Raw genomic sequence first — 119,273 nt, forward strand, 5'->3', positions numbered from 1 at the left:
TTTATTCAACACTATTACAAAACATAAATCCTGCTTTTCCCTACTTCCCTGGTGCTGCAATGAATGTGTGGCCAAGTGTATCGATAGCTCTGCGTTTTTGTTGTTATTAGCAGCTCGTCGTGTCTAACATACAGAGGAATTTTTCTCTGGTCATATGATCAACATGATTGTGTGCATTAGGCTGATGTGGTACGACTCGAGTTTCACCTTCAGATGGAAGACGATGTCCCCTCTCTCTAGTCAGTCTCACCGGAGGAAAGGAAGGAGAGAGTAGTCAGGGACAGTGAGAGGTAGACCCTCTGTTGTTCTCTCTTCGCTGAGACTAATGCTGTGTTCAAACAACTGGGAACTCGGAAATCTCCGACTTCAGTGCGTTCAAGACTACTAGAGCGATAAGTGATCGTGACGCTGTGTCTCCGAGTAGGCTTAATGTGGGGAAAAAAACATCTGGTCTTCACAAAGGGAAATTGTTTTGTAAAATGATACATGTTTTTGAAGGAGAAGGGAGTTTTATTCTACCAATATGATAATGCGTTGTTGAACATTACGTTGGTAACCAGGGAAGTTATTGTGACATCATCAAATTGTGTCTCCTTGTGGTCACTGCTGGTGTTGCATGTATATGTGGGGAGTGAGAACCCTGTGACAAATGTTACAGACGTCAATTCAAAAGCATCAGCGCATTACACATACAAGTATTACAATAATTACTGACAAAGTATAATTATGAATATAAGATCATATTTTATTCATGGTGTCTTTACAGTGTTGAAAACAAAATGGGAATGCAACATGACTTAAAATCTCTCACAGAGAAACAACTTACAGAACGTGGGGTTTATGACACCTCACATTGATACGAAAATAATACAGTTTAAAAAAAATACATTCATGTGAACTCATTGGACTAGCACATACATACACAGCACATATAAACACATTGGGAAATCATGATAACCTCTTGAGTTGCACAATTCTGGTCATTTGTCCAAAATTCCCTGGTTTACCGGAAATCCTGTTTGGATGATTCCCGGATTTCCTGCTGATTCTCTCTTGGTTGCAGGAAACTTCCAACCGGGTTTCTGGAACCCTTACAACAGACTGAAAAGGAACTGTGACCAACCACAGTCTCCATACCTATGAGCTGCCATTCTGTACATACAAACTGAAAATGCTTGATTTTTTTTCTTCTCCAAACCCACGCGCACGAACGACTACAACAAAGCGATGGATATCCTTTCCGCACAAAAAATACTTAATTGGTCACCAATTACACAACACGAGCACACAATCAGGCCTAATGCATGCTTCCAATGTTGCACTCAGGCTTTTGAGGGCTCACATTACCGAGCGATAATGTGTTAACAAATTGTTACAGTAATGTTGGTTTTGTACCTGCGTGTAGAAGCACAGGATGTGTTGTTTTTCTGGGTAACCAACAGTCACGTTGCGTTACAGTATCAACCCTTTTCACCTCCAACCTGTTATTTCTGTCGGTCTAAAATGACAACAGTAGAATATGTTAAACCTTTAAATGTTCTATGACTGACCAGTAGAATATGTTAAACCTTTAAATGTTCTATGACTGACCAGTAGAATATGTTAAACCTTTAAATGTTCTATGACTGACCAGTAGAATATGTTAAACCTTTGTTCTAAATGTTCTATGACTGACCAGTAGAATATGTTAAACCTTTAAATGTTCTGACCAGTAGAATATGTTAAACCTTTAAATGTTCTATGACTGACCAGTAGAATATGTTAAACCTTTAAATGTTCTATGACTGACCAGTAGAATATGTTAAACCTTTAAATGTTCTATGACTGACCAGTAGAATATGTTAAACCTTTAAATGTTCTATGACTGACCAGTAGAATATGTTAAACCTTTAAATGTTCTATGACTGACCAGTAGAATATGTTAAACCTTTAAATGTTCTATGACTGACCAGTAGAATATGTTAAACCTTTAAATGTTCTATGACTGACCAGTAGAATATGTTAAACCTTTAAATGTTCTATGACTGAATATGAATATGTTAAACCTTTAAATGTTCTATATGTAAAAACAATTCATGTGGAATAATGCATTCTGGTCTGCACACAGTCCCAAACAACACACTTGTATTATAACAGGCCTGCATGTTCTGGGCTATATACAGTCAGATTAGATACCATATTGATGTGTTGGGCTATATACAGTCAGATTAGATACCATATTGATGTGTTGGGCTATATACAGTCAGATTAGATACCATATTTATGTGTTGGGCTATATACAGTGAGATTAGATACAAGATTATGTCCTGTTGGGCTATATACAGTGAGATTAGATACAGGATTATGTCCTGTTGGGCTATAGACAGTCAGATTAGATACCACATTTATGTGTTGGGCTATATACAGTCAGATTAGATACCACATTTATGTGTTAGGCTATATACAGTCAGATAAAATACAAAATTTATGTGTTGGGCTATATACAGTCAGATTAGATACCACATTTATGTGTTGGGCTATAGAGAGTCAGATTAGATACCACATTTATGTGTTGGGCTATATACAGTCAGATTAGATACCACATTTATGTGTTGGGCTTAGATACCACATTTATGTCAGATTAGATCAGATTACATACCACATTTATGTGTTGGGCTATATACAGTCAGATTAGATGCCACATTTATGTGTTGGGCTATATACAGTCAGATTAGATGCCACATTTATGTGTTGGGCTATATACAGTCAGATTAGATACCACATTTATGTGTTGGGCTATATACAGTCAGATTAGATGCCACATTTATGTGTTGGGCTATATACAGTCAGATTAGATACCACATTTATGTGTTGGGCTATATACAGTCAGATTAGATACAACATTTATGTGTTGGGCTATAGACAGTCAGATTAGATACAACATTTATGTGTTGGGCTATAGACAGTCAGATTAGATGCCACATTTATGTGTTGGGCTATATACAGTCAGATTAGATACCACATTTATGTGTTGGGCTATATACAGTCAGATTAGATACAACATTTATGTGTTGGGCTATATACAGTCAGATTAGATACCACATTTATGTGTTGGGCTATATACAGTCAGATTAGATACCACATTTATGTGTTGGGCTATATACAGTCAGATACAACATTTATGTCAGATTAGATACCACATTTATGTGTTGGGCTATATACAGTCAGATTAGATACAACATTTATGTGTTGGGCTATATACAGTCAGATTAGATACCACATTTATGTGTTGGGCTATATACAGTCAGATTAGATGCCACATTTATGTGTTGGGCTATAGACAGTCAGATTAGATACAACATTTATGTGTTGGGCTATAGAGAGTCAGATTAGATACAACATTTATGTGTTGGGCTATAGACAGTCAGATTAGATACAACATTTATGTGTTGGGCTATAGACAGTCAGATTAGATACAACATTTATGTGTTGGGCTATAGACAGTCAGATTAGATACCACATTTATGTGTTGGGCTATAGACAGTCAGATTAGATACAACATTTATGTGTTGGGCTATATACAGTCAGATTAGATACCACATTTATGTGTTGGGCTATATACAGTCAGATTAGATACAACATTTATGTGTTGGGCTATATACAGTCAGATTAGATACCACATTTATGTGTTGGGCTATAGACAGTCAGATTAGATACAACATTTATGTGTTCGGACTCAAATTACTGTTTACAACCAAATACCACCAACCGTTACAATCCCGAGAAATGTTTTTTTGAGATAAAATTCAGAAAACTTCCACACTATAGACTATATTTACACAATTGGCAATATCAACAATTAAAAAGTTATATTGAAAAGACAACCTGTTTTACAACAAACACGTGTAATATTTGTGAATATTTATTATCTACTTATTCATAAAATGTATTATTAAAATGTATTATGTATTCTTTTGTCACATATGCCCTCCGTCCCAAACGTAGTGCACTACTTTGGTCCAGGGTCCATAGGTATAGGGGGCTATTTGAGATGTACTCCCATATCACTGAATGTTGAGGTCACAAATAGGATCTGTATTACTCTATGTGACATGTTTATGGTTATTATGGGTTGTTATTATTGTATTAAATGGAGCTATTATCTGCATGAAATGTCGGCATATTCATTCTTATATGAATAGTTTTTTTATGTAAATCCACTCTCTTTATATGGTCAGTGTTGCGTGACCTTGTTGTTACATAGTTGTCTAGGTATGTTCATACTTATTGGAATCGGTTTCACCCAAAGCCAGTCTCTCTCCCCCTCGGATGGAGAGGGGTCCAGATGAGTGAGTTGGATATTGCTGCAGCATTTAGTACAGAATATCTTTGTGTTGCGTGGCCTTGTTGCCATAGTTTCAGATAAACATCCTGTAATACTGTTGAACCCTGTGGAACAAAAGGTGAGTGACTCTTTCATTTACTCTACTGAATGTCAAGCCCACTTAAGATGCCGATCAGTCACATTTTATGGAGATATTCTAAGAATTGACTGTATAGAATAGTAGAATGTAGAATGTTCAAGAATCAACTCTTTCGTTGAAACGTTGCAGTCTCTCCCTGAAAGAGACATCTGATACTGTATCTTTAACTCTAGAATAGAACACTTTTAAAACATTCTAGAACATGACCTCCTCACAGCTTCCATAGTCGCTCTCCACCATGTCAGATCCGTTGTAGCAGCGAGAGTTCCGTCCTGCATGCCTAGCCTGTTGTGTTGCAGGGGGAGGAGGAGGAGAGTTACACTCAGCGTAGGACGGCATGGCAACGCTGAGGCGCATGCTGAGGCGCCGGTAGCCTGACGACACATTGTCCATGCTTTGTGCATGTTGTGTGGGATAGTAACTGATGGCAGTGTACTCGTTGGGGCACTGGGAACTGGGTAAGGGAAGACCGTCAGGCCCCAGGAAGTCATCCAGGTTCTGGTTACTATAACAGGGGGGTAAGGGAGCGCGGCGGTCAGAACGCTCCAGGGGAAACGGGAATCCGCCGAAGCGAGAGTTTCTACGTGAGTCTATTGATGCGGTCACAGAGCCGTAGGTGTCCTCCACAATGTCGAACTGGGGAAACTCCTGGACCTGGGGGTACTCTTGGACCGCAGGGTTGGGTCGACCGTAGTAGTCAGGATCAGCAGGGTAGACTGAACGGCAGGGAGAAGAGAGAGAACACTCATTATCATTCACTATAGTCCTTCGGTATTATCGCCTTTCAGAGGATCTTCATACCAATTTTCAAAGTGTCCTCGGTTATAAAACTCCTTAAACTCATTATAGGTAAGGTATTATAACTTCTGAATGATGAAAAGCCTCAACACCTAGACACTTATCCTCTGCAGGAAATGCCTGCCTGACCAGACTATTGCTCACAGCCACAAGCTCTGTATGTATCAAAACTGATAGTGGATGACATTCATGTATGGATGAGTAACGTCCATTGTTTTGGTCTAAAGGACAAAGTGAGAAGGAGTATAATATGAATAATGCTTTGTTATATCCTCCACATCTCCAGATCATTCACCTTCAGACACTTGTCCTTTTGGGTGTCTCATTGGTCATCTCAATGAAATGCTGTTACTTATTGTTGGATAAAGTGTAGACTGGCCCGGCAGGTTGCGTAAGCTACTACCACAGTTATTACCACAGTTATTACCACAGTTATTACCACAGTTATCAATAAAGACTCAATTAAAAACTCAGACAGTTAGCTTAAAGTATCCACTTCCATTTCCCCTCTGGGAGATTATTAAAGTTTATTCAATGAACTCACCTTCATAGTCCTGATCCCAGTGGTGTTTCCTGATGGACTCATTGTCAGAGATGGATGAAGGTGTAGGAGGGAGGTTGGGGGCCACACTACACACCACGGGCCCCTGTGGCTTCTGCTTCCCGGCCCTTAGGCTTACCTGGGACCCCAGCCCCAGGTCCATCTGGCTGTGAAGCCTCAGAGATCTGAAGGGACTGTGTATGTTATCCAGGTCGTTACCAGAGCCCATCAGCATGTTCATCTCTATTGGGCTGACTTTTGGAGTGTCGGCCATCATGGATTTGGCCAGACTAGGTTGGAAGTAACCGTTGGAGTCCTGAACACAGACAGGTTTCTTCTTCTGTTGGACATAACGTTTGCGGACACAGACGAAGACACCGACCAGGAAGAAAACCCCCATCAAGCTGGCACATATCTCCACTATCTCGATGTAGCCCAGTCCGGCGTACACCTGTATTGAGGATGAGACAGGACACCTTTTGGTTAGCTTCAAGCAGGGCCGTCTAAGGCTGATATTTGGTTGGGACCCCCCGCCCCAACTCTTAACAAGAAGTTTGAGACTCTGACTGAGTTCCCAAAAACGAAAATAAAACTATGGGTTATGGGCCCCCTAGCGGAGCCAGTCCTAGCTTAACTAAAATTCTCCAGGGGTGAAGTTTCCTGTTGGCACAGGTCTAGGATCAGCCTCCCCTCCCCCAATCATAACCGTTACCAGTAGTGGGAAAAAAGGCTAAACTGACCCAATATCAGCATCTAGGGAAATTTCACCCTATTCTTACTAAAACCAGATATGTTACACAGGGCATTATGAGTACCTTAGTTTAGAATGTTACAATACCTGGGGCAGAGGGTCGCAGTGGATGGAGCCCCCGGAGAAGGTACAGTTGTACCCTTCTAGACACGGGTTGGGGGAGCATCCGTCGATTAGGCTCTGACACCTAAAGAAAGGGGGAGCAGAATAATAATACTGTTTCCATTAACTTGCACGGAATGGAAATGAAGGGTTTTGCTTTCAGTACAATCCACTCAAGGAAGGAAGGAGGACATACAACAGAATTAGACTTAATCAGTTTGGGGTGTACAAAATGTACAAAATGCCGAATGCTGTTCTCCAGCACCTGAGCCAATCAAACTAGGAGCACGGCACGTGTAACATTTTCTGTGACTAACCAAAAAGAATCAGAACAACTGTACTATATGGGAGGTGAGGAGGTCTTAAAGAATCAGAACAACTGTACTATATGGGAGGTGAGGAGGTCTTAACAACTGTACAATATGGGAGGTGAGGAGGTCTTAACAACTGTACTATATGGGAGGTGAGGAGGTCTTAAAGAATCAGAACTACTGTACTATATGGGAGGTGAGGAGGTCTTAACAACTGTACTATATGGGAGGTGAGGAGGTCTTAACAACTGTACTATATGGGAGGTGAGGAGGTCTTAACAACTGTACTATATGGGAGGTGAGGAGGTCTTAAAGAATCAGAACAACTGTACTATATGGGAGGTGAGGAGGTCTTAAAGAATCAGAACAACTGTACTATATGGGAGGTGAGGAGGTCTTAACAAACTGTACTATATGGGAGGTGAGGAGGTCTTAAAGACTATATGGGAGGTGAGGAGGTCAGAAAAGAATCAACTGTACTATATGGGAGGTGAGGAGGTCTTAGGTGAGGAGGTCTTAACAACTGTACTATATGGGAGGTGAGGTGAGGAGGTCTTAACAACTGTACTATATGGGAGGTCTTAACAACTGTACTATATGAGGTGAGGTCTTAAAGAATCAGAACAACTGTACTATATGGGAGGTGAGGAGGTCTTAAAGAATCAGAACAACTGTACTATATGGGAGGTGAGGAGGTCTTAACAACTGTACTATATGGGAGGTGAGGAGGTCTTAACAACTGTACTATATGGGAGGTGAGGAGGTCTTAACAACTGTACTATATGGGAGGTGAGGAGGTCTTAAGGTCTTAACAACTGTACTATATGGGAGGTGAGGAGGTCTTAACTGTACAATATGGGAGGTGAGGAGGTCTTAACAACTGTACTATATGGGAGGTGAGGAGGTCTTAACAACTGTACTATATGGGAGTGAGGAGGTGAGGATGTCTTAACAACTGTACTATATGGGAGGTGAGGAGGTCATAAAGAATCAGAACAACTGTACTATATGGCAGGTGAGGGAGGTGAGGTCTTAACAACTGTACTATATGGCAGGTGAGGAGGTCTTAAAGAATCAGAACAACTGTACTATATGGGAGGTGAGGAGGTCTTAACAACTGTACTATATGGGGGTGAGGTGAGGAGGTCTTAACAACTGTACTATATGGGAGGTGAGGAGGTCTTAAAGTAATCAGGGAACAACTGTACTATATGGGAGGTGAGGAGGTCTTAAAGAATCAGAACAACTGTACTATATGGGAGGTGAGGAGGTCTTAAAGAATCAGAACAACTGTACCATCTGGATCATTTAACTTCTATATGGGAGGTCTTAACAACTGACTATATGGGAGGTGAGGGAGGTCGCGATGCATACAAAGCCCTCCCTTGCCCTCCTTTCAGCAAATCTGACCACAACTCCATTTTGTCTAGCCTATAGACAGAAACTAAAATAGGAAACGCCCGTGCTCAGGTCTGGTCCGACCAATCTGATTCAACGCTTCAAGATTGCTTTGATCACGTGGACTGGGATATGTTCCCGGATAGCCTCAGACAACAACATTGATAGATACGCTGATTAGGTGAGTGAGTTTATTAGCAAGTGCATCGGTGATGTTGTACCCACGGTGACTAATATAAACCTTCCCCAACCAGAAACTGTGGATTGATGACAGCATTCACGCAAAACTGAAAGGGCGAACCACTGCTTTTAATCACGGTAAGGCGACCGGAAAGATGACTGAATACAAGGCAATCAAACATGCTGAGCGTCAGTATAGAGACAAAGTAGAGTCGCAATTAAACGGCTCAGACACGAGACTTATGTGGCAGTCATTCACGGAATATAAAAATGAAACAGCATTCACGCCAAAACTGACGGAATATAAAAATGAAACCAGCCCTGTCGCGGACACGGACGTCTTGCTCCCAGGCACACTAAACAACTTCTTTGCTCGCTTTGAAGACAGTACAGTGCCACTGACACGGCTCCCTACCAACACCTGCGGGCTCTCCTTCACCGCACCCAACGTGAGTAAAACATTTAAATGTGTTAACCCCCGAAGGCTGCCGGCTCCTCAGAGGATGCGCAGACCAGCTGGCTGGTGTGTTTACAGACATACTCAATCAATCCCTATCCAAGTCTGCTGTTCCCACATGCTTCAAGAGGGCCACCATTGTTCCTGTTCCCAAGAAAGCTAAGATAACTGAGATAAACGATTATGCCCCATAGCACACACTTCCGTCATCATGAAGTGCTTTGAGAGACTAGTCAAGGACCATATCACCTCCACCCTATCTGACACCCAAGACCCACTCCAATTTGCTTACCACCCAAATAGGTCCACAGACGATGCAATCTCAACCACACTGCACACTGCCCTAACCCATCTGGACAAGAGGAATACCTATGTGAGAATGCTGTTCATCGACTACAGCTTGGCATTTAACACCATAGTACCCTCCAAGCTCGTCATCAAGCTCGAGACCCTGGGTCTCGACCCCGCCCTGTGCAACTGGGTCCTGGACTTTCTGACGGGCCACCCCTAGGTTGTGAGGGTAGGGAACAACATCTCCACCCCGCTGATCCTCAACACTGGGGCCCCACAAGGGTGCGTTCTCAGCACTCTCCTGTACTCCCTGTTCACCCATGACTGTGTGGCCATGCACGCCTCCAACTCCATCATCAAGTTTGGTAGGCTTGATTGCAAAAAATGATGAGACTGTTTTGCTATCACAGACTGGAACATGTTCCGGGATTCTTCCGATGGCATTGAGGAGTACACCACATCAGTCACTGGCAATATCAGTAAGTGCATCGAGGACGTCGTCCCCACAGTGACTGTACGTATATACTCCAACCAGAAGCCATGGATTACAGGCAACATTCGCACTGAGCTAAAGGGTAGAGCTGCCGCTTTCAAGGAAATCCTGCTATGACCTGCAACGAACCATCAAAAAGGCAAAGCGTCAATACAGGACTAAGATTGCATCATACTACATCGGCTCCGACGCTCGTCTTATGTGGCAAGGCTTGCAAACTATTACTGTCATGTTTTGTCATTTATTATCTTGTCTTGTCCCTGTGCTTCCCATTCTATTCGTTTCCCTCTGCTGGTCTTATTAGGTTCTTTCCCTCTTTCTATCCCTCTCTCTCCCCCTCCCTCTCTCACTCTCTCGCTCTCTCTTCTCTCTATCGTTCCGTTCCTGCTCCCAGCTGTTCCTATTCCCCTAATCATCATTTAGTCTTCCCACACCTGTTCCCGATCCTTTTCCCTGATTAGAGTCCCTATTTCTCTCCTTGTTATTCGTTTCTGCCCTGTCGGTTCCTTGTCTAGAATTCACCGTGCTGTGTTAGTGTATTGCCCTGTCGTGTCGTGTTTTCCTCAGATGCTGCGTGGTGAGCAGGTGTCTGAGTCTGTCTGGTTCAAGTGCCTTCCCGAGGCAACCTGCTGTTCACCTGCTGTTCAAGATCGAGTCTCCAGTTTGTCCTCGTCATTTCGAGTGAAAGTTGTGTTTTTGATTGTATTTACTTTACTGGATTAAAGACTCTGTTTTCGCCAAGTCGCTTTTGGGTCCTCTTTCACCTGCATGACAGAAGGAACCGACCAAGGAATGGACCCAGCGACTTCAGACGCTCGTTACACTGCCGTCGAGATCCAAGGAGCCATGCTCGGCAGACACGAGCAGGAATTGTCTGCTGCTCGCCATGCTGTGGAGAACCTGGCCGCTCTGGTTTCCGACCTCTCTGGACAGTTCCAGAGTCTACGTCTCGTGCCACCTGTTACTTCCTGGCCTGCCGAGCCTCCAGAACCTAGGGTTAATAACCCACCTTGCTACTCCGGGCAGCCCACTGAGTGCCGCTCCTTTCTCACGCAGTGTGAGATTGTGTTCTCTCTCCAACCCAACACATACTCTAGAGAGAGAGCTCGGGTTGCTTACGTCATTTCACTCCTTACTGGCCGGGCTCGAGAATGGGGCACAGCTATCTGGGAGGCAAGGGCTGATTGCTCTAACAAGTTCCAGAACTTTAAAGAGGAGATGATTCGGGTTTTTGACCGTTCAGTTTTTGGTAGGGAGGCTTCTAGGGCCCTGGCTTCCTTATGCCAAGGTGAACGGTCCATAACGGATTATTCTATTGAGTTTCGCACTCTTGCTGCCTCTAGTGAGTGGAACGAGCCGGCGCTGCTCGCTCGTTTTCTGGAGGGACTCACGCAGTGGTTAAGGATGAGATTCTCTCCCGGAGGTTCCTTCAGATGTGGACTCTTTGATTGCTCTCGCCATCCGCATAGAACGACGGGTAGATCTTCGTCACCGGGCTCGTGGAAGAGAGCTCGCATCAACGGTGTTTCCCTGCTCCGCATCGCAACCATCTCCCTCTCTGGCTCAGAGTCTGAGCCCATGCAGCTGGGAGGGATTCGCATCTCGACTAAGGAGAGGGAACGGAGGATCACCAACCGCCTGTGCCTCTATTGCGGAGTTGCTGGACATTTTGTTAATTCATGTCCAGTAAAAGCCAGAGCTCATCTGTAAGCGGAGGCTACAGGTGAGCGCAACTACTCAAGTCTCTCCATCAAAATCCTGTACTACTTTGTCGGTCCATCTACGCTGGACCGGTTCGGTGCTACATGTAGTGCCTTGATAGACTCTGGGGCTGAGGGTTGTTTCATGGACGAAGCATGGGTTCGGAAACATGACATTCCTTTCAGAGAGTTAGAGAAGCCTACGCCCATGTTCGCCTTAGATGGTAGTCATCTTCCCAGTATCAGATTTGAGACACTACCTTTAACCCTCACAGTATCTGGTAACCACAGTGAGACTATTTCTTTTTTGATTTTCCGTTCACCGTTTACACCTGTTGTTTTGGGTCATCCCTGGCTAGTATGTCATAATCCTTCTATTAATTGGTCTAGTAATTCTATCCTATCCTGGAACGTTTCTTGTCATGTGAAGTGTTTAATGTCTGCCATCCCTCCCGTTTCTTCTGTCCCTACTTCTCAGGAGGAACCTGGCGATTTGACAGGAGTGCCGGAGGAATATCATGATCTGCGCACGGTCTTCAGTCGGTCCCGAGCCAACTCCCTTCCTCCTCACCGGTCGTATGATTGTAGTATTGATCTCCTTCCGGGGACCACTCCTCCTCGGGGTAGACTATACTCTCTGTCGGCTCCCGAACGTAAGGCTCTCGAGGATTATTTGTCTGTGTCTCTTGACGCCGGTACCATAGTGCCTTCTTCCTCTCCGGCCGGGGCGGGGTTCTTTTTGTTAAGAAGAAGGACGGTACTCTGCGCCCCTGCGTGGATTATCGAGGGCTGAATGACATAACGGTTAAGAATCGTTATCCGCTTCCCCTTATGTCATCAGCCTTCGAGATTCTGCAGGGAGCCAGGTGCTTTACTAAGTTGGACCTTCGTAACGCTTACCATCTCGTGCGCATCAGAGAGGGGGACGAGTGGAAAACGGCGTTTAACACTCCGTTAGGGCATTTTGAGTACCGGGTTCTGCCGTTCGGTCTCGCCAATGCGCCAGCTGTTTTTCAGGCATTAGTTAATGATGTTCTGAGAGACATGCTGAACATCTTTGTTTTTGTCTATCTTGACGATATCCTGATTTTTCTCCGTCACTCGAGATTCATGTTCAGCACGTTCGACGTGTTCTACAGCGCCTTTTAGAGAATTGTCTCTACGTAAAGGCTGAGAAGTGCTCTTTTCATGTCTCCTCCGTTACTTTTCTCGGTTCCGTTATTTCCGCTGAAGGCATTCAGATGGATTCCGCTAAGGTCCAAGCTGTCAGTGATTGGCCCGTTCCAAGGTCACGTGTCGAGTTGCAGCGCTTTTTAGGTTTCGCTAATTTCTATCGGCGTTTCATTCGTAATTTCGGTCAAGTTGCTGCCCCTCTCACAGCTCTTACTTCTGTCAAGACGTGTTTTAAGTGGTCCGGTTCCGCCCAGGGAGCTTTTGATCTTCTAAAAGAACGTTTTACGTCCGCTCCTATCCTCGTTACTCCTGACGTCACTAGACAATTCATTGTCGAGGTTGACGCTTCAGAGGTAGGCGTGGGAGCCATTCTATCCCAGCGCTTCCAGTCTGACGATAAGGTTCATCCTTGCGCTTATTTTTCTCATCGCCTGTCGCCATCTGAGCGCAACTATGATGTGGGTAACCGTGAACTGCTCGCCATCCGCTTAGCCCTAGGCGAATGGCGACAGTGGTTGGAGGGGCGACCGTTCCTTTTGTCGTTTGGACAGACCATAAGAACCTTGAGTACATCCGTTCTGCCAAACGACTTAATGCCCGTCAAGCTCGTTGGGCGTTGTTTTTCGCTCGTTTCGAGTTTGTGATTTCTTACCGTCCGGGTAGCAAGAACACCAAGCCTGATGCCTTATCCCGTCTGTTTAGTTCTTCTGTGGCTTCTACTGATCCCGAGGGATTCTTCCTTATGGGCGTGTTGTCGGGTTAACAGTCTGGGGAATTGAAAGACAGGTTAAGCAAGCACTCACGCACACTGCGTCGCGCGCGCTTGTCCTAGTAACCTCCTTTTCGTTCCTGTTTCCACTCGTCTGGCTGTTCTTCAGTGGGCTCACTCTGCCAAGTTAGCTGGTCATCCCGGTGTTCGAGGCACTCTTGCGTCTATTCGCCAGCGCTTTTGGTGGCCGACTCAGGAGCGTGACACGCGCCGTTTCGTGGCTGCTTGTTCGGACTGCGCGCAGACTAAGTCGGGTAACTCTCCTCCTGCCGGTCGTCTCAGACCGCTCCCCATTCCTTCTCGACCATGGTCTCACATCGCCCTAGACTTCATTACCGGTCTGCCTTTGTCTGCGGGGAAGACTGTGATTCTTACGGTTGTCGATAGGTTCTCTAAGGCGGCACATTTCATTCCCCTCGCTAAACTTCCTTCCGCTAAGGAGACGGCACAAATCATTATCGAGAATGTATTCAGAATTCATGGCCTCCCGTTAGACGCCGTTTCAGACAGAGGCCCGCAATTCACGTCACAGTTTTGGAGGGAGTTCTGTCGTTTGATTGGTGCGTCCGTCAGTCTCTCTTCCGGGTTTCATCCCCAGTCTAACGGTCAAGCAGAGAGGGCCAATCAGACGATTGGTCGCATACTACGCAGCCTTTCTTTCAGAAACCCTGCGTCTTGGGCAGAACAGCTCCCCTGGGCAGAATACGCTCACAATTCGCTTCCTTCGTCTGCTACCGGGTTATCTCCGTTTCAGAGTAGTCTGGGTTACCAGCCTCCTCTGTTCTCATCCCAGCTTGCCGAGTCCAGCGTTCCCTCCGCTCAAGCGTTTGTCCAACGTTGTGAGCGCACCTGGAGGAGGGTGAGGTCCGCACTTTGCCGTTACAGGGCACAGACTGTGAGAGCCGCCAATAAACGCAGGATTAAGAGTCCAAGGTATTGTTGCGGCCAGAGAGTGTGGCTTTCCACTCGCAACCTTCCTCTTACGACAGCTTCTCGTAAGTTGACTCCGCGGTTCATTGGTCCGTTCCGTGTCTCCCAGGTCGTCAATCCTGTCGCTGTGCGACTGCTTCTTCCGCGACATCTTCGTCGCGTCCATCCTGTCTTCCATGTCTCCTGTGTCAAGCCCTTTCTTCGCACCCCCGTTCGTCTTCCCTCCCCCCTCCCGTCCTTGTCGAGAGCGCACCTATTTACAAGGTACATAAGATCATGGACATGCGTTCTCGGTGCGGGGTCACCAATACTTAGTGGATTGGGAGGGTTACGGTCCTGAGGAGAGGAGTTGGGTTCCGTCTCGGGACGTGCTGGACCGTTCACTCATTGATGATTTCCTCCGTTGCCGCCAGGATTCCTCCTCGAGTGCGCCAGGAGGCGCTCGGTGAGTGGGGGGTACTGTCATGTTTTGTCATTTATTATCTTGTCTTGTCCCTGTGTGCTTCCCATTCTATTCGTTTCCCTCTGCTGGTCTTATTAGGTTCTTTCCCTCTTTCTATCCCTCTCTCTCCCCCTCCCTCTCTCACTCTCTCGCTCTCTCTTCTCTCTATCGTTCCGTTCCTGCTCCCAGCTGTTCCTATTCCCCTAATCATCATTTAGTCTTCCCACACCTGTTCCCGATCCTTTTCCCTGATTAGAGTCCCTATTTCTCTCCTTGTTATTCGTTTCTGCCCTGTCGGTTCCTTGTCTAGAATTCACCGTGCTGTGTTAGTGTATCGCCCTGTCGTGTCGTGTTTTCCTCAGATGCTGCGTGGTGAGCAGGTGTCTGAGTCTGTCTGGTTCAAGTGCCTTCCCGAGGCAACCTGCTGTTCACCTGCTGTTCAAGATCGAGTCTCCAGTTTGTCCTCGTCATTTCGAGTGAAAGTTGTGTTTTTGATTGTATTTACTTTACTGGATTAAAGACTCTGTTTTCGCCAAGTCGCTTTTGGGTCCTCTTTCACCTGCATGACAATTACAGACTACAAAGGGAAGCACAGCCATGAGCTGCCCAGTGACACGAGTCTACCAGACGAGCTAAAACACTTCTATGCTCGCGTCGAGGCAAGCAACACTGAAGCATGCATGAGAGCTTCAGCTGTTCCAGACGACTGTGTGATCACGCTCTCCACAGCCGATGTGAGTAAGACCTTTAAATAGGTCAACATTCACAAGGCTGCGGGGCCAGATGGATTACCAGGACGTGTGCTCCGGGCATGTGCTGACCACCTGGCAGGTGTCTTCACTGACATTTTCAACATGTCCCTGATTGAGTCTGTAATACCAACATGTTTCAAGCAGGCCACAATAGTCCCTGTGCCCAATAACACAAAGGCAACCTGCCTAAATGACTACAGACCCGTGCACTCACGTCCATAGCCATGAAGTGCTTTGAAAGGCTGGTAATGGCTCACATCAACACCATTATCCCAGAAACCCTAGACCCACTCCAATTTGCATACCTCCCAAACAGATCCAGAGATGATGCAATCTCTATTGCACTCCACACTGCCCTTTCCCACCTGGACAAAAGGAACAACTATGTGAGAATGTTATTCATTGACTACAGCTCAGCGTTCAACACCATAGTACCCTCAAAGCTCATGAATAAGCTAAGGACCCTGGGAATAACCACCTCCCTCTGCAACTGCATCCTGGACTTCCTGATGGGCCACCCCCAGGTAGCAACACATCTGCCACACTGATCCTCAACACTGGAGCCCCCCCAGGGGTGTGTGCTTAGTCTCCTCCTGTACTCCCTGTTCACCCACGACTGCATGGCCAGGCACGACTTCAACGCCATCATTAAGTTTGCAGACGACACAACAGTAGGCCTGATCACCAACAATGTCCAGACAGCCTATAGGGAGGAGGTCAGAGACCTGGCCTGGTGGTGCCAGAATTACAACCTATCCCTCAACGTAACCAAGACTAAGGAGATGATTGTTGACTACAGGAAAAGGAGGACCAAGCATGCCCCCATTTCCCCCTCAGGAAACTAGAAAGATTTGGCATGGGTCCTGAGATCCTCAAAAGGTTCTACAGCTGCAACATCGAGAGCATCCTGACTGGTTGCATCACTGCCTGATACGGCATTTGTTCGGCCTCAGACTGCAAGGCACGTGCGTACGGCCCAGTACATCACTGGGGCTAAGCTGCCTGCCATCCAGGACCTCTACACCAGGCGGTGTCAGAGGAAGGCCCTAAAAATTGTCAAAGACCCCAGTCACCACAGTCATAGACTGTTCTCTCTACTACCGCATGGCAAACGGTACCGGAGTGCCAAGTCTAGGACAAAAAGGCTTCTCAAAAGTTTTTACCCCCAAGCCATAAGACTCCTGAACAGGTAATCAAATGGCTTCCAGGACTATTTGCACTGTGTGCCCCCTCCCATCCCTCTTTTTCGCTGCAGCTACTCTCTGTTAATCATATGTGTATAGTCACTTTAACTATACATTCATGTACATACTACCTCAATGGGTCCGACCAACCAGTGTTCCCGCACATTGGCTAACCGAGCTATCTGCATTGTGTCCCGCCACCCACCAACCCCTCTTTTACGCTTCTGCTACTCTCTGTTCATCATATATGCATAGTCACTTTAACCATATCTACATGTACATACTACCCCAATCAGCCTGACTAACCGATGTCTGTATGTAGCCTTGTTACTGTTATAGCCTCCCTACTGTATATAGCCTCACTACTGTATATAGCCTCGCTACTGTTATAGCCTCTCTACTGTATATAGCCAAGCTACTGTATATAGGCTCGCTACTGTATATAGCCTCTCTACTGTATATAGCCTCTCTACTGTATATAGCCCCTCTACTGTATATAGCATCTCTACTGTATATAGCCTCTACTGTATATAGCCTCTCTACTGTTATAGCCTCTCTACTGTTATAGCCTCTCTACTGTATATAGCCTCGCTACTGTTATAGCCTCTCTACTGTATATAGCCTCTCTACTGTATATAGCCTCTCTACTGTATATAGCACCTCTACTGTATATAGCCTCTCTACTGTATATAGCCTCTCTACTGTATATAGCCTCTCTACTGTATATAGCCTCTCTACTGTTATAGCCTCTCTACTGTATATAGCCTCGCTACTGTTATAGCCTCTCTACTGTATATAGCCTCTCTACTGTATATAGCCTCTCTACTGTATATAGCACCTCTACTGTATATAGCCTCTCTACTGTATATAGCCTCTCTACTGTATATAGCCTCTCTACTGTATATAGCCTCGCTACTGTATATAGCCTCTCTACTGTATATAGCCTCTCTACTGTTATAGCCTCTCTACTGTATATAGCCTCTCTACTGTTATAGCCTCTCTACTGTTATAGCCTCTCTACTGTATATAGCCTCTCTACTGTATATAGCCTCTCTACTGTATATAGCCTCGCTACTGTTATAGCCTCTCTACTGTATATAGCCTCGCTACTGTATATAGCCTCTCTACTGTATATAGCACCTCTACTGTAGATAGCCTCTCTACTGTATATAGCCCCTCTACTGTATATAGCCTCTCTACTGTATATAGCCTCTACTGTATATAGCCAAGCTACTGTATATAGCCTCGCTACTGTATATAGCCTCGCTACTGTATATAGCCAAGCTACTGTATATAGCCAAGCTACTGTATATAGCCTCTTTACTGTATATATAGCATCTCTACTGTATATAGCCTCTCTACTGTATATAGCCTCTCTACTGTATATAGCCTCTCTACTGTATATAGCCCCTCTACTGTATATAGCATCTCTACTGTATATAGCCTCTACTGTATATAGCCTCTCTACTGTTATAGCCTCTCTACTGTATATAGCCTCGCTACTGTTATAGCCTCTCTACTGTATATAGCCTCGCTACTGTATATAGCCTCTCTACTGTATATAGCACCTCTACTGTATATAGCCTCTCTACTGTACATAGCCCCTCTACTGTATATAGCCTCTCTACTGTATATAGCCTCTCTACTGTATATAGCCTCTACTGTATATAGCCTCTACTGTTATAGCCTCTCTACTGTATATAGCCAAGCTACTGTATATAGCCTCGCTACTGTATATAGCCTCGCTACTGTATATAGCCAAGCTACTGTATATAGCCTCTCTACTGTATATAGCCTCTTTACTGTATATATAGCATCTCTACTGTATATAGCCTCTCTACTGTATATAGCCTCTCTACTGTATATAGCCTCTCTACTGTATATAGCCCCTCTACTGTATATAGCATCTCTACTGTATATTGCCTCTACTGTATATAGCCTCTCTACTGTATATAGCCCCTCTACTGTATATAGCCTCGCTACTGTATATAGCACCTCTACTGTATATAGCCTCTCTACTGTATATAGCCTCGCTACTGTATATAGCCTCGCTACTGTATATAGCCTCTCTACTGTATATAGCCTCTTTACTGTATATAGCATCTCTACTGTATATAGCCTCTCTACTGTATATAGCCTCTCTACTGTATAAAGCATCTCTACTGTTATAGCCTCTCTACTGTATATAGCCTCTCTACTGTATATAGCCTCTCTACTGTTATAGCCTCTCTACTGTTATAGCCTTGCTACTGTATATAGCCTCGCTACTGTATATAGCCTCTCTACTGTATATAGTCTCTCTACTGTATATAGCCTCACTATTGTATATAGCCTCTACTGTATATAGCCTCACTACTGTATATAACCTCTCTACTGTATATAGCCTCTCTACTGTATATAGCCTCTCTACAGTATATAGCCTCTCTACTGTATATAGCCTCTCAACTGTATATAGCATCTCTACTGTATATAGCCTCTCTACTGTATATAGCCTCTCTACTGTATATAGCCTCTACTGTATATAGCCTCTCTACTGTATATAGCCTCTCTACTGTATATAGCCTCTCTACTGTTATAGCCTCTCTACTGTATATAGCCTGTCTACTGTTATAGCCTCTCTACTGTTATAGCCTCTCTACTGTATATACCCTCTACTGTATATAGCCTCTCTACTGTATATAGCCTCACTACTGTATATAGCCTCTACTGTATATAGCCTCTCTACTGTATATAGCCTCTCTACTGTATATAGCCTCTACTGTATATAGCCTCTCTACTGTATATAGCCTCTCTACTGTATATAGCATCTCTACTGTATATAGCCTCTCTACTGTATATAGCCTCACTACTGTATATAGCCTCTCTACTGTATATAGCCTCGCTACTGTTATAGCCTCTCTACTGTATATAGCCTCTCTACTGTATATAGCCTCTCTACTGTATATAGCACCTCTACTGTATATAGCCTCTCTACTGTATATAGCCTCTCTACTGTATATAGCCTCTCTACTGTATATAGCCTCGCTACTGTATATAGCCTCTCTACTGTATATAGCCTCTCTACTGTTATAGCCTCTCTACTGTTATAGCCTCTCTACTGTTATAGCCTCTCTACTGTATATAGCCTCTCTACTGTATATAGCCTCTCTACTGTATATAGCCTCGCTACTGTTATAGCCTCTCTACTGTATATAGCCTCGCTACTGTATATAGCCTCTCTACTGTATATAGCACCTCTACTGTAGATAGCCTCTCTACTGTATATAGCCCCTCTACTGTATATAGCCTCTCTACTGTATATAGCCTCTCTACTGTATATAGCCTCTACTGTATATAGCCTCTACTGTATATAGCCTCTCTACTGTATATAGCCAAGCTACTGTATATAGCCTCGCTACTGTATATAGCCTCGCTACTGTATATAGCCAAGCTACTGTATATAGCCTCTCTACTGTATATAGCCTCTTTACTGTATATATAGCATCTCTACTGTATATAGCCTCTCTACTGTATATAGCCTCTCTACTGTATATAGCCTCTCTACTGTATATAGCCCCTCTACTGTATATAGCATCTCTACTGTATATAGCCTCTACTGTATATAGCCTCTCTACTGTTATAGCCTCTCTACTGTATATAGCCTCGCTACTGTTATAGCCTCTCTACTGTATATAGCCTCGCTACTGTATATAGCCTCTCTACTGTATATAGCACCTCTACTGTATATAGCCTCTCTACTGTATATAGCCCCTCTACTGTATATAGCCTCTCTACTGTATATAGCCTCTCTACTGTATATAGCCTCTACTGTATATAGCCTCTACTGTTATAGCCTCTCTACTGTATATAGCCAAGCTACTGTATATAGCCTCGCTACTGTATATAGCCTCGCTACTGTATATAGCCAAGCTACTGTATATAGCCTCTCTACTGTATATAGCCTCTTTACTGTATATATAGCATCTCTACTGTATATAGCCTCTCTACTGTATATAGCCTCTCTACTGTATATAGCCTCTCTACTGTATATAGCCCCTCTACTGTATATAGCATCTCTACTGTATATAGCCTCTCTACTGTATATAGCCTCGCTACTGTATATAGCACCTCTACTGTATATAGCACCTCTACTGTATATAGCCTCTCTACTGTATATAGCCTCGCTACTGTATATAGCCTCGCTACTGTATATAGCCTCTCTACTGTATATAGCCTCTTTACTGTATATAGCATCTCTACTGTATATAGCCTCTCTACTGTATATAGCCTCTCTACTGTATAAAGCATCTCTACTGTTATAGCCTCTCTACTGTATATAGCCTCTCTACTGTATATAGCCTCTCTACTGTTATAGCCTCTCTACTGTTATAGCCTTGCTACTGTATATAGCCTCGCTACTGTATATAGCCTCTCTACTGTATATAGTCTCTCTACTGTATATAGCCTCACTATTGTATATAGCCTCTACTGTATATAGCCTCACTACTGTATATAACCTCTCTACTGTATATAGCCTCTCTACTGTATATAGCCTCTCTACAGTATATAGCCTCTCTACTGTATATAGCACCTCTACTGTATATAGCCTCTCTACTGTATATAGCCCCTCTACTGTATATAGCCTCTCTACTGTATATAGCCTCTCTACTGTATATAGCCTCTACTGTATATAGCCTCTACTGTTATAGCCTCTCTACTGTATATAGCCAAGCTACTGTATATAGCCTCGCTACTGTATATAGCCTCGCTACTGTATATAGCCAAGCTACTGTATATAGCCTCTCTACTGTATATAGCCTCTTTACTGTATATATAGCATCTCTACTGTATATAGCCTCTCTACTGTATATAGCCTCTCTACTGTATATAGCCTCTCTACTGTATATAGCCCCTCTACTGTATATAGCATCTCTACTGTATATAGCCTCTCTACTGTATATAGCCTCGCTACTGTATATAGCACCTCTACTGTATATAGCACCTCTACTGTATATAGCCTCTCTACTGTATATAGCCTCGCTACTGTATATAGCCTCGCTACTGTATATAGCCTCTCTACTGTATATAGCCTCTTTACTGTATATAGCATCTCTACTGTATATAGCCTCTCTACTGTATATAGCCTCTCTACTGTATAAAGCATCTCTACTGTTATAGCCTCTCTACTGTATATAGCCTCTCTACTGTATATAGCCTCTCTACTGTTATAGCCTCTCTACTGTTATAGCCTTGCTACTGTATATAGCCTCGCTACTGTATATAGCCTCTCTACTGTATATAGTCTCTCTACTGTATATAGCCTCACTATTGTATATAGCCTCTACTGTATATAGCCTCACTACTGTATATAACCTCTACTGTATATAGCCTCTCTACTGTATATAGCCTCTCTACAGTATATAGCCTCTCTACTGTATATAGCCTCTCTACTGTATATAGCATCTCTACTGTATATAGCCTCTACTGTATATAGCCTCTCTGTATATAGCCTCTACTGTTATAGCCTCTCTACTGTATATAGCCTCTCTACTGTATATAGCCTCTCTACTGTTATAGCCTGTCTACTGTATATAGCCTGTCTACTGTTATAGCCTCTCTACTGTTATAGCCTCTCTACTGTATATACCCTCTACTGTATATAGCCTCTCTACTGTATATAGCCTCACTACTGTATATAGCCTCTACTGTATATAGCCTCTCTACTGTATATAGCCTCTCTACTGTATATAGCCTCTACTGTATATAGCCTCTCTACTGTATATAGCCTCTCTACTGTATATAGCATCTCTACTGTATATAGCCTCTCTACTGTATATAGCCTCACTACTGTATATAGCCTCTCTACTGTATATAGCATCTCTACTGTATATAGCCTCTCTACTGTATATAGCCTCACTACTGTTATTTTTCACTGTCTTTTTGCTGATGTTTTCATTTCTGTACTTTTTTTGCACTATTGGTTAGAGCCTGTAAGTAAGCATTTCACTGTAAGGTATACCTGCTGTATTCAGCGCACATGATTTGATTTGATCGTGGACTTCAGGAAACAGCAGAGGGAACACCCCCCCTCCACATCGATGGGACAGTAGTGGAGAAGATGGAACGTTTTAAGTTCCTCGGCGTACACATCACGGACAAACTGAAATGGTCCACCCACACAGACCGCATGGTGAAGAAGGCACAGCAGCATCTCTTCAACCTCAGGAGGCTGAAGAAGTTTTCCTTGTCAATGAAAACAATCACAAACTTTCACCGCCTGGTACAGCAACTGCTCCGCCCACAACCGTAACGCTCTTCAGAGGGTGGTAAGATCTGCACAACGCATCACCGGGGGCATACTACCTGCCCTCCAAGACACCTACACCACCCGATGTCACAGGAAGGCCAAAAAAGATAATCAAGGACAACATCCACCCGAGCCACTGCCTGTTCACCCCGCTATCATCCAGAAGGCGAGGTCAGTACAGGTGCATCAAAGCTGGGACTGAGAGACTGAAAAACAGCTTCTATCTCAAGGCTATCAGACTGTTAAACAGCCATCACTAACTTTGAGTGGCTGCTGCCAACATACTGACTCAAATCTCTAGCCACTTTAATTATTAATGCTACTTTATATAATGTTTACATAACCTACATTACTCATCTCATATGTATTAACTGTACTCTATACCACCTACTGTATCTTGCCTATGCCGTTCGGCCATCGCTCATCCATATATTTATATGTACATATTCTTATTCATGCCTTTACACTTGTGTGTATAAGGTCGTTGTGAAATTGTTAGATTACTTGTTAGATATTACTGCATGGTCGGAACAAGAAACACACGCATTTCGCTACACTCGCATTAACATCTGCTAACCATGTGTATGTGACAAATAACATGTAATTTGATTTGATATAGCAGGTGAGGAGGTCTTAAAAATGAGAGAAATGTGAACACTATCATTAATAAAAGGTGATATTAGGAGGGGGAGGGGGGGGACTAACAGTGTGTTAATACAGAGGCTGCAGGGATGAGAAGGATAGCTATGTGAGAGATAGAATACCTGATTCCAGCCATATTCAGTTGGCAGTTACAGATGTAACCTTGACTCTTTGGCACGCACACCCCACCGTGGGCACAGGGCTGGGAGGCACAGGGGTTGTTGTCCAGCTCACAGCGGGGGCCATAGAAGGGAACTGGACAGCTGCAGCGGAACCCTGGAGGGTAAACAGGAAGCGAGATCAGCATTCCCGAAGATGGTCAAAGTTCTAGAACACCTTTAAAGTTCTCTCACTCTCTTAGTAACATCAGAGGGATTCTAAAGGAAGGATAGGAAACAAACTATTTTAAAAAGTGGAATACAGGGTAGAGAGTTTTGTAAAGACAGTTCGGTTCCATCCCGTTGTCGTGAGGTCTGGTTATTCAGTTTGTACCTCACTGCTCTAGTTTCAACTTCCCTGTAGAACAATTATAATAATACTTTATAGACAATAGGACACCTCCAATCTGTTCAAACATTGTAGTTTGTTCAACATTGTATTCTCATATTTTGGTGACTGAAATTTCCACCCTCGCAGAGGTAAAAATCTGTTGTTGTTGAAGGGATGATAGATAATGTACCTTAAGTATATTGTAGGTACATCTCAGAACAAATATCAATTAACTACATCTCAAAACCTGTAGGCTTTGTTCCTACGTGTTGTTCCCATTACACAGTATTTTAATGTGTTACATGTTGTTCCCATTACACAGTATTTTAATGTGTTACGTGTTGTTCCCATTACACAGTATTTTAATGTGTTACATGTTGTTCCCATTACACAGTATTTTAATGTGTTACGTGTTGTTCCCATTACACAGTATTTTAATGTGTTACGTGTTGTTCCCAATACACAGTATTTTAATGTGTTACGTGTTGTTCCCATTACACAGTATTTTAATGTGTTACGTGTTGTTCCCATTACACAGTATTTTAATGTGTTACGTGTTGTTCCCAATACACAGTATTTTAATGTGTTACATGTTGTTCCCATTACACAGTATTTTAATGTGTTACGTGTTGTTCCCAATACACAGCATATTATTCACAGCCCGTTGTTTGCCTTCATAGCCACCTCACCAAGCGGAGAGAATAGATTATGGTTTCACAGAGCCACAACATATCACAATGACAAATATCACAATGACAAATATCACAATGACAAAATATCACAATGACAAAATATCACAATGACAAAATATCACAATGACAAAATATCACAATGACAAAATATCACAATGACAAATATCACAATGACAAATATCACAATGACAAATATCACAATGACAAATATCACAATGACAAAATATCACAATGACAAAATATCACAATGACAAAATATCACAATGACATTGCAAAACATTTGAGAAAATGTTCTCTACAAATGTCCTCTCTCTCACCCTCACCCTATACTATATGATTACATGCCTATACCACGTGATGCCTGTGACTTCATTACCGCACAAATCATGAGTTGCTAACACGGTTAACTTAACCCTGACCTTGAATGAGGTGGATAGAGGCTGACAGTGTGCTATTTGTGTTGTTTTTAGAGGTTGACACTATTGGGGAGTGATATAGGTTACGAAACTGACCTCCGTTTGATTCCTCCTCACAGGTCCCTGCATTCAGACAGGGGTTACTGTCACAGCTGTTGATCCTGACCTGGTTGACACAGCACTGGTAGACCCCAAACACCCTCCTCCTCCCAGGCCCATTCCACTCCTTATTCTCTTCTGTCCTGATGGGCTCCCCATTCAGCTCCATACCCTCCAGGCAACCCACCAAGCCATGTGCTTGGGTCTGGGCCCTGGCCTGGGTCTCTGTAGAGGTGGTGGTGGTGGTGGGAGACCAGGGGGGACCAGCGAAGATCAGAGCCCCATGGGGCTGCATCAGATGGCAGGGTTCAGAGAGGACGACCTGGGATGAGTGAATGTGGTCCAGGGTGAGTCTGAGGATGGTGCCGTTGACCTCCAGAAGGACGTGGTGCCACCGCCCGTCTGACACCACTGGGGCTGTGTGGATACGCAGGGAACCCGGGAGTGTGTTGCCACAGAGGTACATGAACCTCAAATCTCCACCCATCAGCTGTAGAAGATAATAGAACACTGTTCATATACAGGCTGGTACAACTATCCATCATCATCTGCAGATAATATAACAGTGCTCACTGTTCGTAAACGTTTATTCCTCAGAGTCCCCACCAGTCTGAAGTAGAGACAGTGGACTAGAACACCACATCAATGTTGTTGTTTTCTTCTTCAATTTAAAGTTTTATTAAGTTTTATTGTTTTTCAACCAACCAACAAAACACATTCCACATTCACAGATGTGACAGGTTTAAAAAATAAAAAATAAAAATATATAATGATAATTCTAATAATAAAAATACAATTAAAAAAATAAATCATGTTTTTTTTGTATATATATACATACATACATACATACATACATACATACATACATACATACATACATACATACATACATACATACATACATACATACATACATACATACATACATACATACATACATACATACATATATATATATACACACACATACATATACGTACACATATACTGCATCTGCTCATTTCCCTAATCACCCTATTCCCTCTGTCCAGTATGAAATACAGTTGAATTGTCATGTTTTGTCATTTATTATCTTGTCTTGTCCCTGTGCTTCCCATTCTATTCGTTTCCCTCTGCTGGTCTTATTAGGTTCTTTCCCTCTTTCTATCCCTCTCTCTCCCCCTCCCTCTTTCACTCTCTCGCTCTCTCTTCTCTCTATCGTTCCGTTCCTGCTCCCAGCTGTTCCTATTCCCCTAATCAATCATTTAGTCTTCCCACACCTGTTCCCGATCCTTTTTCCCTGATTAGAGTCCCTATTTCTTCCTTTGTGTTCCGTTCCTGTCCTGTCGGTTCCTTGTTTAGTATTCACCGTGCTGTGTTTGTGTATCGCCCTGTCGTGTCGTGTTTTCCTCAGATGCTGCGTGGTGAGCAGGTGTCTGAGTCTGTCTGGTTCAAGTGCCTTCCCGAGGCAACCTGCTGTTCACCTGCTGTTCAAGTTCGAGTCTCCAGTTTGTCCTCGTCATATCGAGTGAAAGTTGTGTTTTTTTGTTTGTATTTACTTTACTGGATTAAAGACTCTGTTTTCGCCAAGTCGCTTTTGGGTCCTCTTTCACCTCCATGACATGAATAGTGGAGACCAGAGTCTATCAAACTTGGGCTGTCTCTTGTGGAGGTCATAAGTGAGCTTTTCAAGAGGGAGTAAGTCAACAATCTGGTCAATCCACATTTTAAATGTAGGAGAGGTATTAGAGTCCCACAATAGAATAATACATTTCTTAGCAAAGTATGTAATAGTCATGAGCAAATTTTCTCTGACAGGATCAAGAACAAAGTCCTGCTGGGCATTAAGAAGATAGATACACGGGGTCATCTCATACTGTATATCTAGTATTTTCTGTGCAGCAGTATAGAATCTGGCAATCTCTCTACAGCTCCAAAATACATGCATATAGGTTCCACTTTCAGAGGTACATATTTTACAGTTAGGAGACATGTCTGTTTTCATTCTATGGAGTCTCAAAGGAGTGTAATAAAATGTGTACAAAAAATAGTAATTAGATTATTTCATTTTTACATGAGTAGAGGTGCAGTATACCCTGTTGCAAACCTCCACCAATAGCTCATCACTGGTTAGAGCGTTGGACTAGTAAGAGGAAGGTTGCAAGTTCAAATCCCCGAGCTGACAAGGTACAAATCTGTCGTTCTGCCCCTGAACAGGCAATTAACCCACTGTTCCTAGGCCATCATTGAAAATAAGAATTTGTTCTTAACTGACTTGCCTAGTTAAATAAAGGTCAAATAAAATTTGAATAAATAAAGTCAGACCAAGGTCCTTTTCCCAGATTATTTTCAAAGGAGTAAAGGAGGAGCCTGCTTTCTCAGAAAGGAATCTATAGATATAAGATATTTAGCCTTTAATGGATTGTGCTGTGACAAGAAGGGTTTCAACTTCATTCAACTGAGTTCTAAACCTCCATCTTGGAAGTAAATGAAGATATTTGAAGATATAAAAGAAAAGAAATGGGATCTTGGTATATTGAATTTACTGCAGAGCTCTTGAAAGGATTTCAGTATAGTGGTTTTCTGATGAAATAGGTCTGAAAAGGTCCTGATTCCTAGAGTATGCCAAAGATTAAAGTTGGCATCCCTCAGAGCTTTTGGCAGGTCTGGTTTGCCTACTATAGGCGAGTGAGAACATATTTGGGAGGAAATGCCCAGGTATTTCTTACAGTCCCTCCACGCTAGTAGGGTTCTGTAAATCACAAAGGTTTTGGCTATGTTGCCCACTTCACTAAAGTTATCAATGAATATAATTGATCTTAAGGGCAATGAACCCCAGGATTGGGCTTCTATCTGAATCCACGTTGAATCTTGTCTGTTTGTGATCCATGTTAGCATGTAGCGGATTTGGGCAGACCAGTAGTACAATTGAAGGGAGGGTAGGGCAAGACCACCCTTAGATTCAGGTTTCGATAGAGTGGAGAACTTGATCCTAGGTTTTTTATTGTCCCATATAAATTTGGTGATTCTTTGGTTAGTTTTTTTGAAAAAGGAAACTGGGAGATAGCATGGGAGCATCTGAAATAAAATAGTTCAGTCTTGGGAGTACGTTCATACAGATGACATTAATTCTTCCTACTAAGCTAATTGGGAGGTAGATCCAGGTTTGGAGATCGTTCTTGATTCAATCCAGGAGTGGAAGATAATTTTCCTTGAAAAGGAATTCAGATCTGGTGTTATGAATATCCCGAGGTATTGAAACCCCTGTGTTTTCCATTGGAAAGGACATAGTGTCTTCATAGAGCTGGTGAGTGTAATATTGAGAGGGCAGACAGTGGATTTGTTAAAATTGATCTTATAACCTGAAAATGTGCCATACTGAGCAATTGTGTCTAAAATGGGAGGGATTTCTCAGGGTTTCTCAGGGTTGGATATGTAGAGCAAGACATCATCCGCTCCTTAATCAATGTAGTTTCGGCAGATCATTAGTTTAAACTGGAAATAATAGGGGTTCCGTTCCAACCCAACATTATTGCCATCTCAGCCGTTCCAACCCGACATTATTACCATCTCAGCCATTCCAACCTGACATTATTACCATCTCAGCCATTCCAACCTGACATTATTACCATCTCAGCCTTTCCAACCCAACATTATTACCATCTCAGCCATTCCAACCTGACATTATTACCATCTCAGCCATTCCAACCTGACATTATTACCATCTCAGCCTTTCCAACCCGACATTATTACCATCTCAGCCATTCCAACCCGACATTATTACCATCTCAGCCATTCCAACCCGACATTATTACCATCTCAGCCATTCCAACCTGACATTATTACCATCTCAGCCATTCCAACCCGACATTATTACCATCTCAGCCATTCCAACCTGACATTATTACCATCTCAGCCATTCCAACCTGACATTATTACCATCTCAGCCATTCCAACCTGACATTATTACCATCTCAGCCATTCCAACCTGACATTATTACCATCTCAGCCATTCCAACCTGACATTATTACCATCTCAGCCATTCCAACCTGACATTATTACCATCTCAGCCATTCCAACCTGACATTATTACCATCTCAGCCATTCCAACCTGACATTATTACCATCTCAGCCATTCCAACCTGACATTATTACCATCTCAGCCATTCCAACCTGACATTATTACCATCTCAGCCATTCCAACCTGACATTATTACCATCTCAGCCATTCCAACCTGACATTATTACCATCTCAGCCATTCCAACCTGACATTATTACCATCTCAGCCATTCCAACCTGACATTATTACCATCTCAGCCATTCCAATCTGACATTATTACCATCTCAGCCATTCCAACCCGACATTATTACCATCTCAGCCATTCCAACCCGACATTATTACCATCTCAGCCATTCCAACCTGACATTATTACCATCTCAGCCTTTCCAACCCGACATTATTACCATCTCAGCCATTCCAACCCGACATTATTACCATCTCAGCCATTCCAACCCGACATTATCGCCATCTCTAACCCAAAATTATCAGGTCAATTTTGCTCCAGAGAAGTAGCTAATTTTTCCCTCATTGGTGCAAATTCTAGCTTAGCTTCTAACTCTCGTTAGCTAGCTATCAAGCTAGCCAGATTTCCTTAACAGGTTGTACTCAACCCACAGCCCTTGAGGCTAGTACCACCGATTGTCCCAGGAGTATGACTGTTTGAATCCCTGCTGTTTGTTGCTGTTTCCATCTGCCCTGCGACCTGCTGTGTCTGGAAATGCGGAGGTGACAGCATTGCCTACATTGCTACCATAACAAAGACCAAAGCTGGTGGGAGTACTGTTGAGGACAGTCGTGTCTCTCTATCACAGGTGAAGGATCTTTAAATCAAACAAACAAGTTCTACAAGCAGTTGTTACAACAACAAGAATATAGCTTCAAGTGTTTTGTCCAAATACTGGTGGATTTACAGTTTCCTAGGGTCAGAAGACTTTAATCAGGAGAACAGCAAGATGACAGCAAACTACTTGAGAGAGGACATCATTTCTGTATGTGAATCCATGATAACCAGGACGGAGAAATCCGATTATCTCAAGGGACAATCAAGGCGGAACACAACATTGTTGTGGACGGTAATCACTTGAGACCTGGATTGAGTCTGAGGACAAAGTGAGGGAAATTATCTCTGAAAAACTGAAGATGGGACTGGAATCCCACCACCGGCCAAGGTGACAGGCCCCAGATTGATCGTGGACAAGTTCCAGAGGTTCAAGTACAAGGTAACTGTTCTGGAAAGACCCAATAATTTTAGAATTAGTCAAAGAGGACTATCCTGAAGCTGTGCACCAGAAGAGGAAATAACTGATCCCAGCCATGAAAGCTGCCAGAGAGTGAGGGGACATTGATTACATCCGCTATGACAGGCTCATTGTCCACCATCCCTCCCAAAACCCTGGAGGGATGAGAGAGCCAAGCCTAGCTTCAACATCGTAGCACACACTTCCACACACCAACTGATTGATGGACTGCTGAATAATGGGGGTTTTCTTGCTTTGTTTGTTCTTTTCCTAATGGGGTAGTGCACTACTTTTTACCAGGGCCCTATGGGGTAGTGCACTACTAGCTCCCCTAATGGGGTAGCGCACTACTTTTTACCAGGGCCCTATGGGGTTGTACACTACTAGCTCCCCTAATGGGGTAGTACACTGCTAGCTCCCCTAATGGGGTAGTACACTACTAGCTCCCCTGATGGGGTAGTACACTATTAGCTCCCCTAATGGGGTAGTACACTATTAGCTCCCCTGATGGGGTAGTACACTACTAGCTCCCCTAATGGGGTAGTACACTACTAGCTCCCCTAATGGGGTAGTAAACTACTAGCTCCCCTAATGGGGTAGTACACTACTAGCTCCCCTAATGGGGTAGTACACTACTAGCTCCCCTAATGGGGTAGTACACTGCTAGCTCCCCTAATGGGGTAGTACACTACTAGCTCCCCTGATGGGGTAGTACACTATTAGCTCCCCTAATGGGGTAGTACACTATTAGCTCCCCTGATGGGGTAGTACACTACTAGCTCCCCTAATGGGGTAGTACACTACTAGCTCCCCTAATGGGGTAGTACACTACTAGCTCCCCTAATGGGGTAGTACACTACTAGCTCCCCTAATGGGGTAGTGCACTACTAGCTCCCCTAATGGGGTAGTACACTACTAGCTCCCCTAATGGGGTAGTACACTACTAGCTCCCCTAATGGGGTAGTGCACTACTAGCTCCCCTAATGGGGTAGTACACTACTAGCTCCCCACGGGAGATGATTATGATCAGAGGGTGTCCTGTACAGCCACTGTGACTAGTAGCATTAAGACTATCTGCTTCTTTGCAGTGTCTCTCTAGCATGCTTCTCCTCTCCTTCTCTAGCATGCTTCTCATTCTCCTTCTCCAGCATGCTTTTCCTTCTCTAGCATGCTTCTCATTCTCCTTCTCCAGCATGCTTTTCCTTCTCTAGCATGCTTCTCCTACTCCTTCTCTAGCATGCTTCTCATTCTCCTTCTCCAGCATGCTTTTCCTTCTCTAGCATGCTTCTCCTTCTCTAGCATGCTTCTCCTTCTCCTTCTCTAGCATGCTTCTCCTTCTCCTACTCTAGCATGCTTCTCCTTCTCTAGCATGCTTCTCCTTCTCTAGCATGCTTCTCCTTCTCCTTCTCTACCAAGCTTCTCCTTCTCTAGCATGCTTCTCCTTCTCCTTCTCTAGCATGCTTCTCCTTCTCCTCTAGCATGCTTCTGCTTCTCCTTCTCTAGCATGCTTCTGCTTCTCCTTCTCTAGCATGCTTCTGCTTCTCCTCTAGCATGCTTCTGCTTCTCTTTCTCTAGCATGCTTCTCCTTCTCCTACTCTAGCATGCTTCTCCTTGATAATAATAGATCTAATCTCTCACTATTGTTAAAGGCTACAGTGGTTTTATGTGACAAGTCACCCTTTCTTCTTTCTCCACAGGCTTGTCACAGGCGCTTTTGTTCAAATGGGAAAAATCTATTCCATTTCAAAGGTAATTTACTTAAAAGATGTGGAATACATGAAAAAGATTTAGCCGGTGATCGGTGAGTAGGTCCTAAACTTAATTTCCATTTCAGATGTTTCTGAAGGATGTATGTGCCTGCTGCTACCATTTTCCTTTAGGTCAGAATATTGATGAGATTTGGGAATTGATAAGAATTTGTACAAGGTGCTGTGAAGCCTAACTCTCAAGGGAAACACATGAATCGTGTCGTATCTCCTGATGAAGTCGGTGTGAAGTAAAAAGGGGAGGAAAGAAACTGAAAATAGATTCTTGAATAACCATGTTTAGCAATTCCCTTTCAAGCAATTTTCTTAGAATTAAAAGGCCCTGATGTTCCAGGAATGTAAAACCCAGAAATAGGCCTAAGCATGGGGAAAAAAGTGAATGCTACTTTTGATGTTTCAAGAGTGAACAAATGTAATATTCTATCTATATGTATTCAATGCCACACAAATGAAGAGAAATCCATTGGGAGATGAATGTTGCATGCGTGTCAAGAAGTTTCATCTGAGCACTGAGAATTCTTTATCCCTCTCTTCAAAATATACAATCATTTAATATTCCCTTTAAACTTTGTGGCTAACCTACATCAGCACAAAACTGACTCTAGCTCAACATTCCAAACCCCAGCAAGAATTAGCCAATGTACTCGATCTGGAGCTTTTTTTTTAATGCCTTGCCAACACTTTCATTTAAATTCCAGAAATGTCTGAAGAATGTGCTGGTCCTTTAAAAAAAAGAAATTAAATTAAACTCAGAGTATTGAGTTTGTCAATACTGAAAACAGATCTGGGACCAGGCTATGAAAGAAATTGATGGAAACGGCGACATGAAGATAGAGACAGTCGTTACCATAACATGGTTGGATCAGTTAAAAAGTCCCATTGATCAACTGACACAGACAAAGCCAGCAGAGGGATTAATATGATAAGAGTTCAGTATGGTTTGACCCTGGAATCCACTCGGAAATGTTTTGTTCTGGATAAACCCAGCCCTCCGATATGCAATCAGGCAGTTTTAGATTAGGGCATATGTAAACTGCTACAGGACAGGACAGGGGGGGGGGGGCTGCCAAGGAAAAGGAACATGTTGCTTTTATGATCTCTGATAACAATGCAGTGTATTATCATAGTATGTTTGATACTGTGATGGAATGATGTAAAATGGGCTATAGATCAAATGGACCTGATTGGATGAGATGTGAGAGATTACAAAAAAGCAAATAACGACGTGTGTTTTTTCATCTCCGATAATAATGAATGCATGTGAGCTTTCCAATACCTTCAAGCTCCCCCAGTTGGTTGCATTGGTATTCATGACAACGCCTTGTTGCTGGAAGGTCTTGATGCGCAGAGAGAGACGGAAGTTCTGACTCTCCTCCTCCTCCTCCTCCTCAGTCTGATACAGGTATTTCAGGTAGCCCGTCCCGTCAAAACTCACAGCAGACGCTGAAGTTGAAAAAACGGTGCAAATGTTAAATATGATCTGTAGAACATGTCTAACTAACATGTAGGCCTAATATTCAAAGCACTTCTTTTGGATGACGATCCGGCCGTGAAATTAGGAATAGTCACTCAAATTTGTTCTCATAATCAAATCTCCTTGATTGAAACAGACAAAAACAAAAAAATTCCCCTCATGTATTATATTTCAGTCTCAGATCTTCCATGTCGCTTTCCTAGAGACATTTTGTTTGTTGAGGCTCTGGGTTTAGCTAAAATAGTCTAAATAAAGAGACGATGACCTCAATGGAAATATGTCTGCCAGACAGACAACAGTAACTAAGAAGACCCACGACAACAAGATAATCACTAGTACTATGCTGGTGGCTCCAAGCTGCCATCTGCACCCACATAATCCCCATAGGAATGTGAAGTGAGTTAGATCATGAAGGGGGTCACTTCAGGCTCCTACTGTGATCACAGAGAAGGTAGGAGACTATTTGACTGATAAGGTTCAAACCCAGGGTCTACTGTGTGTTAAAAGTACCCGTTAGCCCACTAAACCAAAGCCTAGGCATTGACTTGTAGAGCTAATGCAATTGTTCACGTCTCAGGCACATCTCACACAAGTTACACCTACCGTTGCAGGGGCAGACACTCTCCCAGGTGTGTTGTGGGGTGATGAAGCCGGCCCTGGCTGTGGCGTAGTGGCTCAGCCTCTCCCCTCTCATCTGGACTGAGTTCCTGCATCCTCTAGGAGGGCATTCTGTCCCTAGACACCCATTGTGATGCACCCTGAGAACTCTCAGTCCCAACGAGTCTTCTATGTCAGCGATGATCCCTGCCAGCCGGTTGGTTGGTAACGGTTCTACAGTTCCACCATGCGGCCTCCATAGCAGCAGCACCTCCAGGACCAGGGAGTTGGGTTGCTGCTGTAGGCTCACCAGGTGGAGGTCTTGCCTGGTTATACCCAGGGCCGTGCTGAGGCTCCTCTGGAGGCCTCTCCAGAGGTCCCCCAGGAACTCCTCCGGGGAAAGCCCAGCCAGCTGCAGAGTGAGCCCAGCGTCCAGGGCCTGTTGTGTGGGTTTCCATACATGGACCTTCACCCCGGCCCACACGCTGAACTTCCCATCGGAGACGCTGACATTGAGGGAGTAGAGACCAGGTTTCAAGTCTTCGTCGGCCCAAATCTTCCCATCCACCAGGTCCACAGAGAACCTGGAGAGGCCTCCAGAGGGGTCTGAGCTCGGACCTGGGTCTCCCCCATCGGGAGACTCCGAGATCAGCTTGTAGTTTAGGATGTCGTGCAGGTCCTGGTCGGAGGCATGGAGCTTGCCTATGACTCGGTTGGAGAAAGTGTCTCCTGTGGTGGTGATGAAGACTTCCAGGGGCATCACAGAAGGAGGGTACTTGCTCTGCTCAGTGACGTTGATCTTCACCACGCAGATAGAGGAGAGAGGAGGGTGTCCGCTGTCTGTCACCTGAGGTAAGGACATGAATAGAAACACACATGATCAAATGTCCGTATCTGCTAGTACTGTGTAGGTATAAAGTTTGACTCCATTTTAACATCCCAAATAACCGGTGGGCATTGTATAGACGTCATATAAGCAGATTACAACCAGGTAAATATGTTTTGCTTGCAACGTTTCAGCATCACTGTGTCTTCTTCACCCATAACAAGGAACAGTGATGACAAAATGTTTTTTGTTTTGTTGTTGTTACCCAATAAATGACTGGGATGTTTTCCATATGGAATGTGCAACTATAGTTCAAAGTTTATTCACCGTTAGTCAGCACCTCTACACTAAATAATGAGCTCTGGGTGGTACGCCAGCTTGTGCTTTTTCTTTTACAAGGAAAAAACGTTACCTGTATTTTCAGAAGGTGCTGTGGCTTGGTCTTCTTCTTCAGAGGGACAGAGATGGACAACAGACCTCCCTGGTCTACGTGGAAGCGGCGGTCCTCGTTCCCAGACGCGATGTGGAATGTGAAGGGAGGTCCATTCTGAGGGGTGTCTCTGTCTGTGACCACCAGCTGGAGGATGCTGCTACCGATGGCCTCGCCCTCCTGACAAGGAACATACGGTACCATCGTTAGTTAAGTCGTCATAGAAACTAGGTCAAGCCTTCCATAGCACCTTGTTCCACAAGGGTCTGAAACAAGACAGCGCCTAATGATTTTACTACAAACAAAAAAAAACGTGCTGATTGCGATCTTATCTCGGAGAGGGGAAAAATGTCAAAAGTTTCCCGTGGCTTGCCGGAAGTTTCCACCTGCCCCGAATGCTACAGTACATGGCTGAGGTGCTTGAAAGCAGACAAGCTCATAATGCTACAGTGTGTACTGTGAGATGTGCTACAATTTGGCACAACAAGCACACACACCTAGCCTTCTCCTCAGGCCTCTCTATTTTAGCTGGAACGGGTCCTTGAAACAGAGTGCAGTGTTTTGGTAGAGATATGGGAAGGAGGATGAAGGCCAACGATGAAGATACGTCTAGGCTACTTGTTGACGCCAGCCCGGCGTGTTGATTAAATACGGCATTGTCCGGATGGATAGACTTATATTTGCGTCTCACACCGTTGCCGTGGCAATCTCTGGGAAAGAGACGTTACCACGGAAGTGTTGGGGTCACCGACGACAGGAAATGAACGTTACTGTGTGAATAATATTTTCATGTTTGGATTATTTCAGGAGTTCATAAAGAGCCATGACATACTGTATGTTTCATTGTTACTGTTAGGTGCTATGGAGTTACTGTTACAAAGACACTGTGTTATTCTGTATTGTCAGGACGTCGGTCCGTTCAAAGAGGAGCGACGCAGATGTGGGCTCCTACTATTTCAATAGAGTTGATTAGAATCTGAATGTGTTGTTCCTGCCTATTGTTTTTACTGGCAAAGTGCTACAAAATGTTCATTCAGGTTGGTGGTGACTTCCTGCTTGAATTTGGTTAAAAGGCAAATGAATTTGCTCATATTTTCAGAACTTGTTAGCAAGCGCCTGTGTGTATCAGACGATGTGTAACCACGATATCTTATTTAGTAGTTACTCTGAGTTATTCTGTAATGTATCATGTATTTCATGTACACTGTAATCTTTTGAGTGTTAATTCTTTCATAACTAATTTTTATTTTACCTTTATTTAACTAGGCAAGTCAGTTAAGAACAACTTCTTATTTTCAATGACAGCCTAGGAACAGTGGGTTAACTGCCTGTTCAGGGGCAGAACGACAGATTTGTACCTTGTCAGCTCGGGGGTTCGAACTTGCAAACCTTTCAGTTACTAGTCCAACGCTCTAACCACTAGGCTACCCTACCACCTCTACACTCTAACCACTAGGCTACCTGCCACCTCTACACTCTAACCACTAAGCTACCCTGCCACCTCTACACTCTAAACACTAGGCTACCTGCCACCTCTACACTCTAACCACTAGGCTACCTGCCACCTCTACACTCTAACCACTAGGCTACCCTACCACCTCTACACTCTAACCACTAGGCTACCCTACCACCTCTACACTCTAACCACTAGGCTACCTGCCACCTCTACACTCTAACCACTAGGCTACACTACCACCTCTACACTCTAACCACTAGGCTACCTGCCACCTCTACACTCTAACCACTAGGCTACACTACCACCTCTACACGCTAACCACTAGGCTACCTGCCACCTCTACACTCTAACCACTAGGCTACCTGCCACCTCTACACTCTAAACACTAGGCTACCTGCCACCTCTACACTCTAACCACTAGGCTACCTGCCACCTCTACACTCTAACCACTAGGCTACACTGCCACCTCTACACTCTAGCCACTAGGCTACCTGCCAACTCTACACTCTAACCACTAGGCTACCCTGCCACCTCTACACTCTAACCACTAGGCCACCCTGCCACCTCTACACTCTAACCACTAGGCTACCTGCCACCTCTACACTCTAACCACTAGGCTACACTGCCACCCATCCTATTAGTTTAATTGAGTAAATGTATTCCTTGTTTTACAGAGTAACTCTTTGATTGCCCATTGTACTCCTAATTTAGTAGGTATATTGGTAGTTGTTATTCACACTGTACACACAGCATATGCTTGGGTCCCAACTTGAAATCTCTGATCTGCTTGCCTCAATAAATTATAATGCTAGTACATTGGGTCGCCAGGGTTAGCTAATTCTATCTCAAATCAAATAACATTTTATTTGTCACCGTGTGCCGAATACAACAGGTGTAGACTTTTACCGTGAAATGCTTAGTAACGAGCGCTTTAACCAGCAACACAGAGTTTTTTTAAAAGTAAGAAAAAACAAGTCTCTTAATTAATAATTGCATAACCGTACAAGAAAGGCACATGTTCAATAGAGTCACACTACTAGGTGGTGATGGAAGAAAGACGTTGAATAGAACCACAGGGCCTGTTGAGTTTAGTTACATAATAATGGAGTCAGATTGATGAAAACAGTTGATTATATTCAACATAATGATACATTTTCACCAAATACAGGTTCAAATACTATTTGAAATCTGAAATAGGTTGAACTTTGCTCTAGTCTGCCTGGAGTACCAGATAATGTGGGTTTCCAGTTGAATCCATTAAGCCAGGTAAACTCAATCAATCCCAGATGAAGGATTTTAAAGGATTTTGAACCCTGGCCTGAAAGAGTCTGAAAGTGGATGGACACACAGAGTGTGTATAGTCAGCCTCCACAGACACACAGAGTGGAGGTAGATGGTGTGTATAGTCAGCCTCCGTAGACACAGAGTGGAGGTAGATGGCGTGTATAGTCAGCCTCCGTAGACACAGAGTGGAGGTAGATGGTGTGTACAGTCAGCCTCCACAGACACACAGAGTGGAGGTAGATGGTGTGTACAGTCAGCCTCCGTAGACACAGAGTGGAGGTAGATGGTGTGTATAGTCAGCCTCCGTAGACACACAAAGTGGAGGTAGATGGTGTGTATAGTAAGCCTCCGTAGACACACAGAGTGGAGGTAGATGGTGTGTATAGTCAGCCTCCGTAGACACACAGAGTGGAGGTAGATGGTGTGTACAGTCAGCCTCCGTAGACACAGAGTGGAGGTAGATGGTGTGTACAGTCAGCCTCCACAGACACACAGAGTGGAGGTAGATGGTGTGTACAGTCAGCCTCCGTAGACACAGAGTGGAGGTAGATGGTGTGTATAGTCAGCCTCCGTAGACACAGAGTGGAGGTAGATGGTGTGTATAGTCAGCCTCTGTAGACACACAGAGTGGAGGTAGATGGTGCGTATAGTCAGCCTCCACAGACACACAGAGTGGAGGTAGATGGTGTGTACAGTCAGCCTCCACAGACACACAGAGTGGAGGTAGATGGTGTGTACAGTCAGCCTCTGTAGACACACAGAGTGGAGGTAGATGGTGTGTATAGTCAGCCTCCACAGACACAGAGTGGAGGTAGATGGTGTGTATAGTCAGCCTCTGTAGACACACAGAGTGGAGGTAGATGGTGTGTATAGTCAGCCTACACAGACACAGAGTGGAGGTAGATGGTGTGTACAGTCAGCCTCCACAGACACAGAGTGGAGGTAGATGGTGTCTACAGTCAGCCTCTGTAGACACACAGAGTGAAGGTAGATGGTGTGTATAGTCAGCCTTCGTAGACACAGAGTGGAGGTAGATGGTGTGTACAGTCAGCCTCTGTAGACACAGAGTGGAGGTAGATGGTGTGTACAGTCAGCCTCCACAGACACAGAGTGGAGGTAGATGGTGTGTACAGTCAGCCTCCGTAGACACAGAGTGGAGGTAGATGGTGTGTACAGTCAGCCTCCGTAGACACAGAGTGGAGGTAGATGGTGTGTATAGTCAGCCTCTGTAGACACACAGAGTGGAGGTAGATGGTGTGTACAGTCAGCCTCCACAGACACAGAGTGGAGGTAGATGGTGTGTATAGTCAGCCGGAGAGGAAAAGCATAGAGCTGATTTCATACTGTAGCTGAATTAAACACGTGTTGACGAGAGTCCACAAAGTAAAGTCACACACCCTCAGTTTGAGGTGGCTGGAAAACAGCCACAGCAACGGGTGTGGCTGAAATAGCCGAATAGGTTTTATACACCTGTCAGCAACAGGTGTATAGGGGCGGCAGCGTAGCCTAGTGGTTAGAGCGTTGGACTAGTAACCGGAAGGTTGCGAGTTCAAACCCCCGAGCTGACAAGGTACAAATCTGTAGTTCTGCCCCTGAATAGGCAGTTAACCCACTGTTCCCAGGCCGTCATTGAAAATAAGAATATGTTCTTAACTGACTTGCCTAGTTAAATAAAGGTAAAAAAAAAAAAAAAAGTGTGCCTGACAACCATCCTCCAACCACTTATCCTCTCTTAAATGGAATCCCACTGAGAGGCAACAATGACATACAAGTAACGTTGGTACGTTACTAATAAGAAAGTTTGTGTAACGTGGTGGAAGTCAATGAGTCGCTGTAGGACAGCAGGTCTAATTTACAAACAAATTATCAATACGGCCTCTGTCTGCACTTTCCACACCGGATGCTAACTGATAGCCTAGGCCAGTGTCTATTCCTGGTCGGTGAAACTCTCTTTAGTTTCAACGGTTGTGAAAGCCTATGTGGCTAATGATGCTAACTGATAGCCTAGGCCAGTGTCTATTCCTGGTCGGTGAAACGCTCTTTAGTTTCAACGGTTGTGAAAGCCTATGTGGCTAATGATGCTAACTGATAGCCTAGCCCATTATCTATTCCTGGTCGGTGAAACGCTCTTTAGTTTCGACGGTTGTGAAAGCCTATGTGGCTAATGATGCTAACTGAGGCCAGTGTCTATTCCTGGTCAAACTCTCTTTAGTTTCAACGGTTGTGAAAGCCAAGTGGCTAATGATGCTAACTGATAGCCTAGCCCATTGTCTATTCCTGGTCGGTGAAACTCTCTTTAGTTTCAACAGTTTTGAAAGCCTATGTGGCTAATGATGCTAACTGATAGCCTAGCCCATTGTCTATTCTGGTCGGTGAAACTCTCTTTAGTTTCAACAGTTTTGAAAGCCTATGTGGCTAATGATGCTAACTGATAGCCTAGCCCATTGTCTATTCCTGGTCGGTGAAACTCTCTTTAGTTTCAACGGTTGTGAAAGCCTATGTGGCTAATGATGCTAACTGATAGCCTAGCCCATTGTCTATTCCTGGTCGGTGAAACTCTTTAGTTTCAACGGTTGTGAAAGCCTATGTGGCTAATGATGCTAACTGATAGCCTAGCCCATTATCTATTCCTGGTCGGTGAAACTCTCTTTAGTTTCAACGGTTGTGAAAGCCTATGTGGCTAATGATGCTAACTGATAGCCTAGCCCATTGTCTATTCCTGGTCGGTGAAACTCTCTTTAGTTTCAACGGTTGTGAAAGCCTATGTGGCTAATGATGCTAACTGATAGCCTAGCTCATTGTCTATTCCTGGTCGGTGAAACTCTCTTTAGTTTCAACAGTTGTGAAAGAATATGTGGATGCTAATGATGCTAACTGATAGCCTAGCCCATTGTCTATTCCTGGTCGGTGAAACTCTCTTTAGTTTCAACGGTTGTGAAAGCCTATGTGGCTAATGATGCTAACTGATAGCCTAGCCCATTGTCTATTCTGGTCGGTGAAACTTTAGTTTCCCTATGTGGCTAATGATGCTAACTGATAGCCTAGCCCATTGTCTATTCCTGGTCGGTGAAACTCCTTTAGTATGTGGCTAATGATGCTAACTGATAGCCTAGCCCATTGTCCATTCCTGGTCGGTGAAACTAGTATGTGGCTAATGATGCTAACTGAGCCTAGCCCATTGTCTATTTCTGGTCGGTGTTGAGTACAGTATATTGTGGAGACGGTGTTATATCCCGTTATACCTTCCCTCTATAGCGTATCTCTTAACTACCTCATTATCTCGTAAAACATTTTAAATCATTATTTGTAGTATTGAGTTTATTGGGTTCTTGAGGTCTCAGAGCTTGACGACATTTCAGAATGCCAACATGGTAATTGACTGTTGATTAAGATTGTGCATATAGGATTAACGGTTGATGATGACTACTGATGAAGTTAATTCAAAGGTCTCTCTATATCCAACCCTTAATGGTGCCCCTTGGCATAAACAAATTCATCAAATATAATAAATCAGATCAATTCATTATTTCAGTAATTAATCAATAGATGGCACACGCCTGATTGGTTCTTCAGCTATCAACCATTTCACTCCTGCCTGCCTGGTGTGTAGAAGCAGCCGGGGATGGTCGGCTGTTAGGATGCTGATCGTGTAGAGGGAGAGAGAGGGAAACTGTGTGTGTGCATGCGTGTGCCTGTGTGTGTGTGTGTGTGTGTGTGTGTGTGTGTGCGTGCGTGTGTGTGTGTGTAAAGGGAAAGTGGCCTGTGTTGGGTACCTGAAGGACCAGGTTGTGTTTAATCTGGGAGAAGACAGGTGGGTTGTCGTTGACATCGGACACGGTCAAGGTCACTTGGACCGCGGTAGACAGAGGAGGGTCTCCCTCATCGGCTGCTTGGACCGTCAGAGAGTAGTGAGTGATCTGGGACAGGGAGAGAGACCAGTTAGATACAAGATAGCAGGTCAGGGTTCTACGACTTCCTTGACTTCTTTCTCTTAGCTTTCTCTTAGCTCCTAGGAGAGCAAAGGGCTTCAACAGTTCATCTCTAGGGAACCCTGTTCTGAGTAGTTTTTAAAAACTTTATTCCAGGTGATCCCTTCCCCATATGAAAGCACAAACTACCCCCCCCCCCCCCCCTCACCTCCTCTCTGTCCAGCGTGGCCCTGACTATGATCTCTCCACTGCGAGGGTCGATGCTGAACTGCCCCTGAGGGTCTCCACTGGAGATGGAATAGTGGATGAGGTTGTTCAACGGCCCATCCAGGTCGTTGGCTGTCACCTTGGAGTGGGGAAGGAGGGGAAAGGGGGGTTGAGAGGAGAGATTAGGGGGAGATAATAGGGGATTGAGAGGAGAGGGGTTGGGAGGAGAGGGGTTGGGAGGAGAGGGGTAGAGAGGAGAAGGGGTTGGGGGAGAGGGGGTAGAGAGGAGAGGGGGTAGAGAGGAGAGGGGGTTGAGAGGAGGAGGGGGATGAAAGGAGAGGGGTTGGGAGGAGAGGGGGTTGAGAGGAGAGGGGGATGAGAGGAGAGGGGGTTGGGGGAGAGGGGGTAGAGAGGAGAGGGGGTGAGAGGAGAGGGGGTTGAGAGGAGAGGGGGATGAAAGGAGAGGGGGATGAAAGGAGAGGGGTTGGGAGGAGAGGGGGTTGAGAGGAGAGGGGGTAGAGAGGAGAAGGGGATGAGAGGAGAGGGGGATGAGAGGAGAGGGGTTGGGAGAGAGGGGTAGAGAGGAGAAGGGGTTGGGGGAGAGGGGTTGAGAGGAGAGGGGTTGAGAGGAGAGGGGGATGAAAGGAGAGGGGGTTGGGAGGAGAGGGGGTTGAGAGGAGAGGGGGATGAGAGGAGAGGGGTTGGGAGGAGAGGGGGTTGAGAGGAGAGGGGGATGAGAGGAGAGGGGGTTGAGAGGAGGGGGTAGAGAGGAGAAGGGGTTGGGGGAGAGGGGGTTGAGAGGAGAGGGGTAGAGAGGAGAGGGGGATGAGAGGAGAGGGGTTGAGAGGAGAGGGGATGAGAGGAGAGGGGTTTGAGGAGAGGGGTTGGGAGGAGAGGGGGTAGAGAGGAGAAGGGGTTGGGGGAGAGGGGGTTGAGAGGAGAGGGGGTTGAGAGGAGAGGGGGATGAAAGGAGAGGGGGTTGGGAGGAGAGGGGTTGAGAGGAGAGGGGGATGAGAGGAGAGGGGGTTGGGAGGAGGGGGTTGAGAGGAGAGGGGGATGAGAGGAGAGGGGTTGAGAGGAGGGGGTAGAGAGGAGAAGGGGTTGGGGGAGAGGGGTTGAGAGGAGAGGGGGTAGAGAGGAGAGGGGGATGAAAGGAGAGGGGGTTGGGAGGAGAGGGGGTTGAGAGGAGAGGGGATGAGAGGAGAGGGGGTTGAGAGGAGAGGGGGATGAGAGGAGAGGGGGTTGGGAGGAGAGGGGGTTGAGAGGAGAGGGTTGAGAGGAGAGGGGGTTGAGAGGAGAGGGGGATGAGAGGAGAGGGGTAGAGAGGAGAGGGGTTGAGAGGAGAGGGGGTAGAGAGGAGAGGGGGTTGGGAGGAGAGGAAACAGTAAGCCTCATTGAACTGAGCTGCTTGGCTCTTATTGACACCAAATGAAATGACAGTCGTATTATGATTAACTCAACCAAACTGCCATGTTCTATAAGTACTTCGATTTGTTTCTATCCAAATGCCAAATTCAAATTCAAAACAACTTTATTTGTCCCCTCAGGGAAATGACTTGAGCACATTGAATTGTGTACTACAATCACTGGCTTCTGAAGTGACAGTTGAGAGTGAAAACTACCTGCATCACCACATCGCCAGGCGACAAGTCCTCTGAGACGTCAGCAGTGTAGTCTCGCTGTCCGAACACGGGCGCGTTGTCATTGACATCCGTGATGTTGATAATCACCATGGTGATGTCGCTCAGAGTCGACTTGCCTCTCGTCCCCTCCAATGACAGGTAGTATTCACGACAACGCTCAAAGTCTAAAGAGCCATTCACAGCCAGAACACCTGAAAAACACACAACACAAACTCTATTCATGTTTTAATTTATTATTATTTTTATTTTTTATTTATTTCACCTTTATTTAACCTGGTAGTCAAGTTGAGAACAAGTTCTCATTTACAATTGCGACCTGGCGACCTGGCCAAGACAAAGCAAAGCAGTTCGACAGATACAACGACACAGAGTTACACATGGAGTAAAACAAACATACAGTCAATAATACAGTATAAACAAGTCTATATACGATGTGAGCAAATGAGGTGAGATAAGGGAGGTAAAGGCAAAAAAAGGCCATGGTGGCAAAGTAAATACAATATAGCAAGTATAACACTGGAATGGTAGATTTGCAATGGAAGAATGTGCAAAGTAGAAATAAAAATAATGGGGTGCAAAGGAGCAAAATAAATAAATAAATTAAAAACAGTAGGGAAAGAGGTAGTTGTTTGGGCTAAATTAACTATTTAACTGTCAGCTGTGTTTTAACATGGTCTTGTGCACACTAACACAGTCCTGGGTTGACGTGTGGGTTTTGAGTATATGTTCTAAGCCTTCAAAAACAATAGGACAAATTACAGCGATTTACAAAGATTAGCACAGTAACAATACATTCAATTCATCTTGTGGTGCTCTATTATTAAAAACTAAAATGCTGACATGTGTCCACCTGGTGTTTTTTTTTGACAGCGCTCTTTCAATATCTCCCCCCTCTCTCCCCCCCCTCAGTCTCTCGCCCCCTCTCTCTCTCTCTCCCCCCCTCCTTCACTTCCCCCTCTCTCTCACCCCCTCTCTTAATCTCCCACTCCTCCCTCCTCTCCCTCACTTCCCTCTCTTTCTCCATCTCCTTCCTTCCTTCCTTCCTTCCATCTCTTTATCTCTAACTCTATCTCTCCGCATTTAAATGGGGCAGAGAGAGAGAGAGAGTTCCTGGGTTCCTGGGCCACCTGCCAGTCTGGTTTACACACTTCATAAACACAAGACAAGATGACAACATAACAACAGACATAACTGCCACCTGCATTCCTCTTACAACCAATCCAGGTTTCAACATGTGCAATTATATCACACAGGTACAATTCTCTGTTTGCTGAGCTAGTTAAAGACTTCTAGAGCTGACCCTTGTTCAACAGAGTAGCTGGGATATTGTCCTTCATCTGTGATCAGTAAATAAGGCTGGTAAAGACCTGTATTTGTTGAGACAGACAGACAGACAGACAGACAGACAGACAGACAGACAGACAGACAGACAGACAGACAGACAGACAGACAGACAGACAGACAGACAGACAGACAGACAGACAGACAGACAGACAGACAGACAGACAGACAGACAGACAGACAGACAGACAGACAGACAGACAGACAGACAGACAGACAGATTGGTGTAGGTACCGGACCCCTCAGTGATATTTGCCTTTTTCTTAATTTTTTTTGTATAATTTTTTAAACAATACAAAACATCCATAGACAAATGGCAACATACAGACGCTCACCAACATCCACAACATCACCTCTGCCCAGACCCACCTGCTCACACATCTGTCTTTCTCTCTCTCTGTGTTTCTCTCTCTCATACTCCCTCCTACACACATCTCCAGCGCCCGCATCTCTCTCTGCCACATGGCCTCAACCTGCACCATTTAGGTTCTCTCCGTCACCCCACGCACTTTCAACATTTAGATAAACTATTTTTCAAACTAAAGAAAACAACCTGATGTACTATGTCATACTGCAGGGCTCTGCTCTGAAGTACAACAACAAAGAGAATCATGAATTCAAACTCATTCAAACCTCTAAACTTTCTCTTTCATGTGACTAGCTAAGACCAAAGTAAAAAAAGAAAAGAAGATTAAGCTTCCTCGTCTGTCTCCATTGATACAACATCTAATCCATAACATTAAGCTTCCACGTCTGTCTCCATTGATACAACATCTAATACATAACATTAAGCTTCCACGTCTGTCTCCACTGATACAACATGTAATACATAACATTAAGCTTCCACGTCTGTCTCCATTGATACAACATCTAATACATAACATTAAGCTTCCACGTCTGTCTCCACTGATACAACATGTAATCCATAACATTAAGCTTCCACGTCTGTCTCCATTGATACAACATCTAATCCATAACATTAAGCTTCCACGTCTGTCTCCACTGATACAACATGTAATCCATAACATTAAGCTTCCACGTCTGTCTCCATTGATACAACATCTAATACATAACATTAAGCTTCCACGTCTGTCTCCATTGATACAACATCTAATCCATAACATTAAGCTTCCACGTCTGTCTCCATTGATACAACATCTAATCCATAACATTAAGCTTCCACGTCTGTCTCCATTGATACAACATCTAATACCATAACATTAAGCTTCCACGTCTGTCTCCATTGATACAACATCTAATACATAACATTAAGCTTCCACGTCTGTCTCCATTGATACAACATCTAATACATAACATTAAGCTTCCACGCCTGTCTCCATTGATACAACATCTAATCCATAACATTAAGCTTCCACGCTGTCTCCATTGATACAACATCTAATCCATAACATTAAGCTTCCACGTCTGTCTCCATAGATACAACATCTAATACATAACATTAAGCTTCCACGTCTGTCTCCATTGATACAACATCTAATACATAACATTAAGCTTCCACGTCTGTCTCCATTGATACAACATCTAATCCATAACATTAACTTCCATTGTCTCCATTGATACAACATCTAATACATAACATTAAGCTTCCACGTCTGTCTCCATTGATACAACATCTAATACATAACATTAAGCTTCCACGTCTGTCTCCATTGATACAACATCTAATACATAACATTAAGCTTCCACGTCTGTCTCCATTGATACAACATCTAATCCATAACATTAAGCTTCTCCATTGATACAACATCTAATACATAACATTAAGCTCTGTCTCCATTGATACAACATCTAATACATAACATTAAGCTTCCACGTCTGTCTCCATTGATACAACATCTAATCCATAACATTAAGCTTCCACGTCTGTCTCCATTGATACAACATCTAATACATAACATTAAGCTTCCACGTCTGTCTCCATTGATACAACATCTAATACATAACATTAAGCTTCCAATTGATACAACATCTAATACATAACATTAAGCTGTCTCCATTGATACAACATCTAATACATAACATTAAGCATTGATACAACATCTAATACATAACATTAAGCTTCCACGTCTGTCTCCATAGATACAACATCTAATACATAACATTAAGCTTCCACGTCTGTCTCCATTGATACAACATCTAATACATAACATTAAGCTTCCACGTCTGTCTCCATAGATACAACATAACTAAAAAAGCCACTTCTTTACTTTGACACGTGTAGCAATGATAACAAAACAACTGTGTGGTGCGATAATGGAACTATATACACAAATAGATTAAGTTGCTGACAAGCCCGGAGATTGGTTTTTCACTCAGTCCAACCAACCCCTATGAGACTCCTTGCCCTGCTACAGGTAGATCAAACCAGGGAGGATTTGTAATGAATGGGACACCACGAGAAGTCAGGGAGAACACAGTAGGTATGGTATATAGGTGCATGTCAGTGCTGGACCAGGCAGTATGATACCGTACTGACTATGTTATACTCCTCCAGAGTAGCTGGTTGCTGTACATTGTATATCAGCAGGACCTTTACAAAATCTATCAAAAGTGCACCGGCAGTGACAATGTACTTTCAATCACTTCTCTGCCTCGCTGTGCAATACTGCTCCGATATCTGACTTCCGAGTGGCAATAGAAAGCAGACGTATCTCTGCCAAAATATTAAAGAAATGGTATTTCATTGCAGTCAGCAGCACGACCAGGTGAATAGGTGTTTGCTTTTCCCTTTAGCATTGCATCAACCTCATAAGTGGGCTTCTCTGCCTGCTCCCAGTTCTTTCTTGCTGATGTTGGTGTACGTTTTAGGGTTCAAAACAACCGTGTGGTGGGATGATTGCTCTTGGGATGGAACTATACACAACCCGGCTACTGATTTAATTGGCGCTTCATAAATATGTGAATTTGCACAAATGAACCCAAATAAACTTTATGAAACCTTACGGAATCTCATGGAATCTCACAGAACCTTACTGACCCATGGAACTCAAGGAAGTAACGGAACAGAACCTTACCAGTTGTCGGGTGCAGGTAGAACCTTCCCCCCTCGTTGCCAGAGACGATGGAGTAGACGATGGGTTCCGTCTCGGTCCCGTCTCTAGTGAGGGCAGAGACGCTGATGACCTCTGTTCCTACCAAGGTGGATTCTGGGATCTGGGCGGAGTACTCCTGGCTCAGGAACACCGGCTGGTAGTCGCTCAGGTCGACAACGTGCACCGTAACTGTGGCGACGGAGTACAGTTGTCGGGGAAGCCCCCGGTCTGTGGCTTTGACCTTGAGTTCAAAGGTCGACCGTGTGTTTTCAGCCAGCGACCTCTCCAGGCGCAGGATACCGGAGAACTCTTCCAATGAGAAGTGTCCACTGTTGTCCTCGAGTAGAGAATACTTCACCTCAGAGTTTATACCTGCAGAAGGAGAGGAGAGAATAGGAGTCAGTCTGGTTGTTCTGATCAGAGACTATTTCATATAGAGACAGGACACTATCTAGCTACTATGATCTCTATGACATTTCACCTCAGAGATCATATCTGCCGGAGGAGAATAGGAATTATCAGTCTGATTGGTTTGGCACGACGAATTTGGGTTTCTTCCAAAGTATGCTAGGAGTTAATGGCCTTATCAAAGCTGTATCAAAACAACATGCATCGTGGAAATATGAAGAACAATAAAATAATAAACATCCACAATAAATGTCCACAATTAACATCCATAATAAACATCCATAATAAACATCCATAATAAACATCCATAATAAACATCCATAATAAACATCAATAATAAACATCCATAATAAACAACCAGAATAAACATCCAAACATCCATAATAAACATCAATAATAAACATCCATAATAAACATCCATAATAAACATCCATAATAAACATCCATAATAAACATCCATAATAAACATCAATAATAAACATCCACAATAAACAACCAGAATAAACATCCATAATAAACATCAATAATAAACATCCATAATAAACAACCAGAATAAACATCAATAATAAACATCCAAACATCCATAATGAACATCAATAATAAACATCCAAACATCCATAATAAACATCCAAACATCCATAATAAACATCCATAATAAACATCAATAATAAACATCCATAATAAACATCCAAACATCCATAATAAACATCAATAATAAACATCCATAATAAACATCCATAATAAACATCCAAACATCCATAATAAACATCAATAATAAACATCCATAATAAACAACCAGAATAAACATCAATAATAAACATCAATAATAAACATCAATAATAAACATCAATAATAAACATCCACAATAAACATCCACAATAAACAACCAGAATAAACATCCATAATAAACATCAATAATAAACAACCACAATAAACATCAATAATAAACATCCATAATAAACAACCATAATAAACATCAATAATAAACATCCATAATTAAAAACATCCAAACATCCATAATAAACATCCATAATAAACATCAATAATAAACATCCATAATAAACAACCAGAATAAACATCAATAATAAACATCCATAATAAACAGCCACAGGGTAATACATGATTAGCTATGTGTTTCTACACACCTACAGGAGTGGCCCTGTTCCTCAGGATAATACACGATTAGGTATGTGTTCGAAGGTTAACAATGAGGTAAGGCATGGGGGAAGTTTAAGCAAGAGAGCAATGTATCGATCTAGGAGACTTCAAAGAGGGCCAGCCTACTTTCTTATACAGAATGCATGCGATGTGTCCTGAACCCGCTGTCCGTAATAAAGCATAGTTGTCACGATCGTTTAAAGATGGATTGGACCAAGGTGCCGCATGGGGTAGGCGTACATTCTGAATTTATTAAATGAACACCAAAAAAACAAGAAAGATAAATGACACGTAACGTTTTGTAGCGCTAACACAGCAACTATACAAAAACAAGATCCCACAATCCAAGGTGGGAAAAAAGACTGCCTAAATATGATCCCCAATCAGAGACAACGATAAACAGCTGCCTCTGATTGGGAACCATACTAGGCCAACAAAGAAATAGAAACATAGATTTGCCCACCCAAGTCACACCCTGACCTAACCAAATGAAGAATAAACAAGGCTCTCTAAGGTCAGGGCGTGGCAATAGTGCACTGTGATAAACTGCATCCAATGATTTCAGTGTATTGGCAGCCGTATTCATATAGATGGTGTCGCCATTGTCTAAAGCCATCAGGAATGTTGACTGAATTATTTGTTTTCTACTATTTAACAAAAGACTGGACCTGTTCCTATAGAAGAACTCTATTTGAATTCTTAATTTCTTAACCAACTCATCAACATGATTTTTGAAAGATAGTTTTTCGTCAATTCAGATGCCCAGATGTTTATAAGCGGGGACACGAACAGTACATACATTAGTGATGCATTTGATGACTTATAACCCGCAGTCTCGGTGGTTATAGCCACAGGGCAGGCAGATTTAAGCTCATGAAATATTGTGTGGATGAAGGGTGGGTGGGTGGTGGTCAGGAAGTGTATTGGAGAACTGTCTCTATGTTATGACCTGGGGGATAGGAGAATAGTCTCTATGTTATGACCTGGGGGATAGGAGAATAGTCTCTATGTTATGACCTGGGGGATAGGAGAATAGTCTCTATGTTATGACCTGGGGGATAGGAGAATAGTCTCTATGTTATGACCTGGGGGATAGGAGAATAGTCTCTATGTTATGACCTGGGGGATAGGAGAATAGTCTCTATGTTATGACCTGGGGGATAGGAGAATAGTCTCTATGTTATGACCTGGGGATAGGAGAATAGTCTCTATGTTATGACCTGGGGGATAGGAGAATAGTCTCTATGTTATGACCTGGGGGATAGGAGAATAGTCTCTATGTTATGACCTGGGGGATAGGAGAATAGTCTCTATGTTATGACCTGGGGGATAGGAGAATAGTCTCTATGTTATGACTTGGGGGATAGGAGAATAGTCTCTATGTTATGACCTGGGGGATAGGAGAATAGTCTCTATGTTATGACCTGGGGGATAGGAGAATAGTCTCTATGTTATGACCTGGGGGATAGGAGAATAGTCTCTATGTTATGACCTGGGGATAGGAGAATAGTCTCTATGTTATGACCTGGGGGATAGGAGAATGTTATGACCTGGGGGATAGGAGAATAGTCTCTATGTTATGACCTGGGGGATAGGAGAATAGTCTCTATGTTATGACCTGGGGGATAGGAGAATAGTCTCTATGTTATGACCTGGGGGATAGGAGAATAGTCTCTATGTTATGACCTGGGGGATAGGAGAATAGTCTCTATGTTATGACCTGGGGGATAGGAGAATAGTCTCTATGTTATGACCTGGGGGATAGGAGAATAGTCTCTATGTTATGACCTGGGGGATAGGAGAATAGTCTCTATGTTATGACCTGGGGGATAGGAGAATAGTCTCTATGTTATGACCTGGGGGATAGGAGAATAGTCTCTATGTTATGACCTGGGGGATAGGAGAATAGTCTCTATGTTATGACCTGGGGGATAGGAGAATAGTCTCTATGTTATGACCTGGGGGATAGGAGAATAGTCTCTATGTTATGACCTGGGGGATAGGAGAATAGTCTCTATGTTGTGACTTGGGGATAGGAGAATAGTCTCTATGTTATGACCTGGAGGATAGGAGAATAGTCTCTATGTTATGACCTGGGGGATAGGAGAATAGTCTCTATGTTATGACCTGGGGGATAGGAGAATAGTCTCTATGTTATGACCTGGGGGATAGGAGAATAGTCTCTATGTTATGCCCTGGGGGATAGGAGAATAGTCTCTATGTTATGACCTGGGGGGATAGGAGAATAGTCTCTATGTTATGCCCTGGGGGATAGGAGAATAGTCTCTATGTTATGACTTGGGGGATAGGAGAATAGTCTCTATGTTATGACCTGGGGGATAGGAGAATAGTCTCTATGTTATGCCCTGGGGGATAGGAGAATAGTCTCTATGTTATGACCTGGGGGATAGGAGAATAGTCTCTATGTTATGACCTGGGGGATAGGAGAATAGTCTCTATGTTATGACCTGGGGGATAGGAGAATAGTCTCTATGTTATGACCTGGGGATAGGAGAATAGTCTCTATGTTATGACCTGGGGGATAGGAGAATAGTCTCTATGTTATGACCTGGGGGATAGGAGAATAGTCTCTATGTTATGACCTGGGGGATAGGAGAATACTCTCTATGTTATGACCTGGGGGATAGGAGAATAGTCTCTATGTTATGCCCTGGGGATAGGAGAATAGTCTCTATGTTATGACTTGGGGGATAGGAGAATAGTCTCTATGTTATGACCTGGGGGATAGGAGAATAGTCTCTATGTTATGACCTGGGGGATAGGAGAATAGTCTCTATGTTATGACCTGGGGGATAGGAGAATAGTCTCTATGTTATGACCTGGGGGATAGGAGAATAGTCTCTATGTTATGACCTGGGGGATAGGAGAATAGTCTCTATGTTATGACCTGGGGGATAGGAGAATAGTCTCTATGTTATGACCTGGGGGATAGGAGAATAGTCTCTATGTTATGACCTGGGGGATAGGAGAATAGTCTCTATGTTATGCCCTGGGGGATAGGAGAATAGTCTCTATGTTATGACTTGGGGGATAGGAGAATAGTCTCTATGTTATGACCTGGGGGATAGGAGAATAGTCTCTATGTTATGCCCTGGGGGATAGGAGAATAGTCTCTATGTTATGACCTGGGGGATAGGAGAATAGTCTCTATGTTGTGACTTGGGGGATAGGAGAATAGTCTCTATGTTATGCCCTGGGGGATAGGAGAATAGTCTCTATGTTATGACCTGGGGGATAGGAGAATAGTCTCTATGTTATGCCCTGGGGGATAGGAGAATAGTCTCTATGTTATGACCTGGGGGATAGGAGAATAGTCTCTATGTTATGACCTGGGGGATAGGAGAATAGTCTCTATGTTATGACCTGGGGGATAGGAGAATAGTCTCTATGATATGACCTGGGGGATAGGAAAACTGTCTCTACCTTGGTAAGTATATTGGTGTAGAGCATCTGCTACATAAAGGGGAGATTTAGATTTGACCATAGAAATATAATTACTAGGTCAGACAAAGCCCCTCAAACCATACCTCAAAACGTCAATGTCCATTCTAGTCATTCTGATTCTATATATTTTGGCCCATAGAAATAGAATAACTACATCAACAAATCTAATTTCAGACTATCCCTCAGAATGGGAATGTCCACTCTATTAATTTTATCTCAATAATATGACTTACCAGTGTCAGGGTCTTTGGCGTAGATGACAGCGATGGGTGTCCTGATGGTGGTGTTGTCGAACACAGTGACTTCATAGTGGTTGTTTGAGAACTTGGGAGGGTTGTCATTCATATCCTGGATCATAAGTAAGATGTCTGCTTGGCAGGAGCGGCCTCCGCCATCTGTGACTTTAACTACCAGATCATACTCCCTCACCATCTCCCGGTCCAACTGGGCCAGAGTGAACAATTCCCCTGTCACAAATAAAAATAACAAATAATTAGATGAACATAAAAGATGGACTTAACTTATTCCTTCTATCTGCTAGTGGAGCAGAGGGCACACAGTACAGTAAATGTATAGATGGAAACTGACTGACTGACTGAAAAACACACTGAGATGTATATCAAAATGGTGGAGAAAAACACTGAGATGTATATCAAAATGGTGGGGAAAAAACACTGAGATGTATATCAAAATGGTGGGAAAAACACTGAGATATATATCAAAATGGTGGGGAAAAAAACCTTAGATGTACAGTACCAGACAAAAAGTTTTGACCCACCTACTCATTTTTTGCTATTTTCTACATTGTAGAATAATAGTGAAGACATCAAAACTATGAAATAACACATATGGAATCATGTAGTAACCAAAAAAGTGTTAAACAAATCTAAATATATTTTAGATTTTAGATTCTTCAAAGTAGCCACCCTTTGCCTTGAAGATAGCGTTGCACACTCTTGGCATTCTCTCAACCAGCTTCACCAGGAATGCTTTTACAACAGTCTTGAAGGAGTTCTCACATATGCGGAGCACTTTTTGGCTGGTTTCTTTCACTCTGCGGTCCGACTCATCCCAAACCATCTCAATTGGGTTGAGGTCGGATGATTGTGGAGGCCAGGTCATCTGATGCAGCACTCCATCACGCTCCTTCTTGGTCAAATAACCCTTACACAACCTGAAGGTGTGTTTTGGCTAATTGTCCTGTTTTTTTATTTATTTATTTAAAAAAAAATTTTTTTTTATTTTTATTTATTTTTTTATATATATATATATATATATATATATATATATATATATATATATTTTCACCTTTATTTAACCAGGTAGGCTAGTTGAGAACAAGTTCTCATTTGCAACTGCGACCTGGCCAAGATAAAAGCATAGCAGTGTGAACAGACAACACAGAGTTACACATGGAATAAACAATTAACAAGTCAATAACACAGTAGAAAAAATGGGCAGTCTATATACAATGTGTGCAAAAGGCATGAGGAGGTAGGCGAATAATACAGTTTTGCAGATTAACACTGGAGTGATAAATGATCAGGTCATGTACAGGTAGAGATATTGGTGTGCAAAAGAGCAGAAAAATAAATAAATAAAAACAGTATAAAAAACAGTATGGGAATGAGGTAGGTGAAAATGGGTGGGCTATTTTCCTATAGACTATGTACAGCTGCAGCGATCGGTTAGCTGCTCGGATAGCTGATGTTTGAAGTTGGTGAGGGAGATAAAAGTCTCCAACTTCAGCGATTTTGCAATTCGTTCCAGTCACAGGCAGCAGAGTACTGGAACGAAAGGCGGCCAAATGATGTGTTGGCTTTAGGGATGATCAGTGAGATACACCTGCTGGAGCGCGTGCTACGGATGGGTGTTGCCATCGTGACCAGTGAACTGAGATAAGGCGGAGCTTTACCTAGCATGGACTTGTAGATGACCTGGAGCCAGTGGGTCTGGTGATGAATATGTAGTGAGGGCCAGCCGACTAGAGCATACAAGTCGCAGTGGTGGGTGGTATAAGGTGCTTTAGTGACAAAACGGATGGCACTGTGATAGACTGCATCCAGTTTGCTGAGTAGAGTGTTGGAAGCCATTTTGTAGATGACATCGCCGAAGTCGAGGATCGGTAGGATAGTCAGTTTAACTAGGGTAAGCTTGGCAGCGTGAGTGAAGGAGGCTTTGTTGTGGAATAGAAAGCCGACTCTTGATTTGATTTTCGATTGGAGATGTTTGATGTGGGTCTGGAAGGAGAGTTTGCAGTCTAGCCAGACACCTAGGTACTTATAGATGTCCACATATTCAAGGTCGGAACCATCCAGGGTGGTGATGCTAGTCGGGCATGCGGGTGCAGGCAGCGATCGGTTGAAAAGCATGCATTTGGTTTTACTCGCATTTAAGAGCAGTTGGAGGCCACGGAAGGAGTGCTGTATGGCATTGAAGCTCGTTTGGAGGTTAGATAGCACAGTGTCCAATGACGGGCCGAAAGTATATAGAATGGTGTCGTCTGCGTAGAGGTGGATCAGGGAATCGCCCGCAGCAAGAACAACATCATTGATATACACAGAGAAAAGAGTCGGCCCGAGAATTGAACCCTGTGGCACCCCCATAGAGACTGCCAGAGGACCGGACAGCATGCCCTCCGATTTGACACACTGAACTCTGTCTGCAAAGTAATTGGTGAACCAGGCAAGGCAGTCATCCGAAAAACCGAGGCTGTAGAGTCTGCCGATAAGAATATGGTGATTGACAGAGTCGAATGCCTTGGTGAGGTCGATGAAGACGGCTGCACAGTACTGTCTTTTATCGATGGCGGTTATGATATCGTTTAGTACCTTGAGTGTGGCTGAGGTGCACCCGTGACCGGCTCGGAAACCAGATTGCACAGCGGAGAAGGTACGGTGGGATTCGAGATGGTCAGTGACCTGTTTGTTGACTTGGCTTTCGAAGACCTTAGATAGGCAGGGCAGGATGGATATAGGTCTGTAACAGTTTGGGTCCAGGGTGTCTCCCCCTTTGAAGAGGGGATGACTGCGGCAGCTTTCAATCCTTGGGGATCTCAGACGATATGAAAGAGAGGTTGAACAGGCTGGTAATAGGGGTTGCGACAATGGCGGCAGATAGTTTCAGAAATAGCGGGTCCAGATTGTCAAGCCCAGCTGATTTGTACGGGTCCAGGTTTTGCAGCTCTTTCAGAACATCTGCTATCTGGATTTGGGTAAAGGAGAACCTGGAGAGGCTTGGGTGAGGAGCTACGGGGGCGGAGCTGCTGGCCGAGGTTGGAGTAGCCAGGCGGAAGGCATGGCCAGCCGTTGAGAAGTGTTTATTGAAGTTTTCGATAATCATGGATTTATCGGTGGAGACCGTGTTTCCTAGCCTCAGAGCAGTGGGCAGCTGGGAGGAGGTGCTCTTGTTCTCCATGGACTTCACAGTGTCCCAGAACTTTTGGAGTTGGAGCTACAGGATGCAAACTTCTGCCTGAAGAAGCTGGCCTTAGCTTTCCTGACTGACTGCGTGTATTGGTTCCTGACTTCCTGAACAGTTGCATATCACGGGGCTATTCGATGCTATTGCAGTCCGCCACAGGATGTTTTTGTGCTGGTCGAGGGCAGTCAGGTCTGGAGTGAACCAAGGGCTGTATCTGTTCTTGGTTCTGCATTTTTTGAACGGAGCATGCTTATCTAAAATGGTGAGGAAGTTACTTTTAAAGAATGACCATGTATCCTCAACTGACGGGATGAGGTCAATGTCCTTCCAGGATACCCGGGCCATGTCGATTAGAAAGGCCTGCTCACAGAAGTGTTTTAGGGAGCGTTTGACAGTGATGAGGGGTGGTCGTTTGACTGCGGCTCCGTGGCGGATACAGGCGATGAGGCAGTGATCGCTGAGATCCTGGTTGAAGACAGCAGAGGTATATTTGGAGGGCCAGTTGGTCAGGATGACGTCTATGAGGGTGCCCTTGTTTACAGAGTTAGGGTTGTACCTGGTGGGTTCCTTGATGATTTGAGTGAGATTGAGGGCATCTAGCTTAGATTGTAGGACTGCCGGGGTGTTAAGCATATCCCAGTTTAGGTCACCTAACAGAACGAACTCTGAAGCTAGATGGGGGCGATCAATTCACAAATGGTGTCCAGGGCACAGCTGGGAGCTGAGGGGGTCGGTAGCAGGCGGCAACAGTGAGAGACTTGTTTCTGGAGAGAGTAATTTTCAAAATTAGTAGTTCAAACTGTTTGGGTATGGACCTGGAAAGTATGACATTACTTTGCAGGCTATCTCTGCAGTAGACTGCAACTCCTCCCCTTTAGCAGTTCTATCTTGACGGAAGATGTTATAGTTGGGTATGGAAATCTCTGAATTTTTGGTGGCCTTCCTGAGCCAGGATTCAGACACGGCAAGGACATCAGGGTTAGCAGAGTGTGCTAAAGCAGTGAGTAAAACAAACTTAGGGAGGAGGCTTCTGATGTTGACATGCATAAAACCAAGACTTTTTCGATCACAGAAGTCAACAAATGAGGGTACCTGGGGACATGCGGGGCGTGGGTTTACCTCCACATCACCCGCGGAACAGAGAAGGAGTAGTATGAGGGTACGGCTAAAGGCTATCAAAACTGGTCGCCTAGAGCGTTGGGGGCAGAGGATAAGAGGAGCAGGTTTCTGGGCATGGTAGAATATATTCAGGGCATAATGCGCAGACAGGGGTATGGTGGGGTGCGGGTACAGCGGAGGTAAGCCCAGGCACTGGGTGATGATGAGAGAGGTTGTATCTCTGGAAATGCTGGTTGTAATGGGTGAGGTCACCGCATGTGTGGGGGGTGGGACAAGGGAGGTAACAGGGGTATGCAGAATGGATCTAGGGGCTCCATTGTGAACTAAAACAATGATAACTAACCTGAACAACAGTATACATGGCATATTGACATTTGGGAGAGACATACAGCGAGGCATACAGTAGTCACAGGTGTTGAATTGAGAAAGCTAGCTAAAAACAGTGGGCGAGGCTAATCAGCTAGCACAACAAACAGCAGGTAAAATGGCGTTGACTAGGCAACTGGGCCGACAGATAAAACAAACAAGCAGAGTGGAGTACCGTGATTAATGGGCAGTCCAGTGTGCGTCAGCTATGTAGCCAAGAGATCAGTGTCCAGGGGGCAGCGGTGGATGGGGCAGGGGGGGCTAGGCTGGCGAGTGTTATCCAGGTTTTTTATTATTATTATTTTCTTTAACTAACAATGACTAAATAGCTTGTAGCTAGTTAGCTGGTTAGCGTCTGGAGGTTCTTGAGTGTGTCATAAAAATAAAATAAAAATGAAAAGTAACAGCGATTCCGTACCACAGTGGGTGAGGCAAGTTTCCGGAAGGTATAAACAAAATAAAAATCAAAAAGAGATAGAAAGTAAATGGGTTCAGAGAGTTTGGGATGCAGTGATTCAGATGGTTAGCAGGCCTGTGCTAACAAGCTAACAGTTCGTAGGCCCGGGCTAGACAAGCTAGCCGTTAGCAGGCCGAATTAGCAAGCAGGGAGATAGCGAGGGCTAGAGAGTTAACCTTTGGGGGGACGTCGCGATGGGGTGAGTCTGTTTATTCCTCTTCATGCGGTGACATCGACAGACCGGTCGTGGGCCCGGGTAATTGTAGCCCAGGAGTATGCTACAGGTGCTCTAGTACGCTAGGTGAGCTGGAGACACAGCGTTTCAGAAAGCTCGCGGGCCTTGGCCGGCAGATGGATCTTTGGCGATGTCGCAACGGAAAAGCCTGTTGAAACCACCTCGGACGATTATGTCGGCGGACCAGTCGTGATGGATCGGCGGGGCTCCGTGTCGGCAGTAAAGGGTCCAGGCCAATTGGCAAAAGAGGTATTGTTGGGCCTCTTCGGCTAGTCGGGAGATGGGCTTAGCTCGAGGCTAGCTCAAGGCTAATTGGTGCTTGTTTTGGGACAGAGACGTTAGCCAGGAGTAGCCACTCGGATTGCAGCTAGCTAGTTGCGATGATCCGGTGTAAAGGTTCAGAGCTTGCGGTAGGAATCCGGAGAAAAGCAGTCTGATGTGCTCTGGGTTGATGTCGCGCTGGTGTCCTAGTTAGCTTTGAAGACCGCTAGCAATGGCTAACTGAGTACTAGCTAGTAGCTAGTTAGCTGGCTAGCTTCTGATGGGGGTTCCGGTTCTAAAGTAAAGTATAGAAAAAGCAGATCCGTACCACATTGGGTGATGCGGGTTGCAGGAGAGTATATTCAGCTCTAGTTGGAAAGTGAGATTAAAATATGTACGAAATATATACAGAACGAAAAACGAATAAAACTATATTTACACTAGACAGGACGGGACAAGACTAAACACACGTCCGACTGCTACGCCATCTTGGAAAAACAGATGATAGTCCCACTCCAGATGGGACGGCTTATCGCTGCAGAATGCTGTGGTAGCCATGCTGGTTAAGTGTGCCTTGAATTCTAAATAAATCACAGACAGTGTCACCAGCAAAGCACCCCCACACCATCACACTTCCTCCTCCATGCTTCACGGTGGGAACCACACATGTGGAGAACATCTGTTCACTACATCCGTAGTTATTTCTTTGCAGCAATTTGACCATGATGGCCTGATTCAGGTCTCCTCTGAACAGTTGAAGTTGAGATGTGTCTGTTACTTGAACTCTGTGAATCATTTATTTTGGCTGCAATCTGAGATGCAGATAACTCTAATGAACTTATCCTCTGCAGCAGAGGTAACTCTGGGTCTTCCTTTCCTGCGGCGGTCCTCATGAGAGCCAGTTTCATCATATCGCTTGATGGTTTTTGCGACTGCTTTCAAAATTCTTTACATTTTCCGGATTGACTGATCTTCATGTCTTAAAGTAATGATGGACTGTCGTTTCTCTTTGCTTATTTGAGCTGTTCTTGCCATAATATGAACTTGGTCTTTTACCAAATAGGGCTGTATACCAACCCTACCTTGTCACAACACAGATGATTGGCTCAAACGCATTTAGAAGGAAAGAAATTACACAAATAAACTTTTAACAAGGCACCTGTTAATTGAAATGCATTCCAGATGACTACATCATGAAGTTGGTTTCAAGAATGCCAAGATTGTGCAAAGCTGTCTTCAAGGCAAAGGGTGCCTACATTGAAGAATCTCAAACATAAAATATATTTAGATTTGTTTAACACTTTTTTGGTTACTACATGATTCCTTATGTGTTATTTATAGTTGTGATGTTATAGTTTTGATGTCTTCACTATTATTCTACAATGTAGAAAATAGTAAAAAATGAAGAAAAACCCTGCAATGAGTAGGTGTGTCCAGACGTTTGACCGCTACAGTATTTCAAAATGATGGGAAAAAAGGGCCAGACGGTAGGCCTATGCATTCTTTAAAAATAGCATCACAGTTCACAAAATATTTACTGAAATCTATCAAAAAGAAACCATGAGAAGTACAAATAAATCACAACATATTTACATTTCTTGTAGTCATTCACAGTTCTACCAGCGCCAAACCATTACTTTGGATTGAAGGCCATGTTAAAGCTTCTCCTAGCATATATGTATTGTGATTGGACAAATTATTGACATTATGAGCTCTGATTGGCTTACAATAATGAAGCTAGGCTAGTGCTATGACAAACAGGAAGTATGTTTGATGAGAAGCCAAAGCACCAAACTATTTATGGTGGTCTGACAGTGCATCATCTTGTCTTCTTGAAGACCTCCGTTTAAGTATTTTGGAAGAATGGAGATGCTATCTGTCAAACCAAACAAATAATGGATTTCACTTAGGACCTCCATTTGTTTAGACCCCACATAAAGGTAGTCTCTAACCTGTCTTTTGATCAAGATGGAACATGTCTGCGTTGGGACCGTGGAGGGTGTAGGACACTAGTCCGTTGTTGCCAATGTCTGGGTCCGACGCTGAAACCTTCAGTATGAACATGCTTGACGGGGAATTCTCCATGACGACCTCTGTGTACAGCAACTGGACAGAAACATTGATAGTTAGCTACGTCTTAGGTCAAATTGCAGTTGTTGATATTTTATTCATGCTTTAGGTAGGCTACTGCTCATTAATGTGTTACGTATGTATGAACTGTTATAAAGTCCTGATGTAGGTACAACATGTTACCGCTATCTACAGGAATCTAAGTGTCTACTGTCATGGCTGACTGGCATACCTGCTCACACAGAGGACTGTTATCGTTGAGGTCCAGAACATGGACCTCTACAGTGGCAGGGGCCTCGAATCTCCCGTCAGTAACTCGTATCTTCAGGGAGTAGTTATCTTTAGCCTCGCGGTCAAGAGACTCTTTGAGGACCAGCCTCCATTCCTCTCCCTCTTGCACAATGGAGAACTGGCCTAATGGGTCTCCGTCTAAGGAAGAACATTTGAATGTAATACATGAATGTCAATGCTACCTGGGGGCCTATATGGGTTTGATCATGTCCATCACATTTCTTCCTGTCAATGTAGTCACTTTTACACTTAGAATGAACCATTATAGAAGATATATTTCTCTGTTATAATGATCCAGTATAGACAATATATTGTTCTCTTCTAATAAGCCGTTGTTATAGTAGATACTGTGTATTGCTCTGGAGAAATACTGTGCCCATCTGTTTCTTATTAAAATGTTGTCCATAATGCTGATAGACCTGAAATACTACCATTCAACTACTTCAAAAAAGTGTATGTGATCAATCATTCAATCAACCAAATTAATCAATCAACAAGACTCACCTGTGATGTAACACGTGATCTGCCTGTTCTCTTTAGTCACATCCATATCAACGTTCGTCAGGCTCATGATGACCTCCCCAGGCCTACTGTTCTCCATGACAGACCCATGGTACACGTCCTCCGTGAACCGAGGAGGGTTGTCGTTCTCGTCAGTCACCGTCACCTCCACCAGAACCGAGGACGAGAGCTTCACCTCCCCCCCGTGGTCAGTAGCCACCACTGTGAAGCTGTAGTGCTGAGTCATCTCACAGTCCGTCTCTCTCAGAGTAGTTATCCAACCGCTCTCACTGTCGATGGAGAAGACATCGGTGATGTCATCGGGTTCGGCTTCCAAGGTGTAGGTCACCTGTCCATTAGTGTCCTGGTCAGGGTCGTTGGCCGTCACCTGGATGGATGGATGGATTAATTAATTAATTAAAACTAATCTGTTATTGCGCTAAATGAGAATTTGATTTGCACATCATATGAACACAGAACCCGTAAAGAATTGTATACAAAATTCAATTACAAAAATATAAGATCGATGAAAAAAAATATATATCTGAAAAAAAACATACCTGGATGACGGTGGTTCCTGGTGGCATGTTCTCAGCCAGGAAGGCCTTGTAAGGGTTGGCCTCGAACACCGGCACGTTGTCATTCACATCCTGGACCTGGATGCTGACCGACACCAGCGAGGCCACGTCGGTCCCGTTGTGGTTGCCTTGAGCAATAACATCTATCTGATACCACTTGGTCTTCTCGTGGTCAATACTCTTCTGGACGAGTAGAGTACCGCTCTCTTTATCCAGAGCAAACACCCTGTCTCTGTTACTCTCCACTGTGTTGCCATTGACCAGGCTGTAGATGACTGGCATGTCAGAGTCGGCCTTGATCGTCCCGATCTCTGTTCCCATGGAGATGTCCTCGGCTGCGGAGAAGGTGTAGAGCGGCTCGGAGAACTTCGGAAGAGGGACTTCAGGTGGAACTACTTTCACCTGCACCGGAACCGTGGAGTTGAAGAATGGTAATCCGCTGTCCCGAGCCTTGACTTTGAAGTTGAATATCTTGTTCTCTTGACCTATCAGACTCTCTTTGACGCTGACAATGCCAGTGAAGGGGTTGATCTCAATGATGTCCTCAGTCACTTCCTCTGCTTCATCCACAGTGTAGGTGACGTCAGCATTTTTGCCGTCGTCTGCGTCGTACGCCACTATCTGAATCACGGGAGAACCTTTGTTTACAGTAGACTGGATGGACACCTGGTACTCTGTAGCTTTGAACTGAGGGGCATTATCATTCTCATCTGTCAGGATAATCTTCACAGTGCAGAACGCTACTTTCCCTCCGCCATCTTTAGCCATCACCTTGATGGCGATCACTCTTTGGGATGGGTTCTCTCTATCTAAAGGTTGAGATGTTATAATCTGTCCATTCTTGTCTATGGAGAATTTCTCATCTGCCAGTTTGTTGATGATTGTGTAGTCCACGCTGCCGTAAGGTCCATCGTCAGGGTCTATAGCGGCCAGGCGAATCACACGTGTTCCAGCCTCAGCGTTCTCAGCTAGTTCCGCCTCGTAGATGTTTTTGTTGAAATAGGGACTGTGTTTATTAGTGTTCATCATATCAATGTTCACAGGGGCTGTGTTCTGGAAAACTCCATCTGACACAGCCACGGTGAGGTTGTAGAATGGGTCCACATTTCTCTTGCAAACGTTAGAAAAGGAGATAATCCCGGAGGATTCGTTGATGGCGAAGTATCTTCCCTCATTACCTGAGAGGATCTTATACTGTAGATTGTTCAAGTCTCTGGTGTCGGGGTCCGAAGCTTGGATTTTTATGACGATGTGGCCACATTTGGCCATTTCATCCAGTGTTGCCTGATAGTGGGTCTTGGAGAAGTTTGGAGGGTTATCGTTGACATCGGTTACGTTAACAGTGACATAGGCATCGCTGCTCAACGGGTTTGTGCCATTATCTATGGCTTTGATCTTTAACTGGAAGTGTTTTGTCTTCTCATAGTCCAACACCTGTGTCGTAACCATTAGACCACTCTGGGGGTCTATTTTAAAGAAGTCCGTTTCATTTTTCCCCGTACCCATAATATGGAAGGTTAAGTCTTTATTTCTGCCGGAGTCTCTATCTGTGGCTGATATCTGTAATACAGACGTGCCTATGGGTAATCCTTCAGGTATATCCACTGTGTCCGTCAGCTTGGAGAAGAGCGGAGCGTTATCGTTAACATCTTCAACCTCTATTTCGACAGCGGCCTCTGAAAAGGAGCCTGTCACAGAGTCAGTGGCTCGTACTGTCAATAGATGCATTGTCTGGCTCTCGTAGTCCAACAAATCAGTGACACTCAACACCCCTGTTTTAAAATCTATGTGAAAGTTTTTCGAGGCATTCTCCTCTTCCAGATTGTAAATAAGCCGATATCCCTCTGGGTTTCTTGCTTGTACATGCAAGATGGTGGTGAAGGGAGATATGTTTTCAGGGACTTTTAGAGGATAGAGCAAAGTCTGAAAAATGGGGTTGGTGCGATTTCTCACCGTGATACTCAGTTCTGCTGAAGTGGTCAAACTGGGCGAGCCCTCGTCTGTGGCCAGGACAGTCAAGGTATATTTATTAGTAGCTTCAAAGTCTATAGGCCGCTGAAGGGACACGTCACCAACATAAGGGTCTATCCTAAAGAGATCAAAATCCTCCTCCAACAAGTACATAATAGAACCATTTTCTCCCAGATCACTGTCGGACGCCATCACTTGAAAGATTACATCTCCTAGGTCTGTGTCTTCAGAGATCATCATGGAGTGAGGCAGGTTCAAGAACCTTGGTGGATTATCATTGACGTCAACTATGTAAACGTTGACGTGGGTTATTGCCCTGCGAGGGGGACCCCTCATGTCTCTCACCTCCACCACTATGTCATAGACATCCTGCTCCTCTCTGTCGAAGGGGACGCCGGTGGTCTCAAGCACCCCTGATGTCGGGACTATAGCAAACCGTCCCATTGGGTTCAATACAGAGTAAATCAGAGGCTCGTTCAAGTAGCTACCTGATGCTCTCAAAACAACTAACATGTTGACCGACATCGTATTCTCCACAATGGTGGCTGCATACAATCCCTGCTCAAATTGAAGATGGCCGCCTGCTGTTATGTTGGTGACGTTTACCTTAACTGTAGCAAGGTCTTTGTACAGGCCGTCAGAGGCTTTGACCAGCAGCTGGTAAAAGGATTTAAACTCTGAAACATTGTTTACAGAGATAGCACCAGTGGAAGGATGAATGAGAAAAGCATCGTGAAGGTTGCCCTCTGTGATGCTGTACGAGACAGCTGAATCTGCATCTTGTGCCGTGACCCGTACAACCTCCATCTCTCTGACGGGAGGGAAGATGATGGACGTCTTGTACACCGGCCTAGAGAATTTTGGGGAACAGTCATTGAAATCCAGGACACGGATGGTGACTCTGGCTGGCTCTGCTGCGTACAGTGACGGTTCCCCTGAGTCCCGTACCTGAATGCTGAAGTGAAACTCAGGTGTTTCTTCAAAGTCCACCTCAGATATCACAGAGAGTGTACCCATGCTGGGATCTATCTTGAAGACTTTCATTGCTTCCGGCTCCAGGATTTGGAAGACTAGGAGAGAGTTAGAGTCCCTGTCAGCATCAGAGGCTCGTATCACCAGAGGTGTGTTGCTCTCCCCCATCACCATGCTGTTTATGTGAGCAGACTCACTAATCTGGCCATGGAATTTTTCCTGGAGGAACACCGGCGGGTTATCATTCTCATCTATCACATAGACGTAAACAACCGTATCTGACGAGGCTCCTGCCGAGGTGCTAGCACGCACTTTGAGTTTGTAAGAGAAACACCTCTCGAAGTTGAGGCTTGCTTGGACAGAGAGAACTCCGGACTCTGCATTGATGTGGAACGTTCCGTTAGGGTCTCCATCTTTGATGCTGTAGTGGACTGCGGATGGGCTGGCTGCTGAGACAGTGATCACGGGAGTTCCCAGAGGACTGGCTTCACTGACTTCTGAGAAGAACTCATCAGAGGGGAACCTGGGAGAGAGAAGAGAGAATGTTTTTTATTAACAATTAGAAAAGCAGTATATAATATCAACAGTACCTGAAGTTGAATTATTTGATGTAATTTACAAATTAAAGCATTTAAGAATTATCAAACAACATACTACTAGTTTATATACATATTAACCTGGGAGGGGTTCTGTCTGAGAGCAGGACGGTGATGGAGACAGAACAGAGATCGCTGTGTTGGGGAAAACCCTGGTCTGTGGCCTTCACTGTCAGATGAAACTGCTCCTGGGGTAGGCTGTCCAGAGGTTTGGCGATAGTGATGCTCCCCAGCTCACCATCAATGGCAAAGGTGTTGTCCACATTCCCTGGAAAGATGAATCAAAGACCAAATCAACAAATATTGTTGAATGTTTGAAATTGTCAACCCATTTGCCTATATGTGAACAGTGGGTTAACTGCCTTGTTCACAGGCAAAAGTACAGATTTTTACCTTGTCAGCTCTGAGATTTGATCAAGCAACCTTTTGGTTACTGGCCCAATGCTCTAACCACTAGGCTACCTGCCACCCCCAGAATGTGAATGATCAATCAACTTAAAAACATTCTCAAATATATAATATACTTATCCTGTAGCACTCTTTTAAAGAATGCTAAAAATACATAATCATATTTGAAGATTTATCACAATTCAAATCCATCATAATCTACCCCTCATAATCTCTGATCTGTGTTGTACCTGAGTGAAGGGAGTATATAATCTGAGCGTTGCTCCCCGTGTCCTTATCCACAGCCTTGACACGCAGCACCTCCGTCCCAGCCGCAGCCAGATCGGTGATAGTTCCCTCATAGCCGGCCGCCAGGAAGGCAGGAGAGTGGTCGTTGCAGTCCTCCACATAAACCACTGCCTTCACAAAGTTTCTTTTCACTGGGATCTCCTGATCTCGAACCTACGCATTTAAAGGAGATGGTGAGAGCAGGACAGTATAGGGACATTAACTTAATCAAAATCAAATAACCAGCCAAAATGATTGCTATAATCAGACAGAGATGACTTTGTGAAACTGTTATGATAGATACGCTGAACTTTAGATCCTCCAAGTTTTCAAATGGTAAGGGAGATGACTAAAAAACATCAACAACATTACCATCACAATGAGGGTGTGCACAGAAAGCTTCTCACGGTCCAGCTGCTCAGTCATGACCAGAACACCACTCTTATGGTCCAGATGGAAGATCTTCAGGCTGTCTGGATGGACGCTGCTGTGGAGCGAGTAGATGAGTTTGCTGTTGCTGTCTCGGTCCTGAGCAGAGATGTGGAGGATGTCCTTCCATGGAGAGGTGTCTTCCGGTACACTGACCTCGTAGATGGACTTCATGAACATGGGTCGATGCTCGTTCATGTCCAGAACACGGATATATGCCTAGGAGACATACAGACAGGAAGAGAAACTTAATCTAAAGTTTTACGATAACTACTAATTTACGATGTATTTCATATGTGTATCACCTGTGTGGTTGCGACCTGATGCCCGTCTGTAACCTGTACAGTCAGATTATAGTTGGACTTCTTCCCTGCATCCAGAGGCCTGGCGATCACGATGCTGCCTGTGTTCCTCTCAATGTCAAAGTCCTGCTCCTCATCGCCCCCTGGGGTAGAACAACACAATAGATAGGAGATGGTAGAAATAAATCAATATCATTCAATCATCCCATACAAGGACCGTTTCAAGTTTGACCGTTTGAAATTTGACAGTTGAAAGGCCTCAATAGAAGCCTGCCCAGAGTCCCTCAGGATGTTTGGCTTCGTAAGTGTCTGTCACTGAGTCTGACCCCAATGGCCTTATGGGAGGAGTGATTGAAAGCCCATATGGCAGTTGTGACACACAGGTGTGTCATCCAGAACCATAATGACTTGGCCGTGGTTGGAGGATCATTCTTTCAACAGATGGACTTGTGGGCATTGGAGCGTCCACTGAAAACGGAGTTTGCCCAGTCAGGACAGGTGGAAAGACAAGAACAACAACATAACATCCCAAAGCTACTGAGAGAGGTCAATACCTAATTTCACCCCTTCGAATCTTGTTGGCCATCGTCCTGCATGCGTGCTTGTGAATACAGAGTATGAGCTAAAAGGGCCTCTCCTCTCACTGAATACGGACACAAACACAGGTACTGTTTTGCTCCCGCATTACTCTCTGTGCATACTATGCCTCATTTACTGAGAGTAAATCAAAAACGATGTGCCGGTATGGGGCCAACGAACCACCGTCATCCTCACATGCTCAGCCATGTATGTATTAATGACAGAAAACAAGGTTGCAGCAAAGGGTTTGGCCCCCTGTGTCCAAGTGTCGCAGAATAAGTGTGACACAATTGTTTAAGGGGAAACGTTTGGCAGCGACACACTTTGAACAGACGTCGGGAACAGTAGGGGTAAAGCTCATGCTTGTTCAGCCAGATGGTGTTTATTAAGAAATAGATGCACCTTTTCAAGGCTCACATGACTCCATTTTAAACAAGCTTTCCCTTTTAATACCACCGGTGGGGACTACATATAAATAAAACGTTTAAAAAAGAATTGTAATTATTTAATAATTAATCAAATGTTTAGATTTCTAGTTGGTGCTTTTGCGACATGTGAATAACAAAACGCAAGTTGGTGTTTATTGTCATGAGTCTTCCCACTGGACACAGACGTCAATTCAACGTCTATTCCACGTTGGTTGAACGTAATTTCATTGAAATGATGTGGAAACAATGTTGATTCAACCAGTGTGTGCCCAGTTGGTTGTTCTGGAGGCAGAACTGAGCGATTTCCCCTTAGATAGGCCAGCTGCAAAGTTATAATTGGTTAGAGGTTAGAGGTTAGAGGTTTGATGACTGTGAAGCTGCCTTTAGAACAACATTCATGATGAAAAACGCTAATCTGCGGGAAAACGAACATCAAATGTATTCCATACTCAGATTTTAAAAATATTGAAAGAGACAGAGAATAAATAGATTGTTTAAATATATATTGGTTGACCAGATGGAGGGTTGAACAGCAGCTGGCACAGTCGAAGAACAAGTCAAAAGGAAAAGCTGAAAACCTCAACACGTTAGAACTGCACAGGCTGCCACACTCAGCCATCAAACGCTTTTCCAAGGAGCCATCTAAATTGCCATGTTTGAGTTCATGCATGTCCCATCGCAAAGGCTTGCTTTCATTGGAATATTTTCACAAACATATCTCTGCAGCAGGAATTGTAATACTATAGTGTTACAGGATGTATCACCACCCGGCCGTGTTTGGGAGTCCCGTAGGGCGACGCACCATTGGCCCAACGTCGTCCGGGTTCGGCAGGGGTAGGACGTCATTGTAAATATGAATTTGTTCTTAACTGACTTGCCTAATTAAATAAAGGTAATATAAAGGATCAATAAAGGTTAAATAAAGGTTATATAAAGGTTAAATAAAGGTTAAATATAGGTTAAATAAAGGATCAATAAAGGTTCAATATAGGTTAAATAAAGGATCAATAAAGGTTCAATATAGGTTACATAAAGGTTAAATAAAGGTTATAAAAAGGTCTTGGTATGAATTGTTATCTTTCCCATGTTAATCCAAGTTCATTTAATTGTCAAAGAGCTGGATGAATACTTTTGCAAAGGGTCCGCAGCGTGTTCTGATCATCCATCCGAGTTAGGCTCTACCTATCCTGTCGTGTCCTGGCCCTTCATCTGAGGAAATATGGCTGTGTTCTCCTCGTGCTGGGGTGTAGGGCACACACACACGCACGCACGCACGCACGCACGCACGCACGCACACACACACACACACACACACACACACACACACACACACACACACACACACACACACACACACACACACACACACACACACACACACACACACACACACACACACACACACACACACACACACACACACACACACACACACACACACACACACACACACACACACACACACACACATTGAGCAACTGCCTCTAGCTGAGGTGTTATCTGCCACACCGAGACCAGGCCTGCTCTACTCTGTTCAACAGCAGGCTGACATGAACTCGATGTATTACCATCATAGTTTACACAGGGCACGGCAAAACACAGAGAGCACAGCAAAACACACAGAGCACAGCAAAACACACAGAGCATAGCAAAACACACAGAGCACAGCAAAACACGCAGAGCACAGCAAAACACACAGAGCACGGCAAAACACACAGAGCACAGCAAAACACACAGAGCACAGTAAAAAACACAGAGCACAGCAAAACACACAGAGCACGGCAAAACACACAGAGCACGGCAAAACACACAGAGCACGGCAAAACACACAGAGCACAGCAAAACACACAGAGCACAGCAAAACACACAGAGCACAGCAAAACACACAGAGCACGGCAAAACACGACTCCCATGCCACATTCTTCTCAATAATAATCTCCTTTCCTTCGCAATTCCTTTGCAATCTCATGACGGGTCAGGTTTTGTCTTGCCGTTAAGAACATGTTGATTAGATCATCTTCATGTTGACTCATCCCATTTGGTCAGTGTAATAAAACAGCTCATTTTACTCTAAGCCTTTATTGTGTCAACTAATATAACTATTGCTATAACAACATAAAATTACACAAATCTGATCATATTTTAGTTTCTAGGAAATACGATGTAATTCTACTCAGTAAAAAAACACTTCTCTACTTTTGCGTGGTCCATATCACCAACACGCTGCACACAACACACTGCACACATCACACAACACACTGCACACTGCACACATCACACTGCACACTGCACACATCACACAAAACACTGCACACTGCACACTGCACACATCACACAACACACAACACACTGCACACAACACACTGCACACAACACACTGCACACAACACACTGCACACATCACACAACACTGCACACAACACACTGCACACAACACACAACACACTGCACACAACACACTGCACACAGCACACTGCACACATCACACAACACACAACACACTGCACACAACACACTGCACACATCACACAACACACAACACACAACACACTGCACACATCACACAACACACAACACACTGCACACAACACACAACACACTGCACACAACACACTGCACACAAAACACTGCACACAACACACTGCACACATCACACAACACACTGCACACAACACACTGCACACAACACACAACACACTGCACACAACACACAACACACAACACACTGCACACAACACGCTGCACACAACACACTGCACACAACACACTGCACACAACACACTGCACACAACACACTGCACACAACACACAACACACAACACACTGCACACAACACACAACACACTGCACACAACACACAACACACTGCACACAACACACTGCACACAACACACTGCACACAACACACTGCACACAATACACTGCACACAACACACAACACACTGCACACAACACACAACACACTGCACACAACACACTGCACACAACACACTGCACACAACACACTGCACACAACACACCGCACACAACACACTGCACACAACACACTGCACACTGCACACAACACACTGCACACAACACACTGCACACAACACACTGCACACAACACACTGCACGCTGCACACAACACACTGCACACAACACACTGCACACAACACACTGCACACAACACACAACACACTGCACACAACACACTGCACACAACACAAAACACACTGCACACAACACACAACACACAACACAAAACACACAACACACTGCACACTGCACACAACACACTGCACACAACACACTGCACACAACACACCGCACACAACACACAACACACAACACACTGCACACAACACACAACACACTGCACACAACACACCGCACACAACACACTGCACACAACACACTGCACACAACACACCGCACACAACACACTGCACACAACACACAACACACTGCACACAACACACTGCACACAACACAAAACACACTGCACACAACACACAACACACAACACAAAACACACAACACACTGCACACTGCACAAAACACACAGCACACAACACACTGCACACAACACACTGCACACAACACACTGCACACAACACACAACACGCTGCACACAACAAACTGCACACAACACACTGCACACAACACACAACACACTGCACACAACACACTGTACACAACACACAACACACAACACACAACACACAACACACTGCACACAACACACAACACACTGCACACAACACACTGCACACAACACACTGCACACAACACACTGCACACAACACACTGCACACAACATACTGCACACAACACACAACACACTGCACACAACACGCTGCACACAACACAAAACACACTGCACACAACACACAACACACAACACAAAACACACAACACACTGCACACTGCACACAACACACTGCACACAATACACTGCACACAACACACTGCACACAACACACTGCACACAATACACTGCACACAACACACTGCACACTGCACACAACACACTGCACACAACACACTGCACACAACACACTGCACACAACACACTGCACACAACACACTGCACACAACACACCGCACACAACACACAGCACACAACACACTGCACACAACACACCGCACACAACACACTGCACACAACACACAACACACCGCACACAACACACAACACACAACACACTGCACACAACACACAACACACTGCACACAACACACTGCACACAACACACCGCACACCGCACACAACACACTGCACACAACACACTGCACACAACACACCGCACACAACACACTGCACACAACACACAACACGCTGCACACAACACACTGCACACAACACACTGCACACAACACACTGCACACAACACACAACACACTGCACACAACACACTGCACACAACACACAACACACTGCACACAACATACTGCACACAACACACAACACACTGCACACAACACACTGCACACAACACACTGCACACAACACACTGCACACAACACACTGCACACAACATACTGCACACAACACACAACACACTGCACACTGCACACAACACGCTGCACACAACACAAAACACACTGCACACAACACACAACACACAACACACAACACAAAACACACTGCACACTGCACACAACACACTGCACACAACACACTGCACACAGCACACTGCACACAACACACTGCACACAACACACTGCACACAACACACAACACACTGCACACAACACACTGCACACAACACAAAACACACTGCACACAACACACAACACACAACACAAAACACACAACACACTGCACACTGCACACAACACACTGCACACAACACACTGCACACAACACACCGCACACAACACACAACACACAACACACTGCACACAACACACAACACACTGCACACAACACACCGCACACAACACACTGCACACAACACACTGCACACAACACACCGCACACAACACACTGCACACAACACACAACACACTGCACACAACACACTGCACACAACACAAAACACACTGCACACAACACACAACACACAACACAAAACACACAACACACAACACACTGCACACAACACACTGCACACAATACACTGCACACAACACACAACACACTGCACACAACACACAACACACTGCACACAACACACTGCACACAACACACTGCACACAACACACCGCACACAACACACTGCACACTGCACACAACACACTGCACACAACACACTGCACACAACACACTGCACACAACACACTGCACACAACACACTGCACACAACACACTGCACACAACACAAAACACACTGCACACAACACACACACAACACACAACACACAACACACAACACACTGCACACAACACACTGCACACAATACACTGCACACAACACACAACACACTGCACACAACACACAACACACTGCACACAACACACTGCACACAACACACTGCACACAACACACCGCACACAACACACTGCACACACAACACACTGCACACAACACACTGCACACAACACACTGCACACAACACACTGCACACAACACGCTGCACACAACACACTGCACACAACACACTGCACACAACACACTGCACACAACACACAACACACTGCACACAACACAAAACACACTGCACACAACACACAACACACAACACAAAACACACAACACACTGCACACTGCACACAACACACTGCACACAACACACTGCACACAACACACTGCACACAACACACAACACACAACACACTGCACACAACACACAACACACTGCACACAACACACCGCACACAACACACTGCACACAACACACTGCACACAACACACCGCACACAACACACTGCACACAACACACAACACACTGCACACAACACACTGCACACAACACAAAACACACTGCACACAACACACAACACACAACACAAAACACACAACACACTGCACACTGCACAAAACACACAGCACACAACACACTGCACACAACACACTGCACACAACACACTGCACACAACACACAACACGCTGCACGCAACAAACTGCACACAACACACTGCACACAACACACAACACACTGCACACAACACACTGCACACAACACACAACACACTGCACACAACACACAACACACTGCACACAACATACTGCACACAACACACAACACACTGCACACAACACACTGCACACAACACACTGCACACAACACACTGCACACAACATACTGCACACAACACACAACACACTGCACACAACACACAAACACAAAACACACTGCACACAACACACAACACACAACACAAAACACACAACACACTGCACACTGCACACAACACACTGCACACAACACACTGCACACAACACACTGCACACAACACACTGCACACAATACACTGCACACAACACACAACACACTGCACACTGCACACAACACACTGCACACAACACACTGCACACAACACACTGCACACAACACACTGCACACAACACACTGCACACAACACACCGCACACACCACACAGCACACAACACACTGCACACAACACACCGCACACAACACACTGCACACAACACACAACACACCGCACACAACACACAACACACAACACACTGCACACAACACACAACACACTGCACACAACACACTGCACACAACACACCGCACACCGCACACAACACACTGCACACAACACACTGCACACAACACACCGCACACAACACACTGCACACAACACACAACACGCTGCACACAACACACTGCACACAACACACTGCACACAACACACTGCACACAACACACTGCACACAACACACTGCACACAACACACAACACACTGCACACAACATACTGCACACAACACACAACACACTGCACACAACACACTGCACACAACACACTGCACACACTACACTGCACACAACACACTGCACACAACATACTGCACACAACACACAACACACTGCACACTGCACACAACACGCTGCACACAACACAAAACACACTGCACACAACACACAACACACAACACAAAACACAAAACACACTGCACACTGCACACAACACACTGCACACAACACACTGCACACAGCACACTGCACACAACACACTGCACACAACACACAACACACTGCACACAACACACTGCACACAACACACTGCACACAACACACTGCACACAATACACTGCACACAACACACAACACACTGCACACCGCACACAACACACTGCACACAACACACTGCACACAACACACAACACACTGCACACAACACACTGCACACAACACACTGCACACAACACACCGCACACAACACACAGCACACAACACACTGCACACAACACACCGCACACAACACACTGCACACAACACACAACACACTGCACACAACACACAACACACAACACACTGCACACAACACACAACACACTGCACACAACACACTGCACACAACACACCGCACACAACACACTGCACACAACACACTGCACACAACACACCGCACACAACACACTGCACACAACACACAACACACTGCACACAACACACTGCACACAACACACTGCACACAACACACTGCACACAACACACAACACACAACACACAACACACAACACACAACACACAACACACAACACACTGCACACAACACACAACACACTGCACACAACACACAACACACAACACACTGCACACAACACACTGCACACAACACACTGTACACAACACACTGCACACAACACACAACACGCTGCACACAACACACAACACACTGCACACAACACACTGCACACAACACACTGCACACAACACACAACACACTGCACACAACACACAACACACTGCACACAACACACTGCACGCTGCACACAACACACAACACACTGCACACTGCACACAACACACTGCCTACAACACACTGTATACAACACACAGCACACTGCACACAACACACAACACACTGCACACAACACACTGCACACAACACACTGCACACTGCACACAACACACTGCACACAACACACTGCACACAACACACAACACGCTGCACACAACACACAACACGCTGCACACAACACACTGCACACAACACACTGCACACAACACACAACACACTGCACACAACACACAACACACTGCACACAACACACTGCACGCTGCACACAACACACTACACACAGCACACTGCACACAACACACAACACACTGCACACAACACACAACACACTGCACACAACACACTGCACACAACACACTGCACACAACACACTGCACACTGCACACAACACGCTGCACACAACACACAACACGCTGCACACAACACACAACACGCTGCACACAACACACTGCACACAACACACTGCACACAACACACTGCACACAACACACTGCACACAACACACAACACGCTGCACACAACACACTGCACACAACACACTGCACACAACACACTGCACACAACACACTGCACACAACACACAACACGCTGCACACAACACACTGCACACAACACACTGCACACAACACACTGCACACAACACACAACACACTGCACACAACACACAACACACTGCACACAACACACTGCACGCTGCACACAACACACAACACACTGCACACTGCACACAACACACTGCACGCTGCACACAACACACTGCACACAACACACAACACACTGCACACAACACACAACATACTGCACATCTCCACCCGTCAGAGTTACCGATGTTAGTCCTCACCTGTGATGTCATACCACAGTAGCCTCTGTGTCTCCGTGAGGATGATCCCCACCATGTGAGTGACAGGATCCGTCTCCATGACAGCGAAGGTGAAGTGTGGCTCGTCAAACGTCAGCGGATCGGAGGTGGGCGTCGGCTTGGAGATCCACTCTACGTCGAGGCGGACTGTCGACGATCTCACCGGGCTCCCATGGTCCTTTGCTTTGATCTGACAGAGGGAAGGGTTGGGATGGAGAGGACACTGTTAATGTTATTGCGCTGGGGTGTGGATCTTTGTGTTACTCATCACAGTACATAAGAAAATGACAGGGTTCATCACAATGGTATTCACATGCAAGTTTACACACTCCCTGCATGTGAATGAGAGCCATGAAAGAAGGTGTGATTGTATTTGTTTAGGGATAGCAGGTGTCACTAAAGAGTGTTCCAACATTTTGTGTGAATGTGAGAAGCAGAACAATCAGTGGAACATGGTAATTGTGGTGTTCTATCATAATATTGTCCACCTACCGTGAGGATGCTGTAGTTGCCTGCTGTAAAGTCTCCCCGCGCCGTCACCACCCCAGTGTCTGGATGGATCTCAAACTTCTCGTTCTGGTTGTCCTGGAGACTGAAGGTGACCTCAGCATTAGGCCCTTCATCGTCGTCCTGGGCAACCATCCGACACACCTCCACCTGTGGCTTCACCCCCTGACCCCTGTGTTGCTCAGGTAGTTTGACCTGGAAACAATCAATGAATCAATCAGTCACATTTATTTACAAAAGCCCTTTTTAGTTGTCACAGAGTGCATCCTATTCCATAAATAATGCACTTCTTGTTGCCAGATCTCTACATGGTTCTTGTCAGAAGTAGTGCACAATGGCATTTTGACCAATCAGATCAGCTCTGAAAAATATATGATGTGAAAAGATCTGATGTGATTGGTCAAAACAGCAATTAGTTGAAAAAAAACCCATCTGAATTGGGCTGCCCTATGTAGGCTGCGTTTATAAATGTAGGAGACCACAAAGAGCCAACAAAAGCAGACCTGGAAGAGCTTGTGGTTGAACTGGGGTCTATTGTCGTTCTCATCCAGCACCTGGATGATCACTGTCGAGGTGGAGCGGAGAGGAGGGGCTCCGTTGTCCGACACTATCACCTGAGAGGAGGAAGAGGGGATTAGTTAGCCGAACAGTAGGATGTGGACGAAGAGGGGTTTAGTTATCCGAACAGTAGGATATGGACGAAGAGGGGTTTAGTTAGTCCAACAGTAGGATGTGGAGGAAGAGGGTTTAGTCGAACAGTAGGATTTGGAGGAAGAGGGGTTTAGTTAGTCGAACAGTAGGATATGGAGGAAGAGGGGTTTAGTTAGTCGAACAGTAGGATATGGAGGAAGAGGGGTTTAGTTAGTCAAACAGTAGGATATGGAGGAAGAGGGGTTTAGTTAGGATGTGGACGAACAGTAGGATATGGAGGAAGAGGGGTTTAGTTAGTCAAACAGTAGGATATGGAGGAAGAGGGGTTTAGTTAGTCGAACAGTAGGATATGGAGGAAGAGGGGTTTAGTTAGTCGAATAGTAGGATATGGGGACGAAGAGGGGTTTAGTTAGTCGAACAGTAGGATATGGAGGAAGAGGGGTTTAGTTAGTCGAATAGTAGGATATGGGGACGAAGAGGGGTTTAGTTAGTCGAACAGTAGGATATGGACGAAGAGGGGTTTAGTTAGTCGAACAGTAGGATGTGGAGGAAGAGGGTTTAGTCTAACAGTAGGATAAGGAGGAAGAGGGTTTAGTCTACAAGTAGGATAAGGAGGAAGAGGGTTTAGTCTAACAGTAGGATATGGAGGAATAGGGTTTAGTCTGTGGAGTATTGATTGAGATTTTTTTTATTTTTTTTATTTGTATGTATCATAAATCACATGTATTTATAAAGACTACACACATTATGGATAATTATGGATAATTGATAGTCTAGTTCATGGCATATTATTATTATTATTATAGTTCAAGCTCTCATGGTTAGGCCTTTTAACGATCTCGTAAAAAAATGCACATGTTGTTTAATCACAAGCAGGTGGTTCAGTCTCTCACCTCAACACTGTGCTCAGATTTCAGTTCCCGGTCCAGAGAGGTCAGAGTGCTGATGACGCCTAAGAAAACAGAGAGGGGGAGGGGTCAGAGAGGGGGAGGGGTCAGAGGGGGAGGGGTCAGAGTGGGGGAGGGGTCAGAGAGGGGGATGGGTCAGAGAGGGGGAGGGGTCAGAGAGGGGAGGGTCAGAGGGGGAGGGGTCAGAGAGGGGGGGGTCAGAGTGGGGGAGGGTCAGAGAGGGGGAGGGTCAGAGAGGGGGAGGGGTCAGAGAGGGGAGGGTCAGAGAGGGGGAGGGGTCAGAGAGGGGAGGGGTCAGAGAGGGGGAGGGGTCAGAGTGGGGGAGGGTCAGAGAGGGGAGGGTCGGAGAGGGGGAGGGGTCAGAGAGGGGAGGGTCAGAGAGGGGGAGGGTCAGAGAGGGGAAGGGGGGGGAGATGGAGGTGATGGGAGGGAAGGAGTAAGAAGGAGCAGGGTCATCAGTAAGGAATCTTTCGCACATGGACAGCAGTAGCAGGGTAGTTCCACGAAATGAGTGTCTTTTGAGTCCCTTTGGTATTTTAAGTAGAAATTGTGTCATGAAGGTCATGAAATCAGATTTTAAACCTAACCCTAAACTTAACCACACTGCTAACCCTAATGTCCAACCCTAACCTTAAATTAAGAACAAAAAGATCATTTTGATTTCACAAATTTTACACAACAGCCAATTTTCACATTGCAGCTAGCTAGCCTAAAGGGAAATCGCTCAGCTCTCCCCCCAGGACAAATCATTTGACAATAAATGTCAACCTGCTACAATTTGACTAGGTATCACTTTCCCTTTCCCCTTTCCCAATCTATCCACTGATAAGCTATGCAACTGTATTGTCATTTGGTAAAGATTGTCCATTCTGCTTCTATTCCTTTAGTAGGCTAATTCTCCTTCCATTCTGCTTCTATTCCTTTAGTAGGCTAATTCTCCTTCCATTCTGCTTATATTCCTTTAGTAGGGTAATTCTCCTTCCTTAGCTGCTTCTATTCCTTTAGTAGGCTAATTCTCCTTCCATTCTGCTTCTATTCCTTTAGTAGGCTAATTCTCCTTCCATTCTGCTTCTATTCCTTTAGTAGGCCAATTCTCCTTCCATTCTGCTTCTGTTCCTTTCGTAGGCCAATTCTCCTTCCATTCTGCTTCTATTCCTTTAGTAGGCTAATTCTCCTTCCATTCTGCTTCTATTCCTTTAGTAGGGTAATTCTCCTTCCATGCTGCTTCTATTCCTTTAGTAGGCTAATTCTCCTTCCATTCTGCTTCTATTCCTTTAGTAGGCTAATTCTCCTTCCATTCTGCTTCTATTCCTTTAGTAGGCCAATTCTCCTTCCATTCTGCTTCTGTTCCTTTCGTAGGCCAATTCTCCTTCCATTCTGCTTCTATTCCTTTAGTAGGCTAATTCTCCTTCCATTCTGCTTCTATTCCTTTAGTAGGCCAATTCTCCTTCCATTCTGCTTCTGTTCCTTTCGTAGGCCAATTCTCCTTCCATTCTGCTTCTATTCCTTTAGTAGGCTAATTCTCCTTCCAAATTAAAGCGACTATATGATCAGAAAAACTGACAAAACAGGTTACATGACTGGTTTAGACTTTTTTAGTCTTTTGTGTTGTAATCTGGGTGAGGCTGTCTGGATCACAGCCTGAGTTGATATCAGAGTATATATCAGAGTTCAGTTTAGTGCACCATCCGACTGCCCCAAGTGACACCCCAGGGACTAATTACACATTGTGTGTGTGTGTGTGTGTTTGGTGGGCGGGGGGTGGGGTGGGGTGGGTGGGGGGGGGGGTCGTAAAAGCTAAATACTTTTACGGCACTCAAAACCCATCCTGCTGGGTCTTTACGGGGAGACGCGTTAGAAATGTTGCTGTTGCTTTTATCATTAGCTGAGACTTGTCGGTTCACATCCTGTGTCAGTGTTTTTCGTAATGGAGTTGCCCTTCTCTGCTTGATCTCCTTGTAAAGAGGACTCTTGACCTCATATGGTTTTTCTGGGATAGCAGGTGGCCAACAAGGTTAGCGCGTTGGGCCAGTTTACCGGAAGGTCGCTGGTTTAATCCTGGAGCCCACAAATAAATATTTCTCTGCGCAGTTATTCCCTGTTTCTCCAGGGGTGCTGGACAATGGTGACTCCACGCACTGGGGGAGTTAGGATATGCAAGAAAGGCATTTCTGTTACACACGTCTATAAATGAATAACAGGACAAATATAAGCATCCCCCAAAAAATATGATTTATTTTCTAAGTTTTTGTTTTTGTGTATCTTCCAGCTGGTAATACAGCTACACTGCTTGTATTGAAATGTGTGATGGGTTGTTCTTAGCTGCCGTTCTGTTGGGACATCTCTCTACAGATACTGCACTGTGTGTACTTTGCTGCTACACTCCTGAACTGAGATCTTAGTCAGACTTCTCTGAGTCATGTGAATCCTGTTCAGACATGAGGAGCACAGCTCATATCCTCTCACAACGAGCCAGAAATCTACCATGCTCTTGAGTGATACAAATCGAGTTTTCACTTTATTGATCAAGTGTTTTATTCCACCTATACTCTTCACTTTGTACAAGAACAAGGCCTGTGTCGTAGTAATGAGTTTAAAGGCCTGATTTTCCTGTGTTTTATATACACTGGAATTCGCAAAATATTAGGAACACCTTCGGAATATTGAACACCCTTTTGCCCTCAGAACAGCATCAATTCGTCAGGGCATGGACTCTACAAGGGGTCGAAAGCGTTCCACAGGGATTCTGGCCCATGTTGACTCCAGTTGGCCGGATGTCCTTTTCACACACATGGGAACGCGTGAAAAACTCATCAGCGTTAGACACTCAAACCAACCTGGCACCTCCTACCATCCCCTGTTCAAGGGCACTTAAATATGTTGTCTTGTGCATTCACCCTCTGAATAGGGTTAACATTAACAATACATGTCCCAATTGTCTCAAGGCTTAAAGGTCCTTCTTTAACCTTTATCCTCCCCTTCATCTACACTTGTTGAAGTGGATTTAACAATTGACATCAATAAGGGACCATGGTTTTCACCTGGATTTACCTGGTCTATTATTTTGTACACCCAGTATAAATGAGGATACTGTAATTTTAGAGTAAGAGCTGTTTGAAAAGACCACCTGAAATATCAGCCTGTTTCGGTGGGACGGAGTTTTGACATCACCAGACCTTAATTGAGTTAATAGACCAATAAGAAAGAGAGTTGCGAACCTGCTGCAAATAACAGCTAGTTTTCAGTTTTCCCCTCCGCACTCAGATCACTCCAGGCAGTCTCAGCGAAACTAACCTGTGTCTTGATTACACTGGGGGTTTCTATAAAACATCTAATCTATTGTACATCTTCCAAGGCATTAATGGAGCTCCTTTTCAGCTTTAATCCTTTGGTGTTAGCCTAGGGTAGGCAGGCACAACACACGCACGCACGCACGCACGCACGCACGCACGCACGCACGCACGCACGCACGCACGCACACACACACACACACACACACACACACACACACACACACACACACACACACACACACACACACACACACACACACACACACACACACACACAGAGCCCAGCAGAGATGACAAGTCGAGGATGGATGGCCGTGTGGAAGCTTGCGCCGTAGAACTAATCTGGTTGCAATTTGCCCTGTCTTCAAAGGCCCATGCTATGTTGTTGTGTGACAGACACTCAGCTGCATGACGAAACTGTCAGAGATTTTGGGGTTTAACTTTCTGGTTGAGAAGTTGATATTTTACACTCACTGCCCTCCCACACCCAGACATGACTGCATCATTTGTTGTGTTTTTGTGTACATTTATAGGTAGAAAATAAGGGCAGTTTAACCTTGGCCGGTTTTCACCACAGGTTATGACACACCCTGAGTGATGCCTGTGCACAGTGCTGCTGAGACATGTTATAATCTACCATTTTCTACTCAACTTGAGAAATGACAGCTATTTAAACTTTATATTGAGATGTATATTTGACGTAGAGTTGTCGAATGTAATATGGGCACAAAACAGCAGTCTATCTTTCCTGAAAAGTGTTAAGACTTCTACCACAGAAAATCACTTTAAAATCACTTTAAAAATCACTTTAAATCACTTTAAAAATCACTTTAAAATCACTTTAAAAATCACTTTAAATATCACTTTAAAATCACTTTAAAAATCACTTTAAAATCCATTTATAAATCACTTTAAAATCACTTTAAAAATCACTTTAAAAATCACTTTAAAATCACTTTAAAAATCATTTAAAAATCACTTAAAAATCCATTTATAAATCACTTTAAATTCACTTTAAAAATCACATCTTTGTGTTTCCTTGTGAAATGTGTCAGTTACCTGTCTTGGTGTTGATGGTGAAATACCTCCGCGGTGACTCCAACAGCTGGAAGGTGAGTTTCCCCTCAGAGGAGCTGTCCACGTCAGTAGCAGTGACCTGAACCACTGACTTGTCTTTAGGCATGTTTTCCAGGACGGAGCCGAAGTAGACCGGCTCTGACATCTGGGGAGGGTTATCATTGATGTCCAGGACTTCCACAAATATGTCTGTCCAGGTCACTAGAGGGATGGTGCCAAGGTCTTTGGCATAGACCGATAGCCAGTAGTGTGGGACGGCCTCGCGGTCCAACGTCTCAGCCGTGCGGATTACACCTGCAAAACAGAAGGAGAAATCGTTTATAATGTCATCCATCTGTATTTCCATGTTTGTGTGGGGATGAACAACTTTGCTAAATCATCTAGGTTGACCCCCAAAAAATAGCTATTTGGTTAAAACTGGATACTACACTGTCAGATTATAAGTATAAGAAATGAAAGGGAGGCCTGGTGCGTCAGTGCAGGTGTTCAGCACTATAATGACAGAGCATTTCTCCAACAGGAGTCAAGCATACTGATGAAACGTGATACATTGTGAGGTCACAGGCTATCAGCTGTAAAGAATCCATTATGTAGGAACATAGACGGGTCCCAAGAAGCCTCAGGTTATTGTTTTACATTGTTCATTACTATTATGACACACACACACACACGCACACAAACACACGCACACGCACGCACACACATACACACACACGCACACGCGCACACACACGCACACGCACACACACACACACGCACGCGCACGCACACACGCACACGCGCACACACGCACACACACACGCACGCACGCACACGCGCACACACGCGCACACACACACACACGCGCACGGGCACACATATATATTTACCTGTTTCCTCATCGATCATGAAAACTCCCAGGCCAGATCCATCGTGGATGTGGTACCTGACGACTCCATCTCTCCCCAGGTCCCTGTCTGCTGCTGTCAGCGTGAACACTGAGGTTCCCACAGGAGCGTCCTCCATCACTGAGGCCTCATAGACAAACATGGAGAAGATCGGCTTATTGAGGTTCTCATTCACATCCAGGACCTCCACCTCGATGAAACAGGAGGAGGAGAGTGACCGAGGAAGACCATGGTCAACCGCTCGAACCGTCAGGTTGTAAGACTGTCTCCTCTCAAAGTCCAGTTCCTTCTCAAGGGTTAGAGATCCCGTCGACGCGTCCAGAAAAAAGGCCCCGTTCTCACTGTTCTTCAGGTTGTAGCTGATCTGTCCAGCGCTGCCCAGGTCTAAGTCGTAGCTCTCGACCCACAGTAGCACCGTACCCAAGGGAATGTCCTCGGGGACTTTGATGTTGTAGATCTTGGGGACGAACTTGGGAGGATTGTCGTTGATGTCCTCCAACACGACCACCAGATCGGTCATAGAGAAGAGCTGTGGGTCTGTTTTAGACTGATCTCTAGCCTGTATCTTCAGGTCATGTCTGGGAAAGGCCTCTCTGTCTAAACGATCAGACACTTTCACTTCGCCAGTGAGTTCATTGATCTTGAAAAGATCAGTTAAAGTTAGCATCGAATATAATATGTTTCCATTGTCCTCAGAGTCTAAATCTGTTGCGTGCACTTGGAATATCCTCGTGTCAACCTCCGTGTTCTCTGGGATGTGCACGACATACCTGGATTGGTCGAATACTGGTCGGTTGTCGTTAACATCCAACAGATTCACAGCGAGAAATTTCCATGCTGAGGTTTGTGGGCTTCCTAAGTCATAGACAGTTACATTCAAAATGTAGAACTCTTTGGTTTCTTGGTCTAAAGGACACACAAGCTGAAGCTCCCCAGAGAAAATACCAATGGAGAAACACCCATCTTCATTTCCACTTGAGATAGCGTACACAAGCTTGCTGTTGAATCCAGTGTCGTTATCCGTAGCCTTGAAGTAAAGGATAGTTGAATTCAAGGGGAAGTCCTCTCTGATGTCAATAGTACTCGGGATGCCAGAGTTGAACTTAGGAGAGTAGCGGTTGATAATATGAACGTCCGAGAAGGATTCCTCATCCTGGAAAGCCAACCCTGGCTTTATGGATTCAATCAGTTTGTCTGTAAGCCGTTTGAAAATCCCAGTCTCCTGACAACTGACGGTGGCTTCAGTGCCCTGGTTACCGATAGTAACAGTAACAACAGAGGGATCAGAGGTATGTTTACCGTCGGTTGCTGTGATTTTGAGTCTGAACGAAGGTAATTCAGTCTCTATCGAAGCAGTAGGTATCTGTCTGATCAGTGTAATGACTCCTGATACAGCATCGATGTCAAACAGTTTTTGGTCATTCCCTGACTCGATCACATATCTGAGCTGTTGTAGTTCGTCCAGGTCAACAGCTGACAGCTCTGCGATTGGCTCTCTCACCGCTAAATCTACAGGTATGGTGGCGTTGCATCCCACCTGCTCAAACAGAGGGGTGTTGTCGTTGACGTTGCTCATGGTGATCGTCACAGCGCATTCAGAAACATGACTGAAGGGACTGCCGCTGTCCGAAGCCCACACTCTGAGATGATACCACCTCTTCATCAACTCGTAGTCCAGATCCTCAGATGTAGAGATCACTCCACTGATTGGGTCTATTGTGAATGGGGAAGGAGCTGAGTTGGCTATGGCATAGGTCACAAAACCATTTCGTTCCCTGTCCTCGTCTATTGCAGAGACTGTTAGAACGCTGCTGCCTATAGGTACGTTCTCTGGTAGTGTGGCTTGGTATGAAGGTTTAGTGAATATGGGGGCGTTGTCGTTTTCGTCAGTTATCTCAACAACTATATGGGTCTCGGCTTCGCCGTGATTCGCTATCACGTCAAATTCATAACGAGACTTTTTCTCGAAGTCAAAGGAGTCTGAGGTAACGATTATTCCTGTTTTGGGGTTAATCTTAAATTTGGAGCTATCAGAGTTGCTTTTAATGTGGTATCTAACATTCAAATATGCCGGATTCACACTAACTCTGACCACATGTGTTTTTGGTGGTGAAAACTCACTTAGTGTGAGAATGTAAGTGTCTTCTAGAAAGCTAAACAGGCTTTGTTTATACGGAGGGATATGGATTTCTGAAACTGGAGAAACTAAAGGTGGACTGCTCCTGTCTTTAGCTTGAAGGGAGAGGTTTAATCCAGATGGGCTCTGGGACCAGTTCATTCTCTTGGTGGAGACCACTTGGAATCCATTGCCTTGCAGGCTGGATGGAATTATTTCAAAATACCTCTGTGGATCCCCAGCAACAATACTAATGGACTCAACCTGCTTTACACCCGACTCTACATGGACATCAATAGTTATCTTCTCCTCTTCATCCTTCTGAGCCAGGACAACCTGGAGAGGTTTGATAATGGGGGCGGTCGAGGAGACCTTTTCTATGGTAACTTTAACCTTGGCCACGTTGCCAAACTTCTGAACCCCAGATATCTTCTTGGTCCTGTCCTCGGCTAATACAGTAAGATCGTATGTTTCCGCTCGGCTGTGGTTCAGTCTCTTGACGAGGCTGATGGTGCCTGTGAAAGGATCAACGGCGAACGGATGAGCTCTACTCATGAAGGAGTAATAGAACTCAGCGTTGCAGCCAATATCCGCATCCGTCGCACTGACCCTGACCACGCTGGACTTCAACGGAGCGTCTTCCCTGATGACTATGTTGTACGAGGCTGGGTAGAAGAGCGGTTTCAGATCATTGGTGTCAATCACCTGAACCAATACCTTGGTCCTGGCTTGGAAGTCGTACGTGATTTCAGTGGCTTCAATGGTGAGAGTATAACTGTCTCTTACTTCCCTGTTTAGTGATGCAGAATTACTGCTTCGCGTTTTGATTCGCAGAATGCAGAAATCCCCTACTCTGACCTCCTCCGCTTTGAATAGGCCGTCGTCATCTCCAGAGACGAGTTTGAACTTGATGTCCCAGAAAGGATCGGTCACTACGATGCCCATCTTGATGGGACTCTCCACAGCAGTCCTGGGGGCTGAGTTCTCATTAATGGTGGCATTGTAGAGATGATAAGTGAACCTCATGGGAGAGCTGTCCTTTCCAAGCACCTTTCCCAAGCTCCATTTTGTTGGTATTTTGTGATACTCGTTACTTGCTACTAGGTTTAGTAAGACCGCTACCACTAAGAGTAGTGTACTTGTGTCTGTTTTAACCATCTTCACTGTCATCACCAGGATCCTCAGCTCTGAGAGAGAGAGAGAGAGAGAGAGAGAGAGAGAGAGAGAGAGAGAGAGAGAGAGAGAGAGAGAGAGAGAGAGAGAGAGAGAGAGAGAGAGAGAGAGAGAGAGAGAGAGAGAATTATTCATTTTATCTTGTGTCCTTTAACTATTTGTACATTGTATATATATATATAATATGACATTTGTAATGTCTTTACTGTTTTTAAACTTCTGTATGTGTAATGTTTACTGTTAATATTTGTTGTTTTTCACTTTATATATTCACTTTGTATGTTGTCTACCTCACTTGCTTTGGCAATGTTAACACATGTTTCCCATGCCAATAAAGCCCTTGAATTGAATTGAATTGAATTGAGAGAGAGAGAGATAATTAGATTTGAGTTCATATGGCGAAAAAACATATACATCTTAACTTATAGTCCAATCATCTACGAAAATTGCGTACAAGTCCATACAAAATACATCTCTTTGACCAGATTGTGAAGACATCAGTCATTTCCCTAGTGCCTGCTCCTGTCTGAGCAGTACAATGTGAGAATAATGATCCAGTGACACAACACCACAGTGAAAGCCTGCTGTGAGGTATTTGTCTCCTGTTCTAACATGCCTTGACCAAAGCAAAGCAATACATTGTTTGATGACAAGAAACAGCCTCAGAGCAACATTAGACAGGTGGTGTCGTCCCCCCCATGTCATTATTCCTTTCCCTTGAGTGCAACAACTGATAATCAAATCATTATTATAAAGCCTTTGTCAACATGTGTTAATAAAGAAAGGATTTGTTATGTGATGACAGATGTAAAACGGGATTCGGTGGTTTGTTTCCACCTTTTGTCTGTGTTCTGAGTGGTCTTCTGTTCAGCGTAGGCTGTTCAGACATTGCCCTTTTACTCCTAAATGTAAACACATTTAAAGCTCAACAATTCATAAGACTCATAGTGAAATATACGAGCCCTTTTCTCTAGCGGATAACAAAAATGTATCTTTGCCAATAAAAATAAAAAACTACAGATATTATCCTCAAAATAAATCAAATATATAATTGGCCTTCAGGTGAAATGGTCTAGTTTTTAGTGCTGTACTTGGCAACAATAAAGACTCCAGTATTCCTGCATGGTGATTTGACCACCTCTCAGCACTTTAAAAGCCCTTAGCTCTTGCTTCATGACGGCTACCTTTTCATTTCTCTTACACCTGAAGTTTACCAGAGATATCAGAGAGATCTGGAGTGAGAGGAACGCTTCATAATTAGCTGCTCCTTGAAAAATTACATAAAATACCTATCAATCTGTTACTGTGGCGACGAACAAAATGACTGTTTACCTAACTAACCTTTCACTTTCAGTGTGTCATCACTCGTAGAAAGTGATCGATCGTTTTGGTGCTCATACAAGAACACAAGACTTTACACATTATTATAAATGATGATTTGACTAATCAAATGTGTTAAAATGAGTCATTCCTCAGCCATCTCTCGTAAAACAGCCAGAGTCAGGTACAGCTGAAGTAGGAAGTTTACATACACCTTAGCCAAATACATTTAAACTCAGTTTTTCACAATTTCTGACAATTACACCTTGTAAAAAATTCCATGTTTTAGGTTAGTTAGGATCAACACTTTATTTTAAGAATTGTGAAATGTCAGATTAATAGCAGAGAGAATGATTTATTTCTGCTTTTATTTCTTTCATCACATTCCCAGTGGGTTGGAAGTTTACAGACACTCAATTAGTATTTGGTGGCATTGCCTTTAAATTGCTTAACTTGGGTCAAACGTTTTGGGTAGCCTTCCACAAGCTTCCCACAATAAGTTGGGTGAAATCTGGCCCATTTCCCCTGACAGAGCTGGTGTAACTGAGTCAGGTTTGTAGGCCTCCTTGCTCACATGTGCCATTTCAGTTCTGACCACAAATTTTCAATATGATTGAGGTCAGGGCTTTGTGATGGCCACTCCAAATCCTTGACTTTGTTGTCCTTAAGCCATTTTGCCACAACTTTAGAAGTATGCTGTGGGCATTGTCCATTTGGAAGACCCATTTGCGACCAAGCCTTAACTTCCTGACTGATGTCTTGAGATGTTGCTTCAATACATCCACGTAATTTTCCCATCTCATGATGCCATCTATTTTGTGAAGTGCACCAGTCCCTCCTGCAGCAAAGCACCCCCACAACATGATGCTGCCACCCCCGTGCTTCACGGTTGGGATGGTGTTCTTCGGCTTGCAAGCATCCCCCTTTTTCCTCCAAACATAACGATAGTCATTATAGACAAAGTTATATTTTTGTTTAATCAGACCAGAGGACATTTCTCCAAAAAATACAATATTTGTCCCCATGTGTAGTTGTAAACCGTAGTCTGGCTTTTTTATGGCGGTTTTGGAGCAGTGGCTTCTTCCTTGCTGAGCGGCCTTTCAGGTTATGTCCATATAGGAATTTAGTGTAAATATATATACTTTTGTACCTGTTTCCTCCAGTATCTTCACAAGGTCCTTTGCTGTTGTTCTGGGTTTGATTTGCACTTTTGCACCAAAGTACATTCATCTCTAGGAGACAGAACACGTCTCCTTCCTGAACGGTATGACGGCTGCGTGGTTCCATGGTGTTTATATTTGCGTACTATTGTTTGTACAGATCAACGTGGTACCTTCAGGCTTTTGGAAATTGCTCCCAAGGATGAACCAGACTTGTGGAGGTCTACAATTATTTTTCTGAGGTTTTGGCTGATTTCCTTTGATTTTCGCATGATGTCAAGCAAAGAGGTAATGAGTTGAAAGGAAGGCCTTGAAATACATCCACAGGTACACCTCCAATTGACTCAAATTATGTCAATTGGCCTATCAAAAGCTTCTAAAGCCATGACATAATTTTCAGGAATTTTCCAAGCTGTTTAAAGGCTGTTTAAAGGCAACTTATGTCAACTTAGTGTACATAAACGTCTGGCCCACTGGAATTGTGATACAGTGAATTATAAGTCAAATAATCTGTCTGTAAACAATTGTTGGAAAGATTACTTGTGTCATATACAAAATAGATGTCCTAACTGACTTGCCAAAACTATAGTTTGTTAACAAGAACTTTGTGGAGTGGATGAAAAACGAGTTTTAATGACTCCAACCTAAGTGTATGTAAACTTCGACTTCAACTGTAGTTGTGGTTTGTCTTAACTAGGCCGTGCTGGTGACATCATAATATATGTCATTTGGTAGACGCTGTTATCCAAAGCGACAGTCATGCCTGCATGCGTAGGGCTCCCGAGTGGCGCAGCCGGTCTCGGGTTCTGCTTCTCAGTTCAGTCCCTGGTTCAAATCCATGCTGGTGATTTGGAGTCCCGTAGGGCGGTGCACAAATGGGGTAGGCCGTCATTGTAAATCACAATTTGTTCTTACCTGACTTGCCTGGTGAAATAATAATAAAAAATATGGAATTCAATTTAACCTGGTGGTGATCCTGGGAATTGAACCCTCTACACTGGTGTTACTCTGCTCTACCAACTGAGCTACAAAGGACCACAGTATTCATATTGTCTTGGTTTAAACAGCTCCTGTCATCTCTTTCAAGTTGACGCCATATCAATTTACAGTCTTCAGATCATTATAAATGAACCTTATCCTTTACATGAACATGGGTTGAGTCCCAAATTACACCCTATTCCCTATATACAGTGCACTCTGGTCAAAACGTAGTGCTCAATGTAGGGAATTGGTGCCATTTGTCGAAGAAAGGCCGTGAACATGGCACTAAACCATTTCATTTCCAGATGTAGGGGTTAAAATGAAATGTTTGTCTGGCTAGCAGTGCTGCTGGTGGGTCCTCAGGCAGTCATTGATTACTGAGGTCTGTCTGGTGTTAGCTGTGGGATGCTCTCCTGTTCATGTTCCTGTGTGTTCCTGCCTGTCCTCCTCCTCCTCATTCAAACCCCCGCAGTCACCACCTGTTGCTACACGCTCAGCCATGCTGCTCAGAACAGATCGAATTTCAACATCACCTCCATGGTATTGTACCTGTAAATGTATTTATTTAGGGCAAAGTTTGCAGTGTTTCTGAGTCATGATTTTTAACAGCTCATTGATTTCTCTCTCTCCCCCCTCTCTCTCTTTGTCTGTCTCTCTCTCTCTCTCTCTCTCTCTCTCTCTCTCTCTCTCTCTCTCTCTCTCTCTCTCTCTCTCTCTCTCTCTCTCTCTCTCTCTCTCTCTCTCTCAATTAAATTCAATTAAATTCAAGGGATTTATTGGCATGGCAAACATGTGTTAACATTGCCAATGCAAGTGAGGTAGACAACATACAAAGTGAATATATAAAGTGAAAAACAACAAAAATGAACAGTAAACATTACACATACAGAAGTTTCAAAACAGTAAAGACATTACAAATGTCATATTATATATATCCAGTGTTTTAACAATGTACAAATGGTTAAAGGACACAAGATAAAATAAATAAGCATAAATATGGGTTGTATTTACAATGGTGTTTGTTCTTCACTGGTTGCCCTTTTCTCGTGGCAACAGGTCACAAATCTTGCTGCTGTGATGGCACACTGTGGAATTTCACCCAGTAGATATGGGAGTTTTTCAAAATTGGATTTGTTTTCAAATTCTTTGTGGATCTGTGTCATCTTAGGGAAATATGTCTCTCTAATATGGTCATACATTGGGCAGGAGGTTAGGAAGTGCAGCTCAGTTTCCACCTCATTTTGTGGGCAGTGAGCACATAGCCTGTCTTCTCTTGAGAGCCATGTCTGCCTACGGCGGCCTTTCTCAATAGCAAGGCTATGCTCACTGAGTCTGTACTTAGTCAAAGCTTTCCTTAATTTTGGGTCAGTCACAGTGGTCAGGTACTCTGCCGCTGTGTACTCTCTGTGTAGGGCCAAATAGCATTCTAGTTTGCTCTGTTTTTTTCTTAATTCTTTCCAATGTGTTAAGTAATTATCTTTTTGTTTTCTCATGATTTGGTTGGGTCTAATTGTGCTGTTGTCCTGTTTGTGTTTGTGAACAGAGCCCCAGTCTTGGTTGGTGAGCGGACCCCAGACCTCACAACCATAAAGGGCAATGGGCTCTATGACTGATTCAAGTATTTTTAGCCAAATCCTAATTGGTATGTTGAAATTTATGTTTCTTTTGATGGCATAGAATGCCCTTCTTGCCTTGTCTCTCAGATCGTTCACAGCTTTGTGGAAATTACCTGTGGCGCTGATGTTTAGGCCAAGGTATGTATAGTTTTTTGTGTGCTCTAGGGCAACAGTGTCTAGATGGAATTTGTATTCGTGGTCCTGTTGACTGGACCTTTTTTGGAACACCATTATTTTGGTCTTACTGAGATTTACTGTCAGGGCCCAGGTCTGACAGAATCTGTGCATAAGATCTAGGTGCTGCTGTAGGCCCTCCTTGGTTGGTGACAGAAGCACCAGATCATCAGCAAACAGCAGACATTTGACTTCGGATTCTAGCAGGGGGAGGCCGGGTGCTGCAGACTTTTCTAGTGTCCGCGCCAATTCATTGATATATATGTTGAAGAGGTTGGGGCTTAAGCTGCATCCCTGTCTAACCCCACGACCCTGTGTGAAGAAATGTGTGTGTTTTTTGCCAATTTTAACCGCACACTTGTTGTTTGTGTACATGGATTTTATAATGTTGTATGTTTTACCCCCAACACCACTTTCCATCAGTTTGTATAGCAGACCCTCATGCCAGATTGAGTCGAAGGCTTTTTTGAAATCAACAAAGCATGAGAAGACTTTGCCTTTGTTTTGGTTTGTTTGGTTGTCAATTAGGGTGTGCAGGGTGAATACATGGTCTGTTGTACGGTAATTTGGTAAAAAGCCAATTTGACATTTGCTCAGTACATTTTTTTAATTGAGGAAATTTACGAGTCTGCTGTTAATGATAATGCAGAGGATTTTCCCAAGGTTACTGTTGACACATATTCCACGGTAGTTATTGGGGTCAAATTTGTCTCTCTCTCTCTCTCTCTCTCTCTCTCTCTCTCTCTCTCTCTCTCTCTCTCTCTCTCCTCTCTCCCTCTCCCTCTCTCTCTCTCTCTCTCTGTGTCTCTGTCTCTCTGTCTCTCTCTCTCTCTGTCTCCCCCCCCCTCTCTCTCTCTCACCCCTCCTCCCCTCTCTGTGTGTGTCTGTCTCTCACCCCATCTCTCTCTCTCTGTGTCTCTGTCTCTCCGTCTCTCTCTCTCTGTCTCTGTCTCTGTCTCCCCCTCTCTCTCCCTCTCTCTCTCTCTCTCTCTCTCTCTCTCTCTCTCTCTCTCTCTCTCTCTCTCTCTCTCTCTCTCTCTCTCTCTCTCTGTCTCCCCCTCTCTCTCTCTCTCTCTCTCTCTCTCTCTCTCTCTCTCTCTCTCTCTCTCTCTCTCTCTCTCTCTCTCTCTCTCTCTCTCTCTCTCTCTCTCTCTCTCTCTCTCTCTCCCCCTCCCCCTCCCCCCTCTGTGTGTGTCTGTCTCTCACCCCCACCCTCTCTCTCTCTGTGTCTCTGTCTCTCCGTCTCTCTCTCTCTGTCTCTGTCTCCCCTCCCTCTCCCCCTCTCTCTCTCTCTCTCTCTCTCTCTCTCTCTCTCTCTCTCTCTCTCTCTCTCTGTCTCTCTCTGTGTCTCTGTTTCTCCGTCTCTCTCTCTCTATCTCTGACTCTGTCTCCCCTCCCCCCTCTCTCTCTCACCCCTCCTCCCCTCTCTGTGTGTGTCTGTCTCTCACCCCCTCTCTCTCTCTCTCTCTCTCTCTCACCCCTCCTCCCCTCTCTGTGTGTGTCTGTCTCTCACCCCCCCCCTCTCTCTCTCTCTGTTTGACTATTTATTTCTGTGAAATGTTATATTGCTCTATTCAATCCGTATCGTGGAAGTTCAGCACCAAAGGCAACATTTAAAGGAAATATTCATGCGATGGCGGAGATTCTGCATTCATGGTAAACGCTGCATATGACCTTTGAATTTCTATCGTGCAAATCTGTAACGCTTGTGATCCAGACACAGGATCAAACCAATCTGGGAGATCTATTCAATCTTTTCACATTAAAATTACTGGTGTAATAACGACTTTTGATCATTCAATCTACCCATCCTTGAGGGTTCCTTATTCTCCGTCTATATAGTAGAGTTGACGTGAATCTCTCCCCACAATCATCATCATCATCATCAGGCCTTCTACAATCATCATCATCATCATCAGGCCTTCATCATCATCATCATCACCAGGCCTTCTACAATCATCATCATCATCATCATCATCAGGCCTTCTACAATCATCATCAGGCCTTCTACAATCATCATCATCAGGCCTTCTACAATCACCATCATCATCAGGCCTTCTACAATCATCATCATCATCAGGCCTTCTATTTTAAAGGGCTCCGGGCTTTTAACAGATTAAGATGTGTGGTTAGAATCTAGCTATGAGTGAACATGTCTTCCCACCAACAGTCATGCAGAAAATAAATGAATACCTACATGCACTTTTCTTTGGAAATTCCAGTGTGCATTTATGTGCATACCTCTTTTGAAGCTTTGTACTGTGTCTGCCAGGCAACCAGGCTGCTTTGTACTGTCTGCCAGGCAACCAGGCTGCTTTGTACTGTCTGCCAGGCAACCAGGCTGCTTTGTACTGTCTGCCAGGCAACCAGGCTACTTTGTACTGTGTCTGCCAGGCAACCAGGTTACTTTGTACTGTGTCTGCCAGGCAACCAGGTTACTTTGTACTGTGTCTGCCAGGCAACCAGGTTACTTTGTACTGTGTCTGCCAGGCAACCAGGCTACTTTGTACTGTGTATGCCAGGCAACCAGGTTACTTTGTACTGTGTCTGCCAGGCAACCAGGTTACTTTGTACTGTGTCTGCCAGGCAACCAGGTTACTTTGTACTGTGTCTGCCAGGCAACCAGGTTACTTTGTACTGTGTCTGCCAGGCAACCAGGCTACTTTGTACTGTGTATGCCAGGCAACCAGGTTACTTTGTACTGTGTCTGCCAGGCAACCAGGTTACTTTGTACTGTGTCTGCCAGGCAACCAGGTTACTTTGGAACTACATTGTGGCAGTTATGAATTCCTTATCCTACTAAATATTTTCTCAAGTTTAACACTTAATGTGAAGTGTTGTTGATTATGGTTATTCTAGAACACAATAAGCACATCTCACAGTATAGTGTATTTCATTATTCAATATATTGGCTCAACTTGATCAAGTTGAGCCAAAGTAGTTCAAGTTGAGCCAAATAGTAGACCTATGATGGTAAGTTATTCCATAGACCACTGCCCTGAGCCATGATAACACCCTGTCTGGACCAGTGAATTACCTCCACCACCCAGTAACTCTGGACATCAGCCGTTAGTTACCTCCATAACCCAGTAACTCTGGACATCAGCTGTTAGTTACCCCTACACCCAGTAACTCTGGACATCAGCCGTTAGTTACCTCCATAACCCAGTAACTCTGGACATCAGCTGTTAGTTACCCCTACACCCAGTAACTCTGGACATCAGCCGTTAGTTACCTCTACACCCAGTAACTCTGGACATCAGCCGTTAGTTACCTCCACCACCCATTAACTCTGGACATCAGCCGTTAGTTACCCCTACACCCAGTGCCACAGGCAGACTAATCACCTAAATCACTGGGAGTGGACAGTAATGTATTGCCAGGTCTTTGTTTTTCTTTTTTACCTTTATTTGACTTGGCACACACACACACACACACACACACACACACACACACACACACACACACACACACACACACACACACACACACACACACACACACACACACACACACACACACACACACACACACACACACACACACACACACACACACACACACACACACACACACACACACACACACACACACACACACACACACACACACACCCCTACCTATCTATCTATTGGTAAAGCACTCTTTACAGTAACATCACAGTGCAGTCTCAGGTTATTCCAGGCTGAAGGGAATGTGATGTATCAATAGGAACTCATCAACTCCTAGATGCTCATTTGTTTCAGGAATTAAGCAGCAATATGAATGGAGGAAAAAACCTAATGGAAACGGACGAGTCGGCTTCCAGGAAGTTATCTGGGCCATCCGTCTGTCATAGGTAATAAAGTTGAACGTTCAGACCATCAGCGTCTCTTACAGATTTCCTAGGTTGGTAGAGCATGGCATTTGCAACACCAAGAATTGTGGGTTTAATTCCCATGGGGGACCAGTATGACCAAGTTTAAAAAAATAAATAAATGATGCATTCACTCCTGTAAGTCGTTCTGGATAAGAGTGTCTGCTAAATGACCATTTTTGTATTTATTTATTATGTAAAATACAAAAGTCAACACATCTCAGTGACAGAAGTCAAATGATCCTACTGGGGTCACATGATGCCACTCGTGGAAATAGGTTTCCATGTCCGTAAACAGGGGTCAACTGGGGTCAACAGAAGGAGGGACAACTAAGCTACAAGCTTATGTACAAAGCAAGTTTATATAAAGAGTTTTTGGGATAATAAAAAAAAAAGTTAAACCAAGCATTTCCTCCACTAACAAGTTTATCTCAATTCCCATCATATTACACAGCAATTACCTGTCTCCCACACAATGCATACATACAAAACTACAGAAAACCACTATAGTGAATGGAAATAGTCCCAAATAGTGCACGATATGCAAAATGTTGGAACACACCCTAAGCCATGCCCAGGCCGTTCTAGAAGCTGTGTTTAGTCAATAAAACAAACCATGATGACACTTAACACGCAGGATTAAACAGTACGGTATGTTTACAGTAAGTAACTGGGTAACACTTTTATGAATCAGCCTTTATCACTGATTAGACATGTTTAGAAATGCCTTTTTTTTAAACGCGTTATAACTTAGGAAACATGTTATATATGCTTTTCATTTTGTAAGACTTTTAAGAGTTGTAAAAACGAACTGCTTAGAAGTGTTTAGAAACTTCAGTAACTAAAGTTGCACGTGAATTCAGCTTGCATCAGTCCACACTGACATGACAAAACAGAAACTTACCCAAGGTTCTCTAAGTTGACCCCTTCTGAAATGTTTCTTGGTATTATTTTCCTCCTTTATGCTTTTAAGGATTTTGCAGATCCAGCAAACCCGAGAGTGACAAGCACTGTTGTTCTTCCATAGTGTCTCTCGTGGAAAGAAAAAAAAAACACACATGCAATATTGTGAACTCTGTCAGTGTCAATAGCCGGCTAGTTAACTTTACTCACATCTATTCTACTCAGGAGCTTTGCAGGAGAGTACTAAGAGACTCCTAGCTCCCTGAGGAACTTTACGGTCCCCTCCCACTTCTCACACTGTCCCCTCCTCCCCCACCTCCTACCTCCCTCCATCCGTCCCTCACACCCACACACACACACACTCACACACACGGGTGCCTGTGCACAGATTGTGGGCTGGTTCTTTCATGTTAGCCTTCTGGGCTGGGGCCAGAGAAGTGCTCAGTGCTCTCAGGGCGTGTATTGAAACAATAGTTTTGGTGTGCCTGTCCTGTTTGGATAGTCTAATTCGCAGGTTTGAGAAATTAAATCCTGGCTTGCTCTTGTCAGCAAATAGCCTAAACACCATCAAGCAACATTATGAACTGCACATTCAAATGCTGTTGCTGCGGGATTATTTTTGCTGTCACAACACTGATCAAATTAAGATCCTAATGAATTACGTGTCATCTATAGGAGAAGTTAATCTATCAAACACTGAGCGACAGATAGTAAGACCAAAACATTAGCTCTCCGTTAGCTGTAATGCCAAAAGGTAGTGATCTATTGTGGGCTGTAGTGCTGTAGTGCTGTAGTGCTGTAGTGCTGTAATGCCAAAAGGTAGTGATCTATTGTGGGCTGTAGTGCTGTAGTGCTGTAGTGTTGTAGTGTTGTAGTTCTGTAGTGCTGTAGTGCTGTAATGCTGTAGTGCTGTAGTACTGTAGTTCTGTAGTGCTGTAGTGCTGTAGTGCTGTAGTGCTGTAGTGCTGTAGTACTGTAGTGCTGTAGTGCTGTAGTGCTGTAATGCCAAAAGGTAGTGATCTATTGTGGGCTGTAGTGCTGTAGTGCTGTAGTGCTGTAGTGTTGTAGTTCTGTAGTGCTGTAGTGCTGTAGTGCTGTAGTGCTGTAGTGCTGTAGTTCTGTAGTGCTGTAGTGCTGTAGTGCTGTAGTGCTGTAGTGCTGTAGTTCTGTAGTGCTGTAGTGTTGTAGTGCTGTAGTGCTGTAGTGCTGTAGTTCTGTAGTTCTGTAGTGCTGTAGTACTGTAGTGCTGTAGTGCTGTAGTGCTGTAGTGCTGTAGTGCTGTAGTACTGTAGTTCTGTAGTTCTGTAGTTCTGTAGTGCTGCAGTGCTGTAGTTCTGCTGTAGTACTATAGTGCTGTAGTGCTGTAGTGCTGTAGTGCTGTAGTGCTGCAGTGCTGTAGTTCTGCTGTAGTGCTGTAGTGCTGTAGTGCTGTAGTGCTGTAGTTCTGTAGTTCTGTAGTGCTGTAGTGCTGTAATGCCAAAAGGTAGTGATCTATTGTGGGCTGTAGTGCTGTAGTGCTGTAGTACTGTAGTGCTGTAGTGCTGTAATGTTGTAGTGCTGTAGTTCTGCTGTAGTTCTGTAGTTCTGCTGTAGTTCTGATGTAGTGTTGTAGTGATGTAGTGTTGTAGTGCTGTAGTTCTGTAGTTCTTCTGTAGTTCTGCTGTAGTACTGTAGTGCTGTAGTTCTGCTGTAGTGATGTAGTGATGCAGTGCTGTAGTTCTGTAGTTCTGCTGTAGCTCTGCTGCTTACACCCTCAGGTCAACAGACTTTGTCTTATTGTTGTGTAAACAGAGGCACACCGCACATGCTCAGTACAACTCTCAGCAAATGACCCGAGGCTGTCAAATGAGATGAACTCACCAGAGCTAAAGGAGATATCTGATTCTCTCAGGGAGGGGATCGCATCAAAGTATTAGAATGACGTTAGGACCTGTCCTCAGGCTTCCCTGTGGGGTTAGTGTTGACACTGTGAGGTGTCAACACGGTTCAGGATACAGTGAGAAACGGAACCGTACCTCTCCTTCTAACCCAGGTGCAGGAACAACGGACTGAAGATGAAAAGACTTAAGGTCGTAAGACATTTGAAGTGTGCTTTCAAAAAGTCAATACTTTATTGTTAGAACACCTCGGGATACAAACGCCAGAGTGAGAGAGTCAGAACAGAACCGCCGACTCGGTCCCTCGTCAGTTCCTCCAGGCATTGTGGTTCACGTAAGCAGGCCACGAGGACAGTGCCAGGACCTGATATTTCCAGGGGCACAGTGAACACATGGACGTCAGGGGGAAGAGAGGGGAGTCTGTTGGGTATGGCCTACAAAGACAACAGAAGGTGGGCACTGGGCCAGCAGCAGCATGGGCACCTGTCAGTAGAAGAACACCTTCAGGGTGAGGATTAAGAGCAGCACACAGCATCAGTCCTAATGCTGGTGAAGAAACAACCAGGCATTTTCATAGATATCAGTTACGCAATGTTTTTTTGAAAATTTGAGTAGTATTTAATTGTTTATTCAGGATTTAGTTAAGCCGTCAACCAAAGCAATGGAAGCAGGACCGGTTTTTAAAATCATGATTCATGAACTAGATAATCTGCAGGGGGGAATTTTCTCAATCATGCGGAAATTGTTTGATATAAAATGTTTAAAAAAAATTAAGTACATATTTCAATTCAAATGAAACCAAACACAGATACTTAACACAGTTGTGTTGAAGTATATACAGACAGTATGGTAATTCTTGAAACATTTTTCCCTAGGTTCTTCTATTTGTCTCTTCAACAATAAAATAGGTAGGAAACAAGGTCAATTTAATCCCATAAAGATGTTATCAGGTATGTCATGTCACATATCTGCCATGCTGGGACCTTTCCTCTCTAACCTCTAGACAGACAGACAGGTAATGGGGCAGTGAGGCAGTGAACGGCATTTTGTCAACAGTCAGACAGTAAAATCTATTGACCATATTCTTAAACAAATGAATGATGAATGAATGAAGGTCTCTCTGTTTAACCCCAGTCATACAACATAAATACTACTTTAACTTTCGTTTAGTGTGTCTGTCAGTACGTTCCCTTCCTTTCCCCCTTCCTTTCCCCCTTCCTTTCCCCCATTCCTTACCCCCTTCCTTTTCCCCATTCCTTCCCCCTTCCTTTCCCCCTTCCTTTCCCCCTTCCTTTCCCCTTCCTTTCCCCCTTTCCCCTTTCCCCTTCCTTTCCCCTTCCTTTCCCCTTCCTTTCCCCTTCCTTTCCCCTTCCTTTCCCCCTTCCTTTCCCCTTCCTTTCCCCCTTCCTTTCCCCTTCCTTTCCCCTTCCTTTCCCCTTCCTTTCCCCTTCCTTTCCCCTTCCTTTCCCCCCCCTTCCTTTCCCCTTCCTTTCCCCTTCCTTTCCCCTTCCTTTCCCCTTCCTTTCCCCTTCCTTTCCCCTTCCTTTCCCCTTCCTTTCCCCCTTCCTTTCCCCTTCCTTTCCCCTTCCTTTCCCCTTCCTTTCCCCTTCCTTTCCCCTTCCTTTTCCCCTTCCTTTCCCCTTTCCCCCTTCCTTTCCCCCTTCCTTTCCCCCTTCCTTTCCCCTTCCTTTCCCCCTTCCCCCTTCATTTCCCCCTTCATTTCCCCTTCCTTTCCCCCTTCCTTCCCCCCCCTTCCTTTCCCTTCCTTTCCCCTTCCTTTCCCCCTTCATTTCCCCCTTCATTTCCCCCTTCATTTCCCCTTCCTTTCCCCCTTTCCCCTTCCCCTTCCCCTTTTTCCCCTTCCTTTCCCCTTCCTTTCCCCTTCCTTTCCCCTTCATTTCCCCCTTCATTTCCCCCTTCATTTCCCCTTCCTTTCCCCCTTCCTTCCCCCTTCCTTTCCCCTTCCTTTCCCCTTCCTTTCCCCCTTCATTTCCCCCTTCATTTCCCCTTCCTTTCCCCTTCCTTTCCCCTTTCCTTTCCCCTTCCTTTCCCCCTTCCTTTCCCCTTCCTTTCCCTTCCTTTCCCCCTTCATTTCCCCCTTCCTTTCCCCTTCCTTTCCCCTTTCCTTTCCCCTTCCTTTCCCCTTCCTTTCCCCTTCCTTTCCCCCTTCCTTTCCCCTTCCTTTCCCCTTCCTTTCCCCTTCCTTTCCCCCTTCCCTTTCCCCTTCCTTTCCCTTCCCCCTTCCTTTCCCCTTCCTTTCCCCCTTCCTTCCCCTTCCTTTCCCCTTCCTTTCCCCCTTCATTTCCCCCTTCATTTCCCCCTTCCTTTCCCCCTTCCTTACTCCCTTCCTTTCCCCATTCCTTACTCCCTTCCTTTCCCCTTCCTTTCCCCCCCCCATTCCCCCATTCCTTTTCCCCCTTCCTTACCCCCTTTTCCCCCTTCCCCCCCCTTTTCCTTACCCCATTCCTTACCCCCTTCCTTTCCCCTTTCCTTACTCCCTTCCTTTCCCCTTCCTTTCCCCTTTCCTTACTCCCTTCTTTCCCCATTCCTTTCCCCTTCCTTTCCCCTTCCTTTCCCCTTTCCTTACTCCCCTCCTTTCCCCCTTCCTTTCCCCTTTCCTTACTCCCTTCCTTTCACCTTCCTTACTCCCTTCCTTTCCCCTTTCCCTTACCCCCTTTTTCCTTTCTCCCTTCCTTTCCCCCTTCCTTTCCCCCTTCCTTTCCCCCTTCCTTTCCCCCTTCCTTTCCCCCATTCCTTTTCCCATTCCTTTTCCCATTCCTTTCCCCATTCCTTACTCCCTTCCTTTCCCCCTTCCCTACCCCCTTCCTTACCCCCTTCCCTTCCCCCTTCCTTACCCCCTTCCTTTCCCCTTTCCTTCTTACCCCATTCCTTACCCCTTCCTTTCCCCCCTTTCCTTACTCCCTTCCTTTCCCCTTCCTTTCCCCTTTCCTTACTCCCTTCTTTCCCCATTCCTTTCCCCTTCCTTTCCCCTTCGTTTCCCCTTCATTTCCCCTTCGTTTCCCCTTCATTTCCCCTTCCTTACCCCCTTTCCTTTCCCCCCTTTCCTTACTCCCCTCCTTTCCCCTTCCTTTCCCCTTTACTTACTCCCTTCCTTTCCCCTTTACTTACTCCCTTCCTTTTTCACCTTCCTTACCCCCTTCCTTTCCCCTTTCCTTACTCCCCTCCTTTCCCCCTTCCTTTCCCCTTTACTTACTCCCTTCCTTTCCCCTTTACTTACTCCCTTCTTTCACCTTCCTTACTCCCTTCCTTTCCCCCTTCCCTACCCCCTTCCTTACCCCCTTCCTTCCCCCTTCCTTACCCCCTTCCTTTCCCCATTCCTTACCCCATTCCTTACCCCCCCTTCCTTACCCCTTTTCCTTTTCCCTTTCCTTACCCCCTTCCTTTCCCCCTTCCTTTCCCCATTCCTTACTCCCTTCTTTCCCCATTCCTTTCCCCTTCCTTTCCCCTTCCTTTTCCCCCCTTCCCCTTCATTTCCCCTTCGTTTCCCCTTCATTTCCCCTTCCTTACCCCCTTCCTTTCCCCTTTCCTTCCTTTCTCCCCCCTCCTTTCCCCCTTCCTTTCCCCTTTACTTACTCCCTTCCTTTCCCCTTTCCTTACTCCCTTCCTTTCACCTTCCTTTCCCTTCCTTTCCCTTCTTTCCCCATTACTTACCCTTCCTTTCCCCCTTCCTTTTTCCCCTTCCTTAACCCCTTCCTTAACCCCTTCCTCTTCCCCTTTCCCCCTTCCTTTCCCCTTCCTTACCCCCTCCCTTTCCCCCCTCCCTTTCCCCTTTCCTTACTCCCTTCCTTTCCCCTTCCTTTCCCCTTCCTTTCCCCTTCCTTTCCCCTTCCTTAACCCCTTCCTTAACCTCTTCCTTACCTCTTCCTTTTCCCCTTCCTTACCCCCCTTTCCTTACCCCCTTCCTTTCCCCCTTCCTTTCCCCTTCCTTTACTCCCTTCCTTTCCCCCTTCCTTTCTTCCTTTCCTTCCTTTCCCCTTCCTTTCCCCTTCTTCCCTTCCCCCTTCCTTTCCCCTTCCTTCCCCCTCCTTTCCCCCTCCTTTCCCCCTTCTTTTCCCCCTTCTTTTCCCCTTCCTTTCCCCCTTTCCTTCCTTACCCCCTTCCTTACCCCTCCTTTCCCCTCCCTTTCCCCTTTCCTTTCCCCTTCCTTTCCCTTTCCCCTTCCTTTCCCCTTCCTTAACCCCTTCCTTAACCCCTTCCTTTCCTCTTCCTTTCCTCTTCCTTACCCCCTTCCTTACCCCCTTCCTTACCCCTTCCTTTCCCCTTCTTTACTCCCTTCCTTTCCCCTTTTCTTACTCCCTTCCTTTCCCCTTCCTTTCCCCTTTCCTTCCCCTTCCTTTCCCCTTCCCCCCTCCTTTCCCCCCTTTCCCCCTCCTTTCCCCCTTCTTTTCCCCCTTTTCCCCCTTTTTCCCCCTTCTTTTCCCCCTCCTTTCCCCCTCCTTTCCCCTTCTTTTCCCCCTTCTTTTCCCCCTTCTTTTCCCCCTTCTTAACCTTCCTTCCCCTTAACCCCTTCCTTTCCCCTTCCTTAACCCCTTCCTTAACCCCTTTCCTTTCCCCTTCCTTAACCCCTTCCTTTCCCCCTTCCTTTCCCCTTCCTTTCCCCTTCCTTACCCCCTTCCTTACCCCTTCCTTTCCCCTTTTCTTACTCCCTTCCTTTCCCCTTCCTTTCCCCCCTCCTTTCCCCCTTTCCTTACCCCCTTCCTTTCCCCCTTCCTTTCCCCCTTCCTTACCCCCTTCCCCTTACCCCCTTCCTTACCCCCCTTCCTTACCCCCTTCCTTACCCCCCTTCCCCCTTACCCCCTTCCTTACCCCCTTCCTTACCCCCCCTTCCTTACCCCCTTCCTTACCCCCTTCCTTACCCCCTTCCTTACCCCCAGGGTAAATAGAGCTGTGGGCCATATAGCACAGCGGCTGGGGGACAGAGTGATGTAGCTAGAACATTCAGAGAGAGAAGAAGATATAAAGTTGAAATGGAACAGATTCCAAATGCTAAATTCTATATTCTGAATTCCACATTGTAAATTCTAAATTCCAGTATAAAACACTGCACCGTTTATGAATTTGTTGATTTGGATTTGTGTGACTCCGCATCAATGAATGCTACAATAAGCCTGTGGTTTGAAACATGAACTAACATTACAGTAACAACAGACCGAAAAAAACGGACTGAAATGCAACCCGCCCGCTAGCCGGATCCGTCCTGCAGGTAAACACAGGAGTAGCCCTTGTTTGTCCTCTCCTTGTCTAACAAAGATAGAAGACAGTTGATCTTTCTCAAGTATGCTGGGCTGTCAGAGTGGCCCAGGACTCTCTCTCACACACACACGTGCATGCACGCACGCACGCACGCGCGCACGCACGCACGCACGCACGCACGCACGCACACACACACACACACACACACACACTGTCTCTGTCTGTGTGGAGTATTTACTTGGTGGTGGCAGTCAGTCAGATCCCAATGCATTTAGAAAGAGTGTTAGAGACATTAGCTTGTTAGGGTGGCTGAACACAGTTTCAGATTACACTGTTATTACAGATGTAGGGTCTTAATTTGATCACCCTGCTGTTGCTGGAAATTTCATCCTACACATCAGGAAATGTGAACTTGTAGTGTATTCAAGGTTTAAAAAGATTTAAAAAGGCTTCTAAAGTTTGTAATTTCCACTTAAAAGTGTCACACGTGAACATTTCTCAAATATATTTATCAAAACATTTATCAAAAAATGGCCATTCATTTAAATCCACATAATAATTCAAATTTCCATTTGCTGCAGGAATTTCCTGCTGTGAGAAACTGGTGAAATTACAGACAGAAGTTGGCAGATTGGCTTTACCGGCCGTACCGGCTGAACCGACTTCAGACGAGTAGAGCAAAACGGAGAACACCGTCGTGTTCGTGAGAGTCACACCTCTCCATAGAGGGGTCACAATAGTTTGTAGGCCGCTACAGACGATTTTGTGAAAAGACCGATTTTCAGGATGTCTCGTGGTCTGACAAACACCGCTATAGCTCTGTCACCTTTCACCGCAGATACGGAAGTGCGACACTTGTGCATGTGGTGAATTGAGACGCGTCTAATGCAAAGATATCTCTAGCTTAAACTGACAGATTTCTTTGGGGATATATTTCTATAAGTATTTTTTTCACTGCGGCGGTCCTTCTGTAGCTCAGTTGGTAGAGCATGGCGCTTGTAACGCCAGGGTAGTGGGTTCGATCCCCGGGACCACCCATACGTAGAATGTATGCACACATGACTGTAAGTCGCTTTGGATAAAAGCTTCTGCTAAATGGCGTGTATTTTATATATTATATTATCAACTCTAGTGAGGTTTAAGACCTTGGCAGCTTGATCTTACGAGCTTACATCTAGTACTTGTATTTCAATCAAAAGAGATCAATCAAAAGAGATCAATCAAAAGAGATCAATCAAAAGAGATCAATCAAAAGAGATCAATCAAAAGAGATCAAGCTTAAGAGATCAAGCTTAAGAGATCAAGCTTAAGAGATCAAGCTTAAGAGATCAAGCTTAAGAGATCAAGCTTAAGAGATCAAGCTTAAGCGAGATCAAACTGGCTCATAAGGCTATGGATATACAGTGCCTTCGGAAAGTATTCAGACCCCTTGACTTTTTCCACATGTTGTTAGGTTACAGCCTTATTCTCTGGCGGCTCCTGACTGACGGGCGGCTCTGGCAGCTTCTGACTGACGGGCGGCTATGGCAGCTCCTGGCTGACGGGCGGCTCTGGCAGCTTCTGACTGACTGGCGGCTCTGGCAGCTTCTGACTGACAGGCGGCTATGGCAGCTCCTGGCTGACGGGCGGCTCTGGCAGCTTCTGACTGACTGGCGGCTCTGGCGGCTCCGGACAGGAGGGAGGCTCTGGAAGCGCTGGACAGGAGGGAGACTCTGGAAGCGCTGGACAGGAGGGAGACTCTGGAAGCGCTGGACAGGCGGGAGCACCTGGAGAGGAGACGGAGAGACAGCCTGGTGCGTGGGGCTGCCACAGGAGGCCTGGTGCGTGGGGCTGTCACAGGAGGCCTGGTGCGTGGGGCTGCCACAGGAGGCCTGGTGCGTGGGGCTGCCACAGGAGGCCTGGTGCGTGGGGCTGCCACAGGAGGCCTGGTGCTTGGGGCTGCCACAGGAGGCCTGGTGCGTGGGGCTGTCACAGGAGGCCTGGTGCGTGGGGCTGTCACAGGAGGCCTGGTGCGTGGGGCTGCCACAGGAGGCCTGGTGCGTGGGGCTGTCACAGGAGGCCTGGTGTGTGGGGCTGTCACAGGAGGCCTGGTGCGTGGGGCTGTCACAGGAGGCCTGGTGCGTGGGGCTGTCATAGGAGGCCTGGTGCGTGGGGCTGTCACAGGAGGCCTGGTGCGTGGAGGAGGCACCGGATGTACCGGACCGTGGAGGCGCACTGGAGGTCTCGAGCACCGAGCCTGCACAACCTGTCCTGGCTGGATACTCCCTGTAGCCCGGCACGTGCAGCAGACCGCACTGGGCTGTGCTGGTGAACCGGGGACCTCATGCGTAGGGCTGGTGCCATATAACCCGGGCCGAGGTGACGCACTGGAGACCAGATGCGCTGAGCCGGCTTCATTACTCCTGGCTCGATGCCCACTCTAGCCCGGCCGATACGAGGAGCTGCGATGTAGCGCACCGGGCTATGCTTGCGCACTGGGGACACCGTGCGCCTCACGGCATAACACGGTGCCTGCCTGGTCAACCTCTCGCCACGGTAAGCACGGGGAGTTGGCTCAGGTCTCCTACCTGACTTAGCCACAACCCCCGTGTGCCCCCTCCCCCAATACATTTTTGGGGGCTGCCTCTCGTGCCTGTTGCGTTGCCGTGCTAACTCCTCATATCGCCGCCGCTCGGCTTTAGCTGCCTTCAGCTCTTCCCTGGGGCGGAGATATTACCCACCCTGTGCCCAGGGTCCTTTACCGTCCAAAATCTCCTCCCATGTCCATTCCTCCAGATAGCTCTCCTCCTCCTTCTCACGCTGCTTGGTCCTCTTGTGGTGGGTGGTTCTGTAACGGCTGTCGTCTTCCTCTTCTGAGGAGGAGTAGGAAATATCGGACCAATATGCAGCGTGGTAAGCGAATATAGGAAAACCGAAACAGTCCCGTATGGTGAAAACACTGAAACGGAAAATATTCACCCACAAACAAGAGTGGGAAAACAGGCTACCTAAGTATGGTTCTCAATCAGGGACAATGATTGACAGCTGCCTCTGATTGGGAACCATATCAGGCCAAACACATAGAAATATAGAATGCCCACCCCAATTCACGCCCTGACCACCTTAAAATAGAGACATTACAAAAGGAACTAAGGTCAGGATGTGACATCATCTCCCTGAAATGTTAGAACAAATATTATGGCTTAACTCAAATGTGCTGGTTGATAAAATACCTATATTTATGGGAAAGAAGTAAAGGATCAAAACTGGAGGAGGCAGGTGGTAGCGGGAGGAGGAAGGGAACTGGTCTGTCTGCCCGATGTAAAGGATCAAAACTGGAGGAGGCAGGTGGCAGCGGGAGGAGGAAGGGAACTGGTCTGTCTGCCCGATGTAAAGGATCAAAACTGGCAGAAGAATTAAAATAACATGAATTGGAAACTCTACCAGTTTCATTTGAGGACCAGAATGTTGACAACTGCCATATGAATGGCAAAATAGTTGGGAAGAGATTTTTGATGTACCGATTCCACGGTACAGGGTGGATGAGTTGATATATAAAACAACCCAAGATTCAAGACTGGCAAGAATTCTTGCCACCAACAAAATGTTGAATATTTGGGGCATAAATCATCACAGCTCTGCAGATTTTGTTGTGAGGATACAGAATCAATAGATCATTTATTTTGGTATTGCCCTCAGGTAGCCTGTTTCTGGTCTCAGGTTCAGGAATTGCTGAGAATGCATAACATTGATCTAGAATTGACACTAGAAATAGTACTCTTAGGAGACCTGGAGAGACCGGGTCAGTCAGTTACTAATATACTAATACTCTTAGTCAACTCGCAATCTGTGTATTCTATTTGATTAGATAGATTGAAATTTTACGTTAAACATCACAACATAGTTGAAAGATATGTGTTGCATAGAAATTCAAAGAGGTTGACCCTAGCAGAGATAGATGGGATGTCCTGAGGGTGACCAGCAGAGATAGATGGGATGGGCTGAGGGTGACCAGCAGAGATAGATGGGATGTGCTGAGGGTGGCCAGCAGAGATAGATGGGATGGGCTGAGGGTGACCAGCAGAGATAGATGGGATGTGCTGAGGGTGGCCAGCAGAGATAGATGGGATGTCCTGAGGGTGACCAGCAGAGATAGATGGGATGGGCTGAGGGTGACCAACAGAGATAGATGGGATGTGCTGAGGGTGACCAGCAGAGATAGATGGGATGGGCTGAGGGTGACCAGCAGAGATAGATGGGATGGGCTGAGGGTGACCAGCAGAGATAGATGGGATGTCCTGAGGGTGACCAACAGAGATAGATGGGATGTGCTGAGGGTGACCAGCAGAGATAGATGGGATGGGCTGAGGGTGACCAGCAGAGATAGATGGGATGTCCTGAGGGTGACCAACAGAGATAGATGGGATGTGCTGAGGGTGGCCAGCAGAGATAGATGGGATGTGCTGAGGGTGACCAGCAGAGATAGATGGGATGGGCTGAGGGTGACCAGCAGAGATAGATGGGATGGGCTGAGGGTGACCAGCAGAGATAGATGGGATGGGCTGAGGGTGACCAGCAGAGATAGATGGGATGGGCTGAGGGTGACCAGCAGAGATAGATGGGATGGGCTGAGGGTGACAAGCAGAGATAGATGGGATGGGCTGAGGGTGACCAGTAGAGATAGATGGGATGTCCTGAGGGTGACCAGCAGAGATAGATGGGATGGGCTGAGAGTGACCAGCAGAGATAGATGGGATGGGCTGAGGGTGACCAGCAGAGATAGATGGGATGGGCTGAGGGTGGCCAGCAGAGATAGATGGGATGGGCTGAGGGTGGCCAACAGAGATAGATGGGATGGGCTGAGGGTGACCAGCAGAGATAGATGGGATGGGCTGAGGGTGACCAGCAGAGATAGATGGGATGTGCTGAGGGTGACCAGCAGAGATAGATGGGATGGGCTGAGGGTGACCAGCAGAGATAGATGGGATGGGCTGAGGGTGACCAGCAGAGATAGATGAGATGGGCTGAGGGTGACCAGCAGAGATAGATGGGATGTCCTGAGGGTGGCCAGCAGAGATAGATGGGATGGGCTGAGGGTGGCCAGCAGAGATAGATGGGATGGGCTGAGGGTGACCAGTAGAGATAGATGGGATGGGCTGAGGGTGACCAGCAGAGATAGATGGGATGGGCTGAGGGTGGCCAACAGAGATAGATGGGGTGGGCTGAGGGTGACCAGCAGAGATAGATGGGATGGGCTGAGGGTGACCAGCAGAGATAGATGGGATGGGCTGAGGGTGGCCAACAGAGATAGATGGGATGGGCTGAGGGTGACCAGCAGAGATAGATGGGATGGGCTGAGGGTGACCAGCAGAGATAGATGGGATGTGCTGAGGGTGACCAGTAGAGATAGATGGGATGGGCTGAGGGTGACCAGCAGAGATAGATGGGATGGGCTGAGGGTGGCCAGCAGAGATAGATGGGATGGGCTGAGGGTGGCCAGCAGAGATAGATGGGATGGGCTGAGGGTGACCAGCAGAGATAGATGGGATGGGCTGAGGGTGGCCAGCAGAGATAGATGGGATGTGCTGAGGGTGACCAGCAGAGATAGATGGGATGGGCTGAGGGTGACCAGCAGAGATAGATGGGATGGGCTGAGGGTGGCCAACAGAGATAGATGGGATGGGCTGAGGGTGACCAGCAGAGATAGATGGGATGGGCTGAGGGTGACCAGCAGAGATAGATGGGATGGGCTGAGGGTGACCAGCAGAGATAGATGGGATGGGCTGAGGGTGACCAGCAGAGATAGATGGGATGGGCTGAGGGTGACAAGCAGAGATAGATGGGATGGGCTGAGGGTGACCAGCAGAGATAGATGGGATGGGCTGAGGGTGACCAGCAGAGATAGATGGGATGGGCTGAGGGTGACCAGCAGAGATAGATGGGATGGGCTGAGGGTGACAAGCAGAGATAGATGGGATGGGCTGAGGGTGACCAGCAGAGATAGATGGGATGGGCTGAGGGTGACCAACAGAGATAGATGGGATGGGCTGAGGGTGGCCAACAGAGATAGATGGGATGGGCTGAGGGTGACCAGCAGAGATAGATGGGATGGGCTGAGGGTGACCAGCAGAGATAGATGGGATGGGCTGAGGGTGACCAGCAGAGATAGATGGGATGGGCTGAGGGTGACCAGCAGAGATAGATGGGATGGGCTGAGGGTGACCAGCAGAGATAGATGGGATGGGCTGAGGGTGACCAACAGAGATAGATGGGATGGGCTGAGGGTGACCAACAGAGATAGATGGGATGGGCTGAGGGTGGCCAACAGAGATAGATGGGATGTCCTGAGGGTGACCAGCAGAGATAGATGGGATGTCCTGATGGTGACCAGCAGAGATAGATGGGATGGGCTGAGGGTGACCAGCAGAGATAGATGGGATGTCCTGAGGGTGACCAGCAGAGATAGATGGGATGGGCTGAGGGTGACCAGTAGAGATAGATGGGATGTCCTGAGGGTGACCAGCAGAGATAGATGGGATGGGCTGAGGGTGACCAGTAGAGATAGATGGGATGTCCTGAGGGTGACCAGCAGAGATAGATGGGATGGGCTGAGGGTGACCAGTAGAGATAGATGGGATGGGCTGAGGGTGACCAGTAGAGATAGATGGGATGGGCTGAGGGTGACCAGTAGAGATAGATGGGATGGGCTGAGGGTGACCAGCAGAGATAGATGGGATGGGCTGAGGGTGACCAGTAGAGATAGATGGGATGTCCTGAGGGTGACCAGCAGAGATAGATGGGATGGGCTGAGAGTGACCAGCAGAGATAGATGGGATGGGCTGAGGGTGACCAGCAGAGATAGATGGGATGGGCTGAGGGTGACCAGTAGAGATAGATGGGATGTCCTGAGGGTGACCAGCAGAGATAGATGGGATGGGCTGAGAGTGACCAGCAGAGATAGATGGGATGGGCTGAGGGTGACCAGTAGAGATAGATGGGATGGGCTGAGGGTGACCAGTAGAGATAGATGGGATGGGCTGAGGGTGGCCAGCAGAGATAGATGGGATGGGCTGAGGGTGGCCAGCAGAGATAGATGGGATGGGCTGAGGGTGACCAGTAGAGATAGATGGGATGGGCTGAGGGTGGCCAGCAGAGATAGATGGGTTGGGCTGAGGGTGGCCAGCAGAGATAGATGGGATGGGCTGAGGGTGGCCAGTAGAGATAGATGGGATGGGCTGAGGGTGGCCAGTAGAGATAGATGGGATGTGCTGAGGGTGGCCAGCAGAGATAGATGGGATGGGCTGAGGGTGGCCAGCAGAGATAGATGGGATGGGCTGAGGGTGACCAGCAGAGATAGATGGGATGGGCTGAGGGTGGCCAGCAGAGATAGATGGGATGTGCTGAGGGTGACCAGCAGAGATAGATGGGATGGGCTGAGGGTGACCAGCAGAGATAGATGGGATGGGCTGAGGGTGGCCAACAGAGATAGATGGGATGGGCTGAGGGTGACCAGCAGAGATAGATGGGATGGGCTGAGGGTGACCAGCAGAGATAGATGGGATGGGCTGAGGGTGACCAGCAGAGATAGATGGGATGGGCTGAGGGTGACCAGCAGAGATAGATGGGATGGGCTGAGGGTGACAAGCAGAGATAGATGGGATGGGCTGAGGGTGACCAGCAGAGATAGATGGGATGGGCTGAGGGTGACCAGCAGAGATAGATGGGATGGGCTGAGGGTGACCAGCAGAGATAGATGGGATGGGCTGAGGGTGACAAGCAGAGATAGATGGGATGGGCTGAGGATGACCAGCAGAGATAGATGGGATGGGCTGAGGGTGACCAGCAGAGATAGATGGGATGGGCTGAGGGTGACAAGCAGAGATAGATGGGATGGGCTGAGGGTGACCAGCAGAGATAGATGGGATGGGCTGAGGGTGACCAGCAGAGATAGATGGGATGGGCTGAGGGTGGCCAGCAGAGATAGATGGGATGGGCTGAGGGTGACCAGTAGAGATAGATGGGATGGGCTGAGGGTGGCCAGCAGAGATAGATGGGATGGGCTGAGGGTGACCAGCAGAGATAGATGGGATGGGCTGAGGGTGGCCAGTAGAGATAGATGGGATGGGCTGAGGGTGGCCAGCAGAGATAGATGGGATGTGCTGAGGGTGGCCAGCAGAGATAGATGGGATGGGCTGAGGGTGGCCAGCAGAGATAGATGGGATGGGCTGAGGGTGACCAGCAGAGATAGATGGGATGGGCTGAGGGTGGCCAGCAGAGATAGATGGGATGTGCTGAGGGTGACCAGCAGAGATAGATGGGATGGGCTGAGGGTGACCAGCAGAGATAGATGGGATGGGCTGAGGGTGGCCAACAGAGATAGATGGGATGGGCTGAGGGTGACCAGCAGAGATAGATGGGATGGGCTGAGGGTGACCAGCAGAGATAGATGGGATGGGCTGAGGGTGACCAGCAGAGATAGATGGGATGGGCTGAGGGTGACCAGCAGAGATAGATGGGATGGGCTGAGGGTGACAAGCAGAGATAGATGGGATGGGCTGAGGGTGACCAGCAGAGATAGATGGGATGGGCTGAGGGTGACCAGCAGAGATAGATGGGATGGGCTGAGGGTGACCAGCAGAGATAGATGGGATGGGCTGAGGGTGACAAGCAGAGATAGATGGGATGGGCTGAGGGTGACCAGCAGAGATAGATGGGATGGGCTGAGGGTGACCAGCAGAGATAGATGGGATGGGCTGAGGGTGACAAGCAGAGATAGATGGGATGGGCTGAGGGTGACCAGCAGAGATAGATGGGATGGGCTGAGGGTGACCAACAGAGATAGATGGGATGGGCTGAGGGTGACCAACAGAGATAGATGGGATGGGCTGAGGGTGACCAACAGATATAGATGGGATGGGCTGAGGGTGACCAGCAGAGATAGATGGGATGGGCTGAGGGTGGCCAACAGAGATAGATGGGATGGGCTGAGGGTGACCAGCAGAGATAGATGGGATGGGCTGAGGGTGACCAGCAGAGATAGATGGGTTGGGCTGAGAGTGACCAGCAGAGATAGATGGGATGGGCTGAGGGTGACCAGCAGAGATAGATGGGTTGGGCTGAGAGTGACCAGCAGAGATAGATGGGATGGGCTGAGGGTGACCAACAGAGATAGATGGGATGGGCTGAGGGTGACCAACAGAGATAGATGGGATGGGCTGAGGGTGACCAGCAGAGATAGATGGGATGGGCTGAGGGTGACCAGCAGAGATAGATGGGATGGGCTGAGGGTGACAAGCAGAGATAGATGGGATGGGCTGAGGGTGACCAGCAGAGATAGATGGGATGGGCTGAGGGTGACCAGCAGAGATAGATGGGATGGGCTGAGGGTGACCAGCAGAGATAGATGGGATGGGCTGAGGGTGACAAGCAGAGATAGATGGGATGGGCTGAGGGTGACCAACAGAGATAGATGGGATGGGCTGAGGGTGACCAGCAGAGATAGATGGGATGGGCTGAGGGTGACCAGCAGAGATAGATGGGATGGGCTGAGGGTGACAAGCAGAGATAGATGGGATGGGCTGAGGGTGACCAGCAGAGATAGATGGGATGGGCTGAGGGTGACCAGCAGAGATAGATGGGATGGGCTGAGGGTGACCAGCAGAGATAGATGGGATGGGCTGAGGGTGACAAGCAGAGATAGATGGGATGGGCTGAGGGTGACCAGCAGAGATAGATGGGATGGGCTGAGGGTGACCAGCAGAGATAGATGGGATGGGCTGAGGGTGACCAGCAGAGATAGATGGGATGGGCTGAGGGTGACCAACAGAGATAGATGGGATGGGCTGAGGGTGACCAGCAGAGATAGATGGGATGGGCTGAGGGTGACCAGCAGAGATAGATGGGATGGGCTGAGGGTGACCAACAGAGATAGATGGGATGGGCTGAGGGTGACCAACAGAGATAGATGGGATGGGCTGAGGGTGGCCAACAGATATAGATGGGATGGGCTGAGGGTGACCAGCAGAGATAGATGGGATGGGCTGAGGGTGGCCAACAGAGATAGATGGGATGGGCTGAGGGTGACCAGCAGAGATAGATGGGATGGGCTGAGGGTGACCAGCAGAGATAGATGGGTTGGGCCGAGAGTGACCAGCAGAGATAGATGGGATGGGCTGAGGGTGACCAGCAGAGATAGATGGGTTGGGCCGAGAGTGACCAGCAGAGATAGATGGGATGGGCTGAGGGTGACCAACAGAGATAGATGGGATGGGCTGAGGGTGACCAACAGAGATAGATGGGATGGGCTGAGGGTGACCAGCAGAGATAGATGGGATGGGCTGAGGGTGACCAGCAGAGATAGATGGGATGGGCTGAGGGTGACAAGCAGAGATAGATGGGATGGGCTGAGGGTGACCAGCAGAGATAGATGGGATGGGCTGAGGGTGACCAGCAGAGATAGATGGGATGGGCTGAGGGTGACCAGCAGAGATAGATGGGATGGGCTGAGGGTGACAAGCAGAGATAGATGGGATGGGCTGAGGGTGACCAGCAGAGATAGATGGGATGGGCTGAGGGTGACCAGCAGAGATAGATGGGATGGGCTGAGGGTGACCAGCAGAGATAGATGGGATGGGCTGAGGGTGACCAACAGAGATAGATGGGATGGGCTGAGGGTGACCAGCAGAGATAGATGGGATGGGCTGAGGGTGACCAGCAGAGATAGATGGGATGGGCTGAGGGTGACCAACAGAGATAGATGGGATGGGCTGAGGGTGGCCAACAGAGATAGATGGGATGTCCTGAGGGTGACCAGCAGAGATAGATGGGATGTCCTGATGGTGACCAGCAGAGATAGATGGGATGGGCTGAGGGTGACCAGCAGAGATAGATGGGATGTCCTGAGGGTGACCAGCAGAGATAGATGGGATGGGCTGAGGGTGACCAACAGAGATAGATGGGATGGGCTGAGGGTGACCAACAGAGATAGATGGGTTGGGCCGAGAGTGACCAGCAGAGATAGATGGGATGGGCTGAGGGTGGCCAGTAGAGATAGATGGGATGGGCTGAGGGTGGCCAGTAGAGATAGATGGGATGTGCTGAGGGTGGCCAGCAGAGATAGATGGGATGGGCTGAGGGTGGCCAGCAGAGATAGATGGGATGGGCTGAGGGTGACCAGCAGAGATAGATGGGATGGGCTGAGGGTGGCCAGCAGAGATAGATGGGATGTCCTGAGGGTGACCAGCAGAGATAGATGGGATGGGCTGAGGGTGACCAGTAGAGATAGATGGGATGGGCTGAGGGTGGCCAACAGAGATAGATGGGATGGGCTGAGGGTGACCAGCAGAGATAGATGGGATGGGCTGAGGGTGACCAGCAGAGATAGATGGGATGGGCTGAGGGTGACCAGCAGAGATAGATGGGATGGGCTGAGGGTGACCAGCAGAGATAGATGGGATGGGCTGAGGGTGACAAGCAGAGATAGATGGGATGGGCTGAGGGTGACCAGCAGAGATAGATGGGATGGGCTGAGGGTGACCAGCAGAGATAGATGGGATGGGCTGAGGGTGACCAGCAGAGATAGATGGGATGGGCTGAGGGTGACAAGCAGAGATAGATGGGATGGGCTGAGGGTGACCAGCAGAGATAGATGGGATGGGCTGAGGGTGACCAGCAGAGATAGATGGGATGGGCTGAGGGTGACAAGCAGAGATAGATGGGATGGGCTGAGGGTGACCAGCAGAGATAGATGGGATGGGCTGAGGGTGACCAGCAGAGATAGATGGGATGGGCTGAGGGTGACCAACAGAGATAGATGGGATGGGCTGAGGGTGACCAGCAGAGATAGATGGGATGGGCTGAGGGTGGCCAACAGAGATAGATGGGATGGGCTGAGGGTGACCAGCAGAGATAGATGGGATGGGCTGAGGGTGACCAGCAGAGATAGATGGGTTGGGCCGAGAGTGACCAGCAGAGATAGATGGGATGGGCTGAGGGTGACCAGCAGAGATAGATGGGTTGGGCCGAGAGTGACCAGCAGAGATAGATGGGATGGGCTGAGGGTGACCAACAGAGATAGATGGGATGGGCTGAGGGTGACCAACAGAGATAGATGGGATGGGCTGAGGGTGACCAGCAGAGATAGATGGGATGGGCTGAGGGTGACCAGCAGAGATAGATGGGATGGGCTGAGGGTGACAAGCAGAGATAGATGGGATGGGCTGAGGGTGACCAGCGGAGATAGATGGGATGGGCTGAGGGTGACCAGCAGAGATAGATGGGATGGGCTGAGGGTGACCAGCAGAGATAGATGGGATGGGCTGAGGGTGACAAGCAGAGATAGATGGGATGGGCTGAGGGTGACCAGCAGAGATAGATGGGATGGGCTGAGGGTGACCAGCAGAGATAGATGGGATGGGCTGAGGGTGACCAGCAGAGATAGATGGGATGGGCTGAGGGTGACCAACAGAGATAGATGGGATGGGCTGAGGGTGACCAGCAGAGATAGATGGGATGGGCTGAGGGTGACCAGCAGAGATAGATGGGATGGGCTGAGGGTGACCAACAGAGATAGATGGGATGGGCTGAGGGTGACCAGCAGAGATAGATGGGATGGGCTGAGGGTGACCAGCAGAGATAGATGGGATGTGCTGAGGGTGACCAGTAGAGATAGATGGGATGGGCTGAGGGTGACCAGCAGAGATAGATGGGATGTGCTGAGGGTGGCCAGCAGAGATAGATGGGATGGGCTGAGGGTGGCCAGCAGAGATAGATGGGATGGGCTGAGGGTGACCAGCAGAGATAGATGGGATGGGCTGAGGGTGGCCAACAGAGATAGATGGGATGGGCTGAGGGTGACCAGCAGAGATAGATGGGATGGGCTGAGGGTGGCCAACAGATAGATGGGGTGGGCTGAGGGTGACCAGCAGAGATAGATGGGATGGGCTGAGGGTGACCAGCAGAGATAGATGGGATGGGCTGAGGGTGACAAGCAGAGATAGATGGGATGGGCTGAGGGTGACAAGCAGAGATAGATGGGATGGGCTGAGGGTGACCAGCAGAGATAGATGGGATGGGCTGAGGGTGACCAGCAGAGATAGATGGGATGGGCTGAGGGTGGCCAACAGATAGATGGGGTGGGCTGAGGGTGACCAGCAGAGATAGATGGGATGGGCTGAGGGTGACCAGCAGAGATAGATGGGATGGGCTGAGGGTGACAAGCAGAGATAGATGGGATGGGCTGAGGGTGACCAGCAGAGATAGATGGGATGGGCTGAGGGTGACCAGCAGAGATAGATGGGATGGGCTGAGGGTGACCAGCAGAGATAGATGGGATGGGCTGAGGGTGACAAGCAGAGATAGATGGGATGGGCTGAGGGTGACCAGCAGAGATAGATGGGATGGGCTGAGGGGTGACCAGCAGAGATAGATGGGATGGGCTGAGGGTGACAAGCAGAGATAGATGGGATGGGCTGAGGGTGACCAGCAGAGATAGATGGGATGGGCTGAGGGTGACCAGCAGAGATAGATGGGATGGGCTGAGGGTGACCAACAGAGATAGATGGGATGGGCTGAGGGTGACCAACAGAGATAGATGGGATGGGCTGAGGGTGACCAACAGAGATAGATGGGATGGGCTGAGGGTGGCCAACAGAGATAGATGGGATGGGCTGAGGGTGACCAGCAGAGATAGATGGGATGGGCTGAGGGTGACCAGCAGAGATAGATGGGATGGGCTGAGGGTGACCAACAGAGATAGATGGGATGGGCTGAGGGTGACCAGCAGAGATAGATGGGATGGGCTGAGGGTGACAAGCAGAGATAGATGGGATGGGCAGAGGGTGACCAGCAGAGATAGATGGGATGGGCTGAGGGTGACAAGCAGAGATAGA

At 45.9% G+C, this 119,273-nt stretch overlaps 1 protein-coding gene across 1 annotated transcript; it reads right to left on the reverse strand.

Annotated features, from left to right (window-relative positions):
* Positions 1-3,185: 3,185 nt before the first annotated feature.
* On the reverse strand, positions 3,186-98,539 carry fat2 (FAT atypical cadherin 2). The gene is made up of 28 exons (XM_046323651.1): positions 98,316-98,539; positions 84,998-88,318; positions 84,111-84,422; positions 79,744-79,802; positions 78,703-78,813; positions 78,185-78,394; positions 77,675-77,882; positions 67,925-68,064; positions 67,563-67,838; positions 67,154-67,364; positions 66,597-66,783; positions 62,959-66,442; positions 62,402-62,786; positions 61,839-62,035; positions 61,489-61,642; positions 53,909-54,142; positions 48,627-49,016; positions 44,230-44,441; positions 42,609-42,746; positions 42,245-42,388; positions 35,714-35,911; positions 34,482-35,322; positions 33,681-33,847; positions 25,357-25,849; positions 23,786-23,939; positions 6,641-6,740; positions 5,806-6,253; positions 3,186-5,179 (listed from the first exon to the last, which is right to left on the reverse strand). The coding sequence occupies exons 2-28, from the start codon at positions 88,299-88,301 to the stop codon at positions 4,659-4,661; spliced, it is 13,278 nt and encodes a 4,425-aa protein (XP_046179607.1). The 5' UTR covers positions 88,302-88,318; positions 98,316-98,539; the 3' UTR covers positions 3,186-4,658.
* Positions 98,540-119,273: the final 20,734 nt, after the last annotated feature.

Source organism: Oncorhynchus gorbuscha, linkage group LG23 (assembly GCF_021184085.1).
Source record: "Oncorhynchus gorbuscha isolate QuinsamMale2020 ecotype Even-year linkage group LG23, OgorEven_v1.0, whole genome shotgun sequence".
In the NCBI taxonomy this organism is placed as follows: domain Eukaryota; kingdom Metazoa; phylum Chordata; class Actinopteri; order Salmoniformes; family Salmonidae; genus Oncorhynchus; species Oncorhynchus gorbuscha.

What these genes read in the sequence shown, in the direction of transcription:
- fat2 (XM_046323651.1), bottom strand. Translation starts at nt 88,301, where the DNA reads ATGACAGTGAAGATGGTTAAAACAGACACAAGTACACTACTCTTAGTG. An exon ending in CCATCTTGATCAAAAGACAG is followed by an intron (nt 54,143 to 61,488) that starts GTTAGAGACTAC and finishes TATTTGTGACAG; the next exon opens with GGGAATTGTTCACTCTGGCC. An exon ending in AGCACCTTCTGAAAATACAG is followed by an intron (nt 35,323 to 35,713) that starts GTAACGTTTTTT and finishes TCCTTACCTCAG; the next exon opens with GTGACAGACAGCGGACACCC.